Source organism: Haematobia irritans, chromosome 1 (genome assembly GCF_050003625.1).
Source record: "Haematobia irritans isolate KBUSLIRL chromosome 1, ASM5000362v1, whole genome shotgun sequence".
Lineage (NCBI taxonomy): Eukaryota > Metazoa > Arthropoda > Insecta > Diptera > Muscidae > Haematobia > Haematobia irritans.
This window is the reverse complement of record NC_134397.1, coordinates 38,798,110-38,942,288: the sequence shown is the minus strand read 5'-3', so window position 1 is coordinate 38,942,288 and position 144,179 is coordinate 38,798,110.

The following is a 144,179-nucleotide window of genomic DNA, read 5'->3' as shown; positions in this document are numbered from 1 at the left end:
AAGTGAGCCTGAATCTTAATCGGGCTGCCACTTTAACCTAACCTAACCTAAAACCAAATATCGGGATCGGTTTATATGGGGGCTATATATGATTATGGACTGATATGGACCAATTTTGGCATGGTTGTTAAATTTCATATACTACCACCACGTACCAAATTTCAACCAGATCTGATGAATTTTGCTTCTCCAAAAGGCACCGAAGGTCAAATCTGCCGATCGGTTTATATGGGAGCTATATATAATTATGGGCTGATAGGAACCAATTCCTGCATGGTCGTTGGATACCATATACAAACATCACGTACCAAATTTCAACCGAATCGGATCAATTTTGCTCTTCCAAGAGGCTCCGGAGGTCAAATCTGGTGATCGGTTTATATGGGGGCTATATATAATTATGGACCGATGTAGACCAATTTTTGCAAGGGTGTTTGAGGCCATATATTAACACCACGTACCAAATATCAACTGAATCAGATGCATTTTGGTCTTCCATGAGGCTCCGGAGGTCAAATCTGGTGATCGGTTTATATGGCGGCTATATATAATTATGGACCGATGTGGACAAATTTTTGCATGATTATTAGAGACCATATACAAACACCATGTACCAAATTTCAGCCGAATCGGATGAAATATGCTTCTCTTAGAGCGTCTGCAAGCCAAATTTGGGGGATCGGTTTATATGGGGGCTATATATAATTACTGACCGATGTGGACCAATTTTTGCATGGTTATTAGAGATCATATATTAACACCATGTACCAAATTTCAGCCGGATCGGATGAAACTTTCTTCTCTTAGAGGCTCCACAAGCCAAATCTGAGGATCGGTTTATATGGGGGCTATATATAATTATGGACCGATGTGGATCCAATTTTTGCACGGTTGTTAGAGACCACACACTAACACCATGTACCAAATTTCAGCCGGATCGGATAAATTTTGCTTCTCTTAGAGGGTCTGCAAGCCAAATTTGGGGGTCCGTTTATATGGGGGCTATACGTAAAACTGGACCGATATGACCCATTTGCAATACCATCCGACCTACATCAATAACAACTACTTGTGCCAAGTTTCAAGTCGATAGCTTGTTCCGTTCGGAAGTTAGCGTGATTTCAACAGACGGACGGACGGACATGCTCAGATCAACTCAGAATTTCACCACGACCCAGAATATATATACTTTATGGGGTCTTAGAGCAATATCTTGATGTGTTACAAACGGAATGACAAAGGTAATATACCCCCATCCTATGGTGGAGGGTACACAGAAAAAAATTTCACGAAAATTTTTCCAATTAAAATTTTAATTGAGTTTGAAAAGATATTCAATTAAAATTGTAATTGAATCAACAAATTTTTTAATTGAAACAAAAATCAATCACAACATTTAATAGTGTCAATTAATTTTTTAATTGGATCAATTAATTTTTTATTTGGCATTCAATTAATTTTTTAATTGATACTATCATTTCCGTGATTGAAGACATTTCAATTAAAAAACAAGTATATACGGCCGCAAGTTCGGCCAGGCCGAATCTTATGTACCCACCACCATGGATTGCGTAGAAACTTCGTAGACTATCATCCACAATCGAATTACTTGGGTTGTGGTATCTTAAAACTTCTTAACATCGTTTTCTAGACAAAAACAAGTATATACGGCCGTAAGTTCGGCCAGGCCGAAGCTTATGTACCCTCCATCATGGATTGCGTAGAAACTTCATCTAAACACTGCCATCCACAATCGAATTACTTAAGTTGCGGTAACGCTTGCCGATGGCAAGGTATCTTAAAACCTCCTAACACCATCTTCTAAATTGTATGTAAGTCCATACGTGGTATATATTAAATCAAAAAAGATCGATCCAATACGTATATAATTCAGTTTGGCAAAGTAGACATAAAATTTTGACAAAATTTTCTACAGAAATAAAATTTTAACAAAATTTTCTATAGAAATAAAATTTTCACACAATTTTCTGTAGAAATAAAAATTTTGACAAAATTTTCTATAGAAAGAAAATTTTGACAAAAATTTCTACAGAAATAAAATTTTAACAAAATTTTCTATAGAAATAAACTTTTGACAAAATGTTCTATAGAAATAAAATCTTGGTAGATTATTTTTGGCTCGAGTGGCAACCATGATTATGAACCGAATAAAATTTGAACAAAATTTTCTATAGAAATAAAATTTTGACAAAATTTTCTATAGAAATAAAATTTTGACAATGATGAAAATTTTATTATGAACCGAATAATATTTTAACAAAATTTTCTCTAGAAATAAAATTTTGACAAAATTTTCTATAGAAATAAAATTTTGACAAAATTTTCTATAGAAATAAAATTTTGACAAAATTTTCTATAGAAATAAAATTTCTATAGAAATAAAATGTTGGAAGATTATTTTTGGTTCTAGTGGCAACCATGATTATGAACCGATATGGACCAATTTTTGTGTGATTGGACCAATTTTGGTATGGTTGTTAGCAACCATATACTAACACCACGTTCCTAATTTGAACCGGATCGGATGAATTTTGCTCCTCCAAGAGGCTCCGGAGAATGTTTTATATGGGGGCTATATATAATTATGGACCGATATGGACCAATCCTGGCACGGTTGTTAAAGATCATATACTAACACCATGTTCCAAATTACAACCGGATTGGATGAAATTTGCCTCTCTTGGACACTTCGCAAGCCAAATCTGGGGATCGGTTTATATGGGGCTATATATAATTATGAACCGATGTGGACCAATTTTTGCATAATTGTTAGAGACCATATACCAATATCATGTACCAAATTTCAGGCGGATCGGATGAAATTTGCTTCTCTTTGAGGCTCCGCAACCAAAATCTGGGGATCGGTTTATATGGGCGCTATATATAATTATGGACCGATGTGGATCAATTTTTGCACGGTTGTTAGAGACCATATACCAATACCATGTACCAAATTTCAGCCGGATCGGATGCAATTTGCTCCTCTTTGAGGCTTCGCAAGCCAAATCTGGAGATCGGTTTATATGGGGTCTATATATAATTATGGACCGATGTGGACCAATTTTTGCATGGTTGTTAGATACCATATACCAACATCATGTACCAAATTTCAGCCGGATCGGATGAAATTTGCTTCTCTTTGAGGCTCCTCAAGCCAAATCTGGGGATCGGTTTATATGGGGGCTATATATAATTATGGACCGATGTGGACCAATTTTTGCATGATTGTTAGAGACCATATACCAACACCATGTACCAAATTTCAGCCGGATCGGATGAAATATGCTTCTCTTAGAGGCTCCACCCGCCAAATCTGGGGATCGGTTTATATGGGGGCTATATATAATTAAGGACCGATATGGACCAATTTTTGCATGGTTGTTAGAGACCATATACCAACACCATATACCAAATTTCAGCCAGATCGGATGAAATTTGCTTCTCTTTTAGGCTCCGCAAGCCAAATCTGGGGATCGGTTTATATGGGGGCTATATATAATTTTGGACCGATGTGGACCAATTTTTGCATGGTTGTTAGAGACCATATACCAACACCATATACCAAATTTCAGCCGGATCGGATGAAATATGCTTCTGTTAGAGGCTCCACAAGCCAAATCTGAGGGTCCCTTTATATGGGGGCTATACGTAAAAGTGGACCGATATGGCCCATTTTCAATACCATCCGACCTACATCGATAACAACTACTTGTGCCAAGTTTCAAGTCGATAGCTTGTTTCGTTCGGAAGTTAGCGTGATTTCAACAGACGGACGGACGGACGGACATGCTTAGATCGACTCAGAATTTCACCACGACCCAGAATATATATACTTTATGGGGTCTTAGAGCAATATTTCGATGTGTTACAAACGGAATGACAAAGTTAATATACCCCCATCCTATGATGGAGGGTATAAAAATGTGTGTGTATAAAGAGTGTTGTTCCACCAAGACAAGGCACCGTGCCACAAGTCATTGAGAACGATGGCAAAAATTCATGAATTGGGCTTCGAATTGAACTGGCCCCCAGCGACTTTTTCTTTTTCTCAGACCTCAAACTCATGCTCGCAGGGAAAAATTTGGCTGCAATGAAGAGGTGATCGCCGAAACTTAGGCCTATTTTGAGGCAAAACCGAAGGAGTACTACCGAAATGGTATCAAAAAATTGGAAGGTCGTTATAATCGTTGTATCGCTCTTGAAGGGAACTATGTTGAATAATAAAAACGAATTTTGAGAAAAAAAAATGTGTTTTTCTTTGTTAGACCGCGGCCCGTTATATCTGTCTGTTTATAATTATTATAATTTTTCTCCATTTTTGGATATTTTGCTTGTCATTAAGGAAATGATCCGAAAAAATGTATATGATTTAAATCACTAAATTTATTTCACATTTGTCAATAAAATGAAAATATTGAAATAAGTTTAAGTTTCGTTTTGTTTTTTAATCCATTACGGAGTTCAAATACAACCATTAAGCTTGATAATCAATTAGAAGAAAGAACGAAAAAAAAAAACAAAAATATGTTGATAGCCGATTTGAAATACACTGTGCTCCCCCTTCTCCTATCATATATGATAGTCGGAGTTTCGAGTATAGTAAGTGAAAATTGATTATATGGAATTCTCCCTTTTTCATATTACAATTTCTCCTATAAGGGTACATTCTCATTCGATTTTCTAAGTTACCGTCATGAAATCGTTCCTGGGTTCTTTAAAAGTGAAGACTTTAAAGTGCTCAATTATTCTACATACAGTGTTTTCGATGGATGTGCAGTACTCATACATGATGTTAGAAATTTCAATATCAAAGTAGTAGCAAGGGGAACACGGTACACTGGACAAAATTTTACCGTTCTCAATGTGACATTGAATGCATGTAAATTTTTAAACAATGATAGAAGCCAGCCAACATATTATTTAATAAATTTGGTGTTACGATCTATGTTATCGAGTTCTACAGTTCCGAAAAAATGTCCAATTCGAAAGGTAAGTATCTAATTCCAAAATTCTATTATAAAGGGTGATTCTTTTGAGGTTAGGATTTTCATGCATTAGTATTTGACAGATCACGTGGGATTTCAGACATGGTGTCAAAGAGAAAGATGCTCAGTATGCTTTGACATTTCATCATGAATAGACTTACTAACGAGCAACGCGTGCAAATCATTGAATTTTATTACCAAAATCAGTGGCAGAAAATCCGCTTTTTTATCGACAAATTTTGTTCAGCGATGAGGCTCATTTCTGGTTGAATGGCTACGTAAATAAGCAAAATTGCCGCATTTGGAGTGAAGAGCAACCAGAAGCCGTTCAAGAACTGCCCATGCATCCCGAAAAATGCACTGTTTGGTGTGGTTTGTACGCTGGTGGAATCATTGGACCGTATTTTTTCAAAGATGCTGTTGGACGCAACGTTACGGTGAATGGCGATCGCTATCGTTCGATGCTAACAAACTTTTTGTTGCCAAAAATGGAAGAACTGAACTTGGTTGACATGTGGTTTCAACAAGATGGCGCTACATGCCACACAGCTCGCGATTCTATGGCCATTTTGAGGGAAAACTTCGGAGAACAATTCATCTCAAGAAATGGACCGGTAAGTTGGCCACCAAGATCATGCGATTTGACGCCTTTAGACTATTTTTGTGGGGCTACGTCAAGTCTAAAGTCTACAGAAATAAGCCAGCAACTATTCCAGCTTTGGAAGACAACATTTCCGAAGAAATTCGGGCTATTCCGGCCGAAATGCTCGAAAAAGTTGCCCAAAATTGGACTTTCCGAATGGACCACCTAAGACGCAGCCGCGGTCAACATTTAAATGAAATTATCTTCAAAAAGTAAATGTCATGGACCAATCTAACGTTTCAAATAAAGAACCGATGAGATTTTGCAAATTTTATGCGTTTTTTTAAAAAAAAAAGTTATCAAGCTCTTAACAAATCACCCTTTATAAAAATATTTTTTTTTGTTTTTGTTTTTTTTTTTTTTTAGGAGAAAGAGTATTGTGTTACAAATTTCTCTTTGAAAGAAATTCGTCTTCCTGGTTCTCTACCCATGTCAAATTTACACGTTAAATTTAGTTTTCAAGAGAAGATGATAGATTTCTATAAAGGATTCTTCCAAGTGAAAGTAATTCGCAACCAGTGAAATGTGTGTAAAGTACACACATTTCACTGGTTGAAAGAAAACAGTGTACTATTGTTTATGAAAAATGAACTAAACCATAATAAGAACGACATTGATTTGGCGCCAATCATTTATTTTTTGTCGTCCAGATAAGTTCATGTTTTTCTTACAAGTTTATTGATTGGTTTCAAATAAACTATTTATCAGTATAATTAAAAAAAAAACAAGTATATACGGCCGTAAGTTCGGCCAGGCCGAATCTTATGTACCCTCCACCATGGATTGCGTAGAAACTTCTACGACAAACTTGGGTTGTGGTATCTTAAAACTTCTTAACATCGTTTTCTAAATTGTGAGTTAGTTCATACACTAATAGAAAAAGTTTCGTTATATTAACGAAATGTGTCGTTAAAAGTCAGCCAATGAAATAAATTCATTAATACAATGAACTTTTTCGTTATTATAACGAATTTTCTGTTAATTAACGTAACGTTTCGTACTATTAACGAATATTTTCATTGTATTCATGAAAATGTTTCGTTATATCAATGAAAATATTTCGTTGGCTGAGTTTTAATGAAATTTTCTTTGTGTGTATGTATAGTTAAGTCTACAAATAATTACGAATCGATATGGACTTTTTGCACGGTATGTAGAGAGCCAGAATTGTATACAATTATGAACTTGATATGGACCAATTTTTGTGTGATTGGGGATCGATTTATCTGAGGGCCATATATAACTATAGACCGATATGGACCTTATTAGGCTGAATTTTGCTTCTCCAAAAGGCACCGTAGGTCAAATCTGGGGATCGGTTTATATGGGAGTTATATATAATTATGGACTGATAGGAACCAATTCATGCATGGTTGTTGGATACCATATACTAACATCACGTACTGAATTTCAACCGAATGGGAAGAATTTTGCTCTTCCAAGGGGCTCTGGAGGTCAAATCTGGGGATCGAATTATATGGGGCCTATAAATAATTATGGACCGATATCGACCAATTTTTGCATGGGGGTTTGAGGCCATATATTAACACCACGTACCAAATTTCAACTGAATCAGATTAATTTTGGTCTTCAAAGAGGCTCCGGAGGTCAAATCTGGTGATCGGTTTATATGGTGGCTATATATAATTATGGACCGATATGGACCAATTTTTGCATGGTTGTTAGAGACCATATACTAACATAATGTCCCAAATTTCAGCCGGATCGGATGAAATTTGTTTCTCTTAGAGGCTCTGCAAGCCAAATCTGGGGATCGGTTTATATGGGGGCTATATATAATTATGGACCGATGTGGACCAATTTTTGCATGGTTGTTAGAGACCATATACTAACACCATGTACTAAATTTCAGCTGGATCGGATGAAATTTGCTTCTCTTAGCGGCCTCGCAAGCCAAATCGGAGAATCGGTTTATATGGTGGCTATATAAAATTATGGACCGATGTGGACCAATTTTTGCATGGTTGCTTGAGACCATATACTAACACCATGTACCAAATTTCAGCCGGATCGGATGAAATTTGCTTCTCTTAGAGGCCTCGCAAGCCAAATTGGGGGATCTGTTTATAAGGGGGCTATATATAATTATGGACCGATATGGACCAATTTTTGCATGGTTGTTAGAGACCATATACTAACACCATGTACTAAATTTCAGCCGGATCGGATTAAATTTGCTTCTCTTAGCGGCCTCGCAAGCCAAATCGGGGAATCGGTTTATATGGGGGCTATATATAATTATGGACCGATGTGGACCAATTTTTGTATGGTTGTTTGAGACCATATACTAACACCATGCACCAAATTTCAGCCGGATCGGATGAAATTTGCTTCTCTTAGAGGCCTCGCGAGCCAAATTTGGGGGTCCGTTTATATGGGGGCCATACGTAAAAGTGGACCGATATGGCCCATTTGCAATGCCATCCGACCTACATCAATAACAACTACTTGTGTCAAGTTTCAAGTTGATAGCTTGTTTCCTTCGGAAGTTAGCGTGATTTCAACAGACGGACGGACGGACATTCTCAGATCGACTCAGAATTTCACCACGACCCAGAATATATATACTTTATGGGGTCTTAGAGCAATATTTCGATGTGTTACAAACGGAATGACAAAGTTAATATACCCCGCATCCTATGGTGGAGGGTATAAAAACGGACAAAAGAGAATCCTCTCCCCACCTTCGCTCCACTCCGACCTGATATCGGACTATCACGTACCCTATATTAATTTCACAACTACTCAATGGTCCCTATAAATTCTATCGAAGTAAATCGACAAAGTTTATTTCAATTTTCCCCTTCCCCAACCAGATATCGAAAAATCATATACTAATTTAAAAATCATGTATAAATTTAACCACCTCCTCTTACGTTCCCTGTAAATTTCAAGTAGATCGGAGAGGTTTCAATTTTGGTCTATTGTTTTAAAGGGACGTCACTTTCCCCGATACAATATCGATAAACATCGTAGTGAATAGCACCCCTAACCTTCCCTGAAAATTCCTGAAATTTCCTCCAAGTGGGGCAAGGAAGGTTGCCTCTTCGTTCATAACCTTCCCCCACTGCCTTTGTAAATTTCAAGAAAATTTTTTGTTTTTGCAGTTTTAGAGGAGGACCTCCTCCCCGACCAAATATCGAAAAGTGATGTAGCGTATCTTTTGTAAACGTCCCAGAAAATGTCAAGCAAATTATAAGCCTAAAGGGGCGGCCTCGCTTCCGTCCAAATATCACAAAATCAGGTATCAACTATTAATATCGTTACCTCTCCCCAGTCCTCTGTAAATTTCAAATAACTCGGTAAAGTTTAATTGTTTCTCTGTATGTACTTAAGAGAAGCGGATGTCTCCCTATGTCCTTTTATTTTTATTAAAAAATCAGGAACCTGACATAAATTTCATAACCTCACCCATTTTTTCCGTAAAATTTCAGTTGGGGGAGTTTAGTTGTGTTTTCACTGTACTTTAAAAAAAACGTTGTGGAAAGGGGTTGTCCCCCTCCTCGACCAAATATCGAAAAAAATGTTGCGGATTTTTGTCTAGATGCCAACCCCAACATTCAATGAAAATTTCAAACAAATCGCATAATTTTGTTCCAAGTTTCAAAAAGTAGGGCAAGAGGGAGGTCCCCCTCCCCGTCCACATATGAAATCATCAGGTACCCCATATTAATTCCATAACCTCACTGCATGTTCTCTGTAAATCTCAAATAATTTAGAGAAATTTAGTTTTTTCGCTGTACTTTAAACAAACTCGAACAAAGTGGAGGTCCGCCACCAAATATCGAAATATAAAGTAGCGGATCTTTGGAACATACAAACAAACAAACAAATAAATAAACATAGATTGAATTTTATATAAATTTCAAGGGCCGATGTTGAGTGTGAACCACACCTAAATGCCAGGCGTTTTTTCTGAATTTTTTTTTCACATTTCTCTATTTCAGACTTACTCAATTTGAACCATGGACGTCGTGAATGGGCAGAATGGTTCCAAGAAATGGGGACAGTGGATGATCAATTTTCGAAGAAAATCATCTTTAGTGATGAGGCACATTTTCACCTCAGTGGATTCGTCAATAAACAGAATTGCCGCATTTGGGCGAATGAGAATCCAAGAGTGATTGCCCAGAAACCAATGCACCCACAAAGAGTGACTGTTTGGTGCGGTTTATGGGCTGGCGGCATCATCGGGCTGTATTTTTTCCAAAATGAGGCCGGTCAGGCAGTTACTGTGAATGGTGTTCGCTATCGTGAGATGATAACGAACTTTTTATTGCCCGAATTGGAAGATATGGATGTGGACGATATGTGGTTTCAGCAGGACGGTGCCACTTGCCACACAGCTAACGAAACAATGGTTCTTTTGCGCAACAAATTCAATGGCCGTGTTATCTCACGTAATGGCGATGTCAATTGGCCGCCAAGATCATGTGATTTGACACCGTTGGACTTTTTTCTTTGGGGTTATTTGAAAGAAAAGATGTACGTCGATAAGCCAGCAACAATTCAAGAGCTAAAGGATGAGATAATTCGGCACATTAACGGCATAGAACCTCCATTATGCCTCAGCGTCATCAAAAATTTGGACCATGGGATGGAGGTGTGCCACCGAGGTCGCGGCGCCCATTTGGCCGATATTTTGTTCCATACATAATTGATTAATACCAATATATCATAATAAATCAAGTAAAGAAAGTCTAAAGCCGGGCGGGCGGGCCGACTATATTATACCCTGCACCACTTTGTAGATCTAAATTGTCTATACCATATCACATCCGTCAAATGTGTTGGGCCCTATATATAAAGGTTTGTCCCAAACGTTTATTTATGATTTATCGCCCGATATATATGTATTAGAAGTTTAGGAAAATCAGAGTCATTTTTACAACTTTTCGACTAAGCAGTGGCGATTTTACAAGGAAAATGTTGGTATTTTGACCATTTTTGTCGAAATCAGAAAAACATATATATGGGAGCTATATCTAAATCTGAACCGATTTCAACCAAATTTTGCACGCATAGCTACAATGCTAATTCTACTCCCTGAGCAAAATTTCAATTAAATCGGAGTTAAAAATTGGCATCTGTGGTCATATGAGTGTAAATCGGACGAAAGCTATATATGGGAGATATATGTATATAAATCTGAACCGATTTCAACCAAATTTGGCACGCATAGCAAAAATGCGTATTCTACTCCCTGTACAAAATTTCAACTAAATCGGAGTTAAAAATTGGCCTCTGTGGTCATATGAGTGTAAATCGGGCGAAAGATATATATGGGAGCTATATCTAAATCTGAACCGATTTCAACCAAATTTGGCACGCATAGCAAAAATGCGTATTCTACTCCCTGTACAAAATTTCAACTAAATCGGAGTTAAAAATTGGCCTCTGTGATCATATGAGTGTAAATCGGGCGAAAGATATATATGGGAGCTATATCTAAATCTGAACCGATTTCAACCAAATTTGGCACACATAGCAGAAATGCGTATTCTACTCCCTGTACAAAATTTCAACTAAATCGGAGTTAAAAATTGGCCTCTGTGGTCATATGAGTGTAAATCGGGCGAAAGATATATATGGGAGCTATATCTAAATCTGAACCGATTTCAACCAAATTTGACACCCATAGCAATAATGCTAATTCTACTCCCTCTGCAAAATTTCAACTAAATCGGAGTTAAAAATTGGTCTCTGTGGTCATATGAGTGTAAATCGGGCGAAAGCTATATATGGGAGATATATCTAAATCTGAACCGATTTCAACCAAATTTGGCACGCATAGTTACAATTCTAGTTCTACTCCCTGTGCAAAATTTCAACCAAATTGGGGTAAAACTCTGGCTTCTGCGACCGTATTAGTCCATATCGGGCGAAAGATATATATTGGAGCTATATCTAAATCTGAACCGATTTCAATAAAATTTGGCACACTTGACTACAGTACTAATTTTTCTTCTTGTGCAAAATTTTAAGCAAATTAGGTTAAAACTCTGGCTTCTGGGGCCATATAAGTCCATATCGGGCGAAATATATATATGGGAGCTATATCTAAATCTGAACCGATTTCTTTCAAAATCAATATGGATCTATTCTGAGCCAAAACACATACTTGTGCCAAATTTGAAGTCGATTGGACTAAAACTGCGACCTAGACTTTGATTACAAAAATGTATTCACGGACAGACGGACATCGACTCAAGAGCCCACCCTGAGCATTTTTGCCAAAGACACCATGTGTCTATCTCGTCTCCTTCTGAGTGTTGCAAACACATGCACTAACTTATAATACCCTGTTCCACAGTGTGGAGCAGGGTATAAATATAGGAAACATTTAAATATGAACCAATTTTGAGGCAACTTCGCAAAAGTGTATTTATGATTTATCGGTCGATAGATGTGTAATAGAGTAATAGGAAAATTTGAGTCATTTTGATAAGTTTTCGACTTAGCAGTGGCGATTTGATAAGGAAAATGTAGGTACTTCGGCCAGTTTTGCCTAAATAGGAAAAACATATATATGGAATCTATATCGAAATCTGAACCGATTACAATCAAATTTCACATGCATAGTTACTATGTTGAATCTACTTCCTGTGAAAAATTTCACGTAAATGGGATAACAACTTTGACCTCTGTGGTCATATGACGGAAAATCGGGCGAAAGATATATATGGGAGCTATATCAAAATTTGAACCGATTTCAACCAAAATAAACACGCATATGCAGAACCTTAATTCTACTGCCTGTGCAAAGTTTCAAGTTCAGTTCTACTCCCTCTGCAAAATTTCACGTAAATCAGAGTAGCACAGCCTCTGTGGGCATATTAGTCCAAATCGGGCGAATGATATATATCTGGGAGATATATCTAAATCTGAACCGACTTCAACTAAATTTTGCACAATTAATGATACTATAAAACGTACTCCTTGTGCAAAATTTCAAGCAACTCATGGCAAAACTCTGGCTTTTGAGGCCATTTAAATCGAAATTGGACGAAAGATATATATGGGAGCTATATCTAAATCGGAACCGATTTTAACCAAATTAAGCACACTTAACGATACTATTAAACGTACTTGTTGTGCAAAATTTGAAGCAAATCAGGGAAAAACTCTGGCTTTTGGGGCCATATAAAACCAAATCGGTCGAAAGATATATATGGGAGCTATATCTAAATCTGAACCGATTTCAACTAAATTTGGCACAATTAACGACACTATTAAACGTACTCCTTGTACAAAATTTTAATCAAATCAGGGCAAAACTCTGGCTTTTGAAGCCATATAAGTCAAAATCGGACGAAAGATATATAGGGGAGCTATATCTAAATCTGAACCGATTTCAACTAAATTTGGCACAATAAACGATACTATTAAACGTACTCGTTGTGCACAATTTGAAGCACATCAGGGCAAAACTCTCGCTTTTGGGGCCATATAAGTCCAAATCGGACGAAAGATATATATGGGAGCTATATATAAATCTGAACCGATTTAGCTGATATTTGGCAGTTTTTACGGGACTGACAAAACATTCAGATGTACAAAATTTGAAGAACGTCGGTTCATAAATAAGTGAATTATGATCAAATTGATGATAACTATATATGGCAGCTATATCTAAATCTGAACCGATTTTTTCCAAAATCAATAGCGATTGTCTTCTACCCGAATAAAGACGTTATGTCAAATTTGAGGACGATCGGACTTAAACTGCGACCTGTACTTTGTGCACAAAATTACATATACAGACAGACGGACGGACGGACAGACAGACAGACAGACGGACATCGCTAAATCGACTCAGAATTTAATTCTAAGCCGATCCGTATACTAAAAGATGGGCCTATGACAATTATTTCTTGGCGTTACATACAAATGCACAAACTTATTATACCCTGTACCACAGTAGTGGTGAAGGGTATAAAAAGTCCAAGTGGCAGCCCGATTTGATTCAGGCTCACTTAGACTATTTTCAAGCATTTAATGACTTAGTGGAGTTTATGTAATATTGATAATTATATTAATTCTGGATTTGTATGCTGTTATTTGAGCCGTAATCTCCTCTTTTATTGTTGGAATATTTAGATCCTTGTGTAGTCGTTGGTTAGTTATATAGGTTGGAGCAGTGGCGATTTGTCGCAATGTTTTTGATTGAAATTGTTGCAAAATTTTTATATTTGTGTTTGATGCAGTCCCCCATAACTGAATTCCATACGTCCATATAGGCTTTATAATACATTTGTAGATTAGAAGCTTATTCTCTAGAGAAAGTTTCGAGTGGCGGCCAATTAGAAATTTCATTCTGTTTGACTGGATGCTTAGTACTTTTCTTTTAGTCTCAATATGTTTTTTCCAAAAACTATTCAGTCCATTGTGATAGGTTTATCAGTTTATATGTCTGTCTGTTTGTATGTAATTCGTACACATTTTGAAATACTTCCCAATATAAACCGATCCCAACATCATAAGAAATCATAAGCATCTAGACGTTGCTTCTATCATCCGATTTGCTTGAAATTTAGAATCCACATCCGCAAAAAATCGCTTCTGTAACATATGCCCCAAGCATATTTTGCTTCAAGCATATATATTTTCAGGATTGGTCCAAACAAAATATTGTTTGTATTTATTTATTTATTTATTTATTTATTCATTTCGTCTATTATTGTTAAAACATATTATGTTTCACCTCAGGCATACACTGGTAGAAAAAAAATTTAATGAAATTTTCTTTGTGTATATATATTTTTAAGTCGCCAAGTGGTTACTTCCATTAGTTTACTTGCAGCATACTCTCTAGGTCTCTTTTTCTAAACACATATATATTTATAGGCTATTTCTAAATTAATATAGGTTGCCACCAAACATATTATATTTACAAACATTTTATGTCCCAAACATGTTATGCTAGTTTATGAACATTATATTAAAAATATTTTGTTAAAAAATTTGAGTTCCAAACATATAATTTTTACACCCAAACATATGAAAACAAGTAAGGAAAGTCTAAAGTCGGGCGGGGCCGACTATATTATACCCTGCACCACTTTATATATCTAAATTTTCGATACCATATCACATCTGTCAAATGTGTTGGGTGCTATATATAAAGGTTTGTACCAAATACATACATTTAAATATCACTCGATTTGGACAGAATTTGATAGACTTTTACAAAATCTATAGACTCAAAATTTAAGTCGGCTAATGGACTAGGGTGGAACACAATGTTAGTAAAAAAATATGGGAAACATTTAAATCTGAAGCAATCTTAAGGAAACTTCGCAAAAGTTTATTTATGATTTATCGCTCGATATATATGTATTAGAAGTTTAAGAAAATTAGAGTAATTTTTTCAACTATTCGACTAAGCAGTGGCGATTTTACAAGGAAAATGTTGGTATTTTGACCATTTTTGTCGAAATCAGAAAAACATATATATGGGAGCTATATCTAAATCTGAACCGATTTCAACCAACTTTGGCACGCATAGCAACAATGCTAATTCTACTCCCTGTGCAAAATTTCAACTAAATCGGAGCAAAAAATTAGCCTCTGTGGTCATATGAGTGTAAATCGGGCGAAAGCTATATATGGGAGCTATATCTAAATCTAAACCGATTTCAACCAAATTTGGCACGCATAGCTACAATGCTCATTCTACTCCCTGTGCAAAATTTCAATTAAATCGGAGTAAAAGATTGGCCTCTGTGGTCATATGAGTGTAAATCGGGCGAAAGCTATATATGGGAGCTATATCTAAATCTGAACCGATTTCCACCAAATTTGACACGCATAGCTATAATGCTAATTCTACTCCCTGTGCAACATTTCAACTAAATCGGAGCAAAAAATTGGCCTCTGTGGACAAAGGAGTGTAAATCGGGCGAAAGCTATATATGGGAGCTATATCTAAATCTGAACCGATTTGGATGATATTTTGCAAGTTTTTCGAGACTCATAAAATATTGGGATGTACGGAATTTGAGGAAGATCGGTTGATATACACGCCAATTATGACCAGATCGGTGAAAAATATATATGGCAGCTATATCTAAATCTGAACCGATTTTTTCCAAAATCAATAGGGATCGTCTTTGAGCCGAAACAGGACCACATACCAAATTGTAGGACAATCGGACTAAAACTGCGAGCTGTACTTTGCACACAAAAATACATCAACAGACAGACAGACGGACAGACAGACAGACAGACAGACGGACATCGCTAAATCGACTCAGAATTTAATTCTAAGACGATCGGTATACTAAACGATGGGTCTCAGACTTTTCTTTCTTGGCGTTACATACAAATGCACAAACTTATTATACCCTGTACCACAGTATTGGTGAAAGGTATAAATAGTCGTTTTCATCCGTGTAGAGGTATTTTAAGGTCTTATTTACTTATGCCAAATTTGATACAGATTTGAATGACAAGGAATATGTTCATTCATTAATAATATGAAAAATTTCTTTAGTAAATCGATAAGTCATAATAATAAGGGACATTTTCATTATATTTATGAAATTGTTTCTTTGGCTTAATTTTAATGACACAGTTTGTTAGTACTATGAAGCTTGTTCTACAATTTTTCTTTTTGAATATTGAGGGTTCTATAAAGTATCACAGTTCGACTATATTTCAATCGAAACGATGATTAGTGTACCAGAATTATTGCGGAATGTGGTTTCTCATTTGAGCGTAAAACAATTATTGCCTTTTTGGGACAATTATTGGACTTATCAGATGCGAATATGGAGAAAGAATATTACAGGGTCCATGGGAATTAAGCTATTAATTTAGCAAAAAAATATATATACAATTTTTTAAGTAGATTGTTACAAACAAAGCTCTCAAATATAATTCGTCTCTTTGCCTATTTAGATATTTAATCGAGTCCATAGAGTCCACAAATACAAAATTCTATTCCCAAAAAATATACAATGTTTTTAAAATTCAATATAATTTTCAATTACTCTATGATTTTGTTCATCGCCTATATGATCGTCAGAACTTGTAGTATGGTAGGGAGATATTCAATTTGTAACCTTTTATGAATGATGAAAAAATATTCTTCCCCCTTAAAGCGTTCATTTTCAATAGGATTTCAAAGTTATCATCATGAAATCGTTCCTGGATTCTATAAGAGTATAGGTTTGAAATTGGTAAATTACTCTAAGTACAATGTTTTCGATGGCTGTGCTTTATTCATGAAGGATATCACCACTCTCAATGTGAACTTGATAGGAACGGGAACAAATGGTAAGGGACAAAATTGGACAGCTATAAATGTAACCTTGGATGCTTGCAAATTACTGGAAAATGGTAGAGCTCAATCGTCGTATATTATTAATTTGCTAATAAAATCTGTTCTTTCGGGTAGTTCGAGATTTCCCAAGAAATGTCCAATAAAAAAAGTAGGAGTAGATTTTTTTCGCACGTTTATAGAATAAATTCTTCATGTCCATTTTGTTTTGTTTTGTTTTTTGTCTAGGATAAAGAGTATTGTTTTACAAATTTCTCTCTTGACGCTATTCGTTTTCCCGGCTATTTACCAATGTCTAATGGTTATTTTTTATTTGCTCTACAGGAAAAGAAAATTGATTTCTATAAAGGATTCTTCGAGTTAAAAGTTGTACATAGAAAATAAGGTTATTTTATTTATTGTAAATTAAAAAATGAAATAAAAATATGTTAAATAAAATTATATATACAGTGGCTTGCAGAAATGAGTACATAATTATTTTTTTTTTCATTTCTAAACGAATAAAATAAGCCGTAAGAAAGAAACTCAAAATAATTTTATTTCTCCTTTATTCCTTCTACAATTCTAAGTAAGAAAAGTAAAGAATTGAGAGAGATAAATAAAGATAACAAAAAAAAAAAAACTCGCGTGTAGTCAATTTTGCACTCTTTAATGTACTCCGCATAAAACCAAAATATACCAATAGTTTTGTATTTTTTGTCTTTCGTTATGATCAGTAATAACATACAACTTTGTGTTGTATTACTGCAAACGTGTTTGTTAGTAAGAGTTAAAGCTATATTCGAAGTGTTCTGCAATAATACCAAGTAAAAATTAAAATGAACAATTATATACGGCCGTAAGTTCGGCCAGCCCGAATCTTATGTACCCTCCACCATGGATTGCGTAGAAACTTCTATTACAGACGGTCATCCACAATCGAATTACTTGCACGCAAAAAAATAATTCTTTCCTCCCAAACGAAATTTTAGACAAACAAAGTTCGTTTCTCATTTGCTTTTCGTTGAAAGGAAGTGCATTTGGAAGAAAAGTATATACTTTTTGTGATAAACGTTTATTCTTTTCCAAGATGTAAAAACAATTTCATAAAGACTAACTCAAAAAAAAAATTTTTCTGGCTAATTGCATTTTCCCTCACATCTTTCTCACTTCCACGAAGTTTTTTAGTTTTTAGCACATTTTTCTGTAATACCAACAATGTAGAAGAAATTATACGATTTTTAAAATTTTTTTACCTTTCGCCTGGACGGAGAATCGAACCGCGGACCATGCACTTTGTAAGCCAACACACTAACCACTGAGCTATGTACCTGTTATGGTCATCAATAGATAAATATCCATATAAGTTATATTTATATAGCATAGCTTGCGGCGCCCACGAACCGAATAAACAAAGTTTATTTAACAGAAACAAACATTTAGTTTGGCACCGTGGAGCAGTGGTTGCTACGTCCGACTTGCATGCCAAAGGTTGTGGGTTCGATCCCCGCTTCGACCAAAGTTTTTTTTTTTTTTACATATATTCCAGATATGTTCGGAAGATTCCGAAAAAATGTTCAACATTACATTGTAGTATATTAAATTTTGAACTGTAAACTGTGTCTTATTAAAGACCTAAAGTCGGAAAAGAACAGTGTTTGATATAAACGAAATGGACTGTGTTGTTGTTTCAAAAATAACTTTTTTTATTGAAAAAATAAAAATTTTGTAACAAACGAATTTTTTTGGTGATAAAAGTTTAAAATTTTCGAAGCAATTCAAAAAACTCTAACAAAAGAAAAACGTTTTCGGTACACGTTTTCCAAACGTTTTTTTTCTTTGCGTGTGGGTTGCGGTAACACTTGCCGATGGCGAGGTTTCTTAAAACTTCTTAACACCGTCTTCTAAAGTGTAAGTTAGTCCATATGGGGTATATATTAAACAAAACAAGCAAGGAAAGTCTAAAGTCGGGCGGGGCCGACTATATTATACCCTGCACCACTTTATAGATCTAAATTTTCGATACCATATCACATCTGTCAAATGTGTTGGGTGCTATATATAAAGGTTTGACCCAAATACATACATTTAAATATCACTCGATTTGGACAGAATTTTATAGACTTTTACAAAATCTATAGACTCAAAATTTAAGTCGGCTAATGGACTAGGGTGGAACACAATGTTAGCAAAAAAAATATGGGAAACATTTAAATCTGAAGCAATCTTAAGGAAACTTCGCAAAAGTTTATTTATGATTTATCGCTCGATATATATGTATTAGAAGTTTAAGAAAATTAGAGTCATTTTTTCAACTATTCGACTAAGCAGTGGCGATTTTACAAGGAAAATGTTGGTATTTTGACCATTTTAGTCGAAATCAGAAAAACATATATATGGGAGCTATATCTATATCGGAACCGATTTCAACCAAATTTGGCACGCATAGCAACAATGCTAATTCTACTCCCTGTGCAAAATTTCAACTAAATCGGAGCAAAAAATTAGCCTCTGTGGTCATATGAGCGTAAATCGGGCGAAAGCTATATATGGGAGCTATATCTAAATCTGAACCGATTTCAACCAAATTTGGCACGCATAGCTGTAATGCTAATTCTACTCCCTGTGCAAAATTTCAACTAAATCGGAGCAAAAACTTGGCCTCTGTGGGCAAATGAGTGTAAATCGGGCGAAAGCTATATATGGGAGCTATATCTAAATCGGAACCGATTTGGCTGATATTTTGCAAGTTTTTCGAGACTCATAAAATATTCGGATGTACGGAATTTGAGGAAGATCGGTTGATATACACGCCAATTATGACCAGATCGGTGAAAAATATATATGGCAGCTATATCTAAATCTGAACCGACTTTTGCCAAAATCAATAGGGATCGTCTTTGAGCCGAAACAGGACCCTATACCAAATTTTAGGACAATCGGACTAAAACTGCGAGCTGTACTTTGCACACAAAAATACATCAACAGACAAACAGACGGACAGAGAGACAGGCAGACAGACAGACAGACAGACAGACAGACAGACAGACAGACAGGCAGACAGACGGACATCGCTAAATCGACTCAGAATTTAATTCTAAGACGATCGGTATACTAAACGATGGATCTCAGACTTTTCCTTCTTGGCGTTACATACAAATGCACAAACTTATTATACCCTGTACCACAGTAGTGGTGAAGGGTATAAAAAGCTCGATACAGACCATCTCTGCTCAGGAGGTGATTTATGGGGTCTAAAATCAATATTTCTGGTACGCACATTTTTTTTTGGCAGAGTTATTAACAGGTTGGCTGATAAGTCCCCGGTCTAACAAAGAAAAACACATTTTTATACCCTTCACCACTACTGTGGTACAGGGTATAATAAGTTTGTGCATTTGTATGTAACGCCTAGAAGGAAAAGTCTGAGACCCATCGTTTAGTATACCGATCGTCCTAGAATTAAATTCTGAGTCGATTTAGCGATGTCCGTCTGTCTGTCTGTCTGTCTGTCTGTCTGTCTGTCCGTCTGTCTGTCTGTCTGTTGATGTATTTTTGTGTGCAAAGTACAGCTCGCAGTTTTAGTCCGATTGTCCTAAAATTTGGTATGGGGTCCTGTTTCGGCTCAAAGACGATCCCTATTGATTTCAGATTTAGATATAGCTGCCATATATATTTTTCATCGATCTGGTCATAATTGGCGTGTATATCAACCGATCTTCCTCAAATTCCGTACATCCCAATATTTTATGAGTCTCGAAAAACTTGCCAAATATCAGCCAAATCGGTTCAGATTTAGATATAGCTCCCATATATAGCTTTCGCCCGATTTACGCTCATATGACCACAGAGGCTAATTTTTTGCTCCGATTTAGTTGAAATTTTGCACAGGGAGTAGAATTAGCATTGTTGCTATGCGTGCCAAATTTGGTTGAAATCGGTTCAGATTTAGATATAGCTCCCATATATATGTTTTTCTGATTTCGACAAAAATGGTCAAAATACCAACATTTTCCTTGTAAAATCGCCACTGCTTAGTCGAATAGTTGAAAAAATGACTCTAATTTTCTTATACTTCTAATACATATATATCGAGCGATAAATCATAAATAAACTTTTGCGAAGTTTCCTTAAGATTGCTTCAGATTTAAATGTTTCCCATATTTTTTTGCTAACATTGTGTTCCACCCTAGTCCATTAGCCGACTTAAATTTTGAGTCTATAGATTTTGTAGAAGTCTATCAAATTCTGTCCAAATCGAGTGATATTTAAATGTATGTATTTGGGACAAACCTTTATATATAGCGCCCAAAACATTTGACGGATGTGATGTGGTATCGAAAATTTAGATCTACAAAGTGGTGCAGGGTATAATATAGTCGGCCCCGCCCGACTTTAGACTTTCCTTACTTGTTTTTTGTCAAAATTCGTTTTTATTATTCAACATAGTTCCCTTGAAGAGCGATACAACGATTATAACGACCTTCCAATTTGTTGATACCATTTTGCTAGTACTCTTTCTGTTTTTCCTCAAAATAGGCCTCAGTTTCGGCGATCACCTCTTCATTGCAGCCAAATTTTTTCCCTTCGAGTATCCTTTTGAGGTCTGAGAACAAGAAAAAGTCGCTGGGGCCAGATCTGGAGAATACGGTGGGTGGGGAAGCAATTCGAAACCCAATTCATGAATTTTTGCCATCGTTCTCAATGACTTGTTGCACGGTGCGTTGTCTTGGTGGAACAACACTTTTTTCTTCTTCATATGGGGCCGTTTTGCCGCGATTTCGACCTTCAAATGCTCTAATAACGCCATATAATAATCACTGTTGATGGTTTTTCCCTTCTGAAGAAAATCGATAAAAATTATTCCATGCGCATCCCAAAAAAAAAAACAGAGGCCATTACTTTGCCAGCGGACTTTTGAGTCTTTCCACACTTCGGAGACGGTTCACCGGTCGCTGTCCACTCAGCCGACAGTCGATTGGACTCAGGAGTGTAGTGATGGAGCCATGTTTCATCCATATCGACGGAAAAACTCGGGTGTATTACGAGTTAACAGCTGCAAACACCGCTCAGAATCATCAACGCGTTGTTGTTTTTGGTCAAATGTGAGCTCGCGCGGTACCAATTTTGCACAGAGCTTCCGCATATCCAAATATTGATGAATGATATGACCAAGACGTTCCTTTGATATCTTTAAGGCCTCTGCTATCTCGATCAACTTCATTTTACGGCCATTCAAAATCTTTTTATGGATTTTTTTGATGTTTTCGTCGGTAACCAGCTCTTTCGGGCGTCCACTGCGTTCACCGTCCTCCGTGCTTATTTCACCACGCTTGAATTTTGCATATCAATCAATTATTGTTGATTTCCCTGGGGCAGAGTCCGGAAACTGATTTTCAAGCCAAGTTTTTGCTTCCACCGTATTTTTCCCCTTCAGAAAACAGTATTTTATCAAAACACGAAATTCCTTTTTTTCCATTTTTTTCACAATAAGAAAAGTTGCTTCACAAAAGACGCTCTATCTCACAAACTAATTGACTTACAGACGTCACGAATCATTTGAAGGTTGGTACTATATAACAAGTATATACGGCCGTAAGTTCGGCCAGGCCGAAGCTTATGTACCCTCCATCATGGATTGCGTAGAAACTCCTTCTAAACACTGCCATCCAGAATCGAATTACTTAAGTTGCGGTAAAGCTTGCCGATGGCAAGGTATCTTAAAACCTCCTAACACCATCTTCTAAATTGTATGTAAGTCCATACGTGGTATATATAATTCAGTTTGACAAAGTAGACATAAAATTTTGACAAAATTTTCTACAGAAATAAAATTTTAACAAAATTTTCTATAGAAATAAAATTTTCACAAAATTTTCTATAGAAATAAAAATTTTGACAAAATTTTCTATAGAAAGAAAATTTTGACAAAATTTTCTATAGAAATAAAATCTTGGTAGATTATTTTTGGCTCGAGTGGCAACCATGATTATGAACCGAATAAAATTTTAACAATATTTTCTATAGAAATAAAATTTTCACAAAATTTTCTATAGAAATAAAAATTTTGACAAAATTTTCTCTAGAAATAAAATTTTGGTAGATTATTTTTGGCTCTAGTGGCAACCATGATTATGAACCGATATGGACCAATTTTTGTGTGATTGGACCAATTTTGGTATGGTTGTTAGTGACCATATACTAACACCACGTTCCTAATTTGAACCGGATCGGATGAATTTTGCTCCTCGAAGAGGCTCCGGAGGTCAAATCTGGAGAACGTTTTATATGGGGGCTATATATAATTATGGACCGATATGGACCAATCCTGGCACGGTTGTTAAAGATCATATACTAACACTATGTTCCAAATTACAACCAGATTGGATGAAATTTGCTTCTCTTTGAGGCTCCGCAAGCCAAATCTGGGGATCGGTTTATATGGGGGCTATATATAATTATGGACAGATGTGGACCAATTTTTACATGGTTGTTAGAGACCATATACCAACACCATGTGCCAAATTTCAGCCGGATCGGATGAAATATGCTTCTCTTAGAGGCTCCACAAGCCAAATCTGGGGATCGGTTTATATGGGGGCTATATATAATTATGGACCGATGTGGACCAATTTTTGCATGATTGTTAGAGACCATATACCAACACCATGTACAAAATTTCAGACGGATCGGATGAAATATGCTTCTCTTAGAGGCTCCACAAGCCAAATCTGGGGATCGGTTTATATGGGGGCTACATATAATTAAGGACCGATATGGACCAATTTTTGCATGGTTGTTAGAGACCATATACCAACATCATGTACCAAATTTCAGCCGGATCGGATGAAATTTTCTTCTCTTTGAGGCTCCGCAAGCCAAATATGGGGATCGGTTTATATGGGGGCTATATATAATTATGGACCGATGTCGACCAATTTTTGCATGATTGTTAGAGACCATATACCAACACCATATACCAAATTTCAGCCAGATCGGATGAAATATGCTTCTGTTAGAGGCTCCACAAGCCAAATCTGAGGGTCCCTTTATATGGGGGCTATATGTAAAAGTGGACCGATATGGCCCATTTTCAATACCATCCGACCTACATCGATAACAACTACTTGTGCCAAGTTTCAAGTCGATAGCTTGTTTCGTTCGGAAGTTAGCGTGATTTCAACAGACGGACGGACGGACGGACGGACGGACGGACGGACATGCTCAGATCGACTCAGAATTGCACCACGACCCAGAATATATATACTTTATGGAGTCTTAGAGCAATATTTCGATGTGTTACAAACGGAATGACAAAGTTAATATACCCCCATCCTATGATGGAGGGTATAAAAATAATATGCATTTAATACTAGCGACGCCAACTATGGTCAGACCGGGGACTAATCAGCCAAACTGTTATATCCTGACCACTATATGGTTTACGATATAAAAATCTTCTTTAAGACAATGAAATCTTTGCGTTATAAGAAGGAAACACGTCATTGTTTAACAGACACTACGTCACAATATTGACAAATTTTTGTTGTATTAACAAATTTGTTTTGTTGGCTCAATTTTAATGACACATTTCGTTGATATAACTAGACTTTTTCTATCACTGTAATATCCACCATTATGGAAATGACCCGAAAAAATCTATTATCAATCATAAAACTAATTTAGCGCATTACACGTTATACTTTAAATCAATACTAAGGTACATTTATTTCACATTTGTCATTAAAATATAACATATTGAAATATCTTTCAATAGATCTCTATATATTCTTTCTCGTAATCCATAAATTTGGTCAATCAAGACAATCGAGGACAGGAACAACAGGTAAAAGAAATATGGTGATCACGGTTTTTAAGTACACGGTGATGCTGCTAGTTCTTCTCCTATCATACATGATAGCCAGAATTTCAAGTATAGTAAGTGAAAATTGATTATATCGTGAAAAGAATAAATCCTCTCCTAATAGAAATATTTCTTCCATAAGCGTACGTTTTCATTCGAATTCGAAAGTTATCATCATGATATCGTTCCTGGATTCTATAAAAGCCAAGACTTTAAATTGGTCAATTATACCACATACAATGTTTTTGATGGATGTGCTACATTCATGAAGGATATAAACAATTTCAATCTGAGACTAATAGCAACGGGTACAAGGTATAATGGACAAAATTTTACTTTTGTCAATGTGACAATGAATGCGTGTAAATTATTGGAAACTGATAAAGCCCAATCACCATTTTTTTATATGAATTTACTGATAAGATCTGTGTTATCAGGTAGTCCCACAATTCCTAGAAAATGCCCGATTAAAAAGGTAAGGACTTATTTCCAAATTATTTGGTAAAAAAATGTTTCATGCAAAATTACCTTCTTAGGAGGAAGCGTATTGTTTCGCAAATTTCTCTGTGAAAGAACTTCGTTTTCCTGGTTTCCTACCAATGTCTAATTTGTATGTTATATTTGCTCTTCAGGAGAAGAAGACGGTTTTCTACAAGGGATACTTTGCAGTAAAAGTAATCCGCAACAATTGAAATGTTGGTCAAATAATTAAATTCTGCACAATAAAAAGTAAAAGGTTAACTTTTTTGTGAACAAAAAAAAAAAACTGTTGAAGCATACTTAAAAATTTCCAAAAACAAAGACTAAATCTAAATATTTAGAGGTAAGTTAAGCATAAATTGTACCGGGAGTAATGTATTAACCCTTTCACTACTGATATCCACTTAGAAGGACATTCGAAAAAGACACCAAATTCCCACTTTTCCCACTTTTCCCACTTAGTTTCGATTTATTTCTCGATGTTATTTTAACGTAGAGGCTTTCATCTAAATAAGCCTATATATTGTCCATATTGGTGAGGTCTAAAACACATTTTTATAAACTTCTTTAACAATAAACGAAAAATACGAAAATTTGAGACAATTTTTATACTGTATGTTTCTAGTAAATGGACATTTATACAAAACCTATAGCTGATATTTTTACGGGTTCTTTTCTGTATTTTTTCGAACACTTTGAAAGATATTATAGGCAAATAGCGCTTATTTTCGTAAGGCCATTTGGTCACAATTCAAGAATTAAATTTTCAGAACAAGCTCATATAGCTCTTGAAGTAATTGAGGTAGGTTTTCAAAATGACAATTTTTGTTCTACATGCTGTTAGTACAAGTCAAAAAAAGAAGAAAAATAAAAGTTTTTATCATTAGGTTTATTTCGGTAGTGAAAGGGTTAAAGAAAGTCAGAAAACACCAAATTTTTCTCTTATATGCGCTTTTTCTCATAGGGATTTTTTTTATAAGAAAAGTCTTCTTTTTAGCATACACCCAGAGAGGAATATGATCAGCGCATACATGTTTCGAGAGCAATATGTTATTTTGGAACGGTGAAGATGAAACATTTTTGTCGCAAAAATGTTGTTTTCTAGGCAAACATATACATGGTTTCCGAAATCTGATACTTAATATTCGAAAAACAAGTATATATGGCTGTAAGTTCGGCCAGGCCGAAGCTTACGAGTATGTAGCCTCCACCATGGATTGTGTAGAAACTTCTTCTAAACACTGCCATCCACAATCGAATTACTTGAGTTGCAGTAACGCTTACGGATGGCAATGTATCTTAAAACCTCCTAACACCGTCTTCTAAATTGTGAGTAAGTCCATACGTGGTATATATTAAATCAATATATAGAAACAAGTATAAACGGCCGTAAGTTCGGCCAGGCCGAAGCTTATGTACCCTCCATCATGGATTGCGTAGAAACTTCTTCTAAACACTGCCATCCACAATCGAATTACTTAAGTTGGGGTAACGCTTGCCGATGGCAAGGTATCTTAAAACCTCCTAACACCATCTTCTAAATTATATGTAAGTCCATATAAAGGGTGATTTGTTAAGAGCTTGATAACTTTTAAAAAAAAAAAAAACGCATAAAATTTGCAAAATCTCATCGGTTCTATATTTGAAACGTTAGATTGGTCCATGACATTTACTTTTTGAAGATAATTTCATTTAAATGTTGACCGCGGCTGCGTCTTAGGTGGTCCATTCGGAAAGTCCAATTTTGGGCAACTTTTTCGAGCATTTCGGCCGGAATAGCCCGAATTTCTTCGGAAATGTTGTCTTCCAAAGCTGGAATAGTTGCTGGCTTATTTCTGTAGACTTTAGACTTGACGTAGCCCCACAAAAAATAGTCTAAAGGCGTCAAATCGCATAATCTTGGTGGCCAACTTACCGGTCCATTTCTTGAGATGAATTGTTCTCCGAAGTTTTCCCTCAAAATGGCCATAGAATCGCGAGCTGTGTGGCATGTAGCGCCATCTTGTTGAAACCACATGTCAACCAAGTTCAGTTCTTCCATTTTTGGCAACAAAAAGTTTGTTAGCATCGAACGATAGCGATCGCCATTCACCGTAACGTTGCGTCCAACAGCATCTTTGAAAAAATACGGTCCAATGATTCCACCAGCGTACAAACCACACCAAACAGTGCATTTTTCGGGATGCATGGGCAGTTCTTGAACGGCTTCTGGTTGCTCTTCACTCCAAATGCGGCAATTTTGCTTATTTACGTAGCCATTCAACCAGAAATGAGCCTCATCGCTGAACAAAATTTGTCGATAAAAAAGCGGATTTTCTGCCACTGATTTTGGTAATAAAATTCAATGATTTGCAAGCGTTGCTCGTTAGTAAGTCTATTCATGATGAAATGTCAAAGCATACTGAGCATCTTTCTCTTTGACACCATGTCTGAAATCCCACGTGATCTGTCAAATACTAATGCATGAAAATCCTAACCTCAAAAGAATCACCCTTTATATTAAATCAAAAAGATCGATCCAATACGTATATAATTCAGTTTGACAAAGTAAAGAGATAAAATTTTAACAAAATTTTTTATAGAAATAAAATTTTCTATAGAAATAAACTTTTGACAAAATTTTCTATAGAAATAAAATCTTGGTAGATTATTTTTGGCTCGAGTGGCAACCATGATTATGAACCGAATAAAATTTGAACAAAATTTTCTATAGAAATAAAATTTTGACAATGATGAAAATTTTATTATGAACCGAATAAAATTTTAACAAAATTTTCTCCAGAAATAAAATTTTGACAAAATTTTCTATAGAAATAAAATTTTGGTAGACTATTTTTGGCTCTAGTGGCAACCATGATTATGAACCGATATGGACCAATTTTTGTGTGATTGGACCAATTTTGGTATGGTTGTTAGCGACCATATACTAACACCACGTTCCCAATTTGAACCGGATCGGATGAATTTTGCTCCTCCAAGAGGCTCCGGAGGTCAAATCTGGAGAACGTTTTATATGGGGGCTATATATAATTATGGACCGATATGGACCAATTCTGGCACGCTTGTTAAAGATCATAAACTAACACGATGTTCCAAATTACAAACGGATTGGATGAAATTTGCTTCTCTTTGAGGCTTCGCAAGCCAAATCTGGAGATCGGTTTATATGGGGTCTATATATAATTATGGACCGACGTGGACCAATTTTTGCATGGTTGTTAGATACCATATACTAACACCATGTACCAAATTTCAGCCGGATCGGATGAAATTTGCTTCTCTTTTAGGCTCCGCAAGCCAAATCTGGGGATCGGTTTATATGGGGGCTATATATAATTATGGACCGATGTGGACCGATTTTAGCATGGTTATTAGAGACCATATACCAACACCATGTACCAAATTTCAGCCGGATCGGATGAAATATGCTTCTGTTAGAGGCTCCACAAGCCAAATCTGAGGGTCCCTTTATATGGGGGCTATACGTAAAAGTGGACCGATATGGCCCATTTTCAATACCATTCGACCTACATCGATAACAACTACTTGTGCCAAGTTTCAAGTCGATAGCTTGTTTCGTTCGGAAGTTAGCGTGATTTCAACAGACGGACGGACGGACGTAAGGACATGCTTAGATCGACTCAGAATTTCACCACGACCCAGAATATATATACTTTATGGGGTCTTAGAGCAATATTTCGATGTGTTACAAACGAAATTACAAAGTTAATATACCCCCATCCTATGATGGAGGGTATAAAAAAAAATTTTGACAAAATTTTCTATAGAAATAAAATTTTGACAAAATTTTCTATAGAAAAAAAATTTCACAAAATTTTCTATAGAAATAAAATTTTCACAAAATTTTCTATAGAAATAAAATTTTGACAAAATTTTCTATAGAAACAAAATTTTCACAAAATTTTCTATAGAAATAAAATTTTGACAAAATTTTCTATAGAAATAAAATTTTGACAAAATTTTCTATAGAAATGAAATTTTAAAAAAAATGTCTATAGAAATAAAATTTTGGTAGATTTTTTTTTTGGCTCGAGTGGCAACCATGATTATGAACCGATATGGACCAATTTTTGTGTGATTGGAGATCGGCAATATATAAATATATACCGATATGGACCAACTTTGGTATGGTTGTTAGAGGCCATATACTAACACCACGTTCCAAATTTGAACCGGACCGAATGAATTTTGCTCCTCCAAGAGGCTCCGGAGGTCAAATCTGGAGAACGGTTTATATGGGGGCTATATATAATTATGGACCGATATCGACCAATTCTGTCACGGTTGTTAGAGGCCATATAATAACACCATGTTCCAAATTTCAACCGGATCGGATGAAATTTGCTTCTCTTAGAGGCTCCGCAAGCCAAATCTGGGTATCGATTTATATGGGGGCTATATATAATTATAGACCGATGTGGGACCAATTTTAGCACGGATGTTAGGGACCATATACTAACTCCACGTTGCACATTTGAACCGGATCGGATGAATTTTGCTCCTCCAAGAGGCTCCGGAGGTCAAATCTGGAGAACGGTTTATATGGGGGCTATATATAGTTATGGACCGATATGGACCAATTCTGGCACGGTTGTTAGAGACCGTATACCAACTTCATGTACCAAATTTCAGCCGGATCGGATGAAATATGCTTCTCTTTGAGGCTCCGCAAGCCAAATCTGAGGGTCCGTTTATATTGGGGCTATATATAATTACGAACCGATGTGGAGCAATTTCTGCATGTTTGTTATAGACCATATACCAACTCCATGTACCAAATTTCAGCCGGATCGGATGCAATATGATTCACTTAGAGGCTCAGCAAGCCAAATCTGAGGGTCCGTTTATATGGGGGGCTATACGTAAAAGTGGACCGATATGGCCCATTTTCAATACCATGCGACCTACATCAGCAACAACTACTTGTGCCAAGTTTCAAGTCGATAGCTTGTTTCGTTCGGAAGTTAGAGTGATTTCAACAGACGGACTGACGGACATGCTCAGATCGACACAGAATTTCACCACGACCAAGAATATATATACTTTATGGGGTCTTAGAGCAATATTTCGATGTGTTACAAACGGAACGACAAAGTTAATATACCCCCATCCTATGGTGGAGTGTATAAAAATATGAAAATGTAAATAAAAAATTAAAATTAAAAAAATGACCTCGAAAATAAATTTGATTTTTTTAATCAATACCCTTTCACTGCAAATCATTCTTTGTGTTAAAAAATTTCAAGAACAACTTGGCATTATTATTTATTTAAAAAAATTAAAATGCAAAAATATAAAGATTAACTAAAAAAATCAAATTAAAATATTTTAAAAGAATATTACAATTATTTTCAAAAATATATATACAAAAAAAATATAAATAAATAATAAAATTAAAGAATTATATACGGCCGTAAGTTCGGCCAGGCCGAATTTTATGTACCTTCCACCATGGATTGCGTAGAAACTCGACTGTCATCCACATTCGAATTACTTGGGTTACGGTAACACTTGCCAATGGCAAGGTATCTTAAAACTTCTTAACACCGTCTTCTAAATTGTAAATTAGTTCATCCGGGGTACAAATTAAACAAAAATAGCTGATTAAATATGTATACATTTCAGTTTGACAAAATTTTCTATAGAAATAAAATTTTGACACAATTTTCTATAGAAATAAAATTTTGACAAAATTTTCTATCGAAATAAAATTTTGACAAAATTTTCTATAGAAATAAAATTTTGACAAAATTTCCTATAGAAATAACATTTTGACAAAATTTTCTATAGAAATAAATTTTTGATAAAATTTGCTACAGATATAAAATTTTGACAAAATTTTCTATAGAAATAAAATTTGGACAAAATTTTCTATAGAATTAAATTTTGACTAAATTTTCTATGGAAATAAAATCTTGACAAAATTTTGTGTAGAAATAAAATGTTGGTATATTATTTTTGGCGATATGGACCAATTTTGGCATGGTTGTTAGCTGCCATATACAAGTGCAATGTACCAAATTTCAACCGAATCGGATGAAGTTTGCTCCTCCAAGGGGGATCTGTGGATCGATTTATATGGGGGCTATATATAATTATGGACCGATGTGGACCAATTTTTGCATGGTTGTTAGAGACCATATACTAACACCATGTACCAAATTTCAGCCCGATCGGATAAAATTTGCTCCTCTTAGAGCAATCGCAAGCCAAATTTGGGGGTCCGTTTATATGGGGGCTATACGTAAAAGTGGACCGATATGGCCCATTTGCAGTACCATCAATAACAATTACTTGTGCCAAGTTTCAAGTCGATAGTTTGTTTCGTTCGGAAGTTAGCGTGATTTCAACAGACGGACGGACGGGCATGCTCAGATCGACTCAGAATTTCACCACGACCCAGAATATATATACTTTATGGGGTCTTAGAGCAATATTTCGATGTGTTATAAAAGGAATGACAAAGTTAATATACACCCATCCTATGGAGGGTATAAAAAGGTTTTATACCCTCTTGGAGGAGCAAAATTCACCCGATCCGGTTTGATTCGTGGTGTTAATATCCGGTCTCTAACAATCATGAAAATTGGTCCATATCGGTCCATACTTATATATAGCCCCCATATAAATCGATCCCCAAATTTGACCTCCGGAACCTCTTGGAGGGGCAAAATTCATCCGATTCGGTTGAAATTTGGTACATTACGCTAGTATATGGCCGCTAACAACTATGACGAAATTGGTCCATATCGGTCTATAGTTATATATAGCCGATACCCAATCACACCAAAAATTGGTCCATATCGCCAAAAATAATCTACCAACATTTTATTTCTATAGAAAATTTTGTCAAAATTTTATTTCTATACAAAATTTTGTAAAGATTTAATTCTATAGAAAATATTGTCAAACTTTTATTTCTATAGAAAATTTTTACAAAATTTTATTCTATAGACAATTTTGTCAAAATTTTATTTCTATAGAAATTTTTTTCACAATTTTATTTCTATAGAAAATTGTATCAAAATTTTATTTTTATTTCCATAGAAAATTTTGTCAAAATTTTATTTCTAGAGAAAATTTCTTCAAAATTTTATTTCTAGAGAAAATTTTGTCAAAATTTTATTTCTGGAGAAAATTTTGTCAAAATTTTATTTCTAGACAAAATTTTGTCAACATTTTATTTCTATAGAAAATTTTATCAAAATTTTATTTCTATAGAAAATTTTGTCAAAATTTTATTTCTAGAGAAAATTTTGTCAAAATTTTATTTCTAGAGAAAATTTTGTCAAAATTTTATTTCTAGAGAAAATTTTGTCAAAATTTTATTTCTATAGAAAATTTTGTCAAAATTTTATTTCTAGAGAAAATTTTGTCAAACTGAATTATATACGTATTTAATTGGTCTTTTGGTTTTTCGATTGTGGATGAGGGTCTGTAGTAGAAGTTTCTACGCAATCCATGGTGGAGGGTACATAAGATTCGGCCTGGCCGAACTTACGGCCGTATATACTTGTTTAATAATGGAATCAATATTAGTGGGATACTAACTCCGTAAGTATGACATTTCTGTTCAGATTGTGATAAAACTCCCATAAATATGTATCCCTTAATGTTCTTAAATATGGACATAGATTTGGGAGATAAACCAAATCTATGTCAATGATACCTCACAAACGCTTAGGTTTACTAATTCAGTGGATTTCAGTGGTTTACGGTATGATTTTCATTGTATCGAAGTTCGATTGTACGAGGGCGGTTCGGAAACTTCTTAGCCTACCAATGAAAGAGAATAGTTAGTTTTTCAAAAATATTTTTATTTTTCAATATAATCTCCTGAAACTTCAATACACTTAGTCCAACGCTTTTTTAGCAATTCTATCCCTTGATTAAAATAGTTTTCCTCAAGGTCTTCAAAATAGTGGTTTAAAACCAGGGATCCGGAGCGGTCCATTTTTTTCGCTCCGCTCCGCTCCCGCTCCGGAGAAAAAAACCGCTCCGCTCCGAGAAAAAAAAATCGGTCCGCTCCGCTCCACGCTCCGCTCCGCTCCTCTTCGAGAAAATTATAATACAAACATTGTATTATTTGTTCAATTGAGTTTTATTTTATTTAGAAAAATCGGGCGGTACATATATGGGAGCTATAGCTAAATCTGAACCGATTTCGATGATTTTTTGCACATATAGTTAGTGCTATAGAGGATTACATTTCGCCAACTTTGAGTAATATCGGTTGATAAATAAGGGTTTTATGACCTAATTTGACAAAATCGGGCGATACATATATATGGGACCTATATCTAAATCTGAACCGATTTCGATGAAATTTTCAGACTTAAAGGGTGATACAGAAGATTATTTTGTGCTAAATTTGACGACGATCGGTTAGTAGAAAAAGTGCAACGTGACCCCATTCGTCGAAATCGGGCAATACATATATATGGGAGCTATATCTAAATTTGATCCGATTTCTTCCAAATTCAATAACGTTCGTCTTTGTGCCCAAAAAAACTCCCTGTACCAAATTTCATCAAAATCAGTTAATAATTGCGACCGAAATCCTGTGAACAACAAATACATGGACAGGCGGACGGGTGGACGGACGGACGCCAAGCGCTAGATCGACTCAGGAGGTGATTCTGAGTCGATCGGTATATATTTTATGGGGTTTAAAATCAATATTTCTTGTAGGCACATTTTTAGGCAGATCAAACTTATTATACCCTAACCACTATGTGGTTTAGGGTATAATGACTTTAAAACAATGTGTTGAAATATTTTATTAATTTTGAAGATTTTTTCAGAAATATTAAATCCATTCTGACTTCATTAAAACGAAATTTGCATTCATGTTAGGATACACATTTTTATGTCGAATCACTTAGCTATAAGGACAAACAGACTTCATTGAAAAGTTTAGAGACTTTTAGACTTTTTTTCAGAGAAATACGTCTTCTATTCTAAGCAAAATTCGTATTCGTATTTTAAGCATGTGAAATATTTGGCCTCCCGACAATATTCTTTGCGGTGCACCATCTACTATTTAATATGTGATAGAAACCAAATTTATGAAAATTGACCAAAATTGACCAAATTCTGTTTGGTCTGACCATCGGACCAAATTTAAAAATTAGAAATCTTTTGGACCAATTTTGGTCCGATCGGACCAAAACGGCAACGCTGATTGGAATTGAAAGTATATACACAGAGTAGAAGTAACTACTCTCCGAAAGTTATTTTTGTTTTGCAACAGACGTAGAGAAGAGGTTTTGTTATATTTGTAATGTGTGTGTATGTTTATGTTTGCAACAACCTCCATCGACATCAGTCCGTGGTATACCTACGAATATTCTTACTCAGATCTAGTGTTACCTAATTTCGCTTTTTTCCCCTTTATTGTATAATAAATGTATATGCGCACATTTTTCAACCAAAATTGAAACTATCCATAATTTTAATTAAATTTTCGAGAACTAATATCAGAAATAAGAGAATGCTAGGATATAGTACAATAGTAAAGCAAATGTGAATGAAAACAAGTAAGTAAAGTAGTAGTAAAGTATCATACCCTAAACCACCATTACAGAATTAGTAATCATAAGCATTTGTAGGGTAACATATAGGTCTGGGAGATAAACCGCAGTTACATATTTAAGAAAATTAAGAGGTACATGTCTATGGGTGCTTTGTGTCAATCTGACTATAGCTCATAGTCAATGTTGCCAGGGAAAATGTTCGGTTTACCCTACAAGGACAAAAAAAGTTCCCTACTTTCCCATACATTCCCAAACAATTTTCCCTACTATATTTTTCGTTAAATTTAAAAAATTTTACAAAACAAAAATGGTTCTAAGTACTTTATTATCTTAAAACATGAACATGCAACGTATATAACTTAGAATATAAATTTGTATTACCACCACGGTTGCCACAGTTGGTAGAATTCTACCCAAATTAGTAACCTTTTTTGTTAAATCTCTATAAAAATAAAATTTTGGAAAAAGTTTCTATAAACATTTTTGTGAGAAATTTTGCTATAGAAATAAAATTTTGACAATAAATTCTATAGAAATAAAATTTTGAGAAAAACTTCCACAGAAATAAAATTTTGAGAACATTTTTTATAGAAATAATATTTTGACAAAAATTTCTATAGAAATACAATTTTGACAAAATGTTCTATAAAAATAAAATGTTGACAAAATTTTCTACAGGAATAAAGTTTACCACACATTATTAAAGATCAAGCCTTGCCGGCTTCTAATTTCCTCCTCTAGAGCCACCAAAATGTAAAAATTATTACAAATTATGTTGAGTGAAAATGTCCTACATTGTGGCCCTACGTCCCTACAAGACGCTAAATATTAGAAAAACGCTACATATAGGGAATTTCTCCTATTTCTAGCAACACTGGCTGTGTTGATATTGCGCCTACGGGGTTAGTATGCCACTAATATTGAGCCCATTATTAAAAAAGAAAAAATCGTTAAATTTGTGTGGGTAATAAATACAAATTTGTAAAAATCGAGCAATATTCTTATGTAAGAGCTACAAGTACGTATAAGTACGATCGGCTAGTACATCAAAATTTGAAATTTGAGTAACATTGGTTAATAAATAAGGGTACTATGGCCAAATTTGGGAAAATCGAGCGATGTATTTATATGGAAGCTATATCTAAATCTGAACCAAATTGCATAATATTTTGCGGGTTTGATTAATACCACAAAAGGTTACCTTGTGCAAGATTTGAGTAAGATCAGTTAAGAAATGAGGCCTGTATGGTCAAACGTAAGGTTATTAGGGGCGAATTTTTCAAAATCGGGTGATACATATATGGGAGCTATATCTAAATTTGATCCGATTTCTTCCAAATTCAATAGCGTTCGTCCTTGTGCCCAAAAACCTCACTGTACCAAATTTCCTGTGAACAACAAATACATGGACAGACGGACGGACAACAAGCGCTAGATCGACTCAGGAGGTGATTCTGAGTCGATCGGTATATATTTTATGGGGTCCAAAATCAATATTTCTGGTAGGCACATTTTTTGGCCGATCAAACTTATTATACCCAAACCACTATGTGGTTTAGGGTATAAAAAGCATGCACGGTTCCAAAGATTTTGTGTTTACTTTAACAGTTTGGGTATTAATTCCGAGCCAAAGAAGCGGAGAATACAAGTAAGGATACTTTAAAGACGTAATTCTCTTTTAAATTTGGGGGTTATGTACTTGCTTCTAGGAAGCAAATGTTAATTTTTCATTTTTTTTTAGATTTTTTTCGTCAGTTGTTATCAAAATCCTTTAAAAACGAGTTAACGAGTTATTTTTTTTCCATATTAAGACTCGACTTCCAGTAGAAATTATGCTATGTTTCAAGTAAAAAGCGTCTTTAAAATAAAGTGTTGAAAAACATGTCTTATTTTTTAACGATTTTTTGCTTTGTAGGCAAGATGCAAAAAGGAAACAAATTTAAAGACAATTTTATTAATTTTAAAGAATTTTTCTTAATTATTAAAGTCACGTTGACCTTACCTCAAAAATTTTATCTTTCATGTTATGATACACATTTTATAAGGACATTACAACTTCATTCAAAAGTTTATTGCCTTTTGGACAAGAAAAAAAACTTTATTTTAGAGAAATGCGTCTTCCATGTTAAGCAAAATTTGCATTCTTATTCTAAGGACATGGAATCTTTGACTTCACGACAATATTTTTTTCAGTGTAGAAAACTAAAAAATTAAATATAAATAATATCGTTTAATTGCATTTATTTGACGTTCATTACAAACATCTTTGTAGTAATACGGAATGAAATTGATCGAAAGTACTGTTGTTACTTTTACAACACATACTAGATATATATTTTGACATTTGCCGTTTTTGAAAACAATTACTAAAAAACACGTTGTGTTTTCCCCAATGTACGTACGTACAAAAATACATATCGTACATTTTAAACGTTTACTCACACTACGCTAAGTACTAGCTAAATTTGAAATTACCTACACAGTGTAATTTCAAAGTTACACATTTCATTCAAGTAATATTTTATTCGGAGCGGAGCGGTTTTTCATTTGGAAACCGCTCCGCTCCGGATTTTAGAAATGCCGCTCCCGCTCCGCTCCGGCAAAAAAAGGGCTTGCTCCGCTCCGCTCCACGCTCCGCTCCGCTCCGCTCCACGCTTCGCTCCGCTCCGCTCCGCTCCGGATCCCTGTTTAAAACTGTAATTGCATCTTCATTTGAGGTAACACGCTTGCCAGCAAGGATTTTTTTTAGATTTGGGAACAAGTAGAAGTCACTGGGAGCTAAATCAGGAGAATAAGGTGGGTGGTCAAGCAACCCGTACTTTAATTGGTTGATTTTAGCCATTGTTAAAACACTCTTGTGCACTGGTGCGTTGTCTTGATGAAAAATGATTTTTTTTTGTGTTGTAAGCCGGGACATTTTTCTCGAATTTGTACATTTAATTGATCCAAAAGGTTGCAATAGTACTCTGAATTTATTGTTTTACCCGTTTGCAGATAATCAATCAATAAAATACCTTTGAAGTCCCAAAAATCTGTTGTCATAACCTTACCAGCCGATTGAATTGTTTTTGCCTTCTTTGGGGCACTTCCTCCAGCTTCAGTCCATTGGTTGGATTGTTATTTTGTCTCTGGAGTATAGTGGTCGATCCATGTCTCATCAACAGTTATGAAACGACGCTTAAAATCCATTTTATTTCGCTTAAAACGATCCAAACAAGCTTGAGAAAAATTCATTCTTATGCGTTTTTGATCGACTCTTAACAAATGCGGCACCCATCTTGCAGAAAGCTTTTTCATATGTAGTTCTTCATGCAAAATTAAATGGACTCGATCATTTGAGATGCCCATGATATTAGCAATTTCACGCACTTTTATTCGTCGATCATTTAATACCATATCATGCACTTTGGTTACAATTTATGTTGTTGTTGCTATTTTTCGACATCCACTACGTGGTTCATCTTCAATGCTTGTACGACCACGTTTAAATTCAGCAACCCAATTTTTTACTGTTGCATATGAAGGAGCACTTTCACCTAACACATTCACCATATCATTATGAATTTATTGCTCCAATAAACTTTTTTTATGTAAATACTAGCGTAACCCGGCCCGCTTCGCTGCGCCTTCCGAAGCGTATTTGGAGGAACATTTTGCGTTAACTTAGTCAACTATATCCTTCGTGCTGAAAACAAATTCGAAAAGATTTGAATTCTTTTGAACAAATCGGACTACTTGATTTTTCGTTTATAGGTACAAATACGGCGGGAGTGGGTGTACCCTTTTCTCCAAATTTGTTTAATAGTGTTCTGTATTCAAGTAGTTGGACAATCTTCTTTTAAGTGTGGTTTTTCAAGGAAAGGTATCCTTCTCCTCAACATATCTGAAAATTAAGCACTATATTATAACATACAAAGAATTACTGTTTCCCATCCAATAAATCGGAAAAAACAAAAGTAGTAAAAAATTTTACCACATTAACATTTGCTAAAATGCTGGAAAATGATGCACCCTCTACGTTGGCTGCCAATTTCAAGTAAATTTAAGTTCTTTACTAAAAAGAAGTCTGGCAGAAGCCTGTGCAAAAATCATCAAATTATGTACCGAGTTCCCATTTACGGACAACCCTCTACTTTCAATTTAAGAAAAAAACGGACAAAAGGGAACCCTCTCCCCACCTTCGCTCCACTCCGACCTGATATCGGACTATCACGTACCCTATATTAATTTCGCAACGACTCAATGGTCCCTATAAATTCTATCGAAGTAAATCGACAAAGTTTATTTCAATCCCCAACCAGATATCGAAAAATCATATACTAATTTAAAAATCATGTATAAATTTAATCACCTCCTCCCACGTTCCCTGTAAATTTCAAGTAGATCGGCGATGTTTAAATTTTGCTCTATTGTTTTAAAGGGACGTCACTTTCCCCGATACAATATGGACAAACACCGTTGTGAATAGCACCCCTAACCTTCCCTGAAAATTCTTGAAACTTTCCTTTAAGTGTGGGGCAAGGAAGGTGCCTCTTCGTTCATAAACTTCCCCCACTGCCTATGTAAATTTCAAGAAAACTTAAGAATTGTTGTTTTTTTTGCAGTTTTAGAGGAGGACCTCCTCCCCGACTAAATATCGAAAAGTGATGTAGCGTATCTTTTGTAAACGTCCCAGAAAATGTCAAGCAAATTATAAGCCTAAAAGGGCGGCCTCTCCTCCGTCCAAATATCACAAAATCAGGTATCAACTATTAATATCGTAACCTCTCCCCAGTCCTCTGTAAATTTCAAGTAACTCGGTAAAAGTTTAATTGTTTCTCTGTATGTACTTAAGGGATGCGGATGTCTCCCTATGCCCTTTTATTTTTATTAAAAATTTAAGAACCTGATATAAATTTCATAACCCATTTTTTCCGTAAAATTTCAGTCGGAGGAGTTTAGTTTTGTTTGTACGTTCAAAAAAAAAAAAAAAAAAAAAATAATAATAATTCGGGCAAAGGGGTGGTCCCCCTCCCCGACCAAATATCGAAAAATAATGTAGCGGATTTTTGTGTAGATGCCAACCCCAACATTCAATGAAAATTTCAAGCAAATCGCATAATTTTGTTCCAAGTTTCAAAAAGTAGGGCAAGGGGGAGGTCCCCCTCCCCATCCACATATGAAATCATCGGGTACCCCATATTAATTCCATAACCTTACCACATGTTCTCTGTAAATCTCAGATAATTTAAAGAATTTTAGTTTTTTCACTGTACTTTAAAAAAAAGTCGAGCAAAGGGGAGGCCCCCCTCCTCCACCAAATATCGAAATAAAAAGTAGCGGATCTTTGTCTAGATGCCAATCCCAATCTTCAATGAAAATTTAAAGCAAATCGGTCAACTTTGGTCCAATTTTCAAAAAGTCCAACGAAGGGGAGGTCCCCCTCCGCGACCAGGTGTCAAAAAATGAGGTACCCTATTTTCACCACATGAACGCCCCTTACGATCTCTGAAAGTTTCAAGTAAATCGGTTCAGCCGTTTCGGAGCCAACTCGGAACATACAAACAAACAAACAAATAAACAAACATAGATTGAATTTTATATATATAGAAGATTTAATGACATCACGCATTTCTAATTTTGCGTCTTTTTTGAACACCTGTTTCTATACGAAGGAGTTGCCAGATCGAAACAAAATTTAACATGTGTTCATAACAGAGATGGAAGTTTCCAAAACACTTAACTTTTTCTGTTTATACCGCGCTTTTTGTGCTAGGCTAAGAAGTTTCCGAACTGCCCTCGTATTTAAATTGAAATTATGAAATATTAACCCTTAAATGTGCACAGTATCCTTTAAGATACAAACAGAAAAAAATTCGTACGTCTTAAAATTTTGATCGAATTCTATGAAATCAAGTTTGTTGCATTTAAAACATCATAGTGCTATTTCGAAAAAGATGCATTTACGGAAAATTGGTTGTACTTCTGAGTAATCTGCAGTCAAAAAGAAAAATCAAATTTTTGACTAAAGATTCAAAAAACTACAAATTGGAAATTAAATAATATTTACCAGAGATGAAAGTAATGTTGGCAAAAAACCTGTGTAGTGTAATCAAATCTCTATTCTCTACTAAAATCAAATTGTTTATTTGCAAATAAAAACTTAGTTTAATTCGCATCGTATTTTTTAAGATACAACCATTATTTTTTTTTTGTCGAAAAAAACACTTAATTTTTTTCGGGGGAAAAATGAGTTTTGCAGATTCTCTTTATTTACCATTTTGCATATTATATATATTTTTCGGAGGAATCGTTGAACTTGTGCATTTAAGGGTTAATTTTCAATCACATTCAGATAAAGCTAAAGGGAAATATAAAAATTTAATGGATTTTTATGGAATCTAGTTTGCCATTTGAGCATAACTCAATTATTAGTCATTTGGAATAATTATGGGACTTATCTGATACGAAACTATAGAAAATATCTTTCATGGTATAATATAGCTAATAATTTAACAAACAAATAAAATAGAAATCTATGAGTCTATATTTAATTAACAAATGAAAGTTTTCAAATATAATTCATCTCTTGAACTTCTTAGTTATTCAATCACGTCGATAGAGACACGAATAGGAAATTCGTATTTTGACAAAAATACAATGTTTTTAAAATTAAATATAATTTTCAATTACTCTATGATATTGTGCTTCTCATATATGATCGTTAGTATCTGGAGTATGGTATGTGGAGAACCAATATAAAATAAAATGTAATGTTATAATTAATATATAAAAAATATATTTGTTTCCTCTAAGCGAACATTTTCCATAGAATTTCAACGTTACCATCACGAAATCGTTCCCGGATTCTTTAAAAGCATAGATTTGAAATTGGTCAATTACTCCAAGTACAATGTTTTCGATGGTTGTGTGTTCTTCATGAACGATATCACTGATCTCAATGTGAACTTGATGACAACGGCAACAAATGGCAAGGGACAAAATTGGACAGCTATAAATGTAACCTTGGATGCATGTAAATTACTGGAAAATGGTAGAGCTCAATCATCATTTCTAATTAATTTAATTATGAAATCTGTTTTATCGGGTAGTCCGAAATTTCCCAAGAAATGTCCAATTAAAAAGGTAGGAGTTGATAAGTTCACGTTTTTGTGAATAAAATCCTTCATGTCCAATTTTCTGTTTCTAGGACAGAAAGTATTGCTTTACAAATTTTTCTGTTGATAACATTCGTTTTCCAGGATTTTTACCAATGAATAAATTTTATTTTTCGTATGTTCTTGAGGAAAAGAAAATTGATTTCTTCAAGGGATTATTCGAGTTCAACGTTGTAAATAGAAAATAAACTTAAAATTAAATATATTAAAAAAATATATATATATTATTATATAATTTATAATAAAATTACCAAAAAAAAATTAAAATTGAAATTGTATCAATCATAAAAAGCATATATCATATAAGAAAGAAAAAATGCATATAAGAAAGTTCATAAAAAACACCATACTTGCTTTTGCTTAAGCAACACATATAAGAAACAAAAAGCGTGTGTTTTCCGAGTTTCTTATATCCGTTACCTACTGTATAAATCACAGAAATAAAAAGTCTAAAGTCGGGCAGAGCTGACTATATAATAACCTTCGCCACCATGTAGACCACCACGTCAAATCCATTAAAATTTATTGAGAGTTCTGTAAAGGTCTAAATTGTTATATAAATATGAATCTATTTTGATTTGGACGAAACACAATATTAGCCAATCAATATATGGAATGATTAAATTCAAAACCATTTTTATGCATTTATGATTTGTCGGGCGTTGCATATGAAAGATTTTGCTTTTACACTAATAACACTAGTTTACACTGAAAATGTACATTTGGTGAGAGGTGACTTTTCGTATGTATTTTGATCTGCTGAATTCGAAACAAGTATATACGGCCGTAAATTCGGCCAGGCCGAAGCTTAACTATGTACCCTCCACCATGGATTGCGTAGAAACTTCTACTAAAGACTGTCATCCACAATCGAATAATTTGGGTTGCGGGTTGTCCAAATTTTCTATAGAAATAAAATTTTGACAAAATTTTCTACAGAAATAAAATTTTGACAAGATTTTCTATAGAAATAAAATTTTGACAAAATTTTCAACAGAAATCTTGACAAAATCTGCTATAGAAATAAAATTTAGACAAAATTTTCTATAAAAATAAAATTTTGAAAAAATTTTCTATAGAAATAAAATTTTGACAAAATTTTCTATAGAAACAAAATTTTGACAGAATTTTCTATAAAAATAAAATTTTGACAAAATTTTCTACAGAAATAAAATGTTGACAAGATTTTTTATAGAAATTTTTTTTTGCTAAATTTTCTATAGAAATAAAATTTAGACAAAATTTTCTATAAAAATAAAATTTTGGCAAAATTTTCTATAGAAATAAAATGTTGACAAAATTTTCTATAGAAATATAATTATGACAAAATTTTCTACAGAAATAAAATTTTGACAAGACTTCATATATTTTTTTTGCTGAATCTTATATAGAAATATAATTTTGACAAAATTTTCTATAGAAACAAAATTTTATATAGAAATAAAATTTTGATAAAATTTTCTATAGTATAAAATTTTGACAAAATTTTCTACACACATAAAATTTTGACATGATTTTCTATAGAAAAATATTTTTTGCTAAATCTGCTATAGAAATAAAATTTAGACAAAATTTTCTATAAAAATAAAATTTTGACAAAATTTTCTATAGAAATAAAATGTTGACAAAATTTTCTATAGAAATATAATTATGACAAAATTTTCTACAGAAATAAAATTTTGACAAGACTTTCTATATTTTTTTTTGCTGAATCTTATATAGAAATATAATTTTGACAAAATTTTCTATAGAAACAAAATTTTATATAGAAATAAAATTTTGATAAAATTTTCTATAGTATAAAATTTTGACAAAATTTTCTACACACATAAAATTTTGACATGATTTTCTATAGAAAAATATTTTTTGCTAAATCTGCTATAGAAATAAAATTTCGACAAAATTTTCTATGGAAATAAAATTTTTACAAAATTTTCTACAGAAACATAATTTTGACAAAATTGTCTACAGAAATAAAATTTTGACAAAATTTTCTATAGAAATAAAATTTTGACAAGATTTTCTATAGAAAATTTTTTTTTTGCTAAATCTGCTATAGAAATAAAATTTTGACAAAATTTTCTATAGAAATCAAATTTTGACAAAATTTTCTATAGAAACAAAATTTTGACAAAATTTTCTATAGAAATAACATTTTGTCAAGACTTTCTATAGAAAATTTTTTTTTGCTAAATCTGCTATAGAAATAAAATTTTGACAAAATTTTCTATGGAAATCAAATTTTGACAAAATTTTCTATAGAAACAAAATTTTGACAAAATTTTCTATAGAAATAAAATTTTCACAAAATTTTCTATAGAAATACAATTGTGACAAAATTTTCAACAGAAATAAAATTTTGACAAGATTTCCTAGAGAATTTTTTTTGCTAAATCTTCTATAGAAATAACATTTTGACAAAATTTTCTATGTAAATAAAATCTTGACAAAATCTTCTATAGAAATAAAATTTTGACAAAATTTTCTATAAAAATAAAATTTTGAGAAAATTTTCTATAGAAATAAAATTTTGACAAAATTTTCTATAGATATAAAATTATGACAAATTTTTCTACAGAAATAAAATTTTAACAAAATTTTGAATATAAATAAAATTTTGACAAAATTTTCTATAGAAATAAAATTTTGACAACATATTCTATATAAGTAAAATTTTGACAAAATTTTCTATATAAATAAAATTTTGGCAGATTATTTTTGACTCGAGTGGCAACCATCATTAAGTACCTATATGGACCAACTTTTGTGTGATTGGGTATCGTCTATATATAACTATTGACAGATATGGAAAAATTTTGGCGTGGTTGTTAGCGGCCGTATACTAACACCACGTACCAAATTTCAACCGGATCTTGTGAATTGTGCTACTCCAAGATGCTCCGGAGGTTAATTTTGGGGATCGGTTTATATGGGGGCTATATATAATTATGGACCGATATCGACCAATTTTTGCATGGGTTTTAGAGACCATATTCTAACACCACGTACCAAATTTCAACTGGATCGGAATAAATTTGCTTCTCTAAGAGGCTCCGCAAACCAAATCTGGGAGTCGATTTATGTGGGGGCTATACATAAAAGTGGTCCAATATGGTCCATTGGCAATACCGGCATAAGTAGTTGTTATTGACGAGTAACAACTACTTGTGCCAAGTTTCAAGTCGATAGCTTGCTTTGTTCGGAAGTTATCGTGATTTCAACAGACGGACGGACATGTTTAGATCGACTTAGAATTTCACCCAGAATATATATATATATATATATATATATATATATATATATATATATATATATATATATATATATATATATATATATATATATATATATATATATATATATATATATATATATATATATATATATATATATATATATATATATATATATATATATATATATATATATATATATATATATATATATATATACTTTATGGGGTCTTTGAACAATATTTCGTTGTGTTACAAACGGATTGAAAAAGTTAAACAAATATTAAAAAATTTTTTATGGAACAGTTTTTGAGATATCCCATTATTTGTATTTTTTCGCTGTTTTTTCACTAAAAAAATTATATCTCGAGTTAGAAATGTCCTATTATATGTTGGTACTTAAATGACAGGTATTGAGATGACGAATAATCGTGTTTAATTGGATCTGTGATAAGTTAAGTTATTCAAAAAACAAATGCGTAAAGCAGAAAGTCGGGCAGGGCCGACTATATTAGTAATTATTATTAATTAGTAGTATTAGCAATTATAAATTAGTAAACATGGTTTGTGGGGTATCAATGGTATAGGTTTGGGGAAAACCGCATTTCCACATTTAAGAACATTAAGGGGTACATGGGAGTTTTATAACAATCTGAACAGAAATGTTTGATATTAGGAGCTATAGTTGATTCTGAACCTACAGAGTTAGTATGCCACTAAAATTGAGTCCATTATTAAAAAAAAGTAGAAATCGCTCAATTGGTGTGGGTAATAAAGCCAAATTTCTGAAAATAGGATAATATGGTCAGAAATAAATTTGTTAGGGGTAATTTTTTCAAAAACGGGCGACACATAGATATGGGAGCTACATCTAAATCTGAACCGATTTGGATTATATTTTGCAGGTTTTGTTGATATTCTAGGAGATTACCTTGTGCTAAATTTTTTATAAATGAGGCCACTACGCTCAAAAATAAGGTTACAATGGGCAAATTTTTCAAAACTGGGCGCTACAAATATATGGGAACTATATCTAAATCTGAACCGATTTGGATGATATTTTGCACATATAGTCACTACTATAGAACACTATAGTAAGCCAAATTTGAGTATGATCGGTTCATAATTAAGGGTTTAATGGCCAAATTTCTGAAAATCGGGCGATACATATATATGGGAGCTATAGATAAATCTGAACCGATTTCGATGATTTTTTGCACATATGTTAAGTACTATAGAAAATTAAATTTGACCAACTTCGAGTAAGATCGGTTGATAAATAAGAGACTTTTGGCCAAATTTGGGAAAATCGTAGGATACATATATATGGGAACTATATCTAATTCTGAACCGATTTCGTTGAAATTTGGCACACTTAAAGGGTGGTCTATTGGATTACTTTATGGAAAATTTGACGCAGATCGGTTAGTAAATGAACGCAATCTGACCCCATTTATCAAAATCGGGCGATACATATATATGGGAGCTATATTTAACTTTGATCCGATTTTTCCAAATTCAATAGCATTCGATCTCCAGATTTGGCTTGCGGAGCCTAAAAGCGAAGCAAATTTCATCCGATCCGGCTGAAATTTGGTACATGGTCTCTAACAACCATGCAAAAATTGGTTCACATCGGTCCATAATTATATATAGCCCCCATATAAACCGATCCCCAGATTTGGCTTGTGGAGCCTCAAAGAGAAGAAAATTCCGTCCGATCCGGCTGAAATTTGGTACATGGTATTGGTATATGGTCTCTAACAACCGTGCAAAAATTGGTCCACATCGGTCCATAATTATATATAGACCCCATATAAACCGACCTCCAGATTTGGCTTGCGAAGCCTCAAAGAGGATCAAATTGCATCCGATCCGGCTGAAATTTGGTACATGGTATTGGTATATGGTCTCTAACAACCGTGCAAAAATTGGTCCACATCGGTCCATAATTATATATGGCGCCCATATAAACCGATCCCCAGATTTGGGTTGCGGAGAGAAGCAAATTTCATCCGATCCACCTGAAATTTGGTACATGATATTGGTATATGGTCTCTAACAACCATGCAAAAATTGGTCCACATCGGTTAATAATTATATATAGCCCCCATATAAACCGATCCCCAGATTTGGCTTGCGAAGTCTCCAAGAGAAGCAAATTTCATCCAATCCGGTTGTAATTTGGAACATGGTGTTAGTATATGATCTTTAACAACCGTGCAGAATTGGTCCATATCGGTCCATAATTATATTAGCCCCCATATAAAACATTCTAAAGATTTGACCTCCGGAGCCTCTTGGAAGAGCAAACTTCATCCGATCCGGTTCAAATTAGGCACGTGGTGTTAGTATATGGTCGCTAACAACCATACCAAAATTGGTCCAATCACACAAAAATTGGTCCATATCGGTTCATAATCATGGTTGCCACTAGAGCCAAAAATAATCTACCAAAATTTTATTTCTATAGAAAATTTTGTCAAAATTTTATTTCTAGACAAAATTTTGTTAAAATTTTATTCGGTTCATAATAAAATTTTCATCATTGTCAAAATTTTATTTCTATAGAAAATTTTATTTCTATAGAAAATTTTGTTAAAATTTTATTCGGTTCATAATCATGGTTGCCACTCGAGCCAAAAGTAATCTACCAAGATTTTATTTCTATAGAAAATTTTGTCAAAAGTTTATTTCTATAGAAAACTTTGTTAAAATTTTATTTCTGTTAAAATTTTATTTGTCAAAATTTTCTTTCTATAGAAAATTTTGTCAAAATTTGTATTTCTGTAGAAATTTTGTGAAAATTTTATTTCTATAGAAAATTTTATTTCTGTAGAAAATTTTGTCAAAATTTTATGTCTACTTTGTCAAACTGAATTATATACGTATTGGATCGATCTTTTTATACCCACCACCATAGGATGGGGGGTATATTAACTTTGTCATTCCGTTTGTAACACATCGAAATATTGCTCTAAGACCCCATAAAGTATATATATTCTGGGTCGTGGTGAAATTCTGAGTCGATCTGAGCATGTCCGTCCGTCCGTCCGTCCGTTCGTCCGTCCGTCTGTTGAAATCACGCTAACTTCCGAACGAAACAAGCTATCGACTTGAAACTTGGCACAAGTAGTTGTTATTGATGTAGGTCGGATGGTATTGCAAATGGGCCATATCGGTCCACTTTTACGTATAGCCCCCATATAAACGGACCCCAAAATTTGGCTTGCGAGGCCTCTAAGAGAAGCAAATTTCATCCGATCCGGCTGAAATTTGGTACATAGTTTTAGTATATGGTCTCTAACAACCATGCAAAAATTGGTCCACATCGGTCCATAATTATATATAGCCCCCATATAAACCGATCCCCCGATTTGGCTTGCGAGGCCCCTAAGAGAAGCAAATTTCATCCGATCCGGCTGAAATTTGGTACATGGTGTTGGTATATGGTCTCTAACAATCATGCAAAAATTGGTCCACATCGGTTCATAATTATATATAGCCCCCATATAAACCGATCCCCCGATTTTGCTTGCGAGGCCCCTAAGAGAAGCAAATTTCATCCGATCCGGCTGAAATTTGGTACATGGTGTCAGTATATGGTCTCTAAGAACCATGCAAAAATTGGTCTACATCGGTCCTTAATTATATATAGCCCCCATATAAACCGATCCCCCGATTTGGCTTGCGAGGTCTCTAAGAGAAGCAAATTTCATCCGATCCGGTTGAAATTTGGTACATGGTGTTGGTATATGGTCTCGAACAACCATGCAAAAATTGGTCCACATCGGTCCATAATTATATATAGCCCCCATATAAACCGATCCCCCGATTTGGCTTGCGAGGCCCCTAAGAGAAGCAAATTTCATTCGATCCGGCTGAAATTTGGTACGTGATGTTAGTATATGGTCTCTAACAACCATGCAAAAATTGGTCCACATCGGTTCATAATTATATATAGCCCCCATATAAACCGATCACCAGATTTGACCTCCGGAACCTCTTGGAAGACCAAAATTCATCTGATTCAGTTGAAATTTGGTGCGTGGTGTTAATATATGGCCTCAAACTCCCATGCAAAAATTGGTCGATATCGGTCCATAATTTTATATAGGCCCCATATAAACCGATCCCCAGATTTGACCTCCAGAGCCCCTTGGAAGAGCAAAATTCTTCCCATTCGGTTGAAATTTGGTACGTGATGTTAGTATATGGTATCCAACAACCATGCAGGAATAAGAAGTTTTAAGATACCACAACCCAAGTAATTCGATTGTGGATGACAGTCTTTCGTAGAAGTTTCTACGCAATCCATGGTGGTGGGTACATAAGATTCGGCCTGGCCGAACTTGCGGCCGTATATACTTGTTTGATTTAATATATACCACGTATGGACTTACATACAATTTAGAAGATGGTGTTAAATACTTTGCCATCGGCAAGCGTTACCGCAATTTAAGTAATTCGATTGTGGATGGCAGTGTTTAGATGAAGTTTCTACGCAATCCATGATGGAGGGTACATAAGCTTCGGCCTGGCCGAACTTACGGCCGTATATACTAGTTTTTTATATTTTCTGTGCCAAATTTGAGAACGATCGGCTTTAAACTTGGAGCTGTACTTTGCACACAAAATTAAATATACACATAATGACAAGTAGATTTCTAAAATCAAGTATCAAATTTTTAGTTTTAGCCTGGATTTGCACTTAAAATCTTAAGTACCCAACTACTAAGTTATACTCATATTCAGTACAAAGTGTACTTATTTGTGTAATTCAGTCCGATATGGAAAATTTTTTTAGATTTCTAAAAAATTTTATTTCGAAAAATTTTGTAATAATTTTATTTCAATAGAAAATTTTTTGAAAATTTTATTTCTATAGAAATTTTTTTGAAAATTTTATTTCAATAGAAAATATTTTGAAAATTTTTTTATAGAAAATTTCATCAACAATTTATTTCCATAGAAAATTTGTTATAATTTTTATTTCTATAGAAACTTTTGTGAAAGTTTTATTTCCATAAAACATTTTGTCCAATTTTTATTCTATGAGAAATTTTGTCAAAATTTTATTTCTATAGGAAAAATTTTCCTATAGAAAGTTTTATTTCTATAGAAATTTTTGTCAAATTTTTATTGCTATAGAAAAATTTGTCAAATTTTTATTGCTATAGAAAATTTTGTGAAAATTTTATTTCCATAAATATTTTGTAAAATTTTTATTTCCATGGAAGATTTTGTCAAAATGTTATTTCTGTAGAAAATTTTGTCAAAATTTTATTTCTATAGAAAATTTTTTGAAAATTTTATTTCTATAGAAAATTTTTTGAAAATGTTATTTCTATAGAAAATTTTTTGAAAATTTTATTTCTGTAGAAAATTGTTTGAAAATTGTATTTCTATAGAAAATGTTATCAACTATTTATTTCTATAGAAAATTTTTTCAAAATTGTACTTCCATAAAACATTTTGTGCAATTTTTATTCTATGGGAAGTTTTGTTAAAATTTTATTTCTGTAGAAAATTTTGTCAAAATTTTATTTCTATAGGGAAAATTGTCAACAATTTATTTCTATAGAAAATTTTGTTAAAACTCTATTTCTATAGAAAATTTTGTCAAAGTTTTATATCTATAGAAAATTTTGTGAAATTTTTATTTCTATGGAAAATTTTGTCAAAATTTTATTTCCATAGAATATTGTGTAAAATGTTTATTTCCATAGAAGATTTTATCAAAATTTTATTTCTGTAGAAAATTTGGCAAAATTTTATTTCTATAGAAAATCTTGTCAAAAGTTTATTTCAATAGAAAATTTATGAAGAATTAACTATTTGCAAAATCTACCAAATCAAGAATTCTACCGAACTATAAAACAATAAAAAATTTTATTGAATAAGATAGCATTTAGTTTAGTTGGACAAATAATATTTATAATAACAACAAAAACAATATGCTTATATACTACTACAACGGCATTTAATAATAGTGAGTTTCATAGGGGAACAGGAAAAAAGCGGTACTATGTCAGAATATAAAAAATTACGCACATGTAGGTTAGGTTAGGTTAGGTTAGGTTAGGTGGCAGCCCGATGTATCAGGCTCACTTAGACTATTCAGTCCATTGTGATACCACAGTGGTGAACTTCTCTCTTATCACTGAGTGCTGCCCGATTCCATGTTAAGCTCAATGACAAGGGACCTCCTTTTTATAGCCGAGTCCGAACGGCGTTCCACATTGCAGTGAAACCACTTAGAGAAGTTTTGAAACCCTCAGAAATGTCACCAGCATTACTGAGGTGGGATAATCCACCGCTGAAAAACTTTTTGGTGTTCGGTCGAAGCAGGAATCGAACCCACGACCTTGTGTATGCAAGGCGGGCATGCTAACCATTGCACCACGGTGGCTCGCACATGTAAATTAATTCAAATAAAATAAATCAAAGACTTACCCAAATGTCCGCTCAATGCAATGGTAAATAATCAAAAACATACTTGGCCAATTTCTAATAGTAAATATGTATACCATCCAATAGCATACGCCGCAAATATACTTGGAAAAGTACATTCGCACATTTAAGTCACTGCCTTTCATGGAGTAAAATCCGATAAAAGTAAAAAAACAAAACACTTTTCCACCTTAACGAGTACAGTTTCTTAAATTGTCCACAATGTACAAAACTTGCTTTAAACGAAAGTCATATTTGTGTAGGTATGTATGTAATTACACATGTATAGCATAAACACACAATATAAAACTAACAGTGTATGTGTGCCATAATCGTTGCATGACATAATAACAATAGAGGAGAGGGAAAGGGGATCCCAATCTCCTTCTGTTGAAAAAAATAAACACAGAAACTCTCTCTCCAACTCTTTCGACAAAAAAAAAAACATTGAAGGGTTTGTAAATTCTATATGAAAACATTTCCCGGATCACCAAGACACGAGCATACCGACCATTGCAATGTAAAAAGCCGAACTGACGATGCAAAGAATTTTTCACTATTGGATACCATGAAACAACCAACCTGCAGAGTAAAGAGAGCAAGTGGTCACAAACCCCATTTGGGGAAGGGATGTTTGGAGAAAATGCATATTGTCTCCAAACATGTCTTCTTTCTCTCTCTCTGTTTACTATGTAGAGTGGGTATATCGTGGTATCCAATAGCAAAAAATGTTATTGCATTGTCAGTACGGTTTTTTACATTGTTCGGTTTACTCGTGCGTTAGTGATCGGTGAAATGTTTGCATAATTGCCAAAAGGGATATTGTTATTGAGGAAAAAATGCATAGTAAATGTATTTTTATATTTTGAGTTTAAGTGAAAAAGTGATGTGGTTTTTGTAGTTTAGCTAAAATTTTTATTGTTGTTGTGTTTAAATAACATTATTTATAAAAAAAAGCTTAGTGGTAAAGATAAACAAGAGCGGGATATTAAACTGTAATAGCCCTTGCATGTTTTAAAAGAACGTATTACACACGATACCAGTATAAACGATTCACTTTTGGCAAGTTATAAATTAATCAAAACAAAATCCTACTGGTAAGTCTTAGATATATTGTGTCTTTAAACATACCAAATATATTTTTTTGGTCATTTAACTTTGCCTTATTAACTTAACTATGGTATAACCAAATCGTTTCAATCTTTATCCATTGATTACAATTGCCTTGCATATTATCCATGTTAGCAAACGAATTTGTAGTGACGCTTAGAATTGTTTGTTGCTTTTGCTTTTGCACCTACAAACAAACAAACTAAAGGTCGCGAAAAATATATTTGCTCTCTTTCTCTCATTTAAAATATCTCCAAAAATGAGTTTTCTCCAAAGACGAGTGGAGAGAATTGCTATTGGGTTTTATCAATAAAATCTTGTAATTTCATATAGATGGCGCCCCTATCGATTTTTAAATAATCATCTAAATGAGATTAATTATGAGATATTCGACAAACTGAGAAAATGTGTTCCTATCCTACCAGTGTTGCCCCCCCCCCCCCAAATTTAGGGTTTTTTTACACGATTAGGTGGATTTTTAGGGGTGACATTTATTTGGTGGGGATTTTTGGGGGTAAAAAAATATCGTTGACCTTATAAAGTGGAACAATTTTCAACAAAATTTGGAACAATTCTGGCATGAATTTTGAGAAAACAAGTAAGGAAAGTCTAAAGTCGGGCGGGGCCGACTATATTATACCCTGCACCACTTTGTAGATCTAAATTTTCGATACCATATCACATCCGTCAAATGTGTTGGGTGCTACATATATATAAAGGTTTGTCCCAAATACATACATTTAAATATCACTCGATCTGGACAGAATTTGATAGACTTCTATACTGTTAGAAAAATATGTTTTTCATATGTTCCGATATAAACAAAATGTGTTTCGGGCACAATTTGTAAACACAACATATTTAAGTGCAAACATGTAATGTTCCTAAACTAACACTAAATGTTTGGAACACATATGTTAATATGTTAGAATATATTATATTTGGGGCATGCATGTTTCATAAAAATAATATTTGTGAATGTAAACATATACATATTTACAAATTTCGAGTAAACATATATACGTTGTGATATTTTATTCAGAGAGCGACAGAGAGAGAGAGAGAAAGAGGGAGTATAGAGAAAGAAATAGAGATGGAAACCGGGAGGGTTGACGAAAGATATTAACATAACACAGCGAGAGAATCAAAATAGAGCAATTTCTGTGAAACCGCTTGTATGTTGTTTCGGAGAACTGTTTTATGATAAGGCCAAAAATTTGATATGCTTAAGTCTAAATATTATATAATTTGAATATTAGAATGAGTAGTAGTCGGAGTAAAGAGAATAGACATTCGGAACCAAGAGAATAGAAATTTGAAAAAAAAAAAAACAAAACAGCTTGTGTTTTGTTTATCATTTCGGCATTAGGGCACAATTTTTTTCTTGGTTCGTTAAAAGAAATCGGAACGTACGAGGAGTAAGTCATAATAATCAGGCAAAGGAAATTAAAAAAAACAAGTATATACGGCCGCAAGTTCGGCCAGGCCGAATCTTATGTACCCACCACCATGGATTGCGTAGAAACTTCTACGAAAGACTGTCATCCACAATCGAATTACTTGGGTTGTGGTATCTTAAAACTTCTTATTCCTGCATGGTTGTTGGATACCATATACTAACATCACGTACCAAATTTCAACCGAATGGGAAGAATTTTGCTCTTCCAAGGGGCTCTGGAGGTCAAATCTGGGGATCGGTTTATATGGGGCCTATATAAAATTATGGACCGATATCGACCAATTTTTGCATGGGAGTTTGAGGCCATATATTAACACCACGCACCAAATTTCAACTGAATCAGATGAATTTTGGTCTTCCAAGAGGTTCCGGAGGTCAAATCTGGTGATCGGTTTATATGGGGGCTATATATAATTATGAACCGATGCGGACCAATTTTTGCATGGTTGTTAGAGACCATATACTAACATCACGTACCAAATTTCAGCCGGATCGAATGAAATTTGCTTCTCTTAGGGGCCTCGCAAGCCAAATCGGGGGATCGGTTTATATGGGGGCTATATATAATTATGGACCGATGTGGACCAATTTTTGCATGGTTGTTCGAGACCATATACCAACACCATGTACCAAATTTTAACCGGATCGGATGAAATTTGCTTCTCTTAGAGACCTCGCAAGCCAAATCGGGGGATCGGTTTATATGGGGGCTATATATAATTAAGGACCGATGTAGACCAATTTTTGCATGGTTCTTAGAGACCATATACTGACACCATGTACCAAATTTCAGCCGGATCGGATGAAATTTGCTTCTCTTAGGGGCCTCGCAAGCAAAATCGGGGGATCGGTTTATATAGGGGCTATATATAATTATGAACCGATGTGGACCAATTTTTGCATGATTGTTAGAGACCATATACCAACACCATGTACCAAATTTCAGCCGGATCGGATGAAATTTGCTTCTCTTAGGGGCCTCGCAAGCCAAATCGGGGGATCGGTTTATATGGGGGCTATATATAATTATGGACCGATGTGGACCAATTTTTGCATGGTTGTTAGAGACCATATACTAAAACTATGTACCAAATTTCAGCCGGATCGGATGAAATTTGCTTCTCTTAGAGGCCTCGCAAGCCAAATTTTGGGGTCCGTTTATATGGGGGCTATACGTAAACGTGGACCGATATGGCCCATTTGCAATACCATCCGACCTACATCAATAACAACTACTTGTGCCAAGTTTCAAGTCGATAGCTTGTTTCGTTCGGAAGTTAGCGTGATTTCAACAGACGGACGGACGGACGGACGGACGGACATGCTCAGATCGACTCAGAATTTCACCACGACCCAGAATATATATACTTTATGGGGTCTTAGAGCAATATTTCGATGTGTTACAAACGGAATGACAAAGTTAATATACCCCCCATCCTATGGTGGTGGGTATAAAAACGGTGGAAAATATACAAAAATTACAAAGGGATCTTCATAAAAATAACGAAAGGGCACTATACTCTTTTTAGAATTGGGACAGTAAAATGAAAAAAGGAGGAAATAGTGCAAAATTAAACAGTAAAATGTATAAAAACAAAGTTTAGTTCCTCTTTATTAATAAGTAGTCCAAGAGGAGTTGACGGACACATTCAAATATAAAAGCAGGCATTGACAAAGTTTATTTTCTTTAAAATGAATTATTAAAGAAAAGTAAAGGCCAAAACATGGTAATTTTAGATCGATAATACCAACTTAATACCTGCCTTAAAGCTAAAAAGGAAATTAAGTACAAAACACGATAAGTTTTAAATTAATTTAAAATGGTGTTAAATGCCTAAATAAATTTATGTGTATATATAAAATTATTTATGTATGTTTATACTCGACTCCACATTTTTCTTTTGTTAGAGTTTGATTCCTTCCAAAATTTCAAACTTTTATACCAAAAACAGTTTTTTGTTACAAAATTGTTATTTTTGCTATAAAAAAAAATAATATTTTATCCAAAAGCTCAGTCCATTTCATTTATATCAAGCACTGTTTCTGACTGTAAATCTTTAATAACCCCCATTTCGAAGTTTCACTATAAAAATTGTATATACTATAAATGTAAATGTGTAAATTAAAAAAAAAAAAAAAATGGTGTTCGGTTGGAGCAGGGATTGAACCCACGACCCTTTGCATGCAAGGCATAAATAATGTTATGTTTGCATGGGCTCGTGGGCGCTGCAAACTATGCTATATAAATGCAACTTATAACGATAATTTTCTACTGATGACTATAACAGCTACGTAGCCTAGTGGATAGTGTGTTGGCTTACTGTAAACTGTATGGTCTTCGGTTCGATTCTCCGTCCAGGCGAAAGGTAAAATTTAAAAAAATTAATATTGAATAATTTCTTCAACATTGTTTGTATTACAGAAAAAGGTGCCAAGAACTAAAAAATTTCGTGGAAGTGAAAATTATGTGAGGGAATGAGCACAATCTTCTTTGGGGAAAATTCTTCCAAACATATAATATTTTTGGCCTCAAAATGCTTCCAAACATATAATATGTTCACATAAAACAATCATATTAATGTTTCGGCAGTATCCAAAATTTTACATAAAAAATTTAAAAAAATTAATATTGAATAATTTCTTCAACATTGTTTGTATTACAGAAAAAGGTGCCAAGAACTAAAAAATTTCGTGGAAGTGAAAATTATGTGAGGGAATAAGCACAATCTTCTTTGGGGAAAATTCTTCCAAACATATAATATTTTTGGCCTCAAAATGCTTCCAAACATATAATATGTTCACATAAAACAATCATATTAATGTTTCGGCAGTATCCAAAATTTTATATATGGAAATAAACTTTTGACAAAATTTTCTATAGAAATAAAATTTTGACAAAATCTTCTATAGCAATAAAAATTTGACAAAATTTTCTATAGCAATAAAAATTTGACAAAATTTTCTATAGAAATAAAATTTTGTCAAAATTTTCTATAGAAATAAATTGTTGAAAATTTTTCGGATGGAAATAAAATTTTGACAAAATTTCCCATAGAATAAAAATTGGAAAAAAAAAGTCTCATAGAAATAGAAAATTTAGACAAAATTATATTTCTATAGAAAATCTTGTCAAAATTTTATTTCCGTAGAAGATTTCGCCACAATTTTATTTCTGTAGAAAATTTTGTCAATTTTTTTTTCTATAGAAAATTTTTTGCAAATTTTATTTCTATAGAAAATTTTATTTCTATGGAACATTTTTTGAAAATTTTATTTCTGTTGAAAATTGTTTGAAAATTGTATTTATATGTTATCAACTATTTATTTCTATAGAAAATTTTTTCAAAATTGAACTTCCATAAAACATTTTGTCCAATTTTTATACCCTTCACCACTACTGTGGTACAGGGTATAATAAGTTTGTGCATTTGGATGTAACGCCAAGAAGGAGTAATCATAGACCAACCTTTTAGTAGTCTGTCCGTCTGTCCGTCTGTCTGTCTGTTGATGTATTTTTGTGTGCAAAGTACAGCTCGCAGTTTTAGTCCGATTGTCCTAAAATTTGGTATAGGGTCCTGTTTCGCCTCAAAGGCGATCCCTATTGATTTGGGAAAAAATCGGTTCAGATTTAGATATAGCTGCCATATATATTTTTCACCGATCTGGTCATAATTGGCGTGTATATCAACCAATCTTCCTCAAATTCCGTACATCCGAATATTTTATGGGTCTCGAAAATCTTGCAAAATATCAGCCAAATAGGTTCAGATTTAGATATAGCTCCCATATATAGCTTTCGCCCGATTTACACTCATTTGCCCACAGAGGCCAATTTTTAACTCCGATTTAGTTGAAATTTTGCACAGAGAGTAGAATTAGCATTGTTGCTATGCGTGCCAAATTTGGTTGAAATCGGTTCAGATTTAGATATAGCTCCAATATATATGTTTTTCTGATTTCGACAAAAATGGTCAAAATACCAACATTTTCCTTGTAAAATCGCCACTGCTTAGTCGAAAAGTTGTAAAAATGAATCTAATTTTCCTAAACTTCTAATTCATATATATCGAGCGATAAATCATAAATAAACTTTTGTAAAGTTTCCTTAAAATTGCTTCAGATTTAAATGTTTCCCATATTTTTTTACTAACATTGTGTTCCACCCTAGTGCATTAGCCGACTTAAATTTTGAGTCTATAGATTTTGTAGAAGTCTATCAAATTCTGTCCAGATCCAGTGATATTTAAATGTATGTATTTGGGACAAACCTTTATATATAGCCCCCAACACATTTGACGGATGTGATATGGTATCGAAAATTTAGATCTACAAAGTGGTGCAGGGTATAATATAGTCGGCCCCGCCCGACTTTAGACTTTCCTTACTTGTTATTCTATGGGAAATTTTGTCAAAATTTTATTTCTATAGAAAATTTTGTCAAAATTTTATTTCTATAGGAAAAATTGTCAACAATTTATTTCTATAGAAAATTATGTTAAAACTCTATTTCTATAGAAAATTTTGTCAAAGTTTTATATCTATAGAAAATTTTGTGAAATTTTTATTTCTATAGAAAATTTTGTCAAAATTTTATTTCCATAGAATATTGTGTAAAATGTTTATTTCCATAGAAGATTTTGTCAAAATTTTATTTCTATAGAAAATTTTGACAAAATTTTATTTCTATAGAAAATCTTGTCAAAAATTTATTTCAATAGAAAATTTATGAAGAAGTAACTCTTTGCAAAAACTACCAAAATCAAGAATTCTACCGAACTATAAAACAATAAAAAATTTTGTTGAATAAGATAGCATTTAGTTTAGTTGGACAAACATTTATAATAACAACAAAAACAATATGCTTAAATACTACTACAACGGCATTTAATAATAGTGAGTTTCATAGGGGAACAGGAAAAAAGCGGTACTATGTCAGAATATAAAAAATTACGCACATGTAAATTAATTCAAATAAAATAAATCAAAGACTTACCCAAATGTCCGCTCAATGCAATGGTAAATAATCAAAAACATACTTGGACAATTTCTAATAGTAAATATGTATACCATCCAATAGCATACGCCGCAAATATACTTGGAAAAGTACATTCGCACATTTAAGTCACTGCCTTTCATGGAGTAAAATCCGATAAAAGTAAAAAACAAAACACTTTTCCACCTTAACGAGTAGAGTTTCTTAAATTGTCCACAATGTACAAGACTTGTTTTAAACGAAAATCATATTTGTGTAGGTATGTATGTAATTACACATGTATAGCATAAACACACAATATAAAACTAACAGTGTATGTGTGCCATAATCGTTGCATGACATAATAACAATAGAGGAAGGGAAAGGGGATCCCAATCTCCTTCAGTTGAAAAAAATAAACACAGAAACTCTCTCTCCAACTCTTTCGACAAAAAAAAAAACATTGAAGGGTTTGTAAATTCTATATGAAAACATTTCCCGGATCACCAAGACACGAGCATACCGACCATTGCAATGTAAAAAGCCGAACTGACGATGCAAAGAATTTTTCACTATTGGATACCATGAAACAACCAACCTGCAGAGTAAAGAGAGCAAGTGGTCACAAACCCCATTTGGGGAAGGGATGTTTGGAGAAAATGCATATTGTCTCCAAACATGTCTTCTTTCTCTCTCTCTGTTTACTATGTAGAGTGGGTATATCGTGGTATCCAATAGCAAAAAATGTTATTGCATTGTCAGTACGGTTTTTTACATTGATCGGTTTACTCGTGCGTTAGTGATCGGTGAAATGTCTGCATAATTGCCAAAAGCGATATTGTTATTGAGGAAAAAATGCATAGTAAATGTATTTTTATATTTTGAGTTTAAGTGAAAAAGTGATGTGGTTTTTGTAGTTTAGCTAAAATTTTTATTGTTGTTGTGTTTAAATAACATTATTTATAAAAAAAAGCTTAGTGGTAAAGATAAACAAGAGCGGGATATTAAACTGTAATAGCCATTGCATATTTTAAAAAGAACGTATTACACACGATACCAGTATAAACGATTCACTTTTGGCAAGTTATAAATTAATCAAAACAAAATCCTACTGGTAAGTCTTAGATATATTGTGTCTTTAAACATACCAAATATATTTTTTTGGTCATTTAACTTTGCCTTATTAACTTAACTATGGTATAACCAAATCGTTTCAATCTTTATCCATTGATTGCAATTGCCTTGCACATTATCCATGTTAGCAAACGAATTTGTAGTGACGCTTAGAATTGTTTGTTGCTTTTGCTTTTGCACCTACAAACAAACAAACTAAAGGTCGCGAAAAATATATTTGCTCTCTTTCTCTCATTTAAAATATCTCCAAAAATGAATTTTCTCCAAAGACGAGTGGAGACAATTGCTATTGGGTTTTATCAATAAAATCTTGTAATTTCATATAGATGGCGCCCCTATCGATTTTTAAATAATCATCTAGGGTAATTTTTAGCGGTGACATATATTTGGTGTTGATTTTTGGGGTAAAAAAATATCTGAGACCTTATAAAGTGGAACAATTTTCAACAAAATTTGGAGCAATTATGGCATGAATTTTGAAAAAACAAAAACATGTATCTACCACCGTAAGTTCGGCCAGACCGAATCTTATGTACCCTCCACCATGGATTGCGTAGAAACTTCTACTAAAGACTGTCATCCACAATCGAATTACTTGGATTGCGGTAACACTTGCCGATGGAAAAGTATCTTAAAAAATCCCTAACACCTTCTTCTAAATTGTAAGTTATTCCATACGGGGGATATATTAAACAAAATAAAATTTTCTATAGAAATAAAAATTTGGCAAAATTATCTATAAAAATAAAATTTTGATAAAATTTTCTATAGAATAAAATTTTGACAAAATCTTCTATGGAAATAAACCCTTTACACAATATTCTATGGAATGAAAATGTTGACAAACTTTTATTTCTATAGAAAATTTTGTCAAAAATTTATTTCAATAGAAAATGTATGAAGAAGTAACTCTTTGCAAAATCTACCAAAATCAAGAATTCTACCGAACTACAAAACAATAAAAACTTTGTTGAATAAGATAGCATTTGATTTAGTTGGACAAACATTTATAATAACAACAAAAACAATATGCTTAAATACTACTACAACGGCATTTAATAATAGTGAGTTTCATAGGGGAACAGGAAAAAAAGCGGTAGTATGTCAGAATATTAAAAAATGCTCTCTTGTAAATTAATTCAAATAAAACAAATTTAAATAAATTCAAGACTTACTCAAATGCTCGCTCAATGCAATGGTAAATAATCAAGAACATACTTGGCCAATTTCTAATAGTAAATATGTATACTAACGAATAACATACGCCGCAAATATACTTGGAAAAGTAGATTCGCACATCTAAAAGTCACTGCCTTTCATGGAGTAAAATCCGATAAAAGTAAAAAACAAAACACTTTTCCACCTTAAGCCTAGTACTAAGATCACGTTTTCACGCCAAAAACTGTTATACTCCATATAAAAAAGGTTAGCGCGGAATAAATGCGAAATCTTTGTTTTGAGCACTTTAAAGCAAATATTTATACAACCCTGGATTTTTCGCACGAAAAAATAGGCAGGTATATTATTTCGCATAAATAAGTTAACATCCTTGGGTTTGAGATCCTATTTACGGAGATATATGAAGATATTCGTTTTTCGCATAAGCGAACTTAGTACTAGGCATTAACGAGTACAGTTCCTTAAAATGTCCACAACGTACAAGACTTGTTTTAAACGAAAATCATATTTGTGTAGGTATGTAAATATGTAATTACACATGTATAGCATAAACACACAATATAAAACTAACAGTGTATGTGTGCCATAATCGTTGTTGACAATATAACAATAGAGGAGTGGGAAAGGGGATCCCAATCTCCTTCAGTTGAAAAAAATAAACACAGAAACTCTCTCTCCAACTCTCACGAAAAAAAAAAACATTAGAGGGTTCGTAAATTCTATATGAAAACATTTCCCGAATAACCAAGACACGAGCATACCAACCATTGTAATGTAAAAAACCGAACTGACGATGCAAAGAATTTTTCACTATTGGATACCATGAAACAACCAACCAGCAGAGTAAAGAGAGGAAGTGGTCACAAACCCCATTTGCGGAAGGGATGTTTGGAGAAAATGCATATTGTCTCCAAACATGTCTTTTTTCTCTCTCTTTCTCTGTTTACTATGTAGAGTGGGTTTTTCGTGGTATCCAATAGCAAAAAATGTTATTGCATTGTCAGTACGGTTTTTTACATTGTTCGGTTTACTCGTGCGTTAGTGATCGGTGAAATGTTTGCATAATTGCCAAAAGGGATATTGTTATTGAGGAAAAAATGCATAGTAAATGTATTTTTATATTTTGAGTTTAAGTGAAAAAGTGATGTGGTTTTTGTAGTTTAGCTAAAATTTTTATTGTTGTTGTGTTTAAATAACATTATTTATAAAAAAAAGCTTAGTGGTAAAGATAAACAAGAGCGGGATATTAAACTGTAATAGCCCTTGCATGTTTTAAAAGAACGTATTACACACGATACCAGTATAAACGATTCACTTTTGGCAAGTTATAAATTAATCCAAACAAAACCCTTCTGGTAAGTCTTAGATATATTGTGTCTTTAAACATACCAAATATATTTTTTTGGCCATTTAACTTTGCCTTATTAACTATGGTATAACCAAATCGTTTCAATCTTTATCCATTGATTACAATTGCCTTGCATATTATCCATGTTAGCAAACGAATTTGTAGTGACGCTTAGAATTGTTTGTTGCTTTTGCACCTACTTTTGCAAACAAGCAAACTAAAGGTCGCGAAAAATATATTTGCTCTCTTTCTCTCATTTAAAATATCTCAAAAAATGAGTTTTCTCCAAAGACAAGTGGAGAGAATTGCTGTTGGGTTTTTATCAATAAAATCTTGTAATTTAATATAGATGGCGCCCCTATCGATTTTTAAATAATAATCTATGGTAATTTTTAGTGGTGAAATTTATTTGGTGGGGATTTTTGGGGGTAAAAAATATCTTAGACCTTATAAAGTGGAACAATTTTCAACAAAATTTGGAGCAATTCTGGCATGAATTTTGAAAAAAAAAAAAAACAAGTATATACCACCGTAAGTTCGGCTAGGCCGAATCTTATGTACCCTCCACCATGGATTACTAAAGACTGTCATCCACAATCGAATTACTTGGATTGCGGTAACACTTGAAGATGGAAAGGTATCTTACTTCCTAACACCGTAATATATACCACATAGTCCATACGTGGTATATATTAGACTAAACAAGTATATACGGCCGTAAGTTCGGCCAGGCCGAATCTTATGTACCCTCCACCATGGATTGCGTAGAAACTTCTACGAAAGACTGTCATCCACAATCGAAATACTTGGGTTATGGTATCTTAAAATTCTTAACATCGTTTTCTAAATTGTGAGTTAGTCTATACGTGGTATATATTAGAAAAAAAGTTATGTATAGTTAAATCTACAAATAATTACGAATCGATATGGACTTTTTACACGGTACATAGAGAGCCAGAATTGAAATATGGGGGTAGCTTATATGGGGGCTATATACAATTATGAACTTGATATGGACTAATTTTTGTGTGATTGGAAATCGATTTATCTGAGGGATATATATAACTATAGACCGATATGGACCTAGTTAGGCATGTTTGTTATACTATACTAGCACAATGTACAAAATTTCAACTCACTCGGATGAAATTTGCTCCTCCAAGAGGCTCCAAAACCAAATCTCGGGATCGGTTTATATGGTGCTATATATGATTATGGACTGATATGGACCACTTTTGGCATGGTTGTTAAATATCATATACGATCATTACGTACCAAATTTCAAGCAGATCGGATGAATTTTGCTTCTCCAAAAGGCACCGGAGGTCAAATCTGGGGATCGGTTTATATGGGAGCTATATATAATTATGGGCTGATAGGAACCAATTCCTGCATGGTTGTTGGATACCATATACTAACACCATGTACAAAATTTTAGCCGGATCGGATGAAATTTGCTCCTCGTAGAGGCCTCGCAAGCAAAATCGGCGGATCGGTTTATATGGAGGCTATATATAATTATGGACCGATGGGAACCAATTTTTGCATGGTTGTTAGAGACCATATATTAACACCATGTACCAAATTTCAGCCGGATCGGATGAAATTTGCTTTTCTTAGAGGCCTCGCAAGCCAAATTTGGGGGTCCGTTTATATGGGGGCTATACGTAAAAGTGGACCGATATGGCCCATTTGCAATAGCATCCGACCTACATCAATAACAACTACTTGTGCCAAGTTTCAAGTCGATAGCTTGTTTCGTTCGGAAGTTAGCGTGATTTCAACAGACGGACGGACGGACATGCTCATATCGACTCAGAATTTCACCACGACCCAGAATATATATACTTTATGGGGTCTTAGAGAAATATTTCGATGTGTTCCAAAGGGAATGATAAAGTTAAAGTTTCTAGATTTACTTGGAATTTTCAGGGAAGGTTAAGGATGCTATCGGTACTTCGGTGTTTGTCGATATTTTATCGGTCCCTTAAAAAAATTTAGCAAAATTTTACCTTCTCCGATCTACTTGAAATTTACAGGGAACGTGGAAGGAGGTGATTAAATTAATACAGGGTACACGATTTTTCGATATCTGATTGGGGACGGGAAATGGTGAAATAAATTTTGTCGATTTACTTGGAATTTATGGGGACCGTTGGGTAGTTTGTGAAATTAACATAGGGTACGTCATTTTCCGTTATCAGGTCGGGGTGGCGCGAAGGTGTCCGTAAATGGGAACTCGGTATATAATTTTATGAGTTTTGCACATGCTTCTGGCAGATTTTTTTAGTAAAGAACTTAAATTTACATGAATTTGGCAGGCAACGTAGAGGGTGCATCATTTTCCAGTATATGTTCGGGAAAGGCATGTTCTCCATGTCCAAATTTTTTTTAAGAAGATTGTCCAATTACTTGAATGCAGAACATTATATAAACAGTTTGGTGGAAAAGGGACACCCTCTCCCTGACATGTTCTAAGGCGAACCGTTTTACATCTGCATATCCGCTGCATTTCTATCTATGTTATAAACGAAAAAGCAAGTAGTCCGACTTGTTTGAAAGAATTCAAACCTTTTCGAATTTGTTTTCAGCACGATGGATATGGTTGACTAATATAACGCAAAATGTTCCTACAAAGGCGCAGCGAAACCTTTGTTAAATTAATTTGATTTAAAAGATTTAAATATTGAATTTTTTTATTTTGCCTGCTTTTTAAATTGATATACTTATTGCATTATTACACCCAAAGAAAAATTACTTTCCTCAGGAAAGAAATTTCCTTTTCTTATAAAGTATTTTCTTAAAGAGCAAATAAACTCAAATTTTTGACAAGTGGTGTAATGATAATAATTTACTTCAAAAGAAAATTTTTAGTATCAAAAGAAAACTTATTTGGTCTAAAATTTGGTTCCTCAAAAAAAAAAACTTCTTTCAGTATATATATTTGTGTTAAATTTAATTTTTAAAGTGTATCACTACAGGATTTGTTAACGAAATTTTGGACTCCTTTTTATACTAGTTACATTAATAAATTTTTTTGGAGGGTTTTGAAAAGAGTCTAGACCAATTTAAAATCACATGGCAACACTGTCTCCTACTAAAGGGTCAGCGATGCCAATACCCAAAAGTTCTATAATACATCCTTGGAAGTTTTGTTTTTTTTTTTTAGTAGTACATTGATGTTTGGGTAGCTGGAGTAGTTTTTGTGGTGGGAACTGGTATGTTAGAATTTATAATATATTTTTGGTGCTTTTTGACCTTTGGGAGTTGTCATCACTGTGAACGGTAGACCAAAAGCAATGTTGGTTACAAAATTCAGCACATATCTTTGTAGGCCTAAATTAGTTCTATATTTCCAATTTGTGGCAAATCGCATGACAATCGCGGTGTGTAGATTCTGAAGACTCAAATCGGATAATCTGATTATATGGGGGCTATATCAAAACCTGGACCTAGATATAGCCCACCTTCGAACTTGGCATGTGTAAATTAATTGCCCTAAAATTAAGGTTCCATATTCTTTTATATATTAGAACAATAATTTCTTTTCAGTGTATAAAGTGAAGCAGTTTGTTGGACCAGTGAACATTCATTATATAGAAGTTCGTCTGTATTTCGATGAAAAACAATGAAATATTAAGTTTTCGCTTAAATTCAGGCAGAGCTTATACGGAAATATACAAATTTAATGAGTTTATGTACACACACAAAAAATTATTTTTCTGATTCAATCTGCGCACAGAAAAAAAATTTCACCAACATTTTTATACCCTCCACCATAGGATGGGGGGTATATTAACTTTGTCATTCCGTTTGTAACACATATTGCTCTAAGACCCCATAAAGTATATATATTCTGGGTCGTGGTGAAATTCTGAGTTGATCTAAGCATGTCCGTCCGTCTGTTGAAATCACGCTAACTTCCGAACGAAACAAGCTATTGACTTGAAACTTGGCACAAGTAGTTGTTAATGATGTAGGTCGGATGGTATTGCAAATGGGCCATATCGGTCCACTTTTACGTATAGCCCCCATATAAACGGACCCCTGAAATTTGGTACATGGTGTTGGTATATGGTATCTAACAACCATGTAAAAATTGGTCCATATCGGTCCATAATTATATATAGCCCCCATATAAACCGATTCCCAGATTCGACCTCCGGAGCCTCTTGCAGGAGCAAAATTTATCCGATCCGGTTGAAATTTGGTACGTGGTGTTAGTATATGGTCTCTAACAACCATGCAAGAATTGGTCCATATCGGTCCATAATTATATATAGCCCCCATATAAACCGATCCCCAGATTTGTCCTCCGGAGCCTTTTGGAGGAGCAAAATTCATCCGATCCGGTTGAAATTTGGAACGTGGTGTTAGTATGTGGTCTCTGATTAACACGCAAAAATTGGTCCATATCGGTCCATAATTATATATTGACCCCATATAAATCGATCCCCAGATTTGACCTCATATTTGATCTCAGGAGCCTCTTGGAGAAGCAAAATTCATCCGATCCGGTTGAAATTTGCCACGTGGTGTTAGTATATGGCCGCTAATAACCATGCCAAAATTGGTCCATATAGGTCTATAGTTATATATAGCCGATCCCCAATCACACAAAAATTGGTCCATATCGGTTCATAATCATGGTTGCCACTCGAGCCAAAAATAATCTACCAAAATTTTTTTATCTATAAAAAATGTTGTCAAAATTTTATTCCTATAGAAAATTTTGTCAAAATTTTATTTCTATAGAAAATTTTGTGAAAATTTTATTTCTATAGAAAATTTTGTCAAAATTTTATTTCTATAGAAAATGTTGTCAATATTTTAATTCTATAGAGAATGTTGTTAAAATTGTAATTCTATTGAAAATTTTGTCAAAATTTTATTTCTATTGAAAATTTTTTCAAAATGTTATTTCTATAGAAAAGTTTGCCAAAATTTTAATTCTATAGAAAATTTTGTCAAAATTTCATTTCTATAGAAAATTTTGTTAAAATTTTATTTCTATAGAAAATTTTGTTAAAATTTTATTTCTATAGAAAATTTTGTCCAAATTTTACTTCTATAGAAAATGTTGTCAAAATTTTATTTTGTCAAAATTTTATTTCTATAGAAACTTTTATCAAAATTTTATTTCTATAGAAAATTTTGTCAAACTTAATTATATACGTATTTAATCGGCCTTTTTTAGTTTAATGTCGGCAATTGATACCGCAACCCAACTAATTCGATTGTGGATGACAGTCTTCAGTAGAAGTTTCTACGCAATCCATGGTGGAGGGTACATAAGCTTCGGTCTGGCCGAACTGACGGCCGTATGTATTTGTTCCAATTAAATTTTTAATTGATTCAAAAAATTTTTGCAATTGAAACAAACATCAATCACAAAACTAATTGTAACAATTAAATTTTTAATTGAATCAATTAAATTTGTAATTGACTTTAGTGAATCATACTATTAGTTCTTTGTTTGAAGACATTGCAATTGCAAATTAATTAGATCAATTAATTTCATGATTGAATACAAAAAAATATTTTTTTCTGTGTACAAGGATATTTATGCAATCTCGGTTTTGGAAATATGAAATAATCCATTGAAGCGTAAATCAATTATTGGTCATTTGGAATAATTACACTGGTTTACACTGTATGTACACTTGATGAGGGTCGACTTTTTTCTTGTATTTTGATCTGCTGAATTCGAAACAAGTATATACGGCCGTAAGTTCGGCCAGGCCGAATCTTATGTACTTCTACGAAAGACTGTCATCCACAAATTTCAACTCACATGGTTGTTAAATATCATATACTACCACCACGTACCAAATTTCAACCAGATCGGATGAATTTTGCTTCTCCAAAAGGCAGTGGAGGTCAAACCTGGGGATCGGTTTATATGGGAGCTATATATTACTATGGACTGATAGGAACCAATTCCTGAATGGTTGTTGGATACCATATACTAACATCACGTACCAAATTTCAACCGAATGGGAAGAATTTTTCTCTTCCAAGGTGCTCCGGAGGTCAAATCTGGGGATCGGTTTATATGGGGCCTATATATAATTATAGACCGATATCGACCAATTTTTGCATGGGTGTTTGAGGCCATATATTAACATCACGTACCAAATTTCAACTGAATCAGATGAATTTTAGTTTTCCAAGAGGCTCCGGAGGTCAAATCTGGTGATCGGTTTATATGGGGCTATATATAATTATGGACCGATATGGACCAATTTTTGCATGGTTGTTAAAGACCATATACTAACACTATGTACCAAATTTCAGCCGGATCGGATGAAATTTGCTTCTCTTAGAGGCTCCGCAAGCCAAATCGGGGGATCGGTTTATATGGGGGCTATATATAATTATGAACCGATGTGGACCAAATTTTGCATGGTTGTTAGAGACCATATACTAACACCATGTACCAAATTTCAGCCGGATCGGATGAAATTTGCCTCTCTTAGAGGCCTCGCAAGCCAAATTAGGGGGTCCGTTTATATGGGGGCTATACGTAAAAGTGGACCGATATGGCCCATTTGCAATACCATCTGACCTACATCAATAACAACTACTTGTGCCAAGTTTCAAGTCGATAGCTTGTTTCGTTCGGAAGTTAGCGTGATTTCAACAGACGGACGGACGGACGGACGGACATGCTCAGATCGACTCAGAATTTCACCACGACCCAGAATATATATACTTTATGGGGTCTTAGATCAATATTTCGATGTGTTACAAACTGAATGACAAAGTTAATATACCCCAATCCTATGGTGGAGGGTATAAAAAATGTTTAAAATTTTTGTTATGCAACAGTTTTTGAGATATGCCGTTATTTTTAGTTTTTCGTTCTTTTTTACTAAGCAAATTACATCTCGAGTTAGATTTATATCGTTGTTGGTACTGATTTATCTCCTGGTGACTTTTACTTGTTCTGAAATCTAAAAAAATCCTTGCTGGCAAGCGTTTTACCTCAAATGAAGAACAGTTGTAAACCACTATTTTGCAGATCTTGTGGAAAAGTATTGTAATCAAGGGATAGAATTGCTAGAAAAGCGTTGGACTAAGTGTATTGAAGTTTCAGGAGATTATATTGAAAAATAAAAACATTTTTGAAAAACTAACTATTCTCTTTCATTGATAGGCTAAGAAAATTCCGAACCGCCCTCGTAAATGAAAGGTGTTTATACCCCAAACCACTATGTGGTCAGGGTATAATAACCTTGATCTGCCAAAAAATGTGCCTACCAGAAGTATTCATTTTAGACTCCATAAAATATATACCGATCGACTCAGAACCACCTCCTGAGTCGATCTAGCGCTTGGTGTCCGTCCGTCCTTCCGTCCGCCTGTCCGTCCCTCCATGTATTTGTTGTTCGCAGGCTTCCGGTCGCAATTATTAAGCGATTTTGATGAAATTTGGTATGTGGCGGTTTTCTGGTACAGAGACGAACGCTATTGAATTTGGAAAAAATCGAATCAAATTTAGATATAGCTCCCATATATATGTATTATCACAATGGACTGAATAGTCTAAGTGAGCCTGAATCTTAATCGGGCTGCCACTTTAACTACACTTATATATGTATCGTCCGATTTCGATAAATGGGGTCAGATTGAGTTTATTTACTAACCGATCGGCGTCAAATTTGCCACAAAGAATTCCAATTGACCAGCCTTTAAGTGTGCGAAATGTCATCGAAATCGGTTCAGATTTAGATATGGCTCCCATATATATCTATCACCCGATTTTTCCAAATTTGGCCATAAACCCCTTATTTATCAACCGTTCCTACTCAAATTTGGCTTACTCTAATCTTCTAAAAGACTGACTCTATGTGCAAATTATCATCCAAATCGATTCAGATTTAGATATACCTCCCATATAAAGGCTGGTTAAAATTTCAAGGGCCGATGTTGATTTTGAATAAAATACAAACTATTTAGCAAAATTATTGTAATTTTATTTTATTATGATATATTGGTATTACTCAATTATGTATGGAACAAAATATCGGCCAAATGGGCGCCGCGACCTCGGTGGCACACCTTCATCCGATGGTCCAAATTTTCGATGACGTTGAGGCATAATGGATGTTCTATGCCGTTAATGTGCCGAATTATCTCATCCTTTAGCTCTTGAATTGTTGCTGGCTTATCGACGTACACCTATTCTTTCAAATAACCCCAAAGAAAAAAGTCCAACGGTGTCAAATCACATGATCTTGGCGGCCAATTGACATCGCCATTACGTAAGATAACACGGCCATTGAATTTGTTGCGCAAAAGAGCCATTGTATCGTTAGCTGTGTGGCAAGTGGCACCGTCCTGCTGAAACCACATATCGTCCACATCCATATCTTCCAATTCGGGCCATAAAAAGTTCGTTATCATCTCACGATAGCGAACACCATTCACAGTAACTGCCAGACCAGCCTCATTTTGGAAAAAATACGGCCCGATGATGCCGCCAGCCCATAAACCGCACCAAACAGTCACTCTTTTTGGGTGCATTGGTTTTTCGACAATCACTCTTGGATTCTCATTCGCCCAAATGTGGCAATTCTGTTTATTGACGAATCCACTGAGGTGAAAATTTGCCTCATCACTGAAGATGATTTTCTTCGAAAATTGATCATCCACTGTTGCCATTTCTTGGAACCATTCTGCCCATTCACGACGTCCATGGTTACACTGAAAAAACAGTGAACCCACCAGGAAAGATAACTTTCGATTAATATTAGAAAATTTGGAACTTTTTTAGAAAATTTTAACTAAACGGTATTACAAGCGCTGGCATCACTCCGATATGGCAAAAATAAGTAAATATTTTTCGACAAATTCAAGAAAATTTATTAGACATAACTAAATTTTTTCAGTAGTTGAAGAAAATTTTGTAGTTTTAAAAGAAATCTTGGAGTTCAAAATTGCAAGAATGTCTTTAGTGACATACGAAGTTCATGATGGACACATTTTTGGTAAAATTTACAAATTTAAAGAAATAATGAACTATTTTGTAAGAAATACGAAATTAGGAAATCTTTATGCTTTATTTGGGTATAACTTTTTCCCGTTTTTTAGTTCATTTAACTAACATACGCAAAAAATTATTTGACTTAAATAAACTTTTTCCAAACATAATGATTCTATGAACTAATATAAAGTTAATATGGCTTTAGTGAAATAGAGAGTTCACTTTTTTTTGAGTGTAAAATTGAGTAAGTCTGAAATAGAGAAATGTCAAATAAAATTCGGAAAAAAAACTTGGCGTTTAGGTGTGGTTCACATTCAACATCGGCCCTTACAATTTAACCAGCCTTTGTATGTAGCGACCGATTTTGAAAAATTTGCCCCTTATAACTTTATTTTTGACCATAGTGGCCTCATTTATTAACCGATCTTACTCAAATTTATCACAACGTAATCACCTGTAATATCAGCAAAACCTGCAGAACGTAATCCAAATCGGTTTAGATTTAGATATATCTCCTATATATGTATCGCCCGTTTTTCAAAAATTTACCCCTTATAACTTTATTTCTGAACATAATATCCATATTTAATACCCGATCTTACTCTAATTTAGCACAAAGTAACATTCTCTGGTATCAACCAAATCTGGAAAATATCATCCAAATCGGTTCAGATTTAGATATAGCTCCCATACAGAGAATGAAGCCGCCGAGTCGCGCCGCCGATTTTAGCCGTCGCCGACCCGGTTTTAGCAGTCGACGCCGCCGCCGAATATGTCGACTCATCTCGACTCAAATTTAGCCGCCAATTAATCTAAAATATTGATTTATACAGAAAAATTCTATAATATTTGTTATAGTTTTTGCCAAAATTTTGAACTTTCCACCTTCAATCAATTAGTATCAAGTTGCTATAATAGTTTTACAAAAATTTTGCTCAAAAAATTTGAATGAAATATAAATTTGATTGTAAGATTGGTTGTACAACTAATCTCATTACAATTCGGAAAACTTCAAATTGATTTTATAATAGATAATTTTGCGCCGCCGAATAGACAACTTTTTATCGGCTTAGCCGTCAAGCCGCCGCCGCCGGAGGCAAAAATTTAGTGTCAGCCGCCGCCGACAAAAATGGGTCGGCTTCATTCTCTGCTCCCATATATATGTATCGATCAATTTTCCCAAATTTGGCCATAATACTATTATTTATTAACCAATGTTGCTCAATTTTCAAATGTACATAACAGGGCTGTGGAGTCGAGCCAATTTTGCTCGACTCCGACTCCGACTCCAGCATTTTTCATCAGCTCGACTCCGACTCCGGAGTCGACTCCGGGTAATATAACTAAATCCCATTTTAATACCACTAATTTGTAGTTCTATTGGGGGGGGTACCGTAAGTGGATCGATATAAAGTATCGTATTTATTTATGTGTGCAAAAAAAAAGGTGTTAATTTCACATTAGATGTCAATTGAACTCTATATTTAAAATTTAGGGCAATGTTTAATAAATAAAATAATGATATAAATAACCATCATAATATGAGAAGATACCAACACTATATGTATTTGTGGACCAAAATTATTGATACTATCTCAAATCCTTTAAATTTGTTGCGAGCTATATAAAGGTTTATATTCCCATATGCATGAATTTGAATCTGAATCGATTTAGACAAAATTGTATATACTTCTACAAAATCTATGTACTTAAAATTTAAATCTAATGTTATGGGACGTAACACAATTTTAACAAAAAATAAAAATGCAAGGAAAGTCTAAAGTCGGGCGGGCCGATTATAATATACTCTGCACAACTTTGTATTTAGATCTATATTTTGATAAAATCTCAAATCAGACTTCTACAAAATCTCGGGCAATATTTGGGAAATATTTATAATTGTTTAGACAATTTCGCAAAAATGCATTTATGATTCATTCATTGAAAATTTTGAAAATTTGAGTCATTTCTACAAGTTTTCGACTTAGCAGTGAGTATCAGTGGCATACAATTTTGAAAAAAATTTTGCAAAATTTTATATAGAAATAAAATTTTGCAAAATTTTCTACAGAAACAAAATTTTGACTAAAATTTCTGTAGAAATAAAATTTGGCAAAATTTTTATAGAAATAAAAGTTTGAAAAAATTATCAATAGAAATACAATTTAAAAACAAAAATTTTTTAGCAAACAAAATTTTGCAAAATTTTCTATAGAAATAAAATTTTGCAAAATATTCTATATGTTAAAAACAAAATTTTGACTAAATTTTCTATAGAAATAAAATTTTGACTAAAGTTTACATAGAAAAAAAAATATTTCTATAGTAATAAAATTTTGAATACATTTTTTATAGCAGTGAGTATCAGTGAGCATCAATAAGAACAAAATTTGCTATAGAAATAAAATTTGACAATTTTTTCTTATAGAAATAAAATTTTGAAAAAATTATCAATAAAAATATAATTTCAGAAAAATATTTGTGTAGTAAATAAAATTCTGCAAAATATTCTATAGAAACAAAATTTCGAGTAAATTTTCTATAGAAATAAAATTTTGACTAAATTTTCTATAGAAATAAAATGTTGACTAAATTTTCTATAGAAATAAAATGTTGACCAAATTTTCTAATAAAAAAATCTATTACTATAAAATTTTGGCAACATTTTCTATAGAAATAAAATGTTTACTAAATTTTATATAGAAAAAAATATTTCTATAGTAATAAAATTTTGAATACATTTTTTATAGCAGTGAGTATCAGTGAGCATCAATAAGAAAAAAATTTGCTATAGAAATAAAATTTGACAATTTTTCTCTTATAGAAATAAAATTTTGAAAAAATTATCAATAAAAATATAATTTTAGAAAAATATTTGTGTAGTAAATAAAATTCTGCAAAATATTCTATAGAAACAAAATTTCGACAAAATTTTCTATAGAAATAAAATTTTGACAAAATTTTCTATAGAAATAAAATGTTGACCAATTTTTCTAATAAAAAAATCTATTACTATAAAATTTTGGCAACATTTTCTATAGAAATAAAATTTTGACTTAAATTTTTATAGAAATAAAATTATCAATAGAAATAAAATTTTGAAAAAATTTTGTGTAACAAACAAAATTTTGAAAAATTTTCTATAGAAATAAAATTTTGCAAAATATTCTATAGAAACAAAATTTTGACCAAATTTTCTAATAAAAACAAGTATATACGGCCGTAAGTTCGGCCAGGCCGAAGCTTATGTACCCTCCATCATCGATTGCGTAGAAACTTCATCTAAACACTGCCATCCACAATCGAATTACTTAAATTGCGGTAACGCTTGCCGATGGCAAGGTATCTAACACCATCTTCTAAATTGTATGTAAGTCCATACGTGGTATATATTAAATCAAAAAAGATCGATCCAATACGTATATAATTCAGTTTGAAAAAGTAGACATAAAATTTTGACAAAATTTTCTACAGAAATAAAATTTTAACAAAATTTTCTATAGAAATAAAATTTTCACAAAATTTCTACAGAAATAAAAATAAAAATAACATTTTAACAAAATTTTGTCTAGAAATAAAATTTTGACAAAATTTTCTATAGAAATAAAATTTTGGTAGATTATTTTTGGCTCTAGTGGCAACCATGATTATGAACCGATATGGACCAATTTTTGTGTGATTGGACCAATTTTGGTATGGTTGTTAGCGACCATATACTAACACCACGTGCCTAATTTGAACCGGATCGGATGAAGTTTGCTCCTCCAAGAGGCTCCGGAGGTCAAATCTGGAGAATGTTTTATATGGGGGCTATATATAATTATGGACCGATATGGACCAATTCTGCACGGTTGTTAAAAATCATATACTAACACCATGTTCCAAATTACAACCGGATTGGATGAAATTTGCTTCTCTTGGAGACTTCGCAAGCCAAATCTGGGGATCGGTTTATATGGGGGCTATATATAATTATGAACCGATGTGGACCAATTTTTGCACGGTTGTTAGAGACCATATACCAATACCATGTACCAAATTTCAGGCGGATCGGATGAAATTTGCTTCTCTTTGAGGCTCCGCAACCCAAATCTGGGGATCGGTTTATATGGGCGCCATATATAATTATGGACCGATGTGGACCAATTTTTGCACGGTTGTTAGAGACCATATACCAATACCATGTACCAAATTTCAGCCGGATCGGATGCAATTTGCTCCTCTTTGAGGCTTCGCAAGCCAAATCTGGAGATCGGTTTATATGGGGTCTATATATAATTATGGACCGATGTGGACCAATTTTTGCACGGTTGTTAGAGACCATATACCAATACCATGTACCAAATTTCAGCCGGATCGGATGAAATTTGCTTCTCTTTGAGGCTCCGCAAGCCAAATCTGGGGATCGGTTTATATGGGGGCTATATATAATTATGGACCGATGTGAACCAATTTTTGCATGATTGTTAGAGACCATATACCAACACCATGTACCAAATTTGAGGCGGATCGGATGAAATTTGCTTCTCTTTTTGGCTCCGCAAGCCAAATCTGGGGATCAGTTTATATTGGGGCTATATATAATTATGAACCGATGTGGACCAATTTTTGCATGGTTGTTAGAGACCATATACCAACACCATGTACCAAATTTCAGCCGGATCGGATGAAATATGCTTCTCTTAGAGGCAATGGAAACTAATTTGCGTAAAAACTTGCTTAGTTACAAAAATGTGAAATGTTTTAAAAAATTTGGTTTAGCCGGAGACGGAGCCGAGCAAAATTTTTACGACTCCGACTCCAGCAAAATCTTCAGACTCCGACTCCGGCTCCACAGCCCTGGTACATAACATATATTAGCCGATCGTATTTAGACTTACATGTAGCTATTACATAAATCGTTTGCCCTATTTCCAGAAATTTTGATTTATTACCCACATTAATTGAGCGATTTACTCTTTTTTAATAATGGACTCAATATTAGTGGCAAACTAACTCTGTATGTTCAGAATCAACTATAGCTCCTAAAATCAGACATTTCTGTTCAGATTGTGATTAAACTCCCATTCCCCATTCTTAAATATGGAAGGAAGCCACCGTGGTGCAATGGTTAGCATGCCCGCCTTTCATACAAAAGGTCGTGGGTTCGACCGAACACCAAAAAGTTTTTCAGCGGTGGATTATCCCACCTCAGTAATGCTGGTGACATTTCTGAGGGTTTCAAAGCTTCTCTAAGTGGTTTCACTGGAATGTGGAACCCCGTTCGGACTCGCCTATAAAAAGGAGGTCCCTTGTCATTGAGCTTAACATGGAATCGGGCAGCATTCAGTGATAAGAGAGAAGTTGACCAATGTGGTAGCACAATGGACTGAATAGTCTAAGTGAGCCTGATACATCGGGCTGCCACCTAACCTAACCTAAATATGGAAATGCGGTTTTCCCCCAAACCTATACCATTGATATCCCACAAACAATGTTTACTAATTCAGTAGGGGTGGTTTAGGATATGATATAGTCGGGCCGCCCGACTTTCTACTTTACTCACTTGTTTAAAAATTTTTTTGAACTCAGCAGATCAAAATACATAAAATGTGTCACTCATCAAGTGTTCATGAAAAGATTTTATTTTTGTAAACTAGTGTTATTGGTCTTATCGGATTCGAAAATAAAGAAAATCTATTTCATGGTCCATAACATAATTATTATTTTGATAGGAAATTAAGCTATTAATTTAACAAACAAACTACATACAATATATGAGTCGATATTTACTCAAATATAATTCGTCACTTGCCCTATTTAGATATTCAATCGAATCAAGAGAGCCACGAATAGGGAAGTCTAATTTCACAAAAAAATATATACAATGTTTTCTAAATTGAATATTATTTTTAATTACTTTATGATTTTATTTTTCGCATATATGATCGTCAGGACTTGGAGTATGGTAAGTGGAAATCTAATATGAGTTTGAATGTAAAGATTACTTTAAAAATACGTATTTCGGCTATAAGCGTTCAATTTCAGTAGAACTACAAAGTTATCATCATGAAATCGTTCCTGGATTCTATAAAAGTATAGATTTGAAATTGGTCAATTACTCCAAGTACAATGTTTTCGATGGTTGTGTGTTCTTCATGAAGGATATCACGGCTCTCAATGTGAACTTTATAGCAATGGCAACAAATGGCAAGGGACAAAATTGGACAGCTTTAAATGTAACATTGGATGTATGTAAATTACTGGAAAATGGTAGAGCTCAATCGTCATTTTTAATTAATTTGTTGGTTAAACATGTTTTATCGGGTAGTCCGAGATTTCCCATAAAATGTCCAATCAAAAGGGTAGGAGTAGATTATTTTACGCTTTTATGGATAAAATTCTTGATGTCCAATTTGTTTTTTCTAGGATAAAGAGTATTGCTTTACAAATTTCTCTCTTGACGGAATGCGTCTTCCCGGTTATCTACCAATGGCTAAAGGTTATTTTTTGTTTGCTCTTCAGGAAAAGACAATTTATTTCTACAAGGGATTCTTCGAGTTAAACATTGTATATAGATAATATTTTTTTTTGGTGTAAAATAATCGATATAAACTAAAATAAAATTAAAATATAAAATTTCCCACGTGTACACACAAAAAACAAACTTTACTTGGATCCAAAGATTTTTTCCTTCCTTTAAGGATTTTGGTACAGATTCCGAGCCAAAGATGCGGCTTCTTTAAAATAAAGAAAATTTTTAACGACCTTTAAACCAAAGATGCAAAAACCTCTAAATAAGTCTTAGTCTAAATTTGAAAAACTCAATACTTCATTTAGTTTGAGGACGATTTCTTTAAACCAAAAATGTGCTTCTTTACTTTATGAAAAATTGTCCTTAGTTCAAAGACAAACGACTATAACGCAGGGACGCAAATTTCCAAAATTTATGTCCTAAATTTAATAAACAATGAAACAATGACTATAAACTTTCTTTAAATTAAAATTAGCCGATATAACAGGTTGGCTGATAAGTCCCCGGTCTAACAAAGAATAACACATTTTTTTTTTGTCAAAATTCGTTTTTATTATTCAACATAGTTTTTGATACCATTTTGGTAGTATTCCTTCGGGTTTGCCTCAAAATAGGCCTCAGTTTCGGCGATCACCTCTTCATTGCAGCCAAATTGTTTCCCTGTGAGCATCCTTTTGAGGTCTGAGAACAAGAACAAGTATATACGGCCGTAAGTTCGGCCAGGCCGAAGCTTATGTACCCTCCACCATGGATTGCGTAGAAACTTCTACTGAAGACTGTCATTCACAATCGAATTACTTGGGTTGCGGTAACACTTGCCGATGGCAAGGTATCTTAAAACTTCCTAACACCGTAATATATACCACATAGTCGTTGTATATATTAAACTAAAAAAGGCCGATTAAATACGTATATAATTAAGTTTAAAGTTTCTATAGAAATAAAATTTGGAAAAAATTTTCTATAGAAATAACATTTGGATAAAATTTTCTATAGAAATAAAATTCTGACAAAATTTTCTATAGAAATAAAATTTTGACAAAATGTTCTATAGAAATAAAATTATGACAAAATTTTCTACAGAAATAACATTTTGACAATGTTTTCTATAAAAATAAAATTTTGGTAGATTATTTTTGGCTCGAGCGGCAACCATGATTATGAACCGATAAGGACCAATTTTTGTGTGATTGGGGATATATATAACTATAGACCGAAAATCTGGGGATCGGCTTATATGGGGGCTATATATAATTATGGACCGATATGGACCAATATTGGCATGGTTGGAGAGACAACATACTAACACCACGGACCAAATTTCGATCGGATTGGATGACTTTTGCTCCTCTAAGAGGCTTCGGAGGTCAAATCTGGGGATCGGTTTATATGGGGGCTATATATAATTATGGGCCGATGTGGACCAATTTTTGCATGGTCATTAGAGAACATATACCAACACCATGTACAAAATTTCAGCCGGATCGGATGAAATTTTGTTCTCTTAGAGACTCCGCAAGCCAAATCGGGGGATCGGTTTATATGGGGGCTATATGTAATTATGGACCGATATGGACCAATTTTTGCATGGTTGTTAGAGACCATATTCTAACATCATGTACCAAATTTCAGCCGGATCGGATGAAATTTGCTTCTCTTAGAGCAATCGCAAGCCAAATTTGTGGGTCCGTTTATATGGGGGCTATACGTAAAAGTGGACCGATATGTACCAATTTTTGCATGGTTGTTAGAGACCATATACTAACACCATGTACCAAATTTCAGCCGGATCGGATGAAATTTGCTTCTCTTAGAGGCTCCGCAAGCCAAATCGGGGGATCGGTTTATATGGGGGCTATATATAATTATTGACCAATGTGGACCAATTTTTGCATGGTTGTTAGAGACCATATAAAGGGTGATTTGTTAAGAGCTTGATAACTTTTTTTAAAAAAAAAACGCCTAAAATTTGCAAAATCTCATCGGTTCTTTATTTGAAACGTTAGATTGGTCCATGACATTTACTTTTTGAAGATAATTTCATTTAAATGTTGACCGCGGCTGCGTCTTAGGTGGTCCATTCGGAAAGTCCAATTTTGGGCAACTTTTTCGAGCATTTCGGCCGGAATAGCCCGAATTTCTTCGGAAATGTTGTCTTCCAAAGCTGGAATAGTTGCTGGCTTATTTCTGTAGACTTTAGACTTGACGTAGCCCCACAAAAAATAGTCTAAAGGCGTCAAATCGCATGATCTTGGTGGCCAACTTACCGGTCCATTTCTTGAAATGAATTGTTCTCCGAAGTTTTCCCTCAAAATGGCCATAGAATCGCGAGCTGTGTGGCATGTAGCGCCATCTTGTTGAAACCACATGTCAACCAAGTTCAGTTCTTCCATTTTTGGCAACAAAAAGTTTGTTAGCATCGAACGATAGCGATCGCCATTCACCGTAACGTTGCGTCCAACAGCATCTTTGAAAAAATACGGTCCAATGATTCCACCAGCGTACAAACCACACCAAACAGTGCATTTTTCGGGATGCATGGGCAGTTCTTGAACGGCTTCTGGTTGCTCTTCACTCCAAATGCGGCAATTTTGCTTATTTACGTAGCCATTCAACCAGAAATGAGCCTCATCGCTGAACAAAATTTGTCGATAAAAAAGCGGATTTTCTGCCAACTTTTCTAGGGCCCATTCACTGAAAATTCGACGTTGTGGCTCGTTAGTAAGTCTATTCATGATGAAATGTCAAAGCATACTGAGCATCTTTCTCTTTGACACCATGTCTGAAATCCCACGTGATCTGTCAAATACTAATGCATGAAAATCCTAACCTCAAAAGAATCACCCTTTACTAACACCATGTACCAAATTTCAGCCGGATCGGATGAAATTTGCTTCTCTTAGAGCAATCGCAAGCCAAATTTGTGGGTCTGTTTGTATGGGGGCTATACGTAAAAGTGGACCGATATGGCCCATTTTCAATACCATCCGACCTACATCAATAACAACTACTTGTGCCAAGTTTCAAGTCGATAGCTTGTTTCGTTCGGAAGTTAGCGTGATTTCAACAGACGGACGGACGGACGGACGGACATGCTCAGATCGACTCAGAATTTCACCACGATCCAGAATATATATACTTTATGGGGTCTTAGAGCAATATTTCGATGTGTTACAAACGGAATGACAAAGTTAATATACCCCCATCCTATGGTGGAGGGTATAAAAAGTCGCTGGGGGTCAGATCTGGAGAAGGCGGTGGGTGGGGAAGCAATTCGAAGCCCAATTCATGAGTTTTTGCCATCGTTCTCAATGACTTGTGGCACGGTGCGTTGTCTTGGTGAAACAACACTTTTTATACCCTCCACCATAGGATGGGGGGTATATTAAATTTGTCATTCCGTTTGTAACACATCGAAATATTGCTCTAAGACCCCATAAAGTATATAAATATATTCTGGGTCGTTGTGAAATTCTGAGTCGATGTCCGTCCGTCCGTCTGTTGAAATCACGCTAACTTCCGAACGAAACAAGCTATCGACTTGAAACTTGGCACAAGTAGTTGTTATTGATGTAGGTCGGATGGTATTGCAAATGGCCATATCGGTCCACTTTTTCGTATAGCCCCCATATAAACGGACCCCCAAATTTGGCTTGCGAATCCTCTAAGAGAAGCAAATTTCATCCGATCCGGCTGAAATTTGGTACATGGTGTTAGTATATGGTCTCTAACAACCATGCAAAAATTGGTCCACATCGGTCAATAATTATATATAGCCCCCATATAAACCGATCCCCCGATTTGGCTTGCGGAGCCTCAAAGAGAAGCAAATTTCATCCGATCCGGCTGAAATTTGGTACATGGTGTTAGTATATGGTCTCTAACAACCATGCAAAAATTGGTACATATCGGTCCGCTTTTACGTATAGCCCCCATATAAACGGACCCCCAAATTTGGCTTGCGAATCCTCTAAGAGAAGCAAATTTCATCCGATCCGGCTGAAATTTGGTACATGGTGTTAGTATATGGTCTCTAACAACCATGCAAAAATTGGTCCACATCGGTCAATAATTATATATAGCCCCCATATAAACCGATCCCCCGATTTGGCTTGCGGAGCCTCTAAGAGAAGCAAATTTCATCCGATCCGGCTGAAATTTGGTACATGGTATTAGTATACGGTCTCTAACAACCATGCAAAAATTGGTCCACATCGGTGCATAATTATATATAGCTCCATATAAACCGATCGCCAGATTTGACCTCCGGAGCCTCTTGGAAGACCAAAATTCATCTGATTCAGTTGATATTTGGTACGTGGTGTTAGTATATGGCCTCAAACAACCATGCAAAAATTGGTCGAAATCGGTCCATAATTATGTATAGCCCCCATATAAACCGATCCCCAGATTTGACCTCCGGAGCCCCTTGGAAAAGCAAATTCATCCGATTCGGTTGAAATTTGATACGTGATGTTAGTATATGGTATCCAACAACCATGCATGAATTGGTTCATATCAGTCCATAATTATATATAGCGCCCATATAAACCGATCCCCAGATTTGATCTCCGGTGCCTTGTGGAGAAGCAAAATTCATCCGATCTGCCTGAAATTTGGTACGTGGTGGTAGTATATGATATTTAACAACCATGCCAAAAGTGGTCCATATAAGTCCATAATCATATATAGCCCCCATATAAGCCGATCCCGAGATTTGGTTTTGGAGCCTCTTGGAGGAGTAAATTTCCTCCTAGTCAGTTGAAATTTGGTGTATTGTGCTACTATATGACCGTTAACAACCATGCCTAACTAGGTCCATATCGGTCTATAGTTATATATAGTCCAGATAAATCGATCCCCAATCACACAAAAATTGGTCCATATTAAGTTCATAATTGTATATAGCCCCCATATAAACGACCCCCATATTTCAATTCTGGTTCCCTACGTACCGTGCAAAAGTCCATATCGATTCGTAAATATTTGTAGACTTACATACCTTTTTGTCTAATTATACCACGTGTGGACTAACTCACAATTTAGAAAACGATTTAAGATACCACAACCCAAGTAATTCGATTGTGTATAACAGTCTTTCGTAGAAGTTTCTACGCAATCCATGGTGGAGGGTACATAAGATTCGGCCTGGCCGAACTTACGGCCGTTTATACTTGTTTCTTCTTCATATGGGGCCGTTTTGCCGCGATTTCGACCTTAAAAACGCTCCAATAACGCCATATAATAGTCACTGTTGATGGTTTTTCCCTTCTTAAGATAATCGATAAAAATTATTCCATGCGCATCCCAAAAAAACAGAGGCCATTACTTTGTCAGCTGACTTTTGACTATTTCCACGCTTCGGCGACGGTCCACCGGTCGCTGTCCACTCAGCCGACTGTCGATTGGACTCAGTTGTGTAGTGATGGAGCCATGTTTCATCCATTGTCACATATCGACGGAAAAACTCGGGTGTATTACGAGTTAACAGCTGCAAACACCGCTCAGAATCGTCAACACGTTGTTGTTTTTGGTCCGCATATCCAAATATTGATGAATGATATGACCAACACGTTCCTTTGATATCTTTAAGGTCTCTGCTATCTCGATCAACTTCATTTTACGGTCATTCAAAATCATTTTGTGGATTTTTTTATGTTTTCGTCGGTAACCACCTCTTTCGGGCGTCCACTGCATTCACCGCCCTCCGTGCTTGAATTCACCACGCTTGAATTTAGCATACCAATCAATTATTGTTGATTTCCCTGGGGCAGAGTCCGGAAATTCATTATCAAGCCAAGTTTTGGCTTCCACCGTATTTTTCCCTTCAGAAAACAGTATTTTATCAAAACACGAAATTCCTTTTATTCCATTTTTTTTACAATAACAAAAGTTGCTTCACAAAAGACGATCTATCTCACAAACTAATTGACTTACAGACGTCAAATTTCAACACGTATCATTTGAAGGTGATACTATATAAAAATAATATGCATTTAATACTAGCGACGCCATCTATGTGTCAGACCGGGGACTTATCAGCCAACCTGTCAGCCATGTCCGTCTGTCCATGAACACATTTTTGTAATCAACGTCTAGGTCGCAGTTTTAGTCCAATCTACTTCAAATTTGGCACAAGTATGTGTTTTGGCTCAGGATAGAACCCTATTGACTTTGGAAGAAATCGGTTCAGATTTAGATATAGCTCCCATATATTTATTTCGCCCGATATGGACTTATATGGCCCCAGACGCCAGAGTTTTACCCTAATTTGCTTAAAATTTTGCAAAAGAAGAACAATTAGTACTATAGACAAGTGTGCCAAATTTTATTGAAATCGGTTCAGATTTAGATATAGCTCCCATATATATCTTTCGCCCAATATGGATAAATACGGTCCCAGAAGCCAGAGTTTTACCTCAATTTGGTTGAAATTTTGCGCTAGGAGTACAATTAGTGGTGTAGTCAAGTGTGCCAAATTTTATTTAAATCGGTTCAGATTTAGATATAGCTCCCATACATATAGTTCGCCCGATTTACACTCATATGACCACAGTGGCCAATCTTTTACTCCGATTTAATTGAAATTTTGCACAGGGAGTATAATTAGCATTCAAGCTATGCGTGCCAAATTTGATTGAAATCGGTTCAGATTTAGATATAGCTCCCATATATATGTTTTTCTGATTTCGACAAAAATGGTCAAAATACCAACATTTTCCTTGTAAAATCGCCACTGCTTAGTCGAAAAGTTATAAAAATTACTCTTTCCTAAACTTCTAATACATATATATCTAGCGATAAATCATAAATAAACTTTTGCGAAGTTTCCTTAAAATTGCTTCAGATTTAAGTGTTTCCCATATTTATACCCTGCGCCACACTGTGGAACAGGGTATTATAAGTTGGTGCACATGTTTGTAACACCCAGAAGGAGACGAGATAGACACATGGTGTCTTTGGCAATAATGCTCAGGGTGGGTCCCTGAGTCGACATAACGATGTCCGTCTGTCCGTCCGTCCGTCTGTCTGTGAACACATTTTGGCACATGTTCCTAATTTGGGTCAGAATAGAACCCTATTGATTTTGGAAGAAATCGGTTTAGATTTAAATATAGCTCCCATATATATCTTTCGCCCGATATGCACTAGCAGCCAAAGTTTTATACCGATTTGCTTGAAAGTTTGTACAAACATAACACTTCGTCGTATAGTCAAGTGTGCAAAATTTGATTGAAATCGGTTCAGATTTAGATAGAGCTCCCATATATATCTTTCGCCCGATATGGACTTATATGGCCCCAGAAGCCAGATTTTTGGCCGAATTTGGTTGAAATTTTTCACTAGGAGTACAATTAGTAGTATAGTCAAGTGTGCAAAATTTGATTGAAATCGGTTCAGATTTAGATATAGCTCCCATATATTTCTTTCGCCCGATATGGACTAATATGGTCCTAAAAGCAGCGTTGCCAATTTAGCTTTTTTCCCGCTAGATTTGGCTTTTTTTGAAGACGTTTAGCGGGAAAAAAATGCATTTAGCTTTTAGCTTTTTTTCTGGCTTTTTTTCATGACCCTTTTAGCTTTTTTTAGCTTTTTTATTTTCGACATGTTCCTATTGAAATGTGGATAAAACTTCGTTTTTATCTAAGTCTTGCTGCCAGAATAAGGGTTTCCACATATTTCAAAGCTCAATTGAAGCCTTAATAATTATTCCAGCCATTATGCGGGCATTTTTGCAGCAAATACACCTTGTTGTAAAGTTTTTTCCTCGTATTCATAAAAGTTATCGTAAACTTTAAATCTACTATTACCATACAAATTCCTTATATAAACTGTCAGTAAATTATTAGGAATAGTAGCATTTGACTCGTTTATCCTTTTTATGTTATTATAATACGTATTCTAAAGTTATTATGATATTACTAAATTAAAAAAATAGATGTCAATTGCTTTGTACACTGAAAAAATATTGTTGTTAGCACGTTTTTAAAGCACTGTGATAGCTCATGCAGAATAAACTGAAAAAACGAATAAATTAAAATTTGACTCGGAATCAATACCAAAATCATTAGTGTACAAAATCTTTGGAACCGAACATAGAAATAATTAAGGAAATAAAGTTTTGAATGTGGTATTATTTTTTAACATCAAAAAAATGCAATCTAAAACAAATCTGCTATTTATTCATGGAATGGATTTACATTTACGAAAATTGGACAACAATAGATTTGTATGGGAAATTTTCGTATAACGAATTTATCATTAATTCAGTTAAAACGAAATATATTGATATTTTCTAATGCAGCTCAATGTGATATTAGACTTGTTGATGATTAACCAGCTGATAATTGCAAGTTTACGGGGAAAAAAGTTTTTACTAGGAAATATAAATGAAGGACTTCCAGTAAAAATTTGTGATTGTCAAAATGTATCGAGTACGCAAACAGAGCTAATATGACTTAGATTTTCTTACAGTCTCACAGAAATGGAAAAAAAAAATGAATACAATTAACACAACATGCATTTTAAGTGAAATAAAGCCTTTAAGTTTGTTAAGTTTCAATCAAAAATGTGACTTTTGATACAAAAAAAAATTTAGCTTTTTTTCTAGCTATTTTTTAACATTTTTTAGCTTTTTTTGGCTAGTTTTTTGTACAAATCTAGCGGTTTTTGGTGAAACAATTCTGGCAACGCTGCCTAAAAGCCAGAGTTTTGGCCCAATTTGGTTGATATTTTGCACAGGGAGTAGAGTATTGTAGCTATGCGTGCCAAATGTGGTTGAAATCGATTCAGATTTAGATATAGCTCCCATATATATCTTTCGCCCGATATGCACTTATATGGACCCAGAAGCCAGAGTTTTATCCCGATTAGCTTGAAATTTTGCACAAGGAGTACAATTAGTAATATAGTCATATGTGCTAAATTTGGTTGAAATCGGTTCAGATTTAGATATAGCTTACATATATATTTTTCGCCCGATATGGACTTATATGGCCCCATAAGCCAGAGTTTTGGCCCAATTTGGTTGAAATTTTGCACTAGGAGTACAATTAGTAATATAGTCATATGTGCTAAATTTGGTTGAAATCGGTTCAGATTTAGATACAGCTCCCATATATATGTTTTTCTGATTTCGACAAAAATGGTCAAAATACCAACATTTTCCTTGTTAAATCGCCACTACTTTGTCGAAAAGTTGTAAAAATGACTCTAATTTTCCTAAACTTCTAATACATATATATGACAAGCCCATGTTAAATTCATCGCTTCTGTGCCAATTTTACACTACTTCCGGATCCAAAAAGAACATATTCACTACTTTTTTCGCGACGCTTTTTTACTGGTGAGGTAATTGGTTTGGCCCCATTAGTAGGGCCTAAGATTTGAGAATGGGAAGCTATTGCCCTAGATAGCTCTGCACCCAGAGAAGGAATATGATCACCTCAAACATGTTTTAAGAGCAAAATGTTATTTTTGGGTGGTGACCATGTAACATGGTTTTCGCAACCATGTTATTTTCTCGGAAATCATGTATCTGATTTCGGCAAGCAGGTTATATTTGACGAGAAAATAACATTTTAGTGGGAAACACGTTACATGGTCACCATACAAAAATAACATTTTGCCCTTGAAACATGTTTGAGGTGATCATATTCCTTCTCTGCGTGTGAAAGCATCAGTTTGAGAACTGTACCCTCGAAGGTCTCAGTTGGGAGTGTATAGCCCTTGAGGTCTCTAAGAGAGAACTGCAGCCCGGAATATTTCAGTGTTGGAGTTTTAGACCCGAAGGTCTCAGTGGGGGAAATGTTGGCTCGAATATCTCAGTGGGAGAACTGTTGCCCCCTAGTGGTGGGAGTTTGTGGGTTCGAAGGTCTCAGTGGAGGAATCTTTAGAACGCATTGTATGAACTGTAGCCCTAGAGGTTTCAGTTGAGGAAATCTGGGACTGAACCGTACAACGGTGGTAGGTGGAACTGTAAGCCCAAAACTGCAGCTCCTAATTGGTAGAACTTTAAGTCCGAAAGTTTCACTGAAGAAAATGTAGTGTCACAGTTTCTCATTGGAGTAACTGTAGCCTGAAAGTTGACGTTGGTGGAATTGTAGTCTCCGAAGTTCTCAGCGGTGTAACTTTAGACGTGAAGGCCGCTGGATAGTTCTAAGGAGTTCTAAGGCTCCGAAAGTCTCAGTGGCTATTCACCAGAACGTCTCAGTGGAGGAAATGTAGCCCCAAAGGTCTCATTTGTTTAAGAAGTGCAACAGTAGGGGGAACTGTACGATCGAATATTTAAATGATTGACCGAAGGTCTCAGCAGGAAAACTCTATCCTCAAAGATTCAGGAACTGTAGCCGTAAAGGTTTCGGTGGTGGAAGGTTAGGTTCGGAGGCCTCATTGAAGGAATAGTGGGACCCCAAGTTCTTAGAGGTTGAACCAGAGCCCCAAGGCTCAGTGGAGGAACTGCAGCTTCGAAGATTACAGTGGAGGAACTTTGGAAGCGAAGGTGTTAGGGGGGAATCTTTATCCGCGAAGTTATAACTGGTGCAACTGTAGCGCACAAATAGGTCTCGGCACTGGATCTTTTGGTCTGAAAGTCAACGTTCGAAATGGATGTCCGAAGGTATTAACGGTGGAACTGTAGGCCTCAAATATTGGTGTGGAAACTGCAACATCGAAGGCCACAACGTGTGAAGTCTCATCTCATTGGAAAAACTGTAAGCAATGGTGGACTGCAGGTCAAAAGGTCTCAACGGAGACCTTTAATTATGCAGCCCACTAATTATGCAGCCCATAATTAGTGGAAGAGTAATTTCGAAGGTTTCAATGAAGAAAATGCAGCGCCACAGTTTCTCATTGGAGAAATTGTAGCCTGAAAGGTCTCAGTGGTGGGATTGTAGGTCCAGCAGTGGAACCGTAGACGCCAAAAATATCAGGGTGTGGAAGGTCTCAGTGGTGAGTTTGTAGACCTTGAAGGTCTCATTGGAGGAAATGTAATCCCGATGGTCTTAGTGTGGGAACTGTAGCTTCGACGATCTCGGTAGGGATATTGTACCAACAATTGTACAGACCCACCAGTGTTGGAACTGTAGACCCAAAGACTTTATGGGAGAGCTGTCTGGCGAAGGTCTCCTTGGTGGAACTGTTCGAAGGTTTCAGTGGAGGAAATTTTAGTACTCGTGGTCACATTGTGTGAACTGTAGACCTAAAATGAACAGCATGACAATACTTGATTTTATTGTGTTTAAAAATTTATTTTCGTGAGGTCTTCACAGAGGTTCTTACTTCCGTCCATAAGGCATCAGTGGTGGAACTGTAATCTTCAGTGAATCAATCTCAGTGCACGAATAGTAGCCATGAAGGTCTCATTGTATGGAACCCAAATATCTTAGTGAGCTCAGTTTGGACTCCAAATATCTTAGTGACTAGTTTCGAGTCCTTACTGAGCCAAATATCTTAGTGAGCTCAGGGGAGGAAATGTCGATCCTACAGTTTCACTGGAGAAACGGTGGTCACGGGTGGAACTATAGGCCCAAAAGGACTTAGCGGAAACTGTATCGCTGAAGTGGTGGATTTGTAAGTTTGCAGATTTCAGCGAATTTCTCAATAGTGCAACTATTTACCAGAAGATCTCAGTGGATGAAATGTAGACCTGAAGATCTCCTTGAAGAAAGGTAGGCACTGGAGGAACTGTGGGCCCAAAAGGACTTAGTGGAAACTGCATCTCCAAAGGGGTGGATCTGTAAGTCCGAAGGCTCCATGAAGCTGTCTCACGCTCCTAATGTCTCAGTGGTGCAAACTATTGGCCAGAAGATCTCAGTGGATGAAATGCATAGCGTAAGATCTCAACGGGGGAGGCGTAGCCCTACAGGTCTCTTGGAAGGAACTGTATTATCGGCCTTAGCAGGGGAAGTATAGTCCTGAAAGTATTTTTGAAGAAATTTTGAGGAAACTGTTGCCTCGAATATTTCAGTGTTAGAACTGTTGGCTCAATGATCTCCTTCGATAAACTGTAGCTTCATAGTTGGAACTGTAGGACCGAATATTTATCCGATGATATGAAGGGCTCTGTGGGAGACCGGTAGTCATAGAGGTTTGGAGGTCTTAGCAAAGAAAACTTAAGCCCCGACAATCTCATTTGGAGAAAGTGCAGCCCCAGTGGTGACATAGTAGGCCCTTAAGATCTCAGTGATGGAATTGAGGGTACAAAGCTTCAGTGGTGGAGCTGTTGGAGTTGGTTTGGAGGTTCAAAAATATTAGTGACGGAAATTTAGTCCCTAAGACATTAGTGTAAGATCTGCAAGATTGAACGCCATAGTATGGGGGTTGTAGGGCCATAAGTCTCCATTGGGATAACTTTAGGACTTTAAATTTTCTATTAATTTCATAACCACTGGGCGTCCTTTACATGACCAAACTCCTAAGGAAATCTTAATGTCATCATAGTGGAGTGATACATAGATAGAAGTCTGAATAAATTATCGCGATATTTTCCACCATATCATCTGCGAAGTCACTCCCACACCATGTGGGAGTGAATGCCAAAAACATTCATCCCTCCTTAGAGTAAAGTGTTCTCTTATCTGAATGGAAGGAAATGTCTGCCATACATATGCACATGGTCTTCAAGCGAAAGGACAATGATAGTACGTGCATGTTTATACAACCATGTCAAATCATTTGTATTGTAATTTAACATCCTTTCATGATTTCCTTCTATTCTATCCTCCACGTTGTTGTCTTGTCGAGCTCCTCTACCCTCCCCCTGCCCCATGATACTGAAGTCATTTCTCTTTTATTTGGAATTTTTCCTTTAGTGATTTATGAGCTTTTGCCTTTTTTGGCATAAAACATGAGACTTTTCAATAATAGTGATAGTGGCAGTGAAGGCATATACCAAGATGCTCTAATGCTGAGAAGGTAAGGAATAGAAGAAGCCTTTGGAATATCCTTCCTATGCCATTGTGATAGTGGTTGTTGTGACATTATTTTTATTATTTAGTTTTGGCTAAACACCCGTCATATTCAATGTAAAGGCAGTAGGAAATATTCTCTCTGTCTTTACCCAAGATGTTAGCAACTACACACGTTTTCACTCCTCCACCCACTGTGCAATTAAAAAGGTCATAGTTTCGAGTCCTTACTGAGCCCATTTTAGTTGTCGTTTTAAGTTGTCTCAGCACATCGTTTTTGTTTTTTTTTTTATATGTCCTGTTAGTATCCTAGATCATTTCACTAAGATATATTCAGTTGCAATTTCTTGTAATTGCTGACTTTTGACTTTCGACGATGGGAAATATGTCCTTTGTTTGGTCCCATATTCGTTACCCGTTCACCGGATGTGGATGGGTGGATGGTAAAATTGATTTGAGTTATTAGTTTTCGATTTGTAAATTAGATATTCAAACCACATGCTGGGAGGATTCAAAAAAAAAAACAACTGAGATGTGGGTTGGTATTTTTATAGGATATTGTTTTGAGTACAACATAAGAAGGTAGGGTATAAAGAGACCAAAATATATCCTTTTATAAAAAATATACAGATTTTATTTTTCACACAGTTAGAGAGAAATACTTTATGCTATATGTAGAATATCATTGCCATTGGAAAACATATCAAATTTAATGAATTATGTTAAACTCAAAAATAAATTATTTTAGACAAAATAAGTTTATATAAAATGTATTTTTTAGGATTTACATAAAAATTTTGATTTTTCTATGGGTGGTCACGAATTAACGTCTCTTTCTAAATGGACAAAATGACCTAATATGAGCAAAATATGTTTTTGGTACAAAAATTTGATTTTTTTGGATTTTGTGAAGGGGATAACAAATCACAAACCAGATAAGTTATTCATATAAGGTTTTTTTTTTGGAAAATTTCATCGAAATTTGAGATATGACCAAATAAAATTTTCGTAAAAAAAAAAATTTTCAAGTTTTTGAGTATTTTCGACAAAATTTATATATTTTTTTGGAGCGGTTCCATATTTTTTTCGTATATAAATTTGATTTTTTTTGTGGGTTTTCGCCGAGAATTTTTCACTTTCGCTCTAGGACGTATATTTAAGGAAGGGGATAACAAATCACATGGCCAAATAAGTTATTCATATAATGTTTTTTTTTTGAATTTGTGGGAAATTTCATCGAAATTAGAGATATGACCAAATAAAATATTCGTAAAAAAATTTTCAAGTTTTTGAGTATTTTTGACGAAATTTTTATTTGTTTGGAGCGGTTACAGGACGTATATTCAAAATTTTATTACTATAGAAAGTTTTGTCAAAGTTTTATTTATATAGAAATTTTTTCAAAATTTTATTTCTACGGAAAATTTTGTCAAAATTTTATTTCTATAGAAAATTTTGTCAAAATTTTATTTCTATACACAATTTTTGACAAAATTTTATTTCTATACACAATTTTTGACAAAATTTTATTTCTATAGAAAATTTTGTCAACATTTTATTTGTATAGAAAATTTTGTCAAAATATTATTTCTATAGAAAATTTTGCCAATTTTGATTTTAGAAAATTTTGTCAAAATGTTATTTCTATAGAAAATTTAGTCAAAATTTTATTTCTATAGAAAATTTTGTCCAAATTTTATTTCTATAGAAAATTATGTCAACATTTTATTTCTATAGAAAAATTTGTCAAAATTTTATTTATGGAGAAAATTTAGCAAAATTTTATTTCTATAGAAAATTTTGTCAAAATTTTATTTCTATAGAAAATTTTGTCAAAATTTTATTTCTGGAGAAAATTTAGCAAAATTTTATTTCTATAGAAAATTTTGTCAAAATTTTATTTCTGGAGAAAATTTTGTCAAAATTTTATTTCTATAGAAAATTTTGTCAAAATTTTATTTCTGGAGAAAATTTTGTCAAAATTTTATTTGTATAGAAAATTTTGTCAAAATTTTATTTCTATAGAAAATTTTGTCAAAATTTTATTTCTGGAGAAAGTTTTGTCAAAATTTTATTTCTATAGAAAATTTTGTCAAAATTTTATTTCTATAGAAAATTTTGTCAAAATTTTATTTCTATAGAAAATTTTGTCAAAATTTTATTTCTATAGAAAATTTTGTCAAATTTTTATTTCTATAGAAAATGTTGTCAATATTTTATTTCTGGAGAAAATGTTGTCAAAACTTTAGTTGTATAGAAAATTTTGTCAACATTTTATTTCTATAGAAAATTTTGTCAAAATTTTATTTCTGGAGAAAATTTTGTCAAAATTTTATTTCTATAGAAAATTTTGTCAAAATTTTATTTCTATAGAAAATTTTGTCAAAATTTTATTTCTATAGAAAATTTTGTCAAAATTTTATTTGTATAGAAAATTTTGTTAAAATTTTATTTCTGGAGAAAATTTTGTCAAAATTTTATTTGTATAGAAAATTTTGTCAACATTTTATTTCTATAGAAAATTTTGTCAAAATTTTATTTCTGGAGAAAATTTTGTCAAAATTTTATTTCTATAGAAAATTTTGTCAAATTTTTATTTCTATAGAAAATGTTGTCAATATTTTATTTCTGGAGAAAATGTCAAAATTTTATTTGTATAGAAAATGTTGTCAAAATTTTATTTCTATAGAAAATGTTGTCAATATTTTATTCCTGGAGAAAATTTTGTCAAAACTTTATTTGTATAGAAAATGTTGTCAAAATTTTATTTCTACAGAAAATTTTGTGAACAGTTTTTTTCTATAGATAATTTTGTCAACATTTTTTTTTCTATAGAAAATTTTATTTATATAAATATTTTGTCAAAATTGTATTTCTATAGAAAATTTTGTGAAAATTTAATTTCTGGGAAAAATTTTGTCAAAATTTTATTTCTATAGAAAATTTTGTCCAAATGTTATGTCAATAGAAAATTTTGTAAAAATTTTATTTCTTTAAATATTTTGTCAAAATTTTGTTTCTATAGAAAATGTTTTCAAAATTTTATTTCTATAGAAAATGTTGTCAAAATTTATTTTCTATAGACATTTTTGTCAAAATTGTATTTCTACCGAAGATTTTGTGAAAATGTTATTTCTGGGGAAAATTTTGTCAAAATTTTATTTCTATAGAAAATTTTGTCCAAATGTTATTTCTATAGAAAATTTTGTAAAAATGTTATTTCTTTAAATATTTTGTAAAAATTTTATTTCCGTAGAAAATTTGGTCCACATTTTATTTCTATAGAAAATTTTGTCCAAATTTTATTTCTAAGAAAATTTTGTCAACATTTTTTTCTATAGAAAATGTTGTCAATGTTTTTCTATGGAAAATGTTTCTATAGAAAATTTAGTTAAAATTTTATTTCTATAGAAAAGTTTGTGAAAATTTTATTTAAAAAAATAATTATTTTTATAGAAAATATTTTTATAGAAAATTATTTTCATAGAAATTTTATTTCTATAGAAAATTTTGTCAAAATTTTATTTCTGGAGAAAATATTGTCAAAATTACATTTTTGTTCAAACCCTAAAAGCATGCTAAAGTTTTAACTGATATAACATAATCGTGTAAATACGGCCAAATGGTCGCCGAACATAAATCCGTTGTTACATATTATTCTATTAAAAACGAAGAAAAATGGCTCACGTTTAGGAGTAGAAAAGAATGTGCAATTTAAAGTTTGTCTTTGTGAAATGCTCTCTTGATATTTTTGTAATATAAATGAACTATTTCGTAAATGAGTTCCTATTATTTCCTATAAAAAAGATTTAATAGTATCTGCCTTATTTGCCTTTTATTACTTAGTATAAAATTAATAACTTGGTATAAAATCAATAACATTTTTTCCAACTATTTTCATTTAAGTCATTTTATCAATTTCATTTAAATTGTGAACAAAGAAAAAAATGCAGACATTTAAATCATACACAATTTCTCAATTTCTCCAATTGGCATAGTCATCACACTCAGCTTCATAGCAAACATTTTCAAGTATTTGGGTTATATGTAAGCCCATCCCTAGCACATCCTTTAGACCAAATTACGTAGTTGAGAGAAATAAAGTTTTTTGTTTTCGAAATCATCCAACGTTTACTGTCATTCCTCGTACTCTGGGATCTTTAGCATTTTATGGGCTAATGATGCTCAATTTAATAATGGGTTTTTGACTTTTGGGATGTTTTTGGCAAAAGGCAAAGTTGTGGTGAGATGTCCTTCCTTCTATTTCCAGAGTTTTTTTATTTGTTTTGTGAGATTATATTTGCATATTATTTGGTTGTTTTTTTTTTTTTAGTAAGGAAGGCATTCCTGCTATCTCATTTTAGAGAACATTATACGTGCGTTAAATTCAGGCTTTCCTTACATATTGCTGTCTGTCTGTTGCTTGTCTGCTGTTTAACATAATTTTTGGGAAGTTTATTTTCAATGTTTGCTGTGTGTTTTTTTCGGAATATCTAACTTTAGGGGGGTTTAAATATTTGCGTTTAAAGTTTATGTTTGCTATTTGTGGTAATCATCATAAGTACTTCCAAATTGCGGAAGGATAGGGATGAATTGTTTTGTAATTTTTGAAATTGTAACATATCCGCCAAAGTATGGGATGCAATATATATGGCAGGATGTTTGTTTTTTGTTAAATTTATCATAGAGGAAATGTTTCTTTTAAATTACACGAGGAACATAGTTCATCTCCTTCTGCATATCGACCTTATTGGGTGTATTGATTTTGGGACAATGAAATGTATATCAGGAATTGTCTCGTTTTGGGTCGAAAATTCTGGATGTCCTGCATTTGGTCTCATACAGAGACCAAAGTTGAAGATAAGGAAAATAGTGCAAAAGGCATGGAGGAAGGCATACAACTTAGCCATTTAGAGAGACTGGATATAGGCTTACATTGCTTCCAACTTTCCAGTAGTTTTCTTGATGGTATGAACCGTCAAAAGTGGTATAAGGAGGCATTAGATTCCGAAGGTCTACAGACCGATAAGTCTGATATTATTCATGGTATTGAGCTCAGTCGAGCTTTGCTCAAATGTCCCATGGATTTCAATAAGCAACCTCTCAGTTATACGTCAGGACCTAATGTAGCTAGTGAGTGTTCGGAAACGACAATAACAAGTTTGACTGAAAAGGACAGCTGACAATTTTCACCTTCGACAGGCCGCTAGAATTCAAGCGTCACTTATGATAATGACGTGGACCTCTTTAAGGTTGATGGCCTCTCCTCATCGACCATGGATTCAAAATAAATGCTAAATATTTTTCAGAAAAATATCCTAAAGATAGTACAGACAAAAATTTCAGTCACAAGAATGGCTTCAAAAGGGACATTCATTGATTCAATTCTACCGCAAAATGGACAACATAATCTCCGTATATCAATCCATTAGAACTTTTGCGCCAGGAGCATTTTGGAGAGTAAGCCACACTAGGCAAATATTTGACCAAAGTAGTGCCAAGGTTTTTGCTAGGACATCATAACTTTAAAGTGTTGGTCTCAGACCTTATATTTTATATTCTGATCCACAAAAATTCACCCACGGTATCAATCTAGCCATATGGTCCATCTATCGGTACTCGCCGGCCAAAAAGGTAGAAATTCAGATATTTTTATTGTAGGGCAAGTTAAACACTATTACCTATCATATGTCGCCTTAAACGACTTTGTAGTAAAATTAAACCCTCATTTTATTTAATTTAAATCTTTAACTAAAAAATTCTTCTTGGCCAGTATATCAAAGTAGCCTCCCCCTGGTATATATGTTACCATTATTGTAGACTGAAATCTATGGCTTTCTTTTATTTTCTTTGTCCCAATCCCAGGAATCTTACATATTTTTGTGAATTATGTGAAAATTTCCACATATTCAGAGGAACATAGGAGTTTCCACCTTCACTGCTTCTTGGGTGATTAAGATGAAGGTTTTACCTAATATGACTTTTGTAGTACTAAATCACAAAATAAAAAATGAAATAAAAGGCTTTGCAATGTGTGAAATTTATGTGGCTAAACGTTAAAAATATGGCTGTTGAGGTATATATATGGTGTCACGAAAGAGAAGCAATCCCAAATTCGGGTATTAAATTGTTTAATAGATAATTTAAAAAGTGAAAACTCAATAAAAGCCAAGGAATCGTAGATCATGAAAAAATGTCTCACAGAGACTTTATTCAGGAAAAAGGTCACACAGACATTTTTCTCAGGAAACAAGTCTCTCGGATCCTTTTTTCAGGAAAAAAAAGTCTCACAAACACATTTTTAAGGAAAAAGTCTCGCAGACATTTTTTCGGGAAAAAAGTCCCACAGACACTTTCTTCAGGAAGAAAGTCTCAAAGACACTTTTTTCGGGAAAAAAGTCTCACAGACGCTTTCAGGATAAAAGGCCCACAGACAATTTTTTCGGGAACAAAGTCTCGCAGACGCCTTTTTCGGGGAAAAAATCTCTCACAGACCCTTTCTTAAGGAAGAAAGCCTCATAGACCCTTTTTTAGGATAAAATGCCCACAGACACTTTTTTCGGAAAAAAAAGTCTCACAGACACTTTTTTCGGGAAAAAAAGTCTCACAGACACTTTCTTCAGGAAAAAAATTTTGTCAGACACATTTTTCGGGAAAAAAGTCTCACAGACACTTTCTTCAGGAAGAAAGTCTCAAAGACACTTTTTTCGGGAAAAAAGTCTCACAGACACTTTTTTCGGAAAAAAGTCTCACAGACACTTTTTTTCAGGAAAAAAGTCTCACAGACACTTTTTTCGAGAAAAAAGTTTGACATACACTTATTATCAGGAAAAATTTTCACAGACACTTTTTTCGGGAAATAAGTCTCACAGACACTTTTTTCGGGAAAAAAGTCTCACAGACACTTTTTTCGGGAAAAAAGTCTCAGAGACACTTTTTCGAGAAAAAAGTCTCACACACCCCTTTTGGGGAAGGAAGTTTCACATACCCTTTTTGCATATACTCTTTTTATCAGGAAAAAAATTTCTCAGACGCTTTTTTCGGGAAAAAGGTCTCACAGACACTTTTCGTGAAAAAATTCTCACAGACACTTTTTTCGGGAAAAAAGTCTCACAGACACTTTTTTCGGGAAAAAAGTCTCACAGAAAATTTTTTAGGGAAAAAAGTCTCACAGACACTTTTTTCGGGAAAAAAGCCACACCGACACTTTTTTCAGGAAAAAAGTCTCACAAACCCCTCTTGAGGAAGGAAGTCTCACATACCCTTTTTTCATGAAAAAAGTTTCACATACTCTTATTATCAGGAAAAAAAATTTTCAGACACTTTTTTGGGAAAAAAGTCTCACAGACACTTTTTTCGGGGAAAAAGTCTCACAGATACTTTTTTCGGGAAAAAAGTCTCACAGACACTTTTTTCGGGAAAAAAGTCTCACATACACTTTTTTGGGGAAAAAAGACTCACAGACACTTTTTTCGGGAAAAAAGTCTCACAGACACTTTTTTCGAGAAAAAAGTCTCACAGACACTTTTTTCGAGAAAAAAGTCTCACAGACACTTTTTTCGAGAAAAAAGTCTCATAGACATTTTTTCCGGGAAAAAAAGTCTCACTGATACTTTTTTCGGGAAAAAAGTCTCACAGACACTTTTTTCGGGAAAAAAGTCTCACATACACTTTTTTCGAGAAAAAAGTCTCACACACCTCTTTTGAGGAAGGAAGTCTCACATACCCTTTTTTCAGGAAAAAAAGTTTCACATACTCTTATTATCAGGACAAAAATTTCTCAGACACTTTTTTTCGAGAAAAAAGTCTCACAGACACTTTTTCCGGGAAAAAGGTCTCACAGACACTTTTTTCGGGAAAAAGTCTCACAGACACTTTTTTCAGGAAAAATGTCTCACAGACACTTTTTTCGAGAAAAAAGTTTCACATACACTTATTATCAGGAAAAATTTTCGCAGACACTTTTTTCGGGAAATAAGTCTCACAGACAATTTTTTCGGGAAAAAAGTCTCACAGACACTTTTTTCAGGAAAAAAGTCTCAGAGACACTTTTTCGAGAAAAAAGTCTCACACACCCCTTTTGGGGAAGGAAGTTACACATACCCTTTTTTCACATACTCTTTATCAGGAAAAAAATTTCTCAGACGCTTTTTTCACAGACACTTTTCGTGAAAAAATTCTCACAGACACTTTTTTCGGGAAAAAAGACTCACAGACACTTTTTTCGGGAAAAAAAATCTCACAGACACTTTTTTCGGGAAAAAAGTCTCACAGACAATTTTTTCGGGAAAAAAGTCTCACAGACACTTTTTTCGGGAAAAAAGCCTCACAGACACTTTTTTCAGGAAAAAAGCCTCACAGACACTTTTTTCGAGAAAAAAAGTCTCACAGACATTTTTTCGGGGAAAAAGTCTGACAGACACTATTTTCGGGGAAAAGTCTCACAGACACTTTTTTCAGGAAAAAAGTCTCACAGACACTTTTTTCAGGAAAAAAGTCTCACAGACACTTTTTTCAGGAAAAAAGTCTCACAGACACTTTTTTTTCGAGAAAAAAGTCTTACACATCCCTTTTGAGGAAGGAAGTCTCACATACCCTTTTTTCAGGAAAAAAGTTTCACATACACTTATTATCAGGAAAAATTTTCACAGACACTTTTTTCGGGAAAAAAGTCTCACAGACACTTTTTTCGGGAAAAAAGTCTCACAGACACTTTTTTCAGGAAAAAAGTCTCACAGATACTTTTTTCGGAAAAAAAGTCACAGACATTTTTTCGGGGAAAAAGTCTGACAGACACTATTTTCGGGGAAAAGTCTCACAGACACTTTTTTCAGGAAAAAAGTCTCACAGACACTTTTTTCAGGAAAAAAGTCTCACAGACACTTTTTTCAGGAAAAAAGTCTCACACACACTTTTTTTCGAGAAAAAAGTCTTACACATCCCTTTTGAGGAAGGAAGTCTCACATACCCTTTTTTCAGGAAAAAAGTTTCACATACACTTATTATCAGGAAAAATTTTCACAGACACTTTTTTCGGGAAAAAAGTCTCACAGACACTTTTTTCGGGAAAAAAAGTCTCACAGACACTTTTTTGGGGAAAAAAGACTCACAGACACTTTTTTCGGGAAAAAAGTCTCACAGACACTTTTTTCGAGAAAAAAGTCTCACTGATACTTTTTTCGGGAAAAAAAGTCTCACAGACACTTTTTTCGGGAAAAAAGTCTCACAGACACTTTTTTCGGGAAAAAAGTCTCACATATACTTTTTTCGGGAAAAAAGTCTCACATATACTTTTTTTCGAGAAAAAAGTCTCACAGACACTTTTTTCGAGAAAAAAGTCTCACACACCTCTTTTGAGGAAGGAAGTCTCACATACCCTTTTTTCAGGAAAAAAGTTTCACATACTCTTATTATCAGGAAAAAAATTTCTCAGACACTTTTTTCGAGAAAAAAGTCTCACAGACACTTTTTCCGGGAAAAAGTCTCACAGACTCTTTTTTCGGGAAAAAGGTCTCACAGACACTTTTTTTCAGGAAAAATGTCTCACAGACACTTTTTTTAGGAAAAATGTCTCACAGACACTTTTTTTAGGAAAAAAAAACTCTCACAGGCCCCTTTTCAGTCTCACACACCCATATTGAGGAAGGAAGTCTCACATACCCTTTTTCAGGAAAAAAGTTTGGCATACACTTATTTTCAGGGAAAAAACTCACAGACCCTTTTGTCAGGAAAAAGTCTCACAGACACTTTTTTCGGGATAAAAGTCTCACAGACACTTTTTTCGGGAAAAAATTCTCACAGACCCCTTTTCAGAAAAAGGCTCACATACCTTTTTTCGTCTCACATTATCATCTATACTCTCTTTGCACTCGATAATTTCCAGGGAACGTGGAACATGTTTGTCGCAAAAATATTGTTCTTTCGCCAAACATAAACATCAACTAAATAACTTTGGATCACATAGCATGGTTGCGACAAAAATGTCAAATGTTCCACGTCCAAAAATATGAAACATTTTTGAGGTGATCACATTCCTTCTCTGTGTGAACAGCTTTGATTCAGCCCGCCATCGTTGGTAAATTATTCGTGTTAGGTATCCTTCCCTCAAAACAAACAAAAACATATTCTCCCATAGGTGTCACACATACTTGATTGCCGCCCTTTTTTTCATAAAACAGTTACCGCTTTAAAAATGTTTTATTTGTCACTGGCATAATGTACGCGAAGATTCTTTTGCGTTTGTTTTTTCTCTAACGAATTTCTTTTCAATTCATTTCTCCAATGTGTTTAAGTTGGTTTGTCTTGATACACCTATTTTTCACTTAGGAATTTTCTAGCCATATCTAATGTTCCTTTTGGCTTATTCCTTAGATTTCGAATTTGACTCGAACGTTGAGACTTAGTGTGAAGCTAGTATGGTGGTAGTAAATTATGTTCAGGAATTTTCAAAATATTTGGTAAATACTTCTGTGAAGACATTGTGACTGTGGTTTATTATGCAAATTACATTAAAATGGTATGGGATTATAAAGACATTGTCTTGAGAAAGAAGAAGAAAGTACACAAGAAGAAAGTTTATTTGGATTCAAAGATTTCAACCTTAACGAGAAAATCTTAGACCCCAAAATCTCGCTACGTTCCGAACTAAACAATCTATTGACTTGAAACTTGGTACCCATAGTTATTAGTGAGACGGTATTGCAAATGGGCCATATCGGACTACTTTTAGGTTAGCCCCCCCATATATACCGGCTCCCAGATTTGACGTTTCGAGTCTTAAGTCTTAAAATACATTGACATCGGCCACTGTTACAACATTCAAACTAATTCGATTTTAGAAAACAGTCCATAGTAAAGAAAAGTGGTACTGGAGTAAATTTTGAAAGCAGCGTTGGACTGTTACACTTAACCCTTAAATGCGCACTGTATGTTTTAAGATACAATCAGAAAAAAAATCGTACGTCTAAAACTTTCCGAATTCTATGAAATTAAGTTTTTTTTTGTATTTAATACATCATAACGCTATTTCTAAAAATATGTTTTTCCGGAAAATTTGTTGTACTTCTGAGTAATCTGCAGTCAAAATTAAAAATCAAATATTGATTAAAAATTCAAAAAACTACAAATTGGAAGTTAAATAATATTTACCAGAGATAAAAGCAATGTTGGTAAAAAAACAGTGAATTGTAAAAATATTTCTATCCTCTACTAAAATAAAATTGTTTATTTCTAAATAAAAACTTAGTTATTGTTGTTTTTTTGATCTCAGCTTAAAGCCATGCATTGACTAAACTACAAGTGTAGCTTAACCAACAGAGGAAAAGTAGTAGTAGTACTTAGTTTAATGCGCCCTATTTTTTAAGATACAACCACTATTAAAAAAAAACACAATTTTTTTTTGAAACAAAAAAAAAATTTTATGCAGATGTTCTTTATTTACCATTTTACATAGTATATTTTTTCGGAGGAATCTGTGAACTTGTGCATTTAAAGGTTACAGCATTGAAGTTACCTTTTGTGAAATCTTCGAAATAGAGGATCCTGATGAAGAATGTGGTAATTCCGAAACGTGCGTCCATCCAACCATCTTGCAGTCTATAGGGCTTTGCCCAAATAAATTTGACAAACATTATTTTCCTCTGTTGGTTAAGCTACACTTGTAGTTTAGTCAATGCATGTTCTTAAGCTGAAATCAAAAACGACAACAATGATTAAAGAAAGAAACCAACAATAACAAAACAAAACGAAAATTTAGTCAAAATTTTATTTCTTTAGAAAATTTTGTCCAAATTTTATTTCTTTAGAAAATTTTGTCCAAATTTTATTTCTTTAGAAAATTTTGTATAAATTCTATTTCTATAGAAAATTTTGTCAAAATTGTACTTCTATAGAAAATTTTGTGAAAATTATTTCTATAGAAAATGTTGTCAAATTTTTATTTCTATATAAAATTTTGTCAACATTTTATTTCTATCGCAAATTTTATCAACATTTTATTTCAATAAAAAATTTTGTCAAAATTTTATTTCTATAAAATATTTTGTAAAAAATTTATTTCTATAGAAAATTTAGGCAAAATTTAATATATTAGAAAATTTTGTAAAAATTTTATTTCTATAGAAAATTTTGTCAAAATTTTATTTCTTTAGAAAATTTTGTCCAAACTCAAACTTATTTCAATAGAAAATTTTGTGAAAATTTTATTTTTATAGAAAATTTTGTCTAGATTTTATTTCTATAGAAAATTTTGTCAAAATTTTATTTCTATAGAAAATTCTGATTTTAGATTTATTTCTATAGAAAATTTTGTCAAAATTTTATTTCTATAGAAAATTTTGTCAAAATTTTATTTCTATAGAAAATTTTGTCAAAATTTTATTTCTATAGAAAATTTTGTAAAAATTTTAGTTCTATAGAAAATTTTGTCAAAATTGTATTTCTTTAGAAAATTTTGTAAAAATTTTATTTTAGAGAAAAATTTGTCAAAATTTTGCTTCTATAGAAAATTTTGTCAAAATTTTGCTTCTATAGAAAATTTTGTCAAAATTTTATTTCTATAGAAAAAGTTGTCATAATTGTATTTCTTTAGAAAATTTTGTAAAAATTTTATTTTATAGAAAAATTTGTCAAAATTTTGCTTCTATAGAAAATTTTGTCAAAATTTTATTTTTTTAGAAACTATTTGTCAAATCTTATTTCAATAGAGAATTTTGTCAACATTTTATTTCAATAAAAAATTTTGTCAAAATTTTATTTCTATAAAATATTTTGTAAAAAATTTATTTCTATAGAAAATTTAGGCAAAATTTAATATATTAGAAAATTTTGTAAAAATTTTATTTCTATAGAAAATTTTGTCAAAATTTTATTTCTTTAGAAAATTTTGTCCAAACTCAAACTTATTTCAATAGAAAATTTTGTGAAAATTTTATTTTTATAGAAAATTTTGTCTAGATTTTATTTCTATAGAAAATTTTGTCAAAATTTTATTTCTATAGAAAATTCTGATTTTAGATTTATTTCTATAGAAAATTTTGTCAAAATTTTATTTCTATAGAAAATTTTGTCAAAATTTTATTTCTATAGAAAATTTTGTCAAAATTTTATTTCTATAGAAAATTTTGTAAAAATTTTATTTCTATAGAAAATTTTGTAAAAATTTTAGTTCTATAGAAAATTTTGTCAAAATTGTATTTCTTTAGAAAATTTTGTAAAAATTTTATTTTAGAGAAAAATTTGTCAAAATTTTGCTTCTATAGAAAATTTTGTCAAAATTTTGCTTCTATAGAAAATTTTGTCAAAATTTTATTTCTATAGAAAAAGTTGTCATAATTGTATTTCTTTAGAAAATTTTGTAAAAATTTTATTTTATAGAAAAATTTGTCAAAATTTTGCTTCTATAGAAAATTTTGTCAAAATTTTATTTTTTTAGAAACTATTTGTCAAATCTTATTTCAATAGAGAATTTTGTCAACATTTTATTTCTATAGAAAATTTTGTCAAAATTTTATTTCGATAGAAAATTTTGTAAAAATTTTATTTCTATAGCAAATTTTGTCAAAATTTTATTTCTATAGAAAATGTTGTCATAATTTCATTTCTTTAGAAAATTTTGTCAACATTTTATTTCTATAAAAAATTTTGTCAAAATTTTATTTCTATAAAAAATTTTGTCACAATTTCACTTCTATAGAAAATATCGTCAAAATTTTATTTTTAGAGAAAATGTTGTCAAAATTTCATTTCTGTAGGAAATTGTGTCAAAATTTCAGTTCTATAGAAAATATAGCCAACATTTTATTTCTATAGAAAATTTTGCCAAAATTTTATTTTTATAGAAAATTCTGTCAATATTTTATTTCTATAGAAAATTTGTCACACATTTATTTCTATAGATGGTTATCGCAAAATTTTATTTCTATATGAAATTTTTACAAAATTTTCTACCTATAGAAAATTTTTTGTTAATTTTGTATCTATATATTTTTTTTATTTCTGTACAAAATCGTCAAAATTTTATAAAATATTTTGACAAAATTTTCTTTCTTTAGAAAATTTTGCAAAAATTTTATTTCTGGACAAAATTTTGACAAAATTTTATTTCTATATAAAATGTTGTTAGAATTTTATTTCTACATAAAATGTTGAATAAAAAGTCTCACAGATACCGAACATACCGATTTGACGAAAATGGACCAAAATCAACCAAAATCCTTTTGGTCCGACCACCAGACCTAATTTGTGGACTAATTTTGGTCCGATCGAACCAAAATTGCAACGCTGATCCCGTGATCGCTTAAAAAGAACTGTTTATTAAAATTCAAATCTAAGACGGTCGGTATACGAAACTGATTCCTCTTGCTTTATATACAAAAGCACAAACGTCCTGTAAGAAAATAAAAAGAAAATATAATCGCCATATTTACAATAGCTTGCCTCGGTCTTAGAATTTAAAGAATGGCTTGTTTTTCTATTTGGTACCAAAACACTTTGCTTGATTTGCTTGATTAAAAATTGATTAAGATTAATATTTTTTCCAAGGAGAACGGTTTCCGGGTTTTAAAAATATTGCTTCCGCTACGCTCTGGCAAAAAATGGTTCGCTCCACGCTCCGCCCCACTTCAAGTTTTTTTGCTGGATTTGTCTTCTAACTAGTAAGTTAGTTCATATGGAGTCTAGGTTAGTTTTATATAGAGGAGTCAAATTTGAATCCAATCGAATGAAATTTGTTCCTCTATAAGGCTCCAGGAGATAAATTTTGTGGATCCGGTTTATATGGAAGCTATATATAAATATGAACCGATATCAACTAATTTTGCTTGATTATTAGGTCGTATATACTGACATAACGTACCAAATTTCAATCAGATCGGATGAAATGTGCTTTACCAGGGCCTCAAGGAATACAATCTAGGGTATCGGTTTATATGGGGGATATACCTAAAAGTGGCCCGCTATGTCCCATTTGCAACACCGTTCGACTTACATCAATAACAACTGAGTGTGCCGAGTTTCAAGTGGATAGCTTGTTTCGTTCGGACCGACATCGCTAGATCGGCTCAAAAATTTCTTCAATTTTATATAGAAGTGTGATAAAGGGTGGTTAAAATTTAAAAGGCCGATGTTGATTTTGAATAAAACACAAACTATTTAGGAAATTATTGTATGATGATATATTATGATATATTGGTATTACTCAATTATGTATGAAACAAAATATCGGCCAAGTGGGCGCCGCGACCTCGGTGGCACACCTTCATCCGATGGTCCAAATTTTCGATGACGCTGAGGCATAATGGAGGTTCTATGTCGTTAATGTACCGAATTATCTCATCCTTTAGCTCTTGAATTGTTGCTGGCTTATCGACGTACACCTTTTCTTTCAAATAACCCCAAAGAAAAAAGTCCAACGGTGTCAAATCACATGATCTTGGCGGCCAATTGACATCGCCATTACGTGAGATACCACGGCCATTGAATTTGTTGCGCAAAAGAGCCATTGTTTCGTTAGCTGTGTGGCAAGTGGCACCGTCCTGCTGAAACCACATATCGTCCACATCCATATCTACCAATTCGGGCCATAAAAAGTTCGTTATCATCTCACGATAGCGAACACCATTCACAGTAACTGCCTGACCGGCCTGATTTTGGAAAAAATACGGCCCGATGATGCCGCCAGCCCATAAACCGCACCAAACAGTCACTCTTTGTGGGTGCATTGGTTTTTCGACAATCACTCTTGGATTCTCATTTGTCCAAATGCGGCAATTCTGTTTATTGACGATCCACTGAGGTGAAAATGTGCCTCATCACTGAAGATGAGTTTCTTCGAAAATTGATCATCCACTGTTGCCATTTCTTGGAACCATTTAACACGTTGTTGGATTGTGTATCTCTCCATGGTTCAAATTGAGCAGGTCTGAAATAGAGAAATGTCAAATAAAATTCGGAAAAAACTTGGCGTTTAGGTGTGGTTCACATTCAACATCGGCCCTTACAATTTAACAACCCTTTATAAAGGCGTTGAATTGGAATTTTTTTTATGGGAAACAGTGCCACGTGCTGATAAAATTTAAGGTACATTTAAGCTAATCTATGTCTTATAATAATATATTGCAAATTTTTTTATTAGAAAGAGACATATAATTTTTATTCTCGTTAAAAGGCTTGGATTAAAATTTTTAAGACTCTAAAACCCTATACCCATCAATCATCTCAAAATGAGATGCAATTAATAAAACGCACAATTAATGTCATATTTAGAATGAAACTTTCACATTGTCAAGACCACAACAGCTGCCCAAATCCAAAAACTGGTTGAATAATTTAATATTCTAAAAGCAAAAACAAAAAAAAAAAAACGCTTATTCCAAAAAAAGGCGGCCAGTGGCCAGAAGTCACAACTAAAACTCACTTAAATGACATTGTCACGAAATGACGGCAACATGATCTGATATAGAAGCTTATATACCATCAACAAATATTGGTATCAATTAAATTGTCATCAAGTTTTGTTAAGGGGGGAGTGGGGGTTAAGAGCCAACTCATACCGGGGGATTTTGCCAAAAATTCAGTTATGCCATGGACACAATGGCCTGATGTTGTCAATGACGAAATGTCATTTTAATTGCATTTCTCTCACACAGTTATGGCCAATGTCTAAACTAACTTTGTAATTTCTGGCTGAAGGATGTCCAAGATGTTGATGTGCTGATGTAGTAGTATATGCAACACATGCAAAATGGGCGTAACTCTTTCGATTTGCAATATGTCATCATCATCATAGTAGACATCATCATCGTCATCATCCTTGCCTTAGCCTCATTGCCAGCCAGTCATATTTAGAATTCTTTCATTACGATGATGATTTTACCATTACCATTTTTGGTGGGGGAGATTTATCGGAATGGTCTGAATGGAATGGCCTTTAAATGACATTATTATGATGGGCTTAGTGAAAATTACCGCCACCGAATGTGCAGTCAACAACAAAGTAGAGAAAAATGCAGATGTTGGCCAAAATTTAATGCTAAAACTGACGACGAACCATTTAACACTCATTTTCAAAATATTTTTTTTTTTTTTGGGTTGGGAAATAATTTTTGTAGAAGTTAATTCGGTGAGTACAGAAATATCGTTGCGAATTACTAAAACGTTTGCAACAAAATATAACACACTAATTTAAAAAATTGGCACACATTTTCAAAAGAAAACAAGTATATAAGGCCGTAAGTTCGGCCAGGACGAAGCTTATGTACCCTCCACCATGGATTGCGTAGAAACTTCTACTGAAGACTGTCATCCACAATCGAATTACTTGGGTTGGGGTAACACTTGCCGATGGCAAGGTATCTTAAAACTTCCTAACACCGTCTTCTAAATTACAAGGTAGTCCATACGTAGTATATATTGAACTAAAAAAGGTCGATTAAATACGTTTATAATTAAGTTTAAAGTTTCTATAGAAATAAAATTTTGACAAAATAAAATTTTGAAAACATTTTCTATAGAAATAAAATTTTGACAAAATTTTCTATAGAAATAAAATTTTGGCAAAATTTTCTATAGAAATAAAATTTTTACAAAATTTTCTATACATATAAAATTTTAACAAAATTTTCTATAGAAATAAAATTTTTACAAAATTTTCTATAGAATTAAAATTTTAACAAAGTTTTTTATAGAATAAAATTTTAACAAAATTTTCTATAGAAATAAAATTTTGACAAAATTTTCTATAGAAAACACATTTTGACAATGTTTTCCATAAAAATAAAATTTTGGTAGATTATTTTTGGCTCGAGTGGCAACCATGAATATGAACCGATATGGACCAATTTTTGTGTGATTGGGGATCGGCTATATATAACTATAGACCGATATGGACCAAATTTGGCATGGATATTAGCGACCTTATACTAACACCACGTTGCAAATTTCAACCGGATCGGATGAATTTTGCTCCTCCAAGAGGCTCCGGAGATCAAATCTGGGAAACGGTTTATATGGGGGTTATATATAATTATGGACCGATATGGACCGTGTTTGTTAGAGACCACATTCTAACACCATGTTCCAAATTTCAACCGGATCGGATGAATTTTGCTCCTCTAAGAGGCTCCGGAGGACAAATCTTGGAATACATTTATATGGGGGCTATATATAATTATATAGAGAACATATACCAAGACCATGTACTAATTTTCAGCCGGACCGGATGAAATTTTCGTTTCTTAGAGGCTCCGCAGGCCAAATCGGGGGATCGGTTTATATGGGGGCTATATATAATTATGGACCGATGTGGACAAATTTTTCATGGTTGTTAGATACCATATACTAACACCATGTACCAATATTCAGCCGGATCGGATGAAATTTGGTTCTCTTAGAGGCTCCGCAAGCCAGATCGGGGGATCGGTTTATATGGCGGCTATATATAATTATGGACCGATATGGACCAATTTTTGCATGGTTGTTAGAGACCATATACTAACACCATGTACCAAATTTCAGCCGGGTCGGATGAAATTTGCTTCTCTTAGAGCAATCGCAAGCTAAATTTGGGGGCCCGTTTATATGGGGGCTATACGTAAAAGTGGACCGATATGACCCATTTGCAATACCAGCCGACCTACATCAATAACAACTACTTGTGCCAAGTTTCAAGTTGATAGCTTGTTTCGTTCGGAAGTTAGCGTGATTTCAATAGACGGACGGACGGACATGCTCAAATCGACTCAGAATTTCACCACGACCCAGAATATATATACTTTATGGGGCCTTAGAGCAATATTTCGATGTGTTACAAACGGAAGGACAAAGTTAATATACCCTCATCCTATGGTGGAGGGTATAACAAGTAAGGAAAGTCCAAAATCGGGCGGGGCCGACTGTATTATACCCTGCACCACTGTGTAGATCTAAATTTTCGAAACCATATCACATCCGTCAAATGTGTTGGGGGTTATATAAAGGTTTGTCCCAAATACATTTAATTTAAATATCACTCGATCTGGACAGAATTTGATAGACTTCTACAAAATCTATAGACTCAAAATTTAAGTCGGCTAATGCACTAGGGTGGAACACAATGTTAGCAAAAAAATATGGGAATCATTTAAATCTGAAGCAATTTTAAGGAAACTTCTCAAAAGTTTATTTATGATTTATCGCTCGATATATATGTATTAGAAGTTTAGGAAAATTAGAGTCGTTTTTACAACTTTTCGACTAAGCAGTGGCGATTTTACAAGGAAAATGTTGGTATTTTGACCATTTTTGTCGAAATCAGAAAAGCATATATATGGGAGCTATATCTAACTCTGAACCGATTTCAACCAAATTTGACAATGCTAATTCTACTCCCTGTGCAAATTTTCAACTAAATCGGAGTTAAAAATTGGCATCTGTGGTCATCTGAGCATAAATCCGGCGAAAGCTATATATGGGAGATATATCTAAATCTGAACCGATTTCAACCAAATTTGGCACGCATAGCAACAATGCTAATTCTACTCCCTGTGCAAAATTTCAACTAAATCGGAACAAGAAATTGGCCTCTGTGGTCATATGAGTGTAAATCGGCCGAAAGGTATATATGGGAGCTATATCTAAATCTGAACCGATTTCAACCAAATTTGGCACGCATAGCAACAATGCCAATTCTACTCCCTGTGCAAAATTTCAACTAAATCGGAGCAAAAAATTGGCCTCTGTGGTCATATGAGTGTAAATCGGCCGAAAGCTATATATTAGAGCTATATCTAAATCTGAACCGATTTCAACCAAATTTGGCACGCATAGCTACAATGCTAATTCTACTCCCTGCTCAAAATTTCAACTAAATCGTAGTTAAAAATTGGCCTCTGTGGTCATATGAGTGTAAATCGGGCGAAAGCAATATATGGGAGCTATATCTAAATCTGAACCGATTTCAATCAAATTTGGCACCCATAGCTACAATGCTAATTCTACTCCCTGTGCAAAATTTCAACCAAATTGGGGTAAAACTCTGGTTTCTGGGACCGTATTAGTCCATATCGGGCGAAAGATTTATATGGGAGCTATATCTACATCTGAATCGATTTCAACCAACTTTGGCACGCATAGCTACAATGCTAAATCTACTCCCTGTGCAAAATTCAAACAAATTGGGCCAAAACTCTGGCTTTTAGGACCATATTAGTGCATATCGGGCGAAAGATATATATGGGAGGTATATCTAAATCTGAACCGATTTCTTCCAAAATCAATAGGGTTCTATTCTGACCCAAATTAGGAACATGTACCAAATTTGAAGGCAATCGGACTTATATTGCGACCTAGACTTTGATCACAAAAATGTGTTCACAGACAGACGGACGGACGGATGGACGGACAGACGGACATGGTTATATCGACTCAGGAGCCCACCCTGAGCATTTTTGCCAAAGACACCCTATGTCTATCTCGTCTCCTTCTGGGTGTTGGAAATATATGCACTAACTTATAACATATATATGGGAGCTATATATAAATCTGAACCGATTTGGATGATAAAGGGTGATGCGGTCAAAATTTGGTCAATATAAACTTGACGTATTTCTTTCAATTTTGCATTTAAAAAACCTGAACACCCCTCATTTTGAAGGTGTGTTTGTGTAGAATGTTGCTCCTATTTTTATACGGCAAAAGGAAGGAGAACGGTAGCAGATATTTTCAAGCACATAAAACTGTCAAAGTTCGCAAAGAAATATCTGGTTTGGCAAGCCATCTGTACCTGTGGCTTGAAAAGCAGCATTTTCATAGCTTCCGGGACTGTCAACCAAGAAATTTACGTGAAAGAGTGTTTGAATAAACGTCTGCTGCCTTTCCTGAAGAAACACGGTTGTTCCGTACTGTTTTGGCCGGATTTGGCATCTTGCCATTACGGTAAAAAGGCCATGGAGTGGTACGCCACCAACAACGTGCAGGTGGTTCCCAAGGACAAGAACCCTCCCAACACGCCAGAGCTCCGCCCAATTGAGAAATACTGGGCTATTGTCAAGCGGAACCTAAAGAAGACCAAAAAACTGCTAAGGACGAGCAGCAGTTCAAGGCAAACTGGCTTTCTGCGGCGAAGAAGGTGGACAAGGTGGCTGTACAAAATCTGATGGCAGGTGTCAAGCGTGAGGCCCGGCAATTCGGATTTGGAAAGGCGAAAGCCTAACTGAATATTTTTCCTGAATTTTATACTAATTGAACTTGAAAAAGATAATTAATTTGATTTTTTAAATAAACGATTTCACCGATTTACACGCGTTTTCCCTTGACCAAATTTTGACCGTATCACCCTTTATTTTGCAGGTTTGGTTGATACCACATAAGGTTACCTTGTGCTAAATTATCGCAAGATCGGTTGATAAATAAGAGTTTTATGGCCAAATTTGGGAAAATCGGGCGATACATATATATGGGAGCTATAGCTAAATCTGAACCGATTTCGATGAAATTGTGCACATACAGTTAGTGATATAGGAGATTACATTTAGCCAAATTTGTGTACAATCGGTTGATAAATAAGGGTTATATGACCAAATTTGGGAAAATCGGGCAATACATATATATGGGAGCTATATCTAAATCTGAACTGATTTCGACAAAATTTTGCAGGCTTAAAGGGTAAAGCAAAAGATTACTTTGTGCCAAAGTTGGCGACGATCGGTTAGTAAAAAAGTGCAACGTGACCCCAATTGTCGAAATCGAGCGATACATATATATGGGAGCTATATCTAAATATATATGGGAGCTATATCTAAATTTGTGAGCAGCAAACACATGGACAGACGGACGGGCGGGCGGACAGACACCAAGCGCTAGATCGACTCAGGAGGTGATTCTGAGTCGATCGGTATATATTTTATGGGATCTAAAACCAATATTTCTCGTAGGCACATTTTTGGCGGATCAAAGTTATTTTACCCTGACCACTATGTGGTTTGGGGTATAATCAGTACTCAAAAAAAATTTGTTTTTTTTTTAGTGTACACAAATGAAATTTTTTCCTCCATGAGATAGAAAATTTCAAATTTCAACCGGATCGCATGAAATTTTTACCTTGAAAAGGATATCCCATTTGCAATACCTTCCGATCTACATCAATAACAAAAATTTTTGCCAAGTGTCAAACCGATAGCTTGTTTCGTTCAGAAGTTAGCGTGATTTCAACAGACGGACGGCACCCAGAATATATTCTCTATGGCGTCTGAGGGTTGATGTCTCACAAACCGAATGAAAAAGTTAATATATCTCCATTCTATGGTGGAGGGTACAAAAATTTTTAATATTTAAATAAAGTCCTTAATATTATGTACATTTTAGTGTCATAATATTTGAGTTTGCATATATTAGTTGATTTTGTGTATTATTTTGTTTATTCTTTCTCCTCAATCCGTAAGCACTTCATTGCCCCCTTAATAATTGTTTACAATCTCCCGATAATGTTCTCATCAAAACATACTATCATCGAGGTTAAAGTTGTAATCACTTAATAATTTAAACAAACAAAGTGTTTGGCAGGTAAACTCTCAAATCAGAAGCCACAATACCATTATCCCTACGACCACAAAATATATTGAACTTCAATTCAATGCCATCATTGTCAAATAGGGAAAGGGCAATAGAGCGGATGTTACTACGGCGATCCATCCAACCATCTATAGCCATAATGAGGGTAATGATCAATGGAGACCACAATTGCAGCGTCAAAATATGCTTTAATGTCCATAATTGTAAAAATGCTCAATCAGTTGGTAGCGAAAAATAATCATTGCTCTCCTTTGTCGTTTAGTTGCTAACCATGGATATTAAAGTAAATTGCCCACAATATTTACAATTTTATTGAAGAGCAATGAGCCAGGGGCCCAAAGACAATGGATTAAAGTCATCAAGGAATAGGGACGTGGATGAGGAAACAGACGGAGACTGTGACTACTCACTTTGCCAGTCATCATAATATGAACGTTGTATTGTAATTTTCACCATCCACCATCACCAATATTCGCACTTGGAAGAAGCCATTGTCTGGTCTGGCTATAACATCTTATCATGCCCTCAGAGCTTAAAATCACCATCACCATCATCAGCAACAGCATCATCGTCATCATTCACAAAATTATCTGTAGCCTTTATTGTGTGACTTACAAGACGCTTAACGCCGCTTAATGACAACGCCTTTTTTGTCGGCCATAAACAATCGAGAATTTCCACTTGAGAATGACTATGCCATAAAAGTTCAACATAAACATTTTGGATGATGTACCATAACCCTTCTGGAATTATACTAAAATTGTTTAATGGATAGAAATCTCTAAAGGATGGTAGAAATTAAAGCAAATGTAGAGAAAATGATATGGTGAAATAAATTGGCGTAAATTTTCCACTATCTATTTTATTCCACACGAATCTGGATTTTGACAAATTTTCTATAAAAATAACATTTTGACAATATTTTCTATAGAAATAAAATTTTAACAATATTTTCTATAGAAACAAATTTTTGACAATATTTTCTATAGAAACAAATTTTTGACAATATTTTCTATAGAAATAAAATTTTGACAAAATTTTCTATAAAAATAAAATTTTGACAAAATTTTCTATAGAAGTAAAATTTTCTACAAAAAAAAAAAAATTGACAAAAATTTCTACAGATATAAAATCTTGAAAAAATTTTCTGTAGAAATGAAATTTAGACAAAATTTTCTATTGAAATGAAATTTAGACAAAATTTTCTAAAGAAATAAAATTGTGACAGAACTTTCTATAGAAATAAAATTTTGACAAAATTTTCTATAGAAATGAAATTTAGACAAAATTTTCTAAAGAAATAAAATTGTCACAAAATTTTCTATAGAAATAAAATTTTGACAAAATTTTCTATAGAAATAAATATTTGAAAAATTTTTCTATAAAAATAAAATTTTGACAAAATTTTCTATAGAAATAAAATTTTGACAAAATTTTCTGTAGAAATGAAATTTAGACAAAATTTTCTATAGAAATACAATTTAGACAACATTTTCTATAGAAATAAAATTTTGACAAAATTTTCTCTAGAAATAAAATTTTAATAAAATTTTCTATAGAAATGAAATCTAGACAAAATCTTCTATAGAAATAAATATTTGAGAAATTTTTTATAAAAATAAAATTTTTATAAAATATTCTATAAAAATAAAATTTTGACAAAATTTTCTACAGGAATAAAATTTTGACGAAATTTTCTTTATTACCTTCTGTCCTCCCATTTCTGTTGCTGTTACCACACTCAACAGAAATGAGAGGACAACACCAGTGACATAGGTTTTAATTTTATGTATTTAATTTATTCCCGTCGATGATTTCCGAAGGAGATCGAAATATCGAAGTATAAAAATAAAACAGAAAATAAAACTCTGACCTCGAGCTTGAATTTACAAAAAGAAAACAGAAGGTAATCAACAAAAAGGTCAAAAAACAAAAACAACAAACGTACATAAAATTTTCTAGGAATACAATTTAAACAAAAATTTCTTTAAAAAAATTGACAAAAATTTCTATAGAAATAAAATTGTGAAACAATTTTCTATAGAAATAAAAATTTGAAAAAATTTTCTATAAATATAATATTTTGACAAAATTTATTATAGAAATAAAATTTTGACAAAATTTTCTGTAGAGATGAAATTTAGACAAAATTTTCTATAGAAATACAATTTAGACAAAATTTTCTATAGGAATAAAATTTTGACAAAATTTTCTATAGAAATAAAATCTTGACAAAATTTTCTATAAAAATAAAATTTTGATAAAATTTTCTGTAGAAATGAAATTTAGACAAAATTTTGACAAAATTTTCTATAGAAATAAAATCTTGACAAAATTTTCTATAAAAATAAAATTTTCTGTAGAAATGAAATTTAGACAAAATTTTCTATATAAATAAAATTTTAAAAATTTTTCTACAGAAATAAAATTCTGACAAAATTTTTTAAGAAATAAAATTTTAACAAACAGAAATAAAATCTTGACAAAATTTTCTATAGAAATAAAATTTTTACAAAATTTTCTATAGAAATAAAATTTTGACAAAATTTTCTATAGAAATAAAATCTTGACAAAATTTTCTATAAAAATAAAATAAAATTGTGACAAAATTTTCTATAGAAATAAGATTTTGACAAAATTTTCTATAGAAATAAAATTTTGACAAAATTTTCTATAGAAATAAAATTTTTGAAAAAATTTTCTGTAAATATAAAATTTTAACAAAATTTCCTATAGAAATAAAATTTTGACAAAATTTTCTATAGAAATACACTCTAGACAAAATTTTCAATAGAAATAAAATTTTGACAAAATTTTCTATAGAAATAAACTTTTGACAAAATTTTCTACAGAAATAAAATTTTGACAAAATTTTCTATAGAAATAAAACTTTAACAAAATTTTCTATAGAAATTAAAATTTGAAAAAATTTTCTAAAGAAATAAAATTGTGACAAAATTTTTTATAGAAATAAAATTTTGAAAAAATTTTCTATAGAAATAAAAATTTGAAAAATTTTCTATAAATGAAAAATTTTGACAAAATTTCCTATAGAAATAAAATTTTGACAATATTTTCTATAGAAATTAAATTTTGTTGTTTTTTTATTTCAGCTTAAAACCATGCGTTGACTAAACTACAAGTGTAGCTTAACCACCAGACGAAAAAAATTTTTGTCAAATTTAGTTGGGCAAAGCCCTATAGACTGCAAGATGGTTGGATGGACGCACGTTTCGGAATTACCACATTTCTCATCAACATCCTCTACTTGCAGAAAAACTATCAACCAATTATCAGAATAAATTCAGGCAGTTCATTAAACCCAACAATGAACCACACTTGAACCTTCCGAAAAAAGGTTTTGTATGTATGGTTTTAAGCTGCAATAAAAAAACAACAACAATGCTTAAAGAACAAAACCAACAATAACAAAACAAAACGAAATTAAATTAAATTAAATTTTGACAAATTTTTCTATAAAAATAAAATTTTGACAAAATTTTCTATATAAATAAAATTTTGACAAAATTTTCTATAGAAATAAAATCTTGACAAAATTTTCAATAAAAATAAAATTTTCTAAAGAAATAAAATTGTGACAAAATTTTCGATAAAAATAAAATGTTGACAAAATTTTCTATAGAAATAAAAATTTGAAAAAATGTTCTGTAAATATAAAATTTTTACAAAATTTCTTAAAGAAATAAAATTTTGACACAATTTTCAATAGAAATAAAATTTTGACAAAATTTTCTACAGAAATAAAATTTTGACAAATTTTCCTATAGAAATAAAAATGTCGACAAAATTGTCTATAGAAATAAAATTTTGACAAAATTTTCTATAAAAATAAAATTTTGACAAAATTTTCTACAGAAATGAAATTGTGAAAAAATTACCTATAGGAATAAAATTTTGAAAAAAATTTCTATAAAAATAAAATTTTCTATAAAGATAAAATTTTGACAAAATTTTCTATAGAAATGAAATTTAGATAACATTTTTGATAGAAGTACAATTTAGACAAAATTTTCTATAGAAATAAAATTTTGGTAAAATATTCAATAGAAATAAAATTTTGAGAAAATATTCTATAGAAATAAAATTTTTTACAAAATTTTCTACAGCAATAAAATTTTGAAAAAATTTCCTATAGAAATAAAAATGTCGACAAAATTGTCTATAGGAATAAAATTTTGACAAAATTTTCTATAGAAATAAAACTTTGACACAGTTTTCTACAGAAATAAAATTTTGAAAAAATTTTCTATAGAAATAACATTTTGAAAAAAATTTCCTATAAAAATAAAATTTTGACAAAATTTTCTACAGAAATTTAATTTTGAACAAATTTCCTATAGAAATAAAATTTTGAAAAAAAATTCTATAAAAATAAAATTTTCTATAAAGATAAAATTTTGACAAAATTTTCTATAGAAATGAAATTTAGATAACATTTGTTATAGAATTACAATTTAGAAATCAAATTTAGACCAAATTTCCTATAGAAATACAATTTTGGCACCATTTTCTATAGAAATAAAATTTTGACAAAATTTTTATAGAAATAAAATGTAAAAAAAATTTCTATAGAAATAAAATTTTGACAAAATTTTATGCAGTGAACTGCCTGAATTTATTCTGATAAGCGGTTGATAGTTTTGCTGTATGTAGAGGATGCTGATGAGGAATGTGGTAATTCCGAAACGTGTGTCCATCCAACCATTTTGCAGTCTATAGGGTTTTGCCCAAATAAATGTGACAAACATTCTTTTCCTCTGTTGGATAAGCTACCCTTGTAGTTTAGTCAACACAATGGTTTTAAAGCTTAGATCAAAACAACAAATATGATAGAAATAAAACTTTGCATAGAATAAAATTTTGACAAAATTTTCTATAGAATTACAATTTTGACAATTTTTTATAGAAATAAAATTTTGACAAAATTTTCTATAGAAATAAAATGTTGACAAAATTTGTTTAAAAAAAATTGCAACATTTTCTGTAAAAATAAAATTTTGAAAAAATCTTCTATAGAAGTAAAATTTTCAGAAAATTTCCTATATAAAAAAAATGAACAAAAGTTTCAATAGAAATGAAATTTTGACAACATTTTCACTAGAAATAAAATTTTGATAAAATTTTCTATAGAAATAAAATTTTGACAAAATTTTCTATAAAAATAAAATTTTGACAAAATTTATTATAGAAATAAAATCTTTACAAAATATTCTATAAATAAAATGTTGAAAATTTTTTTTTTAGGAATACAATTTAAACAAAAATTTCTTTAAAAAAAATGACAAAAAGTTCTATAGAAATAAAATTTTAACAAAATTTTCTATAGAAATAAATTTTTCACAAATTTGTTATACCCTTCAGACTAGGGTGTGGGGTACCCTACCCGACAATCAATTGAGATATTTAATTAAAATATGCCCTCGTTAATCATTACTTCACTTGCTCTTTCCTTCTCTCTCAAACAAATTTTGCTTAAAAAAAAAATTTACAAAATTTTCTATAAAAATAAAATTTTGACAAAATTTTCTATAGAAATACAGTTTTCAGAAAATTTCCTATAGAAAAAAAATTGAACAAAATTTTCAATAGAAATAAAATTTTGACAACATTTTCTCTAGAAATAAAATTTTGATAAAATTTTCTAAGAAATAAAATTTTGGCAAAATTTTCTATAGAAATAGTGTTTTGACAAAATTTTCTATAAAAATAAAATTTTAACAAAATTTACTATAGAAATAAAATCTTGACAAATATTCTATAAAAATACGATTTTGACAACATTTTCTCTAGAAATAAAATTTTGACAAAATTTTCTATATAATGAAATCTTGACAAAATATTCTATAAAAATAAAATTTTGACAAAATTTTCTATAGAAATAAAATTTGAAAGAATGTTCTATAGAAATGTGAAAACATTTTCTATAAAAATAAAATTTTGAAAAATCTTCTATAGAAATATAATTTTGACAAAATTTTCTATAGAAATACAATTTTGACAAAATTTTCTTTAGGAATAAAATTTAAACAAAATTTTCTTTAAAAAAATCGACAACAATTTCTATAGAAATACAATTTTAACAAAATTTTCTATAGAAATAAATTTTTGACAAATTTGTTATACCCTTCAGACTAGGGTGTGGGGTACCCTACCCGACAATCACTTGAGATATTTAATTAAAATATGCCCTCGTTAATCATTACCTCTCTTGCTCCTTCCTTCTCTCTCCCACACACACACATAGACTTTAATTTGTCGTAAACCATTCAATTTATTGGGGGAAAAAATGTTTTATTATCCTGGCATTCATACCCCATTACTCACTCCTTACACCAAGTGGTGGTTTAATCTCTCATCAGCTATCATCTTTTCTGTTTGCAAAAAATGTGGCTGCTGGTGCTGCAAAGGGAAGGTGGTGAAGACTAAAGAAAATTGCCTTTTATCCGTATGACTATCATTAGTTTTTCGCTTGGCTGCTTTGCCATTTTCATTTTGTTGACCATGTTAGCCATGATACTTAAGATTACCATTGACCATTTTGTAGCCGGCTGCTAATTATGCTGTATGGATTTTATGCCTTCTGACGATTACCAAGAATTTCGTTCATTCGATGTGTTTTGTGTGGCTTAAATTAACCTAAAACCTTAATTGTTTTTTATTTTTCGTTAAAGGTCATTTACTTTTGTGAAGATTCGCTTTTGCTGAACAAGATCTACGGATGGATAGCATCATTTGTCCTCATGTAAGTAGAACACAAACAAATTGTTAATGATGCTTAAGGATTTGTTCGAGTTTAAATGAATGATGTATTTGTATCATGGTTTTGCGGATGTCCTTGCAAGGACGGTCTTAAGTATGTTTTTTTGCTTGGTTTGATAATTAAGGAATTTCTACATTTAAATGGCCACATTAAAGCTAATGGATTTAAGTTGGCAAATTAAAATGAAAATAAAATGTTCTTACTGTTTTTCTGTCAACAATAGCAATTGATATTTCAATAAGTTACAATGGAATTTGAATAATAAGGGAACAATATAGAAACTGTCCTTAAGTTTTTTTTTACCGTGCTACCATTAAAAGATTTGACCTTCGCTAACAAATTTTATGGAACTGTTTCAGAAAAACGACTAAATTAGATGACACATTTTCCATAGCATGAGATTATCTGGAAAAACCAGGACCAGCAGTTGTCCAGGATTACCTTTAAGTGTGGGTCCCATAAGTCTTATCCTTGGGTCCCTTAATCTTGTCATTGAAACGGCGTCGGCGATAATTCTTTGTTGATGACTCCGGACATTCGATGATTCGAGATGGTCGTTGACAATTCGTCGATTTGGCGTCACCGACTATTCGGTTTTGATGATTCGCTTCCGTTAATTCGGAAATGTCGTTGACGACTGCTCGGTGTTGATGATTCGCGTTTGATACTTAGGGTTTGTTGTCGTTCGGTTCTATGTTAGTTTAGGTATACAAGCATCCCAAACTGACTCCGGACTCACGCAGAGAAGGAATATGATCACATCAACCATGTTTTAAGAGCAAAATGTTATTTTTGTATGGTGACCATGTAACATGTTTGTCACTAAAATGTTATTTTCTCGTCAAATATAACCTGCTTGCCGAAATCAGATACATGATTTCCGATAAAATAACATGGTTGCGAAAACCATGTTACATGGTCACCATCCAAAAATAACATTTTGCTGTCAAAACATGTTTGAGGTGATCATATTCCTTCTCTGGGTGCTGTTGTTGATTCAGGATGCTCGTTGACGACTCGTTGATACTGTATCGGCGACTGTTCGGTGTTGATGATTCGGTTTCGTTAATTAGGGATTGTCATTGACGTCTTTTTGAGACGATATCGACTGCTGTTCGGTGCTATATAAGGTTTGATATAGTGGCGGCCCGAACTGACACCTGTCTGCCGTTGATTCGGGTGGTCGTTGAGAGAGCAGCCCGTGGAGCGGATTGCAGAGGTCTTCGGAATTTCAGTGAAAGCTGTATGCCATATGTTAGAGGAAAGCCAAAGGAGAAAACTCGACTGCCATGGTGGTCTACGGAGTTAAGTAATATGCAAAAAAAAGGGTAATGTCCATTAGAGCTCCGGAGGATTGGGACGCATACAAGATGAATCTAAGAGGATGTAAGCGAGAACTGAAAAGGGCTCAGTACAACGTTTGGAATAATTACTGTAAGAGTATTGAAAATACGTCCGAGTCTTCCTGATTGCGGAAAGTACTAGCATCCACTAACTCCGCTTCGGGGATCATTAAAATATCGGTGGGTCATTGGACAACGTTCAGTGAGGAGACGATAAAGGTTCTACTGAACACGCAGTTTCCTGGAAATCAGACGGTTGAACCATCTTCTGAGAGTACTATAGAGTCTCACATAAAAAAATTCATGCACGGCGTGCTCATTTCAAAACGATTCGTTTATGAAAGTGAATCAACACTCATGCGGTGCCAAACGGAGAACAGGCGGTGTCAATCTGACAACGATAAAATGACACCATGCGTTGTCAAAAACAACAACTAGCGTTCATGATCTGAAAACGTTATGGTTACGACTTTATAAACAAAATTAAAACAAGTATATACGGCCGTAAGTTCGGCCAGGCCGAATCTTATGTACCCTCCACCATGGATTGCGTGGAAACTTCTACGAAAAGACTGTCATCCACAGTCGAATTAATTGGGTTGTGATATCTTAAAACTTCTTAAAATCGTTTTATAAATTGTTAGTTAGTCCATACGTGGTATATATTAGACAAAAAAGGTATGTATGGGTAAGTCTACAAATAATTACGAATCGATATGGACTTTTTCACGGTACGTAGAGAGCTAGAATTGAAATATAGGGGTCGCTTATATGGGGGCTATATACAATTATGAACTTGATATGGACCAATTTTTGTGTGATTGGGGATTGAATTATCGGAGGGCTATATATAACTATAGACCGATATGGACCTAGTTAGGCATGGTTGTTAACTGCCATATACTAGCACAATGTACCAAATTTCAACTGACTCGGATGAAATTTGCTCCTCCAAGTGGCTCCAAAACGAAATCTCGGGATGGGTTTATGTGGGGGCTATATATGATTATGGACTGATATGGACCACTTTTGGCTTGGTTGTTAAATATCATATACTACCACCACGTACCAAATTTCCACCAGATCGGATGAATTTTGCTTCTCCAAAATGCACCGGAGGTCAAATCAGGGGATCGGTTTATATGGGGGCTATATATAATTATGGAGTGATATGAACCAATTGTTGCATGGTTGTTGGATACCATATATTAACATCACGTACCAAATTTCAACCGAATCGGATGAATTTTGCTCTTCCAAGGGGATCCGGAGATAAAATCTGAGGATCGGTTTATATGGGGGCTATATAGAATTATGGACCGATTTCAACCACTTTTTGCATTGGTGTTTGAAGCCATATATTAACACCACGTACCAAATTTCAACCGGATCGGATGAATGTTGCTCCTCTAAGAGGCTCCGGAGGTCAAATCTGGTGATCGGTTTGTATGGGGTCTGTATATATTTATGAACCGATGTGGACCAATTTTTACATGGTTGTTAGAGATCTCTTAGAGGCTCCGCAAGCCAAATCTGGGGATCGGTTTATATGGGGGCTATATATAATTATTGACCGATGTAGACCAATTTTTGCATGGTTGTTACACTGTTAGAAAAATATGTTTTTCATATGTTCCGATATAAATAAAATGTGTTTCGGGCACAATTTTAAAACACAATATATTTAAGTGCAAACATGTAATGTTCCTAAACTAACATAAAATGTTTGGGACATCTATATTAATATGTTAGAATATATTATGTTTGGGGCATGAATGTTTCATAAAAATCATATGTGTGAATGCAAACATATATAAATTTACAAATTTCGACTAAACATACATATGTTGTGATATTTTATTCCAAGCGACAGAGAGAGAGAGAGAGTATAGAGAAAGAAATAGAGATGGAAACCGGGAGAGTTGACGAAATATATCAACATAACACAGCAAAAGAATCAAAAGAGAACATTGTCTGTGAAACCACTTGTATGTTGTTTCGGAAAACTGTTTTAAATATTAAATATTAAAATAAGTTTAAATATTATTTAATTTGAATAAAGAGAATGGACATTCGGAACCAAGAGAATAGACATTTGAAAAACAAACAGCATATGTTTTCGCCTTGAGAGCAGCATTTTATATATGTGTGGACATGTGTTTTGTTTATCATTTCGGCATTATGGGCACAATTTTTTTCTTGGTTCGTTAAAAGAAATCAGAGGTCTTCAGAAAAATAACGAAAGGGCACTATACTCTTTCTAGAGTTAGGACAATAAAATAAAAAAAGGAGGAAATAGTGGAAAATTAAACAGTAAAATGTATAAAAACAAAGTTTAGTTCCTCTTTATTAATAAGCAGTCCACGAGGAGTTTACGCACACCTTCAAATATAAAAGCGGGCATTAAGTTCGAGTTTTGCAGCTAAAACAATTTAAAAAGTTTATTTTCTTTAAAATGAATTATTAAAGAAAAATAAAAGGCATTTTAGAGCGATGGTTTTAAATGCTAGTAAAAAACTGTTCACGCCTAAATAAATTTATGTTTGTATTATAAAATTATTTATATATTATATTCGACTCCACGTTCATCTTTTGTTAGAGTTTTTGAATTCCTTCCAAATTTTAAAGTTTTAAAGTTAAATAAAAAAAAAGTGTTCGTTCGGAGCAGGGATTGAACCCACGACCCTTTGCATGAAAGGCAGACATGCTAACCACTGCTCCACGTGGCAAACAAATGTATGTTTCTGTTAAATAATGTTATGTTTGCATGGGCTTGTGGGCGCTGCAAGCTATGCTATATAAATGAAATTTATAACGATAATTATCTACTGGTGACTATAACAGCTACGTAGCCCAGTGGATAGTGTGTTGGCTTACAAACTGTGTTGTCCTCGGTTCGATTCTCCGTGCAGGCGAAAGGTAAAATTTAAAAAATTTATAAAAGTGAATAATTTCTTCAACATTATTTGTATTACAGAAAAAGGTGCCAAGAACTAAAAAATTTCGTGGAAGTGAAAATTACGAGTATGTTAGGGAATGAGCACAATCGTCTTTGGGAAAAATTCTTCCAAGCATATAATATTTTTGGGCTCAAAATGCTTCCAAACATATAATATGTTCACATAAAACAAACATATTAATGTTTCGGCAGTATCCAATAATATATGTGCTTCCTGCAAAATATGTTTGGAACATATGTTAAAGAAGCGATTTTTTTTGAGGGTGTAGAGACCATGTACCAACACCATGTACCAAATTACAGCCGGATCGGATGAAATTTGCTTCTCTTAGAGGCTCCGCAAGCCAAATCGGGGGATTGGATTGAATTCTATATGGGGGCTATATATAATTATTGACCGATGTGGACCAATTTTGCATGGTTCTTAGAGACCATGTACCAACACCATGTACCAAATTACAGCCGGATCGGATGAAATTTGCTTCTGTTAGAGGCTCCGCAAACCAAATCTGGGGATCGGTTTATATGGGGGCTATATAGAATTATGGACCGATATGGACCAATTTTTGCATAGTTGTTAGAGACCATATACCAACACCATGTACCAAATTTCAGCCGGATCGGATGAAATTTGCTTCTCTTAGAGGCTCCGTAAGCCAAATCGGGGGATCGGTTTATACGGGGACTATATATAATTATGGACCGATGTGGGCCAATTTTTGCATGGTTGTTAGAGACCATATACTGACATTATGTACCAAATTTCAGCCGGATCGGATGAAATTTGCTTCTCTTAGAGGAACGGCAAGCCAAATTTGGGGGTGCGTTTATATGGGGACTATACGTAAAAGTGGACCGATATGGCCCATTTGCAACACCATCCGACCTACATCAATTAAAACTACTTGTGCCAAGTTTCAAGTCGATAGCTTGTTTCGTTCGGAAGTTAGCGTGATTTCAACAGACGGACGGACGGACGGACATGTTCAGATCGACTCAGAATTTCACCACGACCCAGAATATAAATACTTTATGGGGTCTTAGAGCAATATTTCGATGTGTTACAAATGGAATGACGCAGTTAATATACCCTCATCCTATGGTGGAGGGTATAAAAAGATTTCCGCTAGCGTGACTCGAACCTGTGTTTTCTGCACTATACGCGCTAACAGTCACCTTAGCACATTGCACCACCGAGGGAGTTGTCATAATAATTGATTTTTTGTGAACGTTTCCGTTTCATTTTGTCACCGTCCGTTCACGACTATGGAATGTATTTTTTTCTATTAGTGCAGCGGTCATATTCTATCGAGGAACTTGTACCGGAATCTAGAATTAAATGGGCTTTAAAATGTTTTGGACCTTTGAAATCCCTCGGACGTGACGGAATTTCTCCGTCGGAGTTACAAAACAGTGACTGGCAGAATTATCCCGTGGTTGTTGATGATATATGTAAGCTGTATCAAGGAAAATGGAGGGAAGCCAAAGTTGTTTTCATACCTAGAGCGGGAAAATCCTTTCACTCCATTGCAAAGTCTTTCCGACCAATTAGCTTATCCTTTTTACTTCTTAAGGCTCTTGAGAGGATGATAGATATTTATCTTAGAACTAGCGTCGATCAAGATTAGGTGGTATTGAAATTCCCTTTGGTGAGTGTACAATGTTACCTTGGAATTATATTGGGCAGAAAGCTGAACTTTAACATCAATATTGAAGAAAGGGCGAGTAAAGCCTCGGTAGCTTTGTACTCGTGCAAAACGACAATAGGGAAAAAGTGGGGACTAAAACCGAAAATTGTGAATTGGCAGTACACTGCCTAGACCTATAATGTTATATGGTATTGTGGTCTGGTGGCCGGCACTTCAGCAGCCGACAAGTTTAGATATAGTTCATCGAAGACGTTCTTGTGTATCTCAGGCGCATTCAATAAGACATTAAGAGTTTCCCTTAATGTCATGCATGTTCAGTGGTTAAAATAGAAGTGGCCGTATGTAATAGGTACTTTTAGTCAATGTGGTATCATAATGGACTAAATAGTCTAAGTGAACCTGAAAATAAATCGTGTTGCCACTAGTTCTTATTGCAAATTTTATATTGCAGAAATTCTATTGATGATATTCAGCTGCTTTATCGACAGTCAACTAGCAATAAAAGACTTCTAAAGATAGTCAGCTGATGTCGTAGATAGTTTAGAACTCTCACAGTACAGCACACCTTTACTCTGTGCAAGGTACCTTCAGAAATTTGAGTAATAGGCAAGTGAGCTGGCTATAGAGGGCGCACGTGGCGCTACGTCGTCAATACGAACGTTTTTCGTACGCTATCCTTACTTTTCACTCAACCCATCTAAAATTCGCTTAATAGTGAACCCTTCTTCTCGACTAACATAATGACAAAAGTAATGTACCTCCCATTTTAGGGCAGAGGATTAGTATCACGAAATAAAATCGTGAGAAAAAAAATCACCATCGGTAGCTACTTCAAATAAAACGTGATTCTCATAATATTGGTGAAATTAAATTTTCTTCTTCGGATTTTCCATAGTTGTATTTTTTGGGTGCCCAGCAAGTAGTCACACAAATAAAAACTTTCTCAATATCTACTGACAACATGCCCTATATGAAATCTAATTTTTTTGCGTGTGTGCTTGCTTTTGGGGAAAAACTAGCCATAACATCTGTGACCAACGTAGAATAGACAACCAACCACTGACCCATCTCCACCATAGAAACCTTATGGCAAACATTTCCACTTAAACCACAGAAATTTGCCACAAATGTTTTCAAAATGATAACATTTTTGTTTTTCGGAAGACCACTATCTAGGATTTTTTATACCCTCCATCATAGGATGGGGGTATATTAACTTTGTCATTCCGTTTGTAACACATCGAAATATTGCTCTAAGACCCCATAAAGTATATATATTCTGGGTCGTGGTGAAATTCTGAGTCGATCTAAGCATGTCCGTCCGTCCGTCCGTCCGTCTGTTGAAATCACGCTAACTTCCGAACGAAACAAGCTATCGACTTGAAACTTGGCACACGTAGTTGTTATCGATGTAGGTCGGATGGTATTGAAAATGGGCCATATCGGTCCACTTTTACGTATAGCCCCCATATAAAGGTACCCTCAGATTTGGCTTGTGGAGCCTCTAAAAGAAGCATATTTCATCCGATCCGGCTGAAATTTGGTATATGGTGTTGGTATATGGTCTCTAACAACCATGCAAAAATTGGTCCACATCGGTCCATAATTATATATAGCCCCCATATAAACCGATCCCCAGATTTGGCTTGTGGAGCCTCTAACAGAAGCATATTTCATCCGATCCGGCTGAAATTTGGTATATGGTGTTGGTATATGGTCTCTAACAACCATGCAAAAATTGGTTCACATCGGTCCATAATTATATATAGCCCCCATATAAACCGATCCCCAGATTTGGCGTACGGAGCCTCTCGGAGGAGCAGAATTAATCCGATCCGGTTGAAATTTGGTACATGGTGTTGGTATATGGTCTCTAACAACCATGCAAAAATTGGTTCCCATCGGTCCATAATTATATCTAGCCCCCATATAAACCGATCCCCAGATTTGGCTTGCGGAGCCTCAAAAAGAAGAAAATTTCATCCGATCCGGCTGAAATTTGGTACATGATGTTGGTATATGGTCTCTAACAACCATGCAAAAATTGGTCCATATCGGTTCTTAATTATATATAGCCCCCATATAAACCGATCCCCAGATTTGGCTAGTGGAGCCTCTAAGAGAAGCATATTTCATCCGATCCGGCTGAAATTTGGTACATGGTGTTGGTATATGGTCTCTAACAATAATGCAAAAATTGGTCCACATTGGTCCATAATTATATATAGCCCCCATATAAACCGATCCCCAGATTTTGGCTTGCGGAGCCTCAAAGAGAAGCAAATTTCATCCGATCCGGCTGAAATTTGGTACATGCTGTTGGTATATGGTCTCTAACAACCGTGCAAAAATTGGTCCACATCGTTTCATAATTATATATAGCCCCCATATAAACCGATCCCCAGATTTGGCTTGCGAAGTCTCCAAGAGAAGCAAATTTCATCCAATCCAGTTGTAATTTGGAACATGGTCCATATCGGTCCATAATTATATATAGCCCCCATATAAAACGTTCTCCAGATTTGACCTCCGGAGCCTCTTGGAGGAGCAAAATTCATCCGATCCGGTTCAAAGTAGGAACGTGGTGTTAGTATATGGTCGCTAACAACCATACCAAAATTGGTCCAATCACACAAAAATTGGTCCATATCGGTTCATAATCATGGTTGCCACTAGAGCCAAAAATAATCTACCAAAATTTTATTTCTATAGAAAATGTTGTCAAAATTTTATTTCTAGAGAAAATTTTGTTAAAATTTTATTCGGTTCATAATAAAATTTTCATCATTGTCAAAATTTTATTTCTATAGAAAATTTTGTCAAAATTTTATTTCTATAGAAAATTTTGTTCAAATTTTATTCGGTTCATAATCATAGTTGCCACTCGAGCCACAAATAATCGACCAAGATTTTATTTCTATAGAAAATTTTGCCAAAAGTGTATTTCTATAGAAAATTTTGTTAAAATTTTATTTCTGTTGAAATTTTTGTCAAAATTTTCTTTCTATACAAAATTTTGTCAAAATTTTTATTTCTATAGAAAATTTTGTGAAAATTTTATTTCCATAGAAAATTTTTTAATATTTTCTTTCTGCAGAAAATTTTGTCAAAATTTTATGTCTACTTTGTCAAACTGAATTATATACGTATTGGATCGATCTTTTTTGATTTAATATATACTACGTATGGACATACAATTTAGAAGATGGTGTTAGGAGGTTTTAAGATACCTTGCCATAGGCAAGCGTTACCGCAACTTAAGTAATTCGATTGTGGATGGCAGTGTTTAGAAGAAGTTTCTACGCAATCCATGATGGAGGGTACATAAGCTTCGGCCTGGCCGAACTTATTGCCGTATATACTTGTTTTTTTTTGCATAGAAAACCTCAATAAGCAGTAGCAGACCAGATTTCAGTGTTCACATCATCATGTGGTCAGTAAACAGGGACAAATGTTGCCCGTATCAAATGGTATGAAGAGTGACCATAGTATCATCATCATCATTATCATTGGCCATATTAACACCCACCACAAGCGGATGGCATTGGAATATTAAAAAAAGAAAAAACAAACTATGTAAGCTGAATGTTTCACATAGTAGAGAAGAGATACTCTGGGATTCCCTTGGAACAAGGGCAACATATTTTGCACTCCTCATTCTTTCCTTATGGAAAAAATCCCTGAACGTGGTGGTGAATAGAAAACCCATAAATCATTATTAAAAAGTGACTGAAAGTGGCGTTTTAATAATGCATTTGACACAATATTTTGCAATCTGCTCAACAAACCAAAACACGGGTATATCTTTGGAATATGAAAGTGTGAATAAAGTTTTTAGATTTAAACACTTTGCCACTTTTTGACCAAGGCGTATATAGCAATTTTATGAGATGAGCTAAGGAGTACGGTTTTTTGCACTGAGACTTTGAATATCGCAGCAAATTTCTGTTTGGAGCTAGGAGGTCATCGTGGAGCATTGGTTAGCATGCCTGCCGTTCATACAAAGGGTCGTGGGATTCGACCGAACACCAAATAATTTTTCAGCGGTGGATTATCCCTTCTCAGTAATACTGGTGAGATTACTGAGTGCTTCGAAGCTTCTCTAAGTGGTTTCTCTGCAATGTGAAACGCCGTTCGCACTCGGCTATAGAAAGAAGGTCCCTTGTTATAGAGCTAAACATGGAATTGGGCAGCACTCAGTGATAAGAGAGAAGTTCACCTCTGTAGTATCACAATGGACTGAATAGTCTAAGTGAGCCTAAAATATCGGGCTGCCACTATACCTAACCTTACCTTATATAAGTGCCAATCGTTCTTCGTGTGGTTCATTGTTATTTTTTTACTCGGAGGTTCTTATTTTAAGCGTGCTAAAGACCATTTTTAGGCATGTAATATACTATTGAAGCCGTTGGAACTACAATTGTCCACCTGGGACTTTCGGGCTCCACCACTGAGATCTTCGGGACTATAGTTCAACACTTAGAGGCCTTCGTGTCACAGGTCTGCAACCGAGACCTTCGGGCCTGTAGTTGGACTGCTGAACCACCGGATCAGTGGATTTATCGCTGCTAATATTGAGACTCTTGGACCTTAAGTTCTACCTCTGGGATATTTAGCCATACAGTTTAACCTACACTCACACCACTGAGACGCTCGGGTCTCCATTTCCTCCCCTGAGACCTACCGACATACAGTTCCACCACTGAAATCTTCAGGCCTACAGTTCGACGACTACTACCTTTAGATCTAAAGTTCACAGGTCTGCAACCGAGACCTTCAGGCTGTGGTTCGACTGCTGAACCTTCGGATCCATCGCTGAGATCATGGAGACTGTCGGACTTACAAGTGTTGCCCTGAGACCTTCACGCTGCTATCCCCACCACTCAGATTTTAGGGGCTACAGTTCAGCACTCAGATCTTCTATCTTTAAGTTCTACCTCTGGGACATTTGGCCCTACAGTTCAACTTATTTAGGGCCAACAGTTCCACCACATAGACTTTACGACCTTCACTCGCACAACTGAGGCACTCGGGTCTTCACTTTCTTGTAGTTTCACCATTGAGATGTTAAGCCTTCACTTCCATCCCTGCGACTTCTGGGCCAGAAGTTCCATCATTCATGTCTACAGATCGATAACTGAGAACTTCGGGTTCGAGTTTTCCACCACATTTTGGCTCACAGTTGTATCACTCACCACTGAAACCTTCGAATCTACAGCTTCACTACAGAGACCTACGAACCTATAGTCATCCACACTTTAACCTTAACCTATAGCCATCCACTGAGATTTTTGGACCTACAGTTCCCAGAACAACTAGGACCTTCCGATCTATTTTTCGACCACCGACACTTTCAAGTCTACGGGTTCGTTTCTTAGACCATAGAATCTGCACTTCCATCATTGAGACATTAGGCCTTTACTTCCATCGCTGCGACTTCTGGTCCAGCAATTTCACCACTCAGATCTGCAAGCCTACAATTTTCCCACAGAGCTCTTCCTCCATACTCTCCTACGACTGAGGAATTCGGGTCTTCCCTTCCATTGCTGAGACCTTCAGATCTACACTTCAACCAATGAAACTTTTAGGCCCACAATTTTTTTCCACCACATTTGGGCCCACAGTTGTACCGCTCAGACCATCCGGCCTGTACTCCCACCACTGAGACGTTCTGGTCTCCACTTCCACCACTGAAACCTTCGAATCTACAGCTCCACTACAGAGACCTACGAACCTATAGTCATCCACAATAGACTGCCACTTTAACCTTAACCTGACATCCACTGACATATTTGGACCTACAGTTCCCAGAACCACTAGGACCTTCCGGTCTATTTTTCGACCACCGACACTTTCAAGTCTACGGGTTCGTTTCTTAGACCTTAGGATCTGCAATTCCATCATTGAGACATTTGGCCTTCTCTTCCATCGCTGCGACTTCTGGTCCAGCAATTTCACCACTCAGATCTGCAGGCCTACAATTTTCCCACAGAGCTCTTCCTCCCTACTCTCCCACGACTGAGGAATTCGGGTCTTCCCTTCCATTGCTGAGACCTTCAGATCTACACTTCGACCAATGAAACTTTTGGGGCCACAATTTTTTAATTGAGACCTTCGGGGTTGGAGTTCCTAAACAGACACCTTCGATTCTACAGTTCCACCATTGAGTTTTTTAGATCTAACACAAATCTTAGTATGCCGCTGAGACCTTCAGGCCCTCACTTCCCTTGCTGAGACCTTTGCAGTTTGATCACTGATTCCTTCGGGACTACATTTCCACCAGTTTGGGCCTGCAGTCCCACAAGAGAGACCTTCGATCCTACAGGTCCACCACTACGATCTTTGAAACAATATGTTCCATGTGGCGATGTTCTAAGCGGTTGGTAGTGTGATCTTGGATGCCTTAGGCCCTCCACTTTCTCCGCTGTGACCTATGGATCTGCAATATGATCACTGATATCTTCGGGATAAAAACTCCACCACTGAGACCATAGGATCTACAGTTCCAACACAGAGACTTTCGATCCTATATTTTCACCAGTAATATATTTGGATTAATGATTCCCACGTAGCGAAGTTCTCAGTGAGAAGGCCTCGGACCTTCAGTTTGATCGGTGTCGAACCTTCACTTCCTCGACTTATTGCCGGAGGTCAATGAAGGCAATAGCAGTCATTACGGTTCGATCGAGAACCATATTAGAATGCGATCAACGGAATACGGAAGGATCCGTATCGTGTGGGTTCCGGCTCATGCATGAAGGCAATAACAGTCATTACGGTTCCATCGAGAACCATATTAGAATGCGATCAATGGAATACGGAAGGATTCGTATCATGTGGGTTCCGGCTCATACAGGAATAAAAGGAAGCGTAAAAGCAAATGAACAGGCGATAGGGGCTGGACACATAGGGAAATAAAATTAGAAAACGCAAAGCTCTTTGAGGTAAAGCAGCCCGTGTTAGATGATTGGGCATCATCATTGAGACATTAGGCCTTCTCTTCCATCGCTGCGACTTCTGGTCCAGCAATTTCACCACTCAGATCTGCAGGCCTACAATTCTTCCACAGAACTCTTCCTCCCCACTCTACCACGACTGAGGAATTCGTATCTTCCCTTCCATTGCTGAGACATTCAGATCTACACTTCAACCAATTAAACTTTTGGGCCCACAATTTTTTAATTGAGACCTTCGGGGTTAGAGTTCCTAAACAGACACCTTCGATTCTACAGTTCCACCATTGAGTTTTTTTTTTTAGATCTAACACAAATCTTAGGATACCGCTGAGGCCTTCGGGCGCTCACTTCCCTCGGTGAGACCTTTGGGCCTGCAGTTTGCTCACTGATTCCTTCGGGACTACATTTCCACCATTGAGACCTTCGATCCTACAGGTCAACTACTACGATCTTTGGAACAATATTTTCCATGTGGTGAAGTTCCCAGTGGTCGATAGTGTGATCACAGACAGCTTAGGCCCTCCACTTGCTCCGCTGAGACCTTTGGGGTATGCAGTTTGATCACTGATATCTTCGCAACCAAAATTCCATCATTGAAACCATAGGGTCTACAATCCCACCACAGAGGTCAATGAAAGCCATATCAGTCATTACGGTTCGATCGAGAACCATATTAGAATGCGATCAACGGAATACGGAAGGATCCGTATCGTGTGGGTTCCGGCTCATGCAGGAATAAGAGGAAGCGTAAAGGCAAATGAACAGGCGGTAGGGGCTGGACACATAGGGAAATGAAATTAGGAAACGCAAAGCTCTTTGAGGTAACGCAGCCCGTGTTAGATGATTGGGCACGACAGACACATAAAGCAATGGGGACCAATACAACGGTCGGAAGGACGGCGAAAATACTTTGGGGTGTCCATACAAGAAAAAGTGTGGATATCTACTTAAGGAGAGTAGGACGAAAATCAGGAGGGCCATGGAAATAATGAGAGGGAACCTATAATTAGGATCACCAGAAGATTATAGGACGAAAATCAGGAGGGCCGTGGAAATAATGACCGGGAACCTATAATTGGGAGCACCAGAAGATTATGCATGTAGGGCGTGGTTTCATGATGATGTGACATTGGAACGCTACCTTTATTACTGCCCTGCCTTTACTAGGCAAAGTGTTAACCATATTGGGAAAGAGGTGATACGGGACTGGCTCCATCTTGAAAACAGGATTTGAAGACAAATTAGGGAATTCGTTAAGGACACAAAATTGAAGGAAACGATGGAAAAAAAATGAAGTTAGAGCGCACAACAAGGCAAATACTGACTTATGTGTATGTCGGTCGGCATGAGACAGGGAAACCTGTGTTCTATATGAGCTCTAAGAGCTTTTATTTATCCGTCTTTACTTTGGGTATCCAGAATGTATGACTTGCAGTGGTATTTGAGTCTACATCATGAAGTAAGTGACATTGTAAACAACACAACTTCCCTGACATGTTTCAGTATCCCCTCATTCGATTTACATTTATTCTTTTAATTGAACACGGTGTAATTGAAATGTTATCCAATTTGACTGGAGTTTTCCCCGCTTTTTGCGCCGGGTTGTTTTATTTTTTTTTGTGAACTCTTTGGCGAGCATTTGTTCAATGAAAATGTTTCCATCCAAACAGTAACTGTCTGCATTTCATTACATGGCATTATCAATTATTTTATGGCGTTTTTTTTTTTCACCCCGCTGTATTCTCCTGAAGAGGGCTCATTGTTTAGTTGGTTGATAGTTGGGTTGGTTGGTTGTTGGTTATTGTCGTAGTATTAGCAACAATCATATGCCGCCGTTGTTTTTAGTCTTTTGGTGGTGTTGCCAATTGTTTTTGTTTTATTTTTTGTTTGTCTTCATATCTTGGCCATTTTACCACCATTTGTTGATGGTAGAGTAAAGAAAAAAAAAAGTTGGTAATCCATGAATGACTGTTTGTTGTTCATAACTAAGAGAGATGATGGTGGCGATTGTTTTGGTTATACCAGTAGTCTCTTTATATGTCCGTCCGACCGTCCGTCCGTCGTATGGCAGTTGGTATTATTAGACATTCATTATGGTCATGGCTGATGTTTTATGTCTTGTATGTCTTGTGTCATTGATGATGATTTTCAACAATTTTATTAAAGTTTTTCTAGATTTCTATTTACTTTGTTTTTGCATTAGGATTTCATTTTTTTTTTTGCAATTGTCTTAAATCATGTTAGAGCTCAATTCGTTGGTAATGTAACTTTAATTTGAGTTATGGTTCCATGTTGTTTTATTTTCTTTTTGTTTTGCTTGTGAATACATTAGTTATGGACTTCATTTAATGCTACAGAAGCGATTTAACATATATCAAGTACGTTAAGGGGAATATTTCCATAGAAGGTGGTATGGAGATAAATGGGATTCCGAGGTGTAATTAAAAGTAAACAGTAGTTATGGGACTCTAGGATAAGAAGAATCAGCCAGGCTGGATTAATGTCTTTTTCTTCCTATAGAAAACTGTATTCAACCTGACTGAATAGAAGTTTTCCTATAGAAAACTGTATTCAGCCGGACTGAATAAAAGTTGGCCCATAGAAAACTGTATTCAGCCTGGCTGAATTAATGTTTTCCCATAGAGAACAATATTCAGCGAGTCTCAATTACTGTTTTTCTATAGAAAACTGTATTCAGCCAGGATGAACTACAGTTTTCCTATAAAGAACTATTTTCAGCTAAGCTTAATTCAAAATTTTCCTATAAGAAACTGCATTCAGTTTAGTTTGAATTAAAGTTTTTCTATAGAAACCTGTATTTAGCCCAGCTGAATAAAGGTTTTCATATTAAAAACAAGTATATACGGCCGCAAGTTCGGCCAGGCCGAATCTTATGTACCCACCACCATGGATTGCGTAGAAACTTCTACGAAAGACTATCATCCACAATCGAATTACTTGGGTTGTGGTATCTTAAAACTTCTTAACATCGTTTTCTAAATTGTGATTTAGTCCATACATGGTATATATTAGACAAAAAAGTTATGTATAGTTAAGTCTACAAATAATTACGAATCGATATGGACTTTTTGTACGTAGAGAGCCAGAATTGAAATATGGGGGTCGCTTATATGGGGGCTATATACAATTATGAACTTGATATGGACCAATTTTTGTGTGATTTGGGATCAATTTATCTGAGGGCCATATATAACTATAGACCGATATGGACCTAGTTAAGCATGGTTGTTAACGACCATATACTAGCACAATGTACCAAATTTCAACTCACTCGGATGAAATTTGCTCCTCCAAGAGGTTCCAAAACCAAATCTCGGGATCGGTTTATATGGGGCTATGTACGATTATGGACTAATATGGACCACTTTTGGCATGGTTGTTAAATATCATATACTACCACCACGTACCAAATTCCAAGCAGATCGGATGAATTTTGCTTCTCCAAAAGGCACCGGAGGTCAAATCTGGGGATCGGTTTATATGGGAGCTATATATAATTATGGACTGATAGGAACCAATTCCTGCATGGTTGTTGGATACCATATACTAACATCACGTACCAAATTCCAACCGAATGGGAAGAATTTTGCTCTTCAAAGGGGCTCTGGAGGTCAAATCTGGGGATCGGTTTATATGGGGCCTATATATAATTATGGACCGATATCGACCAATTTTTGCATGGGAGTTTGAGGCCATATATAAACACCACGTACCAAATTTCAACTGAATCAGATGAATTTTGGTCTTCCAAGAGGTTCCGGAGGTCAAATCTGGTGATCGGTTAATATGGGGGCTATATATAATTATGAACCGATGTGGACCAATTTATGCATGGTTGTTAGAGACCATATACTAACATCACGTACCAAATTTCAGCCGAATCGGATGAAATTTGCTTCTCTTAGAAGCCTCGCAAGCCAAATCGGGGGATCGGTTTATATGGGGGCTATATATAATTATGGACCGATGTGGACCAATTTTTGCATGGTTGTTAGAGACCATATACTTACACCATGTACCAAATTTCAGCCGGATCGGATAAAATTTGCTTCTCTTAGAGGCCTCGCAAGCCAAATCGGGGGATCGGTTTATATGGGGACTATATATAATTATGGACCGATGTGGACCAATTTTTGCATGGTTGTTAGAGACCATATACTGATACCATGTACCAAATTTTAGCCGGATCGGATGAAATTTGCTTCTCTTAGGGGCCTCGCAAGCCAAATCGGGGGATCGGTTTATATGGGGGCTATATATAATTATGGACCGATGTGGACCAATTTTTGCATGGTTGTTAGAGACCATTTACTAACACCATGTACCAAATTTCAGCCGGATCGGATGAAATTTGCTTCTCTTAGAGGCCTCGCAAGCCAAATTTTGGGGTCCGTTTATATGGGGGCTATACGTAAAAGTGGACCGATATGGCCCATTTGCAATACCATCCGACCTACATCAATAACAACTACTTGTGCCAAGTTTCAAGTCGATAGCTTGTTTCGTTCGGAAGTTAGCGTGATTTCAACAGACGGACGGACGGACGGACGGACATGCTCAGATCTACTCAGAATTTCACCACGACCCAGAATATATATACTTTATGGGGTCTTAGAGCAATATTTCGATGTGTTACAAACGGAATGACAAAGTTAATATACCCCCCATCCTATGGTGGTGGGTATAAAAACTATATTCAGCCAAGCTGAATTGATGCTTTCCCATAGAGAACAGTATTTGGCAAAGCTGAATTACTGTTTTCCTATAGAAGACTTTATTCAGCCAGGATGAATTAAAGATTTCCTATAGAAAACTGTATTCAGCCGGACTGAATTAAAGTTTTTCTATAAAGAACTATTTTCAGCTAGGCTGAATTGAATTATTCATTTAAAAAACTGTATTCAGTTTAGTTTGAATTAAAGTTTTTCTATTGAAACCTGTATTTAACCCAGCTGAATAAAGGGATTCATATAAAAAACTATATTCAGCCAAGCTGAATTGATGTTTTCCCATAGAATATTTTGTTCAGCAAGGAATAAGTTTTTCCCTTAGAGAGATGTATTCAGTCAGGCTGAAATAAAGTTTTCCTATAAAAACCATATTAAGCCAAATTGAATTAAAGTTTTTCCATACAAAACTGTAGTCTTTAAGGCTGAGTTAAAGTTTCCTGTAGAAAACTGTACTCAGCCATGTTACATGGTCACCACCCAAAAATGACATTTTGCTCTTAAAACATGTTTGAGGTGATCATATTCCTTCTCCGGGTGCAGGTGTAATTAAAGTTTTCCTAGAGAAAACAAATCTTAATTAAAGTTATCACAGAGAAAACTTTATTCTGCCATTCAGAATTATTGGTTTCCTATTTACTGAACCAATCTTATTTGAGTTTCCCATAAAAAAAGCCACAGTGAATTAACGTTTTTCTAAAGGGTGATACGGTCAAAATTTGGTCAATATAAACTTGACGTATTTCTTTCAATTTTGCATTTAAAAAACCTGAACACCCCTCATTTTGAAGGTGTGTGTGTGTGTAGAATGTTGCTCCTATTTTGATTTTGGAATTCACTCTTCAGTTGTCAAAATGCCGTCCAAGCAAGAAGAGCAGCGTATCAAAATTTTGCTCGCGCATCGCGAAAATCCGAGCTACTCGCACGCAAAGCTGGCAAAATCGCTAAAAGTTGCCAAATCAACCGTTACAAATGTAATTAAAGTGTTTGGGGAACGTTTGTCGACAGCCAGGAAGTCTGTATCGGGGGGAAATCGAAAACCGGAAGCCGCTGAGACGACAAAGAGAGTTGCCGGTAGTTTCAAGCGAAACCCTAACCTCTCTCTCCGAGATGCCGCAAATAAGCTGGGTGTATCGTCTACAACCGTGCATCGAACCAAAAAACGAGCCGGACTATCGACTTACAAGAAGGTAGTGACTCCAAATCGCGATGATAAACAAAATACGACGGCCAAAGCGCGATCCCGGAGGCTGTACACGACGATGCTGACGAAGTTTGACTGCGTGGTAATGGACGACGAAACCTACGCCAAAGCCGACTACAAGCAGCTTCCGGGACAGGAGTTTTATACGGCAAAAGGAAGGGGAAAGGTAGCAGATATTTTCAAGCACATAAAATTGTCAAAGTTCGCAAAGAAATATCTGGTTTGGCAAGCCATCTGTACCTGTGGCTTAAAAAGCAGCATTTTCATAGCTTCCGGGACTGTCAACCAAGAAATTTACGTGAAAGAGTGTTTGAATAAACGTCTGCTGCCTTTCCTGAAGAAACACGGTTGTTCCGTACTGTTTTGGCCGGATTTGGCATCTTGCCATTACGGTAAAAAGGCCATGGAGTGGTACGCCGCCAACAACGTGCAGGTGGTTCCCAAGGACAAGAACCCTCCCAACACGCCAGAGCTCCGCCCAATTGAGAAATACTAAAAAAAATTGAGAAATAAAAAAAACTGCTAAGGACGAGCAGCAGTTCAAGGCAAACTGGCTTTCTGCGGCGAAGAAGGTGGACAAGGTGGCTGTACAAAATCTGATGGCAGGTGTCAAGCGCGAGGCCCGGCAATTCGGATTTGGAAAAGCGAAAGCCTAACTGAATATTTTTCCTGAATTTTATACTAATTGAACTTGAAAAAGAAATTTAATTTAATTTTTTAAATAAACGATTTCACCGATTTACACGCGTTTTCCCTTGACCAAATTTTGACCGTATCACCCTTTATAGGAAACTTTAGTCTGCCAAACCGACTTAGAGTTTTTTAAGAAAATTCTATTCAGCTAGGCCGAATGAAAGTTTTCCTCTGAAAAAAGGCTTTACTAAAGTTTGTTTTTTACCAAAAACATTATTCATCTACGCTGAATTAAAGAGGAGACGCTGGAGGTCGTCAAAAGTCGTTTTCATACCTAAAGCGGGAAAAGCCTCTCATTTGACTGCGAAGGATTTCCGACCAATCAGCTTATCCTCATTCCTACTTAAGACCTTCTGGTTACCCTAGAAAAAGAAAGGATAAAAATGGTGGCATACGCAGATGATGTGGCTCTAGCAGTCAGGGGAAAATTCCCATCCACAATCAGAGATGTTATACAGAGAGCCCTCCGGATGACTGAGAAATGGGCGTAAGAGAATGATCTTGGAGTAAATCCTGCAAAGACAGAATTAGTCATGTACTGCAAAGATCGCTAAACTCCCACGGTTAAGCCCATATCCTTAGGGGGTATTGAAATTCCCTTTGGTGAGTGTGCAAAATACCTTGGCGTTATTCTGGACAGGAAGCTGAACTTTAGGCTTAATAACAGGTTGGCTGATAAGTCCCCGGTCTAACAAAGAAAAACATACTTTTTTGACAAAATTCGTTTTTATTATTCAACATAGTTCCCTTCAAGAGCGATACAACGATTATAACGATCTTCCAATTTTTTGATACCATTATTCCTTCGGTTTTGCCTCAAAATGGGCCTCAGTTTCGGCGATACCTCTTCATTGCAGCCAAATTTTTCCCCTGCGAGCATCCTTTTGAGGTCTGAGAACAAGAAAACGTCGCTGGGGGCCAGATCTGGAGAATACGGTGGGTGGGGAAGCAATTCGAAGCCCAATTCATGAATTTTGGCCATCGTTCTCAATAACTTGAGGCACGGTGCGTTGTCTTGGTGGAACAACAATTTTTTCTTCTTCATTTGGGGCCGTTTTGCAGCGATTTCGACCTTCAAACGCTCCAATAACGCCATATAATAGTCACTGTTGATGGATTTTCCCTTCTCAAGATAATCGATATACATTATTCCATGCGCATCCCAAAAAACAGAGGCCATTACTTTGCCAGCGGACTTTAGAGTCTTTCCACGCTTCGGAGACGGTTCACCGGTCGCTGTCCACTCAGCCGACTGTCGATTGGACTCAGGAGTGTAGTGATGGAGCCATGTTTCATCCATTGTCACATATCGACGGAAAAACTCGGGTGTATTACGAGTTAACAGCTGCAAACACCGCTCAGAATCATCAACCCGTTGTTGTTTGTGGTCAAATGTGAGCTTGAGCGGCACCCATTTTGCACAGAGCTTCGGCATATCCAAATATGGATGAATGATATGACCAACACGTTCCTTTGATTCGTTTTACGGTCATTCAAAATCATTTTGTGGACTTTTTGATGTTTTCGTCGGTAACCACCTCTTTCGGGCATCCACTGCGTTCACCGTCTTCCGTGCACATTTCACCACGCTTGAATTTTGCATACCAATCAATTATTGTTGATTTCCCTGGGGCAGAGTCCGGAACCTCATTATCAAGCCAAGTTTTTGCTTCCACCGTATTTTTTCCCTTCAGAAACAGTATTTTATTAAAACAGGAAATTTCTTTTTATCCATTTTTTTCACAATAACAAAAGTTGCTTCACAAAATACGCTCTATCTGACAAACTAATTGACTTACAGACGTCAAATTTTGACACGAATCATTTGAAGGTTGGTACTATATAAAAATAAAATGCATTTAATACTAGCGACGTCATCTATGTGTCAGACCGGGGATTTATCAGCCAACCTGTTACTCAGACAGTCAACCTGCAATAAAATCATCGGACTCTGTGTTCCTTAACTCGAAAACGGTCATCGACTGCCGCAAATCTCTCAACGAGATGGCTGAGCAGTACAATATTCACCTAATATGGGTGCCTGGTCATAGGAACATACCGGGGAACTGTGAAGCAGATGTGTTAGCAAGGCTAGGAACTACCTTACATATTCCAGGGGAACTAGAATCTGTTGGTATGCTTCTGTCCACCTGCAAGCTCTTACTGCGTGAGAAGGCAGTCATGTTGGCAAATGTTCGATGGGAGAATTGCAAGGGTTGTAACGACACCAAGCAAATATGGCCCCATTTAAACTTAAACCGCACACTAGATATGCTAGTGTTCTCAAGACGTCAGATATCACTCCTGATATCTGTTATAACGGGTCGCTGCTGATAGGCGAATTTGCAAAAACTATTGGTGCGAAGTAGAGGTGTGCGCGTGACTGAAATTTCACTCACACTCACGCACATTCACGAAACAAAATGTTTATTCACGCACGCTCACGCACGATACGTGTTGTAGCCAATCCCACTCACGCACATTCACGAAATGAAAACCAGTACTCACGCACGCTCACGCACGAACTACTTTTAAAGACTCACGTTCATGCACGATTCACGAACCTCACGACATTTTCCAAACGGAAATCTGCAAATGTAACAAACTTCAAAAATATAACTATATTCCATTTTTGAAGTTTGTTACCTTTGCAGCCAAAATTAAGAGAGAGAGCCAAATTAATTTCAGTTAAAATACGAGTATGAATTAAATCTTGATTTTTTTCGTGGGCGTGATTTTGCAGAAATTTTATTCACGTACATTCACGAACCGATTTTGTTTCTCACGCACACTCACGCACGACATATTTATTTTAGTCCCATTCACGCACATTCACGAGACTTGCTTTGGATTTTGCTCACTACTCACGTGATTCACACGTGAATCACGCGTGTCACGAGAATTTCGTGTCACGCGCACACCTCTAGTGCGAAGTATAATGACTACTGTATGACCTGTCATGATGCGGAGGAAAAGGAATCAATTAAACACCTTTTGTGTGAGTGTCCTGCATTTTGTGTAAGGCGTACGCGAATTTTTGGGTGCATATAGCTTTAGATTACTAGCGGACCTGAAAAAAGTTAACTTAAGCAGTCTGTTAATGTTTTTGGAACAATCTGGTTGGTTCAACAGAAGAAAATAATCGAGAAGGTTCAACGGTTAAAACTAGAAGTGCCCATATGTAATAGGTACTTTTAGTTAATGTGGTATCACAATGGACTGAATAGTCTAAGTGAGCCTGAATCTTAATCGGGCTGCCACTTTAACCTAACCTAACCTACATAAAATCTTATTCAGAATAATCGGTTTCCTATAGAAATTTGTGGCGAGTCAATTTTATTTAAAGTTTTCCCATAAAAAGAAAAACTTTATACATCGAGTCAAAATCAGGGCTGTGGAGCCGGAGTCGGAGTCTGAAGATTTTGCTGGAGTCGGAGTCGGAGTCGTCAAAAATTTGCTCGACTCCGGCTAAACCAAATTTTTTAAAACATTTCACATTTTCACATCACAACTAAGCAAGTTTTTACGCAAATTAGTTTCCATTGCGTTTTTCATTCGATCAATGTACAGCATGATTGTAAATGAAAATCAAATTCTAATTACGGTTATCTTTTTATGTTTCCTAGAATGTTAGACTAGCAGATGGGCTGGATCGATCCATTTTAATGCCCATATCAATTTATATGAAATATTTCGAACAATCGAAATTATTTTTTTAAATTTCATTTTAAGGCCATATACATATGTGGAATATTGACAGAAAATTTGTTGTCAATATTCCACATATGTATATGGCCTTAAAAGTTGTTGTTTTTTTATAGAAAATTTTGCCAAAATGTTATTTTATCAAAAATTTTGTCAAAATTTTATTTCTATAGCAAATTTTGTCAAAATTTGATTTCTATAAAACATTTATTCAAAATTTTATTACTATAGAAGTATTTTTTTCTTAGAAAATTTAGTCAAAATTTTATTTCTATACAACATTAAGTCAAAATTGTTTTCTATAGA